Below are 144,179 nucleotides of genomic sequence, written 5' to 3' on the forward strand. Positions count from 1 at the left end.
CAAACCTCCGATGAAACCCCTCATCTACTCATTCATTCGGTCCGCCTTTTTCACTAGATGCTTTAAGGTACTTACTGTAATTAAGTTCCTGCAAAATAATTCCAACATCTCGGCCGTCTTTGGATCTAGTTCCGTTGACTGTGTGTCCTGAGAACGCCTAGTTTCTATTTTTCTCCTGTGGTGAGTTTTGACAGGATGCCAGCCACGTGTAGACACTGAGAGTGCCACACCTCTGGTGTCAGGCTGGTCGCGCAGGCACTCAGCTCTGCTGGTCTGTTGTTGCAGGAGTCTGGGCTTTGCTGCGGCTCTGGGCGCATTCAGTTCGCCACAGGCTTCCGCTTATTTGAGGGTCGGATGAAAATGTCTCCTTTGGCAGCTCTTGTTTATCTCAGTCGTCCCGCCTTACCCCCAAACTGAGTAGGACCTGTGTGCTGCCTCAGGAGAGCTAGAACTCTCCTCAGCTCTCGTGCCCTCCCTACGGTAGTGGACCAGTGCCCGATACTCATTTTGAGGTGCAGAGGCCGGCAGGGACCGCTCCTCCTCTCGGTCGTTCCCAGCGCTCTTCAGCAGGCTCTGCCTGTCTGAGCCTCGGATGGTCCCAGGGTCGGGGGTGTCGTCAGCTGTCCCTTGCCCTCCTTCAGTGGTGGGCGGCCATGACCTCCCGCTCCCCCTCAGACTCCAGCAGGCCCCACACACCCAAGCCTTAAGAGGGGTTCCGGGGCCCGGGGTTCTCCCACCCCCGTCATCGCCTTGGGTGTGTTCTTCCCGCGCTCTCTTTCCCACCTCCGTCCTCACTGCCTTCACGTACCCTTCCTCAGCACCCAAGCTTCTAAATCCAGCTCACGGAGTAGGTCTCAAGAGCCATCACCAGTTTCAGAAAACCTTCCTGCTCTCTCAGGCCTGCATCAGATGCCCTCCCATCACTTCTAACCTTTGGTAAGTTATCATCATCTCTGCGTCTAGGTTTCTCATCTCCAGAATGGGTATGGTGATAGCATCGATGGCTTAGTTATCTTGAGGATTCAGTGAATCCACACACGCAAAGCACTCGGAACACAGAGGCGAAGAGAGGGATCTCGGGAGCAAAACTGCCCAGACTCAGCGCCCTCTCGTGAAACCTGGAGCAGGTCACATCACTTTTCAGTGCCTCCGTTTCCTCCTACCTAACGTGGAGGTAACGATACTTACCCCCTGGATGTTACCGCCAATGTCAAGGGGATTAACTCTTACGAAGCACCTGGACCAGTGCCAAGCACATAGTATGAGCTCAGTAAACGTTAGTTAGCTGTGATGGTGGTGACGACAGCCCCCTCCTCTCGGAGGCCCTGTGCCTCACTCACTGCGCTGGAGCATGATCACTTACTTTCCTTGACAGCCCTTGCGCCCAGTCAGCGCAGGGGCCGTGACTCTTACTCGTCGGCGCAGGGGCCGTGACTCTTACTCGCGATGGCTCATGGAAGGGACTCCAACAGATATTTGCTCAGTGACTCACTGAGTGAAAAGGTTAGTGGCAAAGTATGCATGACACCCTCTGGGGTCGAATGCAGCGATGGGCCGTACTGTTCCACTCAGGGACCATTTCATCATTCTGAATATCCTTTGGAGGAAAAGCCTCTTTTTAAGGGTAAAAAGAAAAATTCGCGTTCTGTATTGAGTCATCAATAGCGTCCTTTCCTCCATCAAGCCACGGTGTTGGAACACTCTTTTCTTTGACCTTTAAAAAAGGGCAAGTGAAGATTTATGGTGTCGTCCACCCAGAATCTCGCCGTCATCCAGCAAAAGAGCCTCACCCCGGTTTTCCAGGTGAGCATTTTTTCCCTTCATTTTCTGCACCATGCTGATCATGGAACTTTCTGGGCTACATCTGCAATGTGTTCTCCTCCTAGACACTTAGAGGATCCACAGTTACTGCAAAGTCTCTGCCTTGCATGCCTTGAAAAATATGTAGCATTTATTGTTGTTTATAGAGATACGACCGTACATTTGCAAAGCACAGCTTCGAAGGTTTCAAATATTCTCTTTTCTGACAAATATTCTGTTTTGTTGCAATCTCTTAAAAGTTGCATGAGATGGTTGATGCAAACGTAAATAAAGTGAGGTACAGGAATGTCACGAGTTGTATTTTTAGAGCATAAGGTTAGTTTGTGGTGGAGCTGGGACCAGAATCTGGCGTGAAAACAAATGAGGAGAGAGTCCGCTTTGGTCAGGGACCTTAAAACTGCTCTTCCTGAGGGTCCAAAGGCTTCGGTTCCCATGTCATTTATTTAACGGGTGGCTGCCCCAGTTTCCACACCCGTGAGATAGGGATAAAAATTGCCCCATAAGGGTACGTGTAAGAGAATAAAATGAAATAATTATGCAAAAGTGCTTTCATAACAGAGAGGAATGTACGAATGCAAGCTTAATCTAGTATTGGAAAGCTGGTTGATTACCTGAGTTATGGTCATGAATTCTAGTTTCTATTCTGATTTATTTCCTGATCAGAGAGACCTCCACATTTTATAGGTTTTTCTTGAACTTTTTAAAGCGTTTTTCAAGCTGATGGTTTATAGTCAGTGAGTCAGTCCTACCATTTCTTTTAAAATAGCAGCATGGCATCGGCCCAGATCGGACTGGGAGGGCTTCCTGCCTGTGTTCTTGTTCACTCCCTGAATAACTGCAGAGACCCTCAAATGCTCTCCTACCTTTGGCCTGTCCTCCAGTGTCAGAATGTTCATTCTGAAACTCAAATCTGATGCCACTCCAGGACAGAGAAACCATCAATGGCTCCCTGTTGCCCCTTAGTTCCTGGTTCTTTTCAGCCAGGGCCCCCTCTCCTCTTCTTCTGTGCCCTAGTATAGGACGCTTTGCGCATTCCGTCTCCCATACTGTTGGGGTCTGCTTACGCTGCTTCCCTGTAAAGCCTTTCCTGGCCACACAATCCATTCTGCTTCTCTCTCTGCTCCCAGAAACTCGGCACAAAGTTGGTTCTTTACATTTCTGTTTTTCCTTTTAGCTCCCAAGGGTGGGGACTGCGGCTCATTTCTCTCCTTTTAGCCTTCCCAGTTCTTGACATTTAGAGAGGGCTCCACGAATACCGGCTGAATGAATGAAGATCTACACATCTCCTAGCAAGGTCATCCTAAGATGGTTTCTGTCCAGAGAGTTCTTTGGCCCTCTGGGAAGGCACACCTGAGAACCACCAGGGCTGGCGTTTTTATAGCCTCATTCCCAGCGGTGTCAGGCACAGAGGACTGAGACGTTGATCCTTTGATGAAGGGTTTTTGCTAACTCACCACATACTAGGTCTCTGAGTTTCTGTGCGTTACGTGCCTGTGATTCTCTTTGGGGGCCTCCAGCCCACGCAGTGTGACCACCCTGGTTGGTAGGCAGCCAGAGAGTAAATACTTTGAGCTCCACAGGCCGTCTGGTCTCGGTCGCAGTAACGCCACCCTGCCGTTGTGGTGTGAAAGCAGCCATAGATGATGCATAAACGTATCAGCCTGGATGTGCTCCAATCACACTTGATTTGTGCACACCGAAACTTGAATTTCCTATCATTCTTGCGCATCGTATGTATGTTCCTCTTTTGAGTTTCTTTCCCCCACCCCCTGACCATTTTAAAGTAAAAACCATTAGCTTGCCATACAAAATAGGCAGTGAGCTAGATTGGATCTGTAGGCCCCAGTTTGCTGACCCCTGGTAATATGGGTAGTTTACTTGCTGTATTTTTTTCATTAAAAAAACAACATTAGCTTTGGAAGGCACTATCATGTTTTAATTTTAGTCGCTGTGGATTTTACTGTGGAAGGCAATTCTACACACACGTCTGCTTTTCTGCCTACTGCCATTGAATTTTTTTCTTGCTACCTCTATTGAAATCTAGAAAGACCTTTTTTTCAAACCATTCTCTATTGTTGGGACAGCCGTTTGCTTTTTCATTAACGCATTCAGTGTGTATTTACGAAGCACCCACAATGGTGTGGCAGGCAGGTGGCAAGCTGGGTGCTCCGGGGAAGGGGGCAGTGATGGCCGAGATAGCCTTGGTCTCTGCCCCCGTGGATCTCTCTGGCTCACAGGGAAGAGGTCAGTCATGCACAGTGCTTGGCAGATCACAGCATGCATTGAAGGTGTGGACTTGAGCATTCATTGCCATGGTCCCGTAATACGTGCGTTATGCAGGTGGACGCGGCCCACGTGCGGTAGTCTGTATCCTGGGAAACAAGGTGGTGTTTCACATTAGTGGCGTTGGGCATTTGAGTCTACTGATGGCAGAAACTTCTCCAGAAATCAGTCCACAATTAGAGTTGGAAATTGTCACGCCAGTTGGAGATTTTCCTTTGACCCTGTGTCCTAGTGTAAGCGTCTGTGTCTTTCCGGGTAAGTTGAACTGCTTCAGGTTGGGGGCGTTTCCATTTTCTTCTGGCCCAGTAAGAGTGAGACTCCCGTTAGGCACGACTGAAAGGCTGGCCATTACCACAACCAGTCAAGGGAACAGGGGAAGACAGCAAAGCCTGCACAGCCCTGCCGCTTCTGGTTTTGGGGATTACAAGGGAAAAAGTTAATGATTTACCAAAAAGTCATAAATTTAAAAATTCTGCCATATGTAAGTAAGCCTTGTTGGAATGACTAGTGAGATTGCACAGTGGCTTGCATAGGAAAAAACAAACCCCAGAGTAAAATGGTGAGCCGGAAGTGCTTTCCTGCTTTGTATTGTTTTCCCAGTTACAGACAGGAAACATTCAAGTGTGTTTTCAAGCACAGAACATTGGACACAAAGAAGGCTCTGACGAAGCAGAAAAAAGACCCGTATACAAAAAGTTTAGGTCTGTGGAGTAAAATGTCTGATTGAAAACAATCTGATTTAGCAAGTATTATTTTTAATCGTTGGCTTGCGTTGTCTCTAGGTGCCTTGGTAAGCTTAACATATTGCTCTCCCTCTTTGCTTTATTAACGAATTTTTAAAATCTGATCAAAAATGACATCTCAGGGGCGCCGGGGTGGCTCAGTCGGTTGAGTGTCCAACTCTTGATTTCGGCTCAGGTCATGATCTCGCGGTTCAGATTGTGAGATTGAGCCCTGCATCAGATTCTGTGCACTGATCTCGAGGAGCCTGCTTGGGATTCTCCCTCTCTCTCTGCCCCTCCCCTATTCACACTCTCCCTGGCTCTCTCAAAATAAATAAGTAAACTTAAAAAAAAATCACATCTCCGTAAAAACCAAGTTTCTGTGGCTGATACACTCTTTGAATGGGCACCGTGGCCAGTATTCTGAGTAATTGCTAGACTTTCCCTGGGTAAAAATTCTACTGGCACATTCTCTGGTAAAGATGAACACTCCCAAACAGTTCAGCATAGAAAGGGCTGAGCCTTGGACCAGACACAATGATGAGAAAGATCGAGTCATTTGGAGCACATATTGGGGGAGGTAGGGACCATGGTGGTTCCCTAAAATTAAGGTGGGGATAGCATAGACCAATGGGGGTATCTGTGTGAAGGAGCCACCCCAATTTGTATGTTACATTCCAGACTCATGATTCGTCACGAAAAGTAATCTTCCCAGATAGCCTGTATTCATGGTTTAGACGACTTAATATTATTAAAACCTCCATACTACCCAAAGCTGTCTACAGTTTCAGTACAGTTCCCATCAAAATTCTAATGGCATTCTTCACAGAAAAAAGAGAAATAATTGTAAAATCCACATGGAACCACAAACGACTGAAACAGCAAAAGCAATCCTGAGCTAGAAGAACAAGGCTGGAGAAGAACAAGAACACTTCCCAATTTCAAACTCCTTGATCCTTGAACAACGTGGGTTTGAATTGCATGGGTCCTCTTACATGCAGATTTTTTACAGTACTATACTGTAGATGTATTTTCTCTTCCATACAATTTGCTTAGTAACATTTTCTTTCTTGGGGTGCCTGGCTGGCTCAGTCGGTTAAGCGTCCAACTTCAACTCAGGTCATGGTCTCGCACTTCGTGAGTTCGAGCCCTGCATTGGGCTCTGTGCTAACAGCTCAGAGTCTGAAGCCTGGTTTGGATTCTGTCTCCCTCTGTCTGTCCCTCACCTGCACACACACACACACACACACACTCTCTCTCTCTCTCTCTCTCTCAAAAGTAAATATTAAAAAATTTTAAAAAGTAATTACATTTTCTAACTTTCTTTATTGTAAGAATACATTAAATAATGCACATAACATATAATACATGTTAGCCAACTATTTATGTTCTCATGACGTTTCTGGTCAACAGTAGCTACTAGTAGTTAAATTTTCAGGGAGTTAAAAGTTACGTGCCAATTTTTCACTGCACAGGGTCAACACCCCTAACTCCTATGTTGGTCAAGGGTTGGCTGTATATTACAAAGCAGTAGTCATCAAAATAGGATGGTATTGGGGCGCCTGGGTGGCGCAGTCGGTTAAGCGTCCGACTTCAGCCAGGTCACGATCTCGCGGTCCGTGAGTTCGAGCCCCGTGTCAGGCTCTGGGCTGATGGCTCAGAGCCTGGAGCCTGTTTCCGATTCTGTGTCTCCCTCTCTCTCTGCCCCTCCCCCGTTCATGCTCTGTCTCTCTCTGTCCCAAAAATAAATTGAAAAAAAATTAAAAAAAAAAAATAGGATGGTATTGGCATAAAAAAGATACATGAATGGAACAGACTAGAAAGCCCAGAAATAAACCTGATTAAGAAGAGATATTGGATCTCTTTCTAAAATTAATTTTATCAATGTTATATGTGGCTGAGTGTCCATAAAGGCAGGAAACATAGTGTCAACTTATTTTCAAGCTGTATGTTAACATTTTCGCATAATATGTTCCATATAGATTTCAGTCTCCAGATACCTTTTTAGGTAAAGTACCTCTAAATTGAAAGCAAAGGGTCTGGTTGGTAAAATGAAAACAAGGATAAGAAATACATTGATTTGCTTTGTAATCAAATGACTTGATTACAGGGGTGTCAAATGACTCAACTTAAATCGCTGTTTGAACCAGAAGTCCCACTATGGCACCTCGATTGCCATCATTCTGGGTATTACGTACAGCAACAGTGCTGCCCCTTTGGACTGCAGAGGAGTCCTCGGAAAGTACCGTGATCCGGCAACTGAGGCTCGAGCAACTCAGGATGTTCCTCTGCCGGTTGATGGCCGCCAGGTCGGCTTTCTGGAAAGGTCTACATAGTTAATGATAATTGGAAAGCATGAGTGGGAGAAAGCTGTGAAAATACTTTGTTTCTTTTTAAAGTAAAGATGAGATGCCTGAAGGAAGGAGTACTCAGTTGTTAACTATTTGTGTGTGTAGTATTGAATCACGTTCCTGGATTTGTGACAGACTTGTTTCCATAAGGCTGTGAAGCTCAGAAATGATCATTTTAGGAACTGAAGGTTCAGCTTCTCTACAGCGGTCTTTTTTTATTTTTATTTTTTAATTTATTTTAAGTAGGCTCCATGCCCAATGCGGGGCTCAAACTCATGACCCCCAGATCTAGAGTTGCACATTCTACCAACTGAGCCAGCGAGGCGCCTCTAGAGCAGTCTTTTCTCCAAGGGTGGCCTGTGGGTCTCGGCCATGGAATTCTGGGAGGAAAGGGCCTCTTAAAGAAGCAGGATCTTGTTCCAGACCTGCTTTTGAACAGAGGTGAGGCCTGGAAACTGGCATTTTAAATGAGCACACTCCCCACCCTCAGTGATTCTATCCATGCCCAGGTCTGGGAGCCACTGGTCTTGAGGCTTTGTTCTTGTTTGGGGTTGCTATTCTTTGCAGACTTTTGTTTGCTGGTTTTTTTCTTTGGTTTTGCTCCAGGAGCCCTCTGATGTCAACATTGGTGGAATTTCTCCCCATGTTATCATTCATTTCTGCCTGTTTTATTTTTTATATTTTTATTTTAGAGAGAGCGTGCATACACAAGCTGGGAACGGGGGGAGACAGGAGCCGAGGGAGACGGAGAGAACCCCAAGCAGGCGCCACCCTCCACACGGAGCCCGACGTGGGGTTTGATCCCACGACCCTGGATCATGACCTGAGCTGAAGTCAAGAGTTGAACGCTCGACCGACCGAGCCACCCAGGCGTCCGTCCCTAGCTGTTTTGTTTTAAACTCTGGGATAGTCATTATTACATTTCACGAGTTCCTTTGCATTTCTGGATTTCTGACTCTGAGCTTTTCATTTTTTCCCACAGAGCTGAGAAAACAGAAGTCCTCGGTGAAGATCTGTTACAGGTAACAAAATAAAATCTTCTTAAAGTGCTTTGCTTAAAGAGGAAAACAAAACAAAGCCTCATCGGCGAGAACTGAAGCAGATCTGTGTACGTACGTCTGTATGTATGATCTGAGATATGATGAGACTGATCGGCATGGTCCCGAGCAGGAAAGAAAAGCAGTTGGGTTGCACGGTGATAACGAGGGGATCTGGAACTTCGGTGTCATGTTGTGAAGTTCAAATGGGGCTGTCCTGCTTTCAAGTGCCAGGTGTCGGGGTGGGGTGTGGGAGGCGCTGGCTGGCCTGGCCGGTCCACTGGCACTGCAGCCTGGTCACAGGTCCCGGGCAGGCTGCGGGCCTTCGCTCGCTGCTATGACAGTGTCCTTGATGGGACAGGCCCTGCCGGCAACAGCCTAGAGTTTCCACTTCTTGCCTCTCATGCTATCATCCTCCACTTCTGGGCTGAGTTGGCTCCTGAAGGACTTAGAGTCTCAGTGACGGTGACCAGACCTGTCAGAACCACCCTGAGGCCCTGAGGTGGCCTGTTACCAGCCTGGACATTTCTGCCCTGCAGAAGGGATATTTCCTGCAGGGACCTCGGCCGGGGCCACTGCACTTCGTCTCTCACAGGCTTCCCTAACTTTGGGGCTGGGGGTTTCTTCCAGAAGGCCTGGGACCCTTTGTACACATCCCTTCACTCGGCCTCAACCCCGTTCCGTCTCCGCCCACCCCAGAGCACGCCGGGAAAGACAGAACCCTTCTGCACTGAGGTTTCTCTTAAGCCTCCTTGCTTGTGTCCTTGCTTTTCACCTGAGCCCCTGAAGACCAGCAATCTGCTCCCGGGTGACTTTCTGTCTCTTCCCACAGAGAGGAGCCGGCATAGCTTAGAAAACTGGTGCCATGCCAGCCCATGTCAGAATATCCTTCTAAATTACGACAGCCACCTGCAGGTAGAAGATTCTAAGAGCCCGTTTTTGTTGTTGTTGTTGTTGTTGTTGTTGTCGTTTTTTAAGGACCAGAAGTTTTTATTACGAGTAGGAGGGTTTGTTTTTTTTAAGAATTATTAGATAATCATATTCTTTTTTTTTCATTTTTCTTTTTAATGTTTATTTTATTTTTGAGAGAGAGAGAGAGAGAGAGAGAATGTGAGCAGGGCAGGGGCAGAGAGAGAGGGAGACACAGAATCTGAAGCAGGCTCCAGGCTCTGAGCTGTCAGCACACAGCCCAATATGGGGCTTGAACTCCTGAACCGTGAATTCATGAGCTGAGCCAAAATTGGACACTTAACCGACTGAGCCACCCAGGAGCCCTGACAATCTTATTCTTAGTAATATTTCCTCATTGGCTTTTATCGTATATTTCAGCTTCACTTTCAGACTTTCAGAAATGTTGCTTGGGCTCGATAACCTTTAACTAGACTAGGTTTCACATCAGTGTTCTCTGTCCCACATCCCACGTTAGTAATAAATATGCACAACCTCCTTGAACCCTAGAAGCCCCAAGCCTTGCAGGCAGTTTGAGGACTGCAGAATTCCCACAGGTGGCAACTGTCTGCTCCTGTCCCTTTCTTAGAACATCCACGGGGGCCTCAAGAGTTTGCCAGTTTCAAGGAACTCCTTGTTTCAACATGAAGATGCTTACACCCCCCCCCCCCCCCCCCGTCAGCACAGAGCCTGAAGCAGGGCTCAAACTCATGGACCGCAAGATCGTGACCTGAGCCGAAGTCAGATGCTTAACTGACAGAGCCACCCAGGCGCCCTCCTTTTTTTTTTAAGTAGGCCCCACACCCAATGTGGGGCTTGAACTCACGACCCTGAGATCAAGAGTCAGCTGCATGCTCTACCGACTGAGCCAGCCAGGTGCCCCCCCCCACCCCGCATTTAAAATGTACACCCTTCCACTCAGCAGTTCTGCCTTTAAGAGTTTACCCTATATGTACAAAGATGTACGTTCCAGAATATTGACTGCAGCCTCACAGCTGCATCACAGCTGTAACCGAGGAGAGCTGGGTTCAAGAGGTTATGGCGCACTCACACAACTGGAGGATATGCAGCTATCTGAAAGAATGCGATGGGTCTGTGTGCACCGACCTGGCACAGTCTCTAAGGCTCACCGTGGAATTCGAAAAGCAAACTGTAGAGTAAATAACGTGCAGAGTACGCTACTATCTACGTCAAGAGCAAGTGGGGGACATACGTGCTTCCACACGCGTAGCTCACTTCTGGAAGAACGGGCAAGGGCACTTGCGTCTTGAGAGAAGGTGGTAGACTCGTGGTGAGGGGAGCAGGATGGAAGGGTTGGTCTTCGTACTCTACACTGTCTTCTTCTGTTTTGTTATCATGTGTTTGTATGATTTTTTTCAAAAGAGCATTTAAATATAAGCTTTAAAATATATACACAAAGAGGCGCCTGGGTGGCTCGGTCGGTTAAGCGTCCGGCTCTTGATTTTGGCTCAGGTCACGACCTCACGGTTCATGGGTTCAAGGCCCTCACCTCGGACTCTGCACCGGCATCATAGAGCCGGCTTGGGATTCTCTCTCTCCCTCTCTCGCTGCCCCTTCCCCACTCGCGCTCTCTCTCTTAAAATAATAAGTTCAAAGAAAAAATCTGCAAGCAGACTTTTCCCCCTCAGAAGCCCTTGGGCAATGTCATCTCCCTCCTCCAAAACACAGGGATTGTGCAGAATTGCCAGCGCACAGGGTGCTCTGGGAGTGCGACAGGTGTGACTGCTCGTTTTGACCAAAATAACCCGCTTTGGCACAAACCCTATCTCCGTTAGTGGCTAATGAGTTCCTCTCAAGGTGCTATGGTTTAGCCTGTATTAGCAGATTAACATGGTTCAAAATATATCTAGTGAGTGTTGGAGGTTTGAGGTTTCTTTTGTGTTTGTGTTTACATTAAAAACAGTTATGCCTTTAATCAATCAGAATTGTTCGCCGTGAAACTAACTCTCGCCAATCCGTACCTGCTCGCTTCATCTTGAGGCAGTCTGCTGTACGCTTCCAGCACGTCGACGGCTGATGCTGTTTCCCACCCATTCGACAGGAGCTGTTCTTTCTAGAATGTGCAGCGGAGAGAAAAGGCAAGGTACGAGGCACTGTTGTACAAATCCAAGGCACTCTTGGAGCACATGAGAACTTGTCTCAGATGACTCCTTTTTCAAAAGCCCGTCCCAGCCCCCATCTTTCTTCTTTTTCTTTTCCAATTTTCTACACCGAACATGCATTGTTATCATGGGAGAGAAGTCACTAATGTATATTTAAAGAGAAATAAAGGAAGGAACTTCTCCGTGAGCAAGAGTGTTTGAATGCGTTCGAGGGGTAATGTGACATATCTCACCTATTTAATAGGGGCAGGGGTGGGTGGTGTCTCTTCAGCAAAAGAAAAAGAAAAAACCAAACAAACTAAAAAACAATAAATAAAAGATATTTAAAGTCTCTATTACAGATTCTAAGAAATGGAAGGGACGTGTCAAGTACAAAGTTTGGACCACGTTTGGATCCTGTTTCAAACACACCACCTATAGAATTTTTTTCTGTTTTTTTTTTAAACAACTGGGGAAATCCAAACACGGACTGTGGAGTAGGTGCTATGGAGGAGTTTCGGCTGCTGTGTGAGGTACAATAATGATGTTACCATTATCCCAGGGTGGGGGAAGAAAATGCTTACTGGTAGGAGATTCACATGGAAGTATTTATGGGGGTAATGCTATACTCTCTGGATGTGCCTTAAAATATTCCAATGACAACACTGACAAAAAATGGGGATAAATAAAACAATATTGAAAAATGTGAATCACCAAAGTTGGCTGATGGGACATGGGTTTTCGTCCTACTGTTCCCTCTATGTTCATGTTGTTTGAAAATATGCATACTGAAAAACTGGAATAATAGGGTATGGGAAATGGGAATGTGTATTTTCCAAACCAAGATGGCGGCCCAGGTCTTGGACTTCTTTAGCGTGACGAACCAGCGGCCCACGTGGAACCCCAGCTGCCTGTTCAGGTGGGCACTCGACAGGGCTTCTCACATTCTCTGATCTGAGAAGGGAGTGTGCCCTTCCCTGGGGGGTTAAGGGTACCAAAGGATGTCCCCGCCCTGCTCTCCGACCTGTGACTCTAACGGCTTGCAGGTCTCCACTCCCGCCAGGTCACACTGTCGCCTCCGCAGGTTTTCGATCACGGTCTGTCCGAACCGGTCGGTCGTCCATGTTCACCTGGGAAGGGAAAGAGGAGGCTGGGCAATGCCAGAAGGGCTTCTCGAATACGCAAAATCAGACAACAGTATTCTGTTTCTGAGCCGTCAAGGCTGATGTTTGCTAATACCCAGTGCAGTCAACGGAGTCGGGGGCGGGCACGGCACGCAGGGCTGACGAGAGCGTCGTCTGCTGCCGCCCCCTGCGGGGCAACCGGGCGGTGTGCGCTCGGCCTGGGAGCCGGTCAGACCACTGACCGGCTGCTCCACAGGTAGACTCCCACGTGCACGCCAGCTGCAAGAGGGTTTACTCCGCAGCATGATGTGTAACGGGACCTGTGACGGAAGGACTCACATGCCCATCCGCTGGGGTTAAAGCAGTTGTGGCATGGTCGTTTAATGAAATATCACATTGCCATGAAAACAGCAAAAGGACATCCAAGTAGATGTAGGTACAGATGTAGACACACAGACACAGATACAGATGTGGAATAATGTCAGATAACAGACACTCGAAAAGTACAGTACAGAGGGATGTGCATAACATGCTCCTGTCTGCCCTAGGGGAAAAAAAAATCTCTAGCTACATTTATATATGCGCAGAATAATTCTGGAATCTGGCAGTGTTGCTTCCCAGGTTGGAGGACTCACTAAGGTCCGGGGTAGAAGAGAGACTCACCTTTCCCTGCATACCCTTTTGTACTATTGGATTTTTTTTGAAGTTTTGCATGTAGTGTTACTTATCTAATGAGAAACCATTTAAAACCCCCTTCTTACAATGTCTATTCATTTTTGAGAGAGACAGAGCATGAACGAGGGGAGGGGCAGAGAGAGAGGGAACCCCAGAATCCGAAGCAGGCTCCAGGCTCCGAGCTGTGAGCCCAGAGCTCGACGTGGGGCTCAAACTCATGAGCCGTGAGATCATGACCTGAGCCAAAACCAGATGCTTAGCTGACTGAGCCACCCATGTGCCCCCCATTTACCACTTCAAAAAAACCATTAACGTATCTATACGCACAAATGTCACAAAACATACATAATACACCGCGGACTGTTATTACTTTGTCCCAAAACGTCAACAGTTTACTATACGAAATGATTCCCAGAGCTCCTGTGACAACGGTGGCAGGCAAGAAGGAGCATCACTCTCTGTCGGTGGACGTGTGAGGCTTACGTGGCATGAATGGTCACACTGGGTGCCTGTGAGCACGTGCTCCGTCGTCTTCCTGCCTGGGTCTGAATCCTGGCCTGAAACTTACCAGCCGTGAGGCCGTGCGGCCGTGGGCAGCAAGCTGTCCAATCCCTCTGTGCTTGGGTCCCCTCACCGGCCACACCCGCCACACCCTGGTTACGTGACAAGTAGGTTAATACAGGTCACACTCACGGAAGGTGCCTGCTATATAGCAAGCAACTTCTACAAGTTCGCTACCCTTATTCTACCAGTACTGAAATTTGCATCACTCAGGGCACCTCGGTCGGTAAGCGACCGACTCTTGATTTTTGGCTCAGGTCACGATCTCACAGTTTGTGGGTTTGAGCCCCGCACTGGGCTCTGTGCTCACAGCATGGAACCTGCTTGGGATTCTGTCTGTCTCTCTACCCCTCCCCTGCTCGCTCGCTCTCTAAAAAATAAACAAATATTTAAAAAACAGGTTTTTTCATCATTCATGTGGTTTTTGTCATTTTAAAATACTGATTAGGAAATCATGGAAGGCATGTGAGCAGTTAGTACACCTGAGGAGGCTGATGGTTTGCATTTGTTAGGAAATTGCAGAATTCAGTGAAAACGGACACATCCCCAGGCTTGCTCCCAAGTGACTGGGTCCATGGTCAAGATTCACTTCATCCACCATTGCTATATGATGTTGAATAAGAGAACGCACGAATGAAACGAGGCGAACAGAGCAGGGTGAACACCCACAATGTGTGAAAACAAAGCAGAATTCAGGGGCACCTACGTGGCCCAGTCGGTTAAGCGGCCGACTTCGGCTCAGGTCACGATCTCACAGTTCGTGAGTTTGAGCCCCGCGTCGGGGTCTGTGCTGACGGTTCAGAGCCTGGAGCCTGTTTCAGATCCTGTGTCTCCCTCTCTCTCTATCCCTGCCCTGCTCGCGCGCTCTCTCTCTCTCTCTCTCAAAAATAAACAAACGCTAAAAAAATAAAATAAATTAAAAAAAGCAAGCAAGCAGAATTCATTTTCCCCAGTCCTGATATCCTGCAAGCAAAGACAGATTCCCAAGACTTACAGAAGCCAGATGAGGCCAGCTACCATTAGGTCCACTCACCAGGACTGAAGACTGAGTCTGAGGAATGCCCCCAGTTACACAGAGGGAAGGAACAAAACTCAACCGAGAACCACCTCTACGGGAATGTGGCCTGGAGCATGAAGGGGTGAGAAAGTCAACCAAGGTAAGGTCTAGCCGTAGATCTGTCCATAATTATGTGACACGGGGCAAAGCCTTTATTGCTCTCATCCGTAATGGAATTTAAAAATAAAATGAGATGAAAAAAATAAAATCAATAAAGTTAAAATGAAATAAGCAATAAAATTAGCGCCATGTATTCAGTCACGTGCCCCCCGCTACACATCATCTCATGAACTCCCATAATAGTCCAGAGAAGTTATCCCTTTATAAACAAAGCCCTGGCGGGGGCACCGGGATGGTTCAGTTACTTGAGCGTCCATCCAACCCTTATTTCGGCTCAAGTCACGATCTCACAGTTCATGGGATCAAGCCCCGTGTCAGGCTCCAGGCTGCCAGCACAGAGCCTGCTTGGGATTCTCTCCACCCACCCCCAACCGCCACTCCGCTCCTTCGCTGCTCATGCTCTCTCTCAAGTAGAGAACTTTAAAAACTTAATCAAAAACAAAAACAAGGACCTGGGGCTCAGAAAGATCCAAATCACAGCTAATACCTGCTCAGCAGCCGGGCAATCCTGAAAATGCTCTTGTACAAATTAACTCGCTTACTCCTCACTACACCCTATTAACGTCGGGACTGCTATTCTCATTTTCCTGATAAAGAGACAGCACGGAGAGGTTATGAAACTTGTCCAGGTCACACAGCTAGGTAATCTACCTCCAGAGCATGGACTCCCAACCACCCTACAATTCTGCCTAAGGGCACCCGGCCAATCATAAGAGCCAGGGCCAGGACTCGGACCCACGCTGAATAATTCCAAAGCTCTAAAACAGAACCCTTCCCACCACATCAGAAGAGAAAAACAGGCAACCAGCGGGCCAGACTCGGGGATCTTACAAATTAGGAATTTTACATTAAAATTCTACACTGTAGCTTCTCCTGAAAAATTGGGGGTTCTCAACTCCAGGCTCCCATGTCCACATGGGAACAACGAGGTGGCACTGAGCAGGGGTGAACTGTGGTTCACCAGAGTCCCCAGCACTCCTGTCTGCCTTACACCTGGCCAACTTCCTCCACTGCATCACCTGCCTGCCTCGGAAGGAATCAGGGTTCGCTACCCTGACACCCATATGTTAGCCAAAATTCCTTCCATCGCGGTCTATGACTCTATAATTAATACAACAGTAAAATGTGAACTTTACAAAGTTTTTGTAAAGGCCAAGAGAGAAGTTCCAAAACCCTGGCTGCGAGTTTGCAGGAAGTTAAGAAATCAGGAACGCTGGGAATTGCTAGAATCGATTAAAAAGGAGATGTGTGTGTGGCCAGAGGCGGAAGGAAAAGAGTGAGTGGAAATTTATACTGAGGTTGCTCAGAGAGGGTTAGCCACCACGCGAACGCATACAGCACGCAAAGGTCTTGAGCTTCCTTTTACCTGTTCGTAGTTTATGAACATAGCTGTCTCAAAACTGTTAGCTGCCCACTTGAGAAGGTTGGCCAACTGCTCCGGAGTCATGTAAACCAGCACGCGTTCCGTTATCAGCAGTGTTGGCAATCTTCAGAGAAGAGAAAAGGCACATAAGTATGTATTCATCAAATCGGGACTCTAACGGCAGCCACGGATAGTGCTGGCAGGGCAGGAAAACCCTGGGGTGCACACCGCAGGAAGAGGAGAAGCCCCGGATAGCACGTCAACTATCAGGGCGGTAAGAGGTGGAGAGCCCCGTCGTGACCCAAAGTTTCAGACCGTAACAACGTGAGCACTGAGCAAGGTTTTGTCTGGCTTGCTACGAATTCTCCCCCGGCATGCCCGCGCATGGTGACGAGGTGGCCCTGCAGACCCCTTGCTCCAAGGCAGTCTAGTTCCCTTCCCCTGGAATCTGGGTTAGGCCTGTAACTTGCTGTGGCCAATACAACAGTAGCAAACACGACGCAAGCGGAAGCTGAAAATCACTTGCACGTTGGCCCTTGCCCTCTTGCTTGGAAGCCTGAACCCGTGTGGCAATGAACCCAAGCTGGCTTGCTATCAGAGGGGAGGCCCTGTGCGTGAGAATGAGGCATCCACATAGGAGGGAACCCCAGGGGATCTCAGCTACAGGAGTGAACCCCAGGGGACCTCAGCTGCAGCTGGCTCCAGTGGAAGAACCACCCAGCTAAGCCCAGTCCAAGTGGTCCACTCACACAATCCTGAGCAACTTGTGAACTGCTCTGAATTGTGAGTTGTTCGAGACCGCTGAGGCTGCAGAGATTTTGGTACACATCAAAAGCTGACTGATAAAATACAGAAATACTGCTATCCCTTTAACAGAATCTAATTCTTCTTACACAAACTTTTATCATCAAGAATTAAAAGCAACACGAACAGTCTTCAGCAAATGACACATTAGTATGCGGTCTGAGTTACCAGACCCGAAGTAACGAACAAATTACGAAACAGGAAAAGCAATAAACTCCTACAGAAATCTCTAAACGCTTTACAGTTGGAAGGGAACACAGGCAGCCCTAAATCGTGTGAGCTCTGCTGATTTATTCCTGCTCCTTCTGACTCCTTTACTGGATCCTCCTCCTTCTCTGCCCCTTTACGCTGCTGTTCCTCATGGCTGGTTGCTATTTTTCTCACAAAGCAAGTAGGTTACTTTTGCCTATTTTTATTGGCAGGGAATTTCAAAAGAAGTAAATTGTCTGAACTGAAAATACCCAAGAAATGTGCTGAAAAGAACATCGTGTACGTTAGTGTCAGAATGTAACCCATGCAGTTAGACTCAGTACCTGGACTCATGATCGCTAGAGAGAAAGGCTACCCACAAATGCTGCTGGCTTTGACCCGACAGTCCCGACTATCCACTGTTACTGTTCATCAGGATTTCCTTTTTTTTCTTTTTTTGACAAGGAAATGTTGTATAACTCAAGTGACTTAAAAATATACATCCAGGGGTGCCTGGGTGGCTCAGTCGGTTAAGCATCCAACTTCAGCTCAAGTCATAATCTCACAGTCCATGGCTTCGAGCCCCACATCGGGCTCTGCTCACCGCTCAGAGCCTGGGGCCTGCTTCGGATTCGGTGTCTCCCTTTCTCTCTGCTCCTCCCCGGCTCGTGCTCACACTCTCTCTCAAAAATAAATAAACACTAAAAGAAATTAAAAATATATATCCAGGTGCGCCTGGGTACCTCGGTCAGTTGAGCATCTGACTCTTGATTTCGGCTCAGGTCATGATCCCAGGGTTATGGGATTGAGCCCTGTGTTGCGCTCCATGCTGAGCATGCAGCCTGCTTGGGATCTTATCTCTCTCTCTCGTTTCCTCTTCCCCTCTCCCTGACTTGCACATGCTCTCTTTCTCTCTCTCCAAAATAAAAATGTATGTATGTGTATACAAATACACACACACATATGTATGCATATATCTACAAATGCTCTCTGGACCCAACTGGGTCATGGTACAAAGAATGAGAGAACTAAATCCAGAGGATAGACAATGAAGTCCAAGTTGCAGATGAAGTTGAAAATCAGAAAGAAAAACATTAAAAGGAAGTTTAAAGTAAGCACTTTTTTTTTTAACCTAAGTCTAAACCCCCAGATTATATCAATAGGAACGATTAGAAAAAGTGAGTGGAAAAAAAAGTTTCAAAACCTCAATAGGTTGGTAATTAGAGAAAAACAGTTCCAAAAACGTTTTTATTTATTTAAAAAATTATTTAAATGTTTATTTATTTTTGAGAGACAGAGCACAAGCAGGGGAGGGGCAGAGAGAGGGAGATACAGCATCTGAAGCAGGCTCCAGGCCTCCAGGCTCCAAGCTGCCAGCACAGAGCCTGACGTAGGGCTCGAACCCACGAAGCATGAGATCATGAACTGAGCTGAAGTCGGATGCTTAACCAACTGAGCTACCCAGGTGCCCCTCCAAAAACCCTTTTAATGTAAAAGGTACCGATTATTACATACGGTATTACCACATGGGGAAGCCAGGTGAAGAAGGCTACGTGGGAATTTCCTGTACAATTTTTGCAACTTTTTTTACAAATTTGAATTATTTTAAAATGAAAAGTTAAACACGTTTACAATATATTTTTAAGAGGCAGGCATCGCCAATGTTAAAAACAGGATTAATACTTTTCAGAAGAGAAGTCTAAGCGAAGCAAAAACAGCCCACGGAGGAAAACACAGAGCACAAATGAACCCCAGAGAATTATGAATGTAATTCTAATACTTGTGATAGCTGCTGTTCCTTATCCATTTTGTAGATCTCCAGGAGTGAGGCAAACTTGCCTATCAAGAGCTCCCCTGATTAATTTTTTTTAAGTGTATTTACTTATTTTGAGAGAGACAGAGGGCAAGCAGGGGAGGAGCAGACAGAGAGGGAGGGAGAATCCCAAGCAGGCTGTGTCAGCACAGAGCCCAATGTGGGGCTCAATCTCATGAACCAGGAGATCACGACCTGAGCCGAAATCAGAAGTTGGATGCTTAACCAACTGAGCCACGCAGGCATCCCAAGAGCTCTCCTGATTTGTAAGTGATTATTTCCCTGGCTATGTAGCACATTTGCCCAAATGGTGTGTTTCTACGTTCGCGGCGGGTTGCTGCTGGTTACCACTGCAACTGTAATAATCTACAGATTATAGCTTCTGCGCCAATTTCCGTTCAACTGCTTTCACACGCGTACTTAATATAATCTCCAAGCTCTCCGCGCAAAGCCTGACATGGGGCTCGATCTCCCCAACCGTGAGATCATGACCTGAGCGGAAATCAAGAGTTGGACGCTTAACCAACTGAGCCACCCAGGTGCCCTGCAGTTATAGGTTTCTATACATATAATTACCTTCTCTCAAACTTTATGGTATCAGGCATCAGTATGTTATAAAAGCAACACACGTGATTCTGATGTGAAAACAGGAGAAACATTGCTTCTCAAAGACTTAGAAAACCTCCCTCATAGCAATGAAATGATAAACATCTCAGAATTAAAAACGGAACACGGGTATCATGCTGCACTTTCACCTGACCTTATTTCGTATTCACATGAAATCACAAACGCGTAAGAGGTTAAAACAAGATCTCACTGTGGATTCACGTCACATTTCTCTAGCTTCTCTTCGAGTTCAGGTGAGTCTCGGAGATCTGCTCCGATAATGGCATAGCTCTTTGAATCCAACAGGTGTCCACCTGGAAAGCCAAGAAGAGATTATCATTTCAACAGAAATTCATCCAGAGGAGATCATTTCAATGGATTTCTTTTCAAAATTCAATTATTATTTTTTCTCCATTACAGAAATACATGTCCCACTGCAAAAAGGAAAAAAAAAAAATCAGGAAGGAGGAGGGTGGAATGAACGAAAATCACATCTTCCAACTATTAATGTTTTGGTATAGAACATTCCAGTCTTTCTTCTATACATACAACATAAACCCATACATACAACATAAGCACATTTTCTGTCACACAAATACGTACACACACATCACACAGGAAAAAGAAAGGAGGGCCAATTCTTCTTTTGAAAACTGCTTCTCCTACTTAACAGTAATATCAATGACATCATCGTCTGTAATGATTTCCTAGCATTCCATCAGTGGATAAAACAACTTACTCAGCCAAGCCCTCACGATTAGGCCTGTGGTATCTCCAAATTTTCTCCATCTGAGGCACTGCGATGAGCATCTTTGTTTAGACCTCATGAAGCACCCGTCCAGTTAAGTAGGTCTCTAGGAGTAGAATTAGGAGGTCAAAGGGTAAAATATTTAAGTATTGGTACCGATCGGCTGGCCACTCTCTAAATGTCGTGCCAATTTGTGAGATACTATGTTTAAAAGAAAATAGCTTCTAAAGTATTTACAAATACAATGATAACATTTGCTTGAAAATACTCCCAGAGAGATCGGACAGCATGGTTTCTATAGTGGTTCTCGAGCTTTGGCAGTCATCAGAATCACCTGGCGGGCTTGTTAAAAGAGACTGATGGCTTCAACCCCCCGAGTTTCTGATGTAGCAGATCTTCCAGAAGTAGACATTTTGTCAAATTCTTTCAAAAGCTAGACATCTGTATTTCCAACCAATGCTCCACAGTGGTGATGTCACTAGTCCAGGACTACACTTTTAGAACCACTGGTACAGATGAAATTGGCCACAGTTAAAAGTTCAGTGATGGGTACATGGAGGTTCATTTACTTACTTATTTTGAGAGATGGCGGGGGGGGGGGGAGGGAGAGCGGGGGAAGGGTGGAGAAAGGGGGAGAGAAAGAATCCCAAGCAGGCTCTGTGCTAATAACACAGAGTCCAGTGCAGGGCTCAAACTCATGAACTGTGAGATCCTGACCTGAGCCCAAATCACGACTTGGCCATTTGACTGACTGAGCCACCCAGACGTCCCCCTTGATTCACTCATTCGGACTGACTTTTCATTGTGTGCCCATTTGTATACTTTTAAGTTTCACCTCGTGCATATTTCAGCTTTAAGAAATGATCAATTTCAAGATGCGTATTTTTTCTCAGTTTCACATTTCTGAAATGAGGATGCATCGGTCAATAACGTTTCGGTTTAACTTATCAGCACCTTTTCTTTCCTGGCGGTAAATAGATAGTGTGATTCTTGCAATCACAGCCTCAAAGGTTTAATGAAATAGGGCAATTTTTCAATGAAAATGTGTCAGTGTTATCATCGCCTATCACTTTTCTCAAATTTTCATTCACATTTGTATTTTCATTAATTTTTATTTCAACTGTCCCTCTCCCAGAATGATGGCAAGATCAAAAACTATCAAGGACAGGACTAGAAAATTTGCCCACACAAGACACAAACCCAGAGTTAAAAACCAAGTGAAAGGCTAAGAAAGAAATCTGCCAATCAACAGTTGACGAGGGATTTATATCAAAGAACATTGCTTTATGTTGTAAAGGATTCCTATAAATTGAAAAGGAAATGAAACAATGCAACTGGAAAATATATGAGCAGAGGAAAGTTACAAGAAATCCCACAGGCCAACAGAAGGAAGGAAGGGTACTCCGTTTCACTAGCACGTTCAAAGTTATAAAAAATTTAAAACAAAGTTACAGAAAAATCTTTAATTCATAGATTTGGCAGACTGGCAGGAATTTTTTAAAATGGTAGTAGCCAGTGTTAGCGAGGGTGTAGGGAAAGGGAACCCGCATCTACTCTGGTGAAAATACAAATTAGTCGAAAGGGTCTTGAAGCACGGCTTGGCAGTAGCTATTAGAATTCATAAGGTACAATTTTTTGAACTGGCAATTCCTGCGAATATGCACATATAACTAGGCTTTCTACAAAACTGTTTAATAGGAAACCATAAAGAAGGCGGCAATCTAAAGGACCATCAGTAGCGAATACGTTAAGTAAAATGGAATTTCCATGCAGAGGAGTACTACGAAGTCACCAGAAATAACGAGGTAGATCTAATCTGGCAACATGAAGACAGCCGTGATTCCCTAGGATGCACAAAGAACAAGTTTCAAAACAGTACGTGTAAATTATTCGCTTTACTAAAATTATACATATAACTATATTTATTTATTTATAGAAGTATAGATTCACTCTTTCAACAAATACATGTTGGTCTACATCATATATATTTATTTATTCAATATATGCATAGATTCCTTCACCAAAAATTTACTGAACCTTTTGCGGGCCGGGCACGGGATTCTATTTACATGTGTATTTTCTTACGCGTGATATTTACCTGCCTCTAGGTACACTGTCCATCCACAGGAGAAAACACCCTGCACAGTGGTTATCGTGGTGGGGGGAGAGATCACGCAGGGTCTTTACTTTCTACTTCACATGCTTCTACACTGATGGGTCGAAGGCAATGCAAAGTGCTAACTAACCCTTTCATTACAGCTAATCCTTCTGACGCAAATATTAACCAAATATACAGAAAAGTATGACGGCTACGATGTAGAGAAAGCAGATGTGCCAGCCAATGGCAAAGCCTGAGGAGGTTGTACTTAAAATTTGTACGAGGGAAACAAAGGATGGAGGAGATATTAGTTTCTGTGGGAGTCTGTTCACTAGGAGCGTGACGAGGGCACTGTGCTGGTGTAGAGGCCTGTCTAGTTGCCTGACGTTTCCTGTGTTATCTGTGCCCACCATCTAAGGCCATCCTCTCTGAGCATGTTTTCTGACCTGAATTATTAATAAGCCCCTTGAACTTCTCTGTCAGACACACACTGAACACAATGGAACATTCTGGAAGAGTGTTTGTGACCTTAGTTTTAAAGGCTTAGAAGGGAGGAAAGAGTTGTTGGAAACACTCATACTGAAAACTTACGGGGAAAAACTGAGCCCCGGGGCCAAGGACCTAACGTAACAGGTGAAGCGGGTCAGGTACGAGACAACAGTGGTGGGGACGTGCATTCCCTCTCAACGAAGCAGCCATGTAGGAGTCAGGGTCTGAGGCTGCCGGACTGGATTTTTCCAAGGAAAGATTTTCGGGAAAAAGCTCCTATATTTGAAATGTTTGCAACTCACTGAAATGTTTTTCAAAAGATTTCAGATTGGGACCTATGGACATCTAAGAGGGGCCATACAAACAATTGTTTCAAGTTCCTTCACAGTAGATGTGATGCAGAAGTATACACTCTATGACGTCATGTGCACACACGCACAGACTCAGACGCGCACGCTCACACACACACACACACACACACCATCTTTAAAAAGAAAGGGGAAGAAAAGCAGAGAGGTAGCCCATACTGTATTACTTAGTTGCCAATTTGCAGTGTGTCCTCTGAATGTCATTCTATAATGGGTTGTAATAAGAAAGGCTTGTATCTATGGGAAGATGGGAAAGAGAGAGAAATGAGTCAAGTAGCTTAGTTACTGAAAAAACGCAAACACCCACTACCGAAATGGCCAGTAGGTACCGCTACTGCTCAAAGCAAGGGCGACTCCAGAGGGCCTGCTGCTTAATCACGTCTGACCCTAGGCACACACATGAAAAATTCAGTGGATCAGCTCTCAGAGTAGGTCAGTGAGCGTTACTCTCCGAATCTGACGTCAAGTCACAAACTGATCATGAAACACTCAAGACGTAGAAACCGCCAAAGATAGGCTAGCGATATGTTTCCAAATGTTCCAGTGTTTTCCAAGCTGTCTCTCGTTTCCTGCTTCTGCTCACTCAATTAAAAATTTTAACCATTGTTAATCACAGACAACTAAACAAACCGATTCCTACTCAGACCTGACGTCCAGTAACATTTAGGTGATGACTCTGCTCTCCTCCAGAATGTGCAAAAAATTAGACATCCGAGAGCTGATTTCAGTATCGCAACCACCATACACACATCTTTCACCCCAGAAACCTCCTCTAGGCTTAAGTGAGAGCCCACCTGCTCTTATTTGACTCGGTGTCCTAACAAGCTAGGTCGTATTCTGTGGCTGCACAGCGTCAGATGCCATAGCGCATCTCAAATGCACGCTACGTGGGGCGCCTGGGTGGTCCGTCGGTTGAGCATCCAACTTCGTTCGGCTCAGGTCATGATCTCGCACACAGCTCGTGAGTTTGAGCCCTGCGTTGAGCTCTGTGCTGACGGCTCAGAGCCTGGAGCTTGCTTCGGATTCTGTGTCTCCCTGTCTCTGTGCCCCTCCCCAGCTTGCACTCTGTCTCCCTCTCTCAAAAATAAATAATTATTAAAAAAAATTATTTTTAGATAAAATGCACCTTCCGTGTAATATAATCTTGTATTTGGAAAAGGGCAAAACTTGTTTCCATAGGATAAGTTAGAAAAAAAAAAACTTAAACTATTTCTAGCTTGTGGGAATTACACATCTTTAAAGGACAAGGTGAAAGTTTTAATGGTTACTAAAAATTTTTTTAAATGTAAGACTTAAGATTTTGTTTAAATGACTAGTTTAAAAAGAAGGGGAAGAAGTATATGTTAAAAACCACTGAGAAAATCTGACCTTGGGCTTGAGGTCAGGGTTTAAATTTCAGCTCTACCCCTTTGTCAACAGGTAACCTTATGGAAATTAGCTTAACTTCTTTGAGCTTTGGTTTCCTCAACTGCTAATAAAAGCATGTCATTCCTGAGTCGGCTCTGAGGACTCAACGAGATCATCTGAGTGAAGCATTTCACATGGTGCTACAAAAGCTCTCAGCAAAGATTCACAAACTCGCCATCTGTAACTGCAGAATTCTTAAAACATGGACTCAGGGTGGCCCCCATACTATCTCATATATAGTAAATGGCCAATTTGGCCTCCCATTATTCATTCAAACGCTATTTACTACACATCTGCTCTGAGCCAGGCCCCTTTCTATGCTCTGGAGATACAGAAGTAGCCGGAGCACACATGAAAATTCAGATTATTGGAGCGCCTGGTTGGCTCAGTCGGTTAAGTGTCCAACTTTGGCTCAGGTCATGATCTCACGGTTCATGAGTTCAAGGCCCACATCAGACTCTGTGCTGACAGCTCGGAGCCTGGGCCCTGCTTTGGACTCTGTCTCTCTCTCTCTCTCTCTCTCTCTCTCTGTGCCTCTCCCCCACTCATACTCTGTCTCCCTCTCTCTCTCTCAAAAATAAATAAAACATTAAAACACTTTTTTAAATTTCAGATTAAAATTAAACCACTATAGGTCATTTCTATTACGTGTTCAGAGAAATTACGTTAACGGACAGAAGAGTTGCAAGGGAGGGGACATTTCATTTTGAAGACAGTTTGGAATGGGGATCTTGGGGCCAGAAGGAAGGCGGGAAGGGGGTAAAAGGGAAGAGTCCCCTAAAATGAGGTCTCTGGCGTTCAGACCGGCCGCCTCCTGAACGCTGCCCCTGAATCCTGCCGGGCTCTCTCCTGTGGTCAAAGCCATACTCACTTGATGCTGTGCAGCTTTCTCGTGACTCTCATGGGAAAGTCCACTTCAAAATATTTACTTGGGAGAAGATCTTCATCCTGAGGAAAAACACGCAGTAAGCTCTAGAATTATGTATTCACTCCTACATTTACTGACCACCTTCACGTACCGAGCGAGTACTAGGCCCCGAAGAGCATCAGGGCACTTAAGGGTTTGACATCCAGGAACGATATGGGCAGAGATGTATTTTCCAGATTACTGTGGTCTCCACGTGGGGAATGGATGGAGGACGGGCGTCAGGGGTTCACAGCTGTCCAGGGAAGAAGTCACGGGGAGCCTGAACTGGGGGAGCAGTGCCTGGGATGGAGGTGGGGGTATGTGGAGGCGCTGGGGGAGTAGGACCTGACAGGATTTTCCAAAAAGCAGATCGAGATGAATCAGAGAGGGTCAGGACACCAATGCTGACCAGCATTTGAGGGATAAAATGGAATAAAACAGCAAAAATCCCGAAGCATCGCACACAGTGGGGGTGAGTACTGTTTTGTGACACGTTTACTTTTTTCTGTGAGGGGAGGATACAGCGGGTGGTAAAGGGCAGGTGCTCTGGAGCAGGGGACGGGGGTTCGAATCCCAGCTCCACCGCCTGTCTGCCGCGAGGCCCCAAAGTCACTCCACTCCCTGGGCCAAGTTTCCCTCCTCTGCGAAGCAGAGACAGGGACAGCACCTCACGGGGTTGTGAGGAGTAATGAGGAAATGAGTACACACAAGGGACACTCAGAACGGGGCCTGCCTTAGTAAGTGCCACGTGTGTGCCTTTATCATTGACTGTCATGGGGACGGGGCGCCGAGGTGGCTCCGTCGGTTAAGTGTCTGACATTGGCTCAGGTCATGATCTCACGGCTCGTGAGTTTGAGCCCCACATGGGGGCCAGGGCCCGCTTTGGATCTTCTGTCCCCTTCTCTCTCTGCCCTTCCCCCACCGGTTCTCTCTCTCAAGTTAAATAAATAAACTTAAAAACCTTATTGACATGGGTACTTAGAATTAGGTCTTGGCCTGGGGTGTACATTTATCTTTACTGAGGGCTGCAGTAAAAGAGCGTGGCAGACGCGCGCGCGCGCGCACACACACACACACACACACACACACACACGACCCTGCTCCCCCTTCTGCATCCCCGGCCTGGTCTCCCCTTGGCCCCCTGGCCATCCTAGCACATTCTCTGTCACGTCCAATCAATCCCTCAGCCCCGGTGCGTATTCACGAACGCATTCTCTCCTCCTCAGCTCGCCAACTGCACACACTGTAAGGACACCGCTGTCTGGACTCTCAGCGACACCCTGCGCGTTGCCTGCAGCAGCTCCCGATGCCCCTGAGGCTTGGGGAAAGAAACAAGGCGCTCCACAACCTGGTGACCTGCCCGGCGCCCCCCCAAAGCGCTCTTCTAACGCCTCCGTATCCACCTGTACTTACATTCCACAAGTACAGAGCCGCTTCCTTAAAGTGGAAAAAAAGACCAAGAAAAAGACACTTGTTGGTGCCCAGAACCCGGTGGTGGGCCTCACAGGTGTGGGCCGGGATTAAGGAAGAGCTGGGGTGAGGATGACACCCCTCTTTCTGACTTGAGCAACTGCGCAGAACACCATTTACGTGCACAGTAACGAGCGATGGACAGCAGGGACCGAGAGGGAGCCGGCCCCCCACGACAGCATGACGGGCGGGGGGGCAGCAATCACAAGCAAGCATTTTCCAGTAGGAGGTGACCCTAAGGGCAAGTGTCAGAACTGGGAGAGCCAGCTACCCCTCAGCCCTTGGAAAATCTCAGGGGATCTGGTCTGGGGGACAAAGGGGGAGGGAGGAAGGGGGAGACAGGAAGACAGAGACAAAGACAGTCTCCTGACCCATCAGAAGAGACACGCTCACCGATCTCACCCGTTCTCTCTCGGTGCTGCCGCGCTCCCCTGCCCGTGTGTAGGGCAGGGCCGGGTAAAAAGCTGTCCGAAGATATTTGGAGGAAACGTTTAGAGCATACCAGAAGATGACTTTTGCTAGGAAATTCCAGAACACCCTCTAAGGATTTTGCTCACACGATATGAAGTTAAGGACACGCTAAAATTCCAGAAGGCCTGGGGAACAAAAGCAAATGCAGGACAGCATACGATCCTATGGCTCGTCTAGGACTTCTGACTTTCTAAAGAGCTTTCCCACTCATCAGCTACTTGCCCTCTTAAGAATGCCGATTAAGGGGTCACCATGGAGGGAAAGCTTCCAAAAGGCACACCTGGAGCTTTTAAGGAACAGACATCTTCTTTCTTGCCTTTGGGAAAGGGGCAACAAATGGCTGTGGGACATGACGCTTCAACTTTTATTCTGGGATTCCCTGAGCCCTTCCGACACTCCACTCCACTCGCCAGTAGCTCCACGTCACGGGAGGCACGGAAGGCAACCGGGACCGTGCATAGCTACCGCAGGGCAGCCGGGGACAACCGTGAGGAAGAGTATCCCGTAGGCTCAAAGGAGATCCAACGTGGCCGACCGCTGCACAGGCTGCCATATTGAGACTGACCCCCTGCGTCCTTGATCCTCTGGCCGTGTGGAAATAGGATTCAAGAGACACCAAGAAGCTGAGGTCCCTTAAAGGGTTTCACTCACCCTTTATTCTTTGTCTGGGGTTGTACTGGCTTTCCTGCACCCTACTCTCACCCGCTGCTTGAAGGTGGGAGCCTTCAACTGTCCCTTCGACTGGTCTTGGGGCCTGACGTCATACAGAACGAGCTCACACACCAGCGGCAGCAGAAAGCCTGTGACCCACAGCCAAGCCTCTGCTGGTGCAGCCAGGGGACCCTCCCAGGTGGAAGGTGCACCAGACAACAAGACTAGCCGACGAGATCTCCCCTCCTCTTTTACAGAAGCACATAGAGCTCAAAAACAGGGCTCAGCGAACTTGCTGTAAACAGCCAGTACTCTAGCCTTTGCAGGCCAGACGGTCTCTGCTGTGACTTCTCCACTCTGCTGCCGTAGGGCTAAAGCAGCCATAGGGAAGATGGAAGGAACTGGGAGTTGGCTGTGTTGCAGTAAAACTTTATTTACCGACATAGGTGGCAGCCTAAATTTGGCCCGTTCAGCTCCTGCTCCAGAGAGCAAACAAGCATCATTTTTCTAAAAAGAAACTTAGGTTTTTGAAAACCCTTTAGACCGATGTCATTATCAAAACGAAAAAACTCCACCAAATTTCTCAGACCCTGCACTATTCTCCTTCCTCACTGCTGACAGATAACCTTTTCCTCGGAAGGGGCACATGAGCTTCAGTGTACCTTGCTCAGAAATAAAAATCTCAGATTTAGTAATGATTAACCCACCTACACGGCGGGGGGAGAGACCAAACCACGGGACCACGTTGAAAAGGGTGTCAAGCCCAAAGGAGGAGTTTCTCCCGTGGCTTCTGTTCACACTGCACACATTCTGCCACTGCATTCTCTTCCAGTTCCTTCCACCACACCGTGGTCTCTGAGGCCCAGAGGCACCGCCGACCTATAGCAAAGAGCCCCCCACCCCCACCCCCCGAGCAGCCGCAGGGCTCTCTGGAGAGAACAAGGAGGGAATCTGGACGTGGACGAACTGCAGTCCGTTGTTTGTTCCATGCTCCAGCGCCACTGGCTGTCCGACCTGGGGACGCCACAAGCTCTCGGAGCCCGCCTTGCCCCGTCTGGGTAACCCACCCCCCACCTGCAGAGCTCTCATGTTCATTCCTGAGGTCATGGATGTGCACGCCCTTCAGAAACGTTAGCTATCTTATCCTGAATGAAGAATGCAGAGGCAACCGGTTAATACTAAGGCTGTGCTGAGGCCACTGATTTCTCGCCTCAGTGAGAGAGAGGCTGGGGGCACCGATGACCAAAGACCTCATCGGGTGAGCTGATGAGGGACAAAATACACACTCAGGTCGCATTAGGCCCACACGCTCTAGTTTATCTTGGTGTACTTCTGCAAGAATCTGGGGAAATGCACGTACCCATGACTGCCACATGACCGACCTGACAGAAGAACCAGAGAGATCTGTACAAACCTACAAAAAAGAAAATGCAATCAGTGAGATCGTTGTAGAGAAAAGGTTTGGTGCTACAAGTCCAGCCCGGAATCAAAGGCCAGGCCCGTGGTCCTGATTCTGCCACTAACTGGACCCATTTCCTCTTCTGTGAGTGAGTGTAATTATACCTGCTCTTGAACCCTAATGAAGGAGGTGAAGGACCAAATCAGAGAATGAAGGGGCACCTGGATGGCTCAGGCAGTTGGGCTCTGACTCTTGATTTCGGCTGGGGTCGCGGTCTCATGCTCCGTGGGATAGGCCCCGCATCTAAGCCCCACTTAGGATTCTGTCTCTCTCTCTTTCTCTCTCTCTCTCAAAATGAATAACTAAACTTAAAAGGGCTTTGTGTCATGTTACCATCACCCAGCCTTGCAAATCTCCAAACTATACTGAAGACACCATCATGACGACAGTGAAGTCTTTTGTTGTCGTCAAAACGGCAAATGCATGGGCCCCTGGTCTCAGCTACTCCACTGGCAGGGCTCTCGCACACACGCAGAGAATGTATACAAGCATTTGGATCAAAAGCCCTGTTTGTAACAGGAGGAGCTAAGAAGCAAGGCACATATCTAGGGCCCTGGTGATATCACGTACGTGGCTGACAGTGGTTGCACAGCAGGTGCAAGCAGATGGGGACAGGGAGGCGAGACAGGCAGTCACCACATTCCTTTTGAATATATTTCTAACATTTAAAAAAATGTTTACTGACTTATTTTGCGAGAGAGATGGGGGAAGGCCAGAGAGAGAGGGAGAGGGAGAGAGTGACAGGATCCCAAGCAGCCTCTGTGCCGTCAGCACAGAGCCCAATGCGGGGCCTGAACCCACAAACCGAGAGATCATGACCTGAACCGCAATCAAGGGTCAGGTGCTCAACCGACAGAGTCGCCAAGGTGCCCCTGACATTTTTGAACCCGCTGGGAACCTTCACAAAATTAAAGAATTGGGGAAACAAGGGGGCGGTATTTTTAAATTTACCTTTAGTCTCCAGAAGGTGGTATCCATCCCAGCCCCGAGATTTAGAATCTCACAGGGACATTCTGTCTTCCCTAGAAATGCCTTTATAAGCTGACTGACGCCATGGACGCGAGCAAAATATCCTGAGAGAGAGACAGAGACAAGCCATGACTCAGTGATGATGGAAATAAGCCTTGCAAAGTTCACACCAGGAGGACAAAACACAACCCTTCTGCCCTTCTTCAGGGGTAGCGGTTTAGGTTATCCATAGACCTTATGGGAGAAGTAACGACTTTAAAATTCTCTTCCTTTTTTTTTTTTTAAAGCCATTTGAACCAACATAAGCACAATCTATCTAATGGTTGGATCAACTACCTTAAGGAAAACGCAACGCCCCCCAATTCTACATATGAAAGAAAAATATTTTACATCAAAACATGGATCTAAATGTCCCTCTTAGAAATGTGTCTTTTCGTGGCTAAGTGAAAGCTACTCAGAATTCGGCTGAAACTCAAAATTGGGAGACCCGCTGGAAAGTATTCTGGGGTCAGGAAATGGGGCAGACAAATGTCAAAGCAAAGACAGCCATGTTTCTTAGCGTGCTCCCTTCATCTCCATCCTCTGCGGGTTAGAGCCTGGATGTTTGTAAAACATCACAGGCGGGGTTGGGCGGGGGGCGGTGCACAGGCAAATGGTGCCTAATAAACTGACTTGTTAAGCTCTGGCGTGGGAAGCTGGAACAGAGGAGACAAGAAATAAAAGAGGGTCAAAGGAAGATAAAATTGATCTGGGTTCTAAAGCCCTTCTGCTTACAGTATTACTATTTTAAGAACAAAATTTGAGTGGCATTTATAGACACTCACTGCAATTTGACATAGGGATTTCATGTCTATGGATTCTACTAGTAAATAATTTGAGCTTGTCTTTTTACATGTCTCTTTTGGGGCGCCTGGGTGGCTCAGTCGGTAAAGCGTCCGACTTCGACTCAGGTCATGATCTCACAGGCTGTGAGTTCGAGCCCCCCGTCGGGCTCTGTGCTGACAGCTCAGAGCCTGAAGCCTGTTTCAGATTCTGTGTCTCCCTCTCTCTCTGACCCTCCCCTGTTCATGCTCTGTCTCTCTCTCTGTCTCAAAAATAAGTAAATGTTACGTGTCTCTTCCATTTTACTTTTCTAGTAAATCCTTTTTACCGTGGGTTACAGAGTATCATCCACAATGGACTGGACATTGGAAAAATTTTTAAAATGCTCCCCACACACTGTTTGGGAAGCACTCTCCTACTGTGGGGCCCTAGTCTAGCGATGCCAACCCAGGGAGAGGAAGAAGGAAAGCCGGAGGGCTGACCTGCTGCCCAGGGCCCCCAGCACCCAGGGCACCATGGTGGGGCCCTGCCTCTGCAGCATCTGTTAGGAAAGCGTCCTCAAGAGTGCGGGAGGGAGGCTTAAGGCCTCTTAGCCAGGCCTCGTCCAATCTTACTGATGCCTGGTTTCACCCTCAGCTCAAAGTAAGTACCATGTCCTTATTCTCAGGAAGCACTACTTTAAAATTTCTTCGCATTTCTCATTGAAACTACCCATAGGATCCATCTTTAGGGCCAAGATGCCCTGCACCCACAAGAACTAGGGTCATTTGGCCAATTTCTCAATCTGGCTGAGACTAAGTCACCCTCCTGTCTCAAATCCTTTCACTGCCTTGATAGAAATGACTTGTACAGCCTAACAGTGTTACTATCACTTTAACAAGGCCAAAAAAAGTCATTCCTTCCATGAACAGACAGTTCACAGTAAAAGATATATAAATGGCTCTTAAACATATAAAATGATCTTGGGGCACCTGGGTGGCTCAGTTGGCTAAGCAAGTGTCTGACTCCTGATTTCAGCTCAGGTCATGATCTCACGGTTCAAGGGTTTGAGCCCCACATCGGGCTCTGTGCTGACAGCATGGAGCCTGCTTGGGATTCTCTCTCTCATTCTCTCATTCTCTCTCCCTCTCTCCCTCTGCCCCTCCCTGCTTGCAAGCAAGTGAACTCTCTCAAAATAAACATTTAAAAAATATATAAAAAAAATAATCCTAATGATCTTCAACTTCACCCCAAAATAAGAGGAATCTAAAATAAAATTACTGTAAGATACCGTTTTTCATGGATCAGATTAACACAGATGAAAAGTTTCATAATACACTGTGTTGGTGAGGATGTTGGGAAATAAGCACTTTCATATACTACCGGAGAGAAGGAACACTGCAACTCTCATGTTAAGAATGAATCCCTATGTTACACTGCTGGCTTTGAAATGGAGAAGGGGTCATCTTCCATGGAATGTAGGTGGTTTCAGAAGGTAGACAAGAAAAGGAAATAGACTCTCCCCTATGGTCTCCAAAAGAAACGGCCCTGATGACACTTTGATGTTAGCCTAGTAAGACCCATGTTTGACTTCTGACCTTCAGAACTGTAAGATAATAAATTTGTATTGTTTAAAAAAAAAAAAGGAATGAATCCCTAAAACCCCAGGCCTCTCAGCTGATGAGGGAATAGTGAGGAGGGAGGGGGTCACTTGCCTCTGTTAATTTCGGGGGCCTTCCTCTCCTTAGACAGTCTTACAAAATGCTGGATGTAAGGGTCATGCCAGTAGCCAATGCTTACTGCAAACCTGGAAGGGATAAAAAGGAGGCAGGTGAGTAGACGTCAGTAGATTCAGGTTCTCAGGAACCAGGTCAAGGAGGAAAACCATCTACTTCACAAGGCCAACACACTCCCATTTAGCACTCCGTTACAAATGTAAACAGACTCAGCCATCCGCCGAGGTGCTCACTTACACTGCCTCTCACCCTTCCCACGGCGGCCATGTGTCACCTCTCTTTATTCTGACTGCTAATTCCGTTTCCAGGACCCTGGAGAGCATATAACCTCGCCTCATAGCTCACCCAGAAGACGTGCAACCATCTATTCACTCGGCAAACTCACTGGCCAGAACTATTCAGACAACTCTACTCAACCAGAAGTTCTGGGTCCACAGGAAAGGAGATCTAGAATTGTTTTGTAAACATCGCTAATGACTCCCTAAGTATTTCCCCCGGCTCTGTCATTTCTGTCATTTCACGTCCCTTAAGGAGTAAAAGGAAAAACCAGGAACAAATAAACAGAACAGCTACAACCTAGAAAATGCCGTTGTAGCTTACCCTCTCTGGCATGCACTACAACCTGGAAAATGCTACAGTAACCTAACCTCTCCCCAGGCCACACGACAGGGAATCAAAGTTCTAGTGTTCTAAGCCAGGGATCTGAAACCCCAATGACCACTTAAGGTCTCCTGGCAACCATGAGTGGAACCAGCCTTAGGACAAGGACATGTAATGGAAGAAACCTGGATCCTTAAGGCCGAGCCACTGTGGGCCTGCACCCCGCTCTACCTCTCAACAGACATTTTTAGAGTTTCTAAATGTCTTTATTGCTTAAACCAAATGGAGTCAAGCCTCTGTTACCTGCTACACCCTGAAGCATCCTAAGTGATATCCTGAGTGTATGAGCTCATTTCCGTGTTTCTTGATGACCAAGCTGAGAGGGGAAGGGGTGCGTGACTGTTACGCAGCTAGAGTCTGAGCTCCCAGAGGCAGATATGAGATCTTCTCTTTACATCCACTGACAAGGCTTACCGCTGCCTTGACTTTGGCGGTGCTAATCCTGTACAAACCTATCCCCCCCAGTCTCTCTCATGTCCACGTTCACACATCCGCGCGTGCGCACGCACACACACACACACACACACACACACACACACACAAGGAAGCACATACTTTTGGCTTCTCGAGGCAGCAAGTCAGCACGGAAATGCACAAAGTACTCATTAAGGGACACGATTTGCTACGGGCCCAGACTGTCCAAGTTTTACAAGTGTGAACAGGCTCAGCTGTCTAAAACGGTGCTTTTCAAATGATGAATCATGACCCATCCGTATAATAAAATCAGTGTAGTAGTTTGCAAGTCTCCATCTGTGAAAATGCAGTCGAATAGAGTGAAGTAGAAAATATCAGTATGCATTCCACACTGTAAGAGTTAAGACGGTTTTGTGAAGCTTTTGTTGAAGTGGGTGTTTGGGGTAAAATGCAATGAAAAGTCTGTTCTCAGAACACACAAAATAGACTCTTAAACACAGAGAACAAGGTGGTGGTTGCCAGAGGGGGTGGGGGGACGGACAAAATAGGCAAAGAGGGCTTAAGAGGTACAAACTTCCAGTCATATGAGTAACGCACAAAGATGAAAAGTGGAATATAGGGAATACAGTCAATAATACTGTTGTAACAGTACGGTGACAGATGTGACGACACTTAACCGTGGTGAGGGCTGAGTAATATGTAGATTTGTCAAATCACTATGTTGCACGCCTGAAATTAATGTAACATTGTATCTCAACTATACTTCGATAAGTAAAAAAAGAGAGAAGGTGGTGTTCTCCCTGTTGGCGGATTTGAGGAGCACCGGCCTCAAAGGAATCACCTAGTGCCATCTAGTGGTAAAGGCCGTGTCTGCAGTCCAAGAACCACAGACTAGTGATGCGAACATCAAACATGGACGTAAGGGTTGGAGGGGGCCTTGGAACTGACCTGGTCAACCCTGACATCCGATGCCAGAATCCTTCCACAACACCAAGCCACTGCCTGACTACGCACCACAAAGAAGGCAGTCACTCCAATGCCCAGCAGCCCTACCTGCTGAAAAGCTGATCGAGTTGCCCCCCTCCACAAGCTCTGCGTTGGACTTACTACCGCCCTCCTCTGGATGACAAGGAGCAGTTTCCCCTCCTCTCAACCGTATCCTCCGTCAAGTTAATACTATTGATTCCATCAAGCCATCTTTGGTGAGTGTCTGCTAAGTGCCAACCATTGGGGATACAGTAGTGAACCAGCCACAAAGATAAGGAAGGGCTTGTGACAGATGAAGGACAACAGCATGGAGGACGGATGGACCTACGTTAGAGAATGTGAGAGGGAAAGCCTCTCTGAAAAGGGAATGGGCTGAGTTGGGTGCTTACAGAACTGGAGAAAGCTGTGCAAAAGGCGTTCTAGACAGGAGGAAGAGCAGACAGAAATGCTCTGGACAGGAACCGCCTTGGAATGTTCCAGGAACAGAAAGTCGGTAGGGAGGCTGGGGAACAGCGGAGAATCAAGGAGAAACTAGAGAGGCGGGTGGTGGGAGCCAGGGAGAGACCTCTGCAGCCACGTGCAGCGGCCCCAAACCACGGCGAGGTGCACAAACGTAACAGGTGGGGACAGAACACAAACGTATCCGGTCACGAGTCCTTACGACTCCCACTTTCTAATGTTTCCAACATGCGTCTCCCTCTGGTCTCCAGATCTAGAAGACTGCCAGTGGTTTCTGGGAGGAAAAGGATGTCACTGATCTGCCCTTCAGAGTGGCTAACATGAGAAGATTTACAGAGCACTGCTAAGAAGAGTCCGGGTCAAAGAACTAGCGAGCACTGCTGATGGGGAGTTCCAAAGGGAGATGGGCAACCTGTTTCAGAGCTTAGAATTCTGTCGCCCCTGGGAGCCCAGCTGAACATGGTGGATCCACACAAGGAAACACCGGTCATCTCAGATATGAACTAGAAGGATCAGCCATGCCAAGATGTTGAAGACACGCCGTGAAGGGAAAAATGTTGGGCCAAAAACCGATGTAGCCAATGTGCCCGTGAACACGTGTATGTGCGTATGTGCGTATCTAAGGACAAGTACTAGGGTACTGGCGATTTCTGGTGTGTGTGTGTGTTTTATCTCTATGTTTTAAACTTTTTCTCCATGAACTATATGCCATATTTCATCTAAGACATTATCAATTATAAGACTGAAAAAAGAAAGGAGAAACACTGCCAGTTAGTTAGCTTAATGTTTTTCTTATTGCTCACAATTTTAATTTTGTGCTTGTTGGAAAAAGCCCGTTTACTTGTTTGTTTAATTAGTTTTCAAGTAGGCTCTGTGTGCAACGTGGGGCCTGAGCTCACAACCACATCCAGAGTTGCATGCTCTGTTGACTGAGCCGCCAGACGCTCCTGCAAAAGCCCCTTTGTGCTTATTTAAACAGATTGAAAGGAAATGGATGAATGCAGTAAGAGGGTTAAGTCTTCCCTTCTGGGGTATCTGTGAGTTTCCACACAATATTGACCTTCGGGCCGCCAAGGGCATTGGCAAGGCTGCATCCCCAAGAGATCACCATCATCCTCTCCAAGACTTCCTTCCACGCTGCCGACCCTCCAGGTGCAGGTTTTGTTACTGAGCCTTTCTTGATCTCATCAGGAGGTATCCATGGATGGTTCTCCAACAGCATCAGGATTTGTGCTCCTTCTGCAAATGGCCCTTAAAAGGCACGTGGGCAGAAGCACCCAAGAGCTGACGGTGTAGTCATCCGGCCCTGCCGCAAGCAACAATGACCACATCCACTTGCACAGGTAATGACAACTCTAACACGACTTGGCAGTGACTGCAGGACACATTGAGAATAAATCACAGCTGATGGCAAAGACGTAAGAACGTGTGTCACAGCATGGATCAAATACAGTATTGCCTTCACCACATGAGCAACAGTAAGCTTAGATATCATAAGCAAACGTAAAAGCAAATATTAAGCGATGAAAAGTACCTGTGACATCACATAGAAACATCCTGAAAACATAAAGAACTTATGAATCAGTAAGGAAAAAAATCCTAATATCCCAGAAGAAAGGCCAAAAATGGGCAGTTCACCAAAGAGCCAAGTGATCACTGAATATACAAAATAAAGAAACCAAAAAATGCAAAATGAAAGCAGAAACAGCAAGCAGTAAATCTGCTATCAAATCAGCAACAAAACCGTTTAATAGAACCTGGCTTTGGTGAGGATGAGAAAGAGGGCACCTGAGCCGCCAGAACTGTAAACTGTCACTGCCATGCCACGAGGCACTTCGGCTGCTGGTACTCAAAGCTGAAGAGTAATATTTATGCGATGCCCAAACAATCCCACTTCTAGGATTTTACCCTAAGGAAATAGTCAAGAATGAACACAAAAAGGTTTCGGTAAGAACACTGAACCTGGGGTTACGGTATCAGGTGAACAAAGCAAGCTACAAAATTCTATGTACAGAATGTTCCCAATTCTGTTAGATGAATGCGTACATTCACGTACACGTCAATATACATACATGTACAGTACACATATCAAGACTTCCCAGAGTAGGCACCAAAAGGTGAACAGTGGTCACCTCTACACTGACGCTGTGCACCTAGTGCTGCTGTCTGTCTGTCCCCACCACAGTTCTCTGTTGCCCAAACCCAGAAAATATCCCCTCTTTTTGTGTATCCTGACTTTGTTTAAAACCCAAAGAATCAAAAATCTCCGATTTGGAAAGACCTATTTCGCAGTCTTCGGTCAATCCCTATTGCTTTTGAAATTTTCATGACATTCACGTACCACCTGTTCAGTGTAACATTTCTCTAAATCAACTCGCTTTTTTTTAGTACTCGGGTCTGACGTGCTACCTGGGATTTTCTTCTAACACACACTATAATAAATACCTAACTATTAAAATTTCAAACATCTGTGTGCCACCTAAAGTCATTTCACATTCCTTCCGTGGGAAACACTGATCTGGGCCAACCGCCTACTCACTCGAGAGCATTTACTGACTCTGCCCTATAGGCATGAGTACCACCTACAACAGGAAAGGTGTGACATGCTCTCCGCCAGGGATTTCTTCATCTGAAGGAAAGGGCAGGGGCCCTCCGCACTCTCCCAGCCAGTGAGGATCGAGGCCAGGTTCATTTACTTCTATCAACACTCCTGAGAGCTGACTACAATGCCAGGCATCATTCCAAATGCTTGACCGATAGGAACGGAACGCCTACAACTCTCATAATGACCCCCCGTGGAAGGCACTGCTTTACAGACTAAGGTGAAGGTCGGTCCCTCAAGCTGCAGACCCCTGTAGAAAATTTCATTCTAGGGGCGCCTGGGCAGCTCAGTCGGTTAAGTGGCCGACTTCGGCTCAGGTCATGATCTCACGGTCCGTGAGTTCGAGCCCCGCGTCGGGCTCTGTGCTGACAGCTCAGAGCCTGGAGCCTGTTTCAGATTCTGTGCCTCCTTCTCTCTCTGAGCCTCCCCTGTTCATGCTCTGTCTCTGTCTCAAAAATAAATAAACTTTAAAAAAATTAAAAAAAAAAAATTTCATTCTATTGCTTTTCGACCTATTTACCCACCTGGATTTGGATCCCTCCCCCGACACTTCAGTTGCTTAAATGATATCTGTGTGTGTGTGTATGTGTGTGTGTTTACGTGGTCGTGTGTGTGTATATATGTACACACACACACATATATATGTACATTAAACATATATATGTAACGTATGCACACATACACATACATACAATGTACTTAAATGCAATTGCAAAAATCAATCCGATACTCTTAGCATCAATTTTTAAGTTTGAAATTTGAACTACATACTGCATACTAGCCTAAGATACTGCTCTACCACTTATTGTTAATTTTATTGTTCTTTTTTTCAGTCTCATTTTTTTTTTTGTTTGTTTCTATTTCTTGGTAGTTTTATTCTTGGTTATACATGGAAGGCAGGAAGCAAAGTCTTAAGGGCAACAGACTTTGTACCTAAACAGACTTTCAGTTTGTTTCCTTTCTTGTGAGCTCTGTTGCTTTCTTAAGTAGATCCGCAAGGCCTTAAGTGTTGAATCACCTAAAAAAAACGAAAACAAAACTGAGCCTCAATGAACTCACACGCTATCGTTTCTTCCTGACAGAGGCTACTGGTATTGCCTTTTGGCTTCAGCTAACACCCAATTACTTTACAAGGGTTAATATGTCCTAAAATCTACTGCCTCCACTGTAAGTACTCATTGACTAGTGGGCAAGGCATTTATGAAAAAGGAACCAACATTCACAAGAGGGTGAGTTAAGTAGGAGAAGTCAATCAGAAAGTTCCCATGGTACAATGTCTCCTATCTGACTTAAGCAAACAAAAAACCCAGTTAATACAGAATATAGTAACAGGATGTCATGGGCCTGAATAATGCTAAAGTTCTTTTGGAAAAAATAAAACATTTAAGCACATGTAATCTGAATATTTTCTCCCAGTCTGTCTTGCCTGTTCATTTTCTCAGTGCATCCATTTTTCCTTTGTAACTAGTGCTTTTTTTGGTTCTGTATCCAAAACATTTACCTACCTCAAGGTTGTCAACATATGCTCTCATGGTTTCATCTAAAAGATTTATGGTTCTAGCTGTTATATTTCGGTTTATGATCCATCCCAAATTAATGTGTACAGAACGAGGTAGGGGCTAAGGTCCATTTGGTTTCCACTTGAATATCCACTTTACCCAGAATTATTCATTAAAAAGACGTCCCTCTCGCCCACTGAATTGGCTTGACAATCTAGGTGAAGATCAACCAACAGTACTTGTGTTTGGTCTATTTCTTGGACTCTTTATTCTGTTTCACTGATCTATCTTTATGCCAAAGACTTTGATTGCTGTGGCTTTACTGCAAGTCTTCAAATTAAGCAGTATGAAGCAGTTTAAGTGCTTCAACTCTGCTCTTCGTTTGAAGACTTTTTTGGCTATTCAAGACCCTTCACGTTTCCATATACATTTTCGAAACAATCTGTTAATTTCTTCTAAAAAAAACAAAGATGGCTAGGATTTTGACGGTGATTGCACTGATTCCACGGATCAAGTCAGGGAGAACAGGAATCTCAAAACATCAAATCTTCCAATGCATGAACAAAGCGTATCTCCCATTTATTTCAGTCTTCTTGAATTCCTGTCAACAGTGTTTTACGGTTTTCTGTGTAAAGTTGTTTTGCGTCTTTCATTATATTTATTCCTACCCACTTTAGGTTTTTGGATGCTATTGTCAATATTTTCAATTTTAATTTTCCTACCCACGTATGTATACGTACAATATATCTATCTGACAAAGAATTGCTATCCAGAATATATAATAAACTCCAATGAGTCAAAACCAAAAACCATTAACAACAAAAATGGGCAAAAGACTTGAACAGACAGTTCACGAAAGATGTAGGAATGTCCAATAAGCACACAAAAAGATGCCTAAGATCACTAGTCACCAGGGAAATGCAATTTAAAACCATACTGAGATGCTCTTTCACCCTCACTGACAATACAGGATGTTAACAAGGATGTTGAACAACTGGAGTTTCAATATATTGCTGGTGGGAAGTGGAAAGCGATAAAGGACTTTGGAAATTAGTCTAGCAGTTAAATATATACCCACCCTGTGACTAAGCAATTCTATTCCTAGACATTTATTTGAGAGAAATTGAAGACCTGTATAAGAATGTCCCTTGTAGCCTATTCACAATGACCAAAAACTTCGATACAACTCAAATGTCCTATCATTGGAGAACACACGAACAAATCATGGTGTATTCATACATGTATAGGAACAAACTACACTGACAAAGACTCTTTCCTTGACCAAACTCTAGCCAGGTTCCTCGAGCCCTCTTCTCGACTAGGCTTCAACCTTGACTTACTGTATAGAGACTCGAACGAACACTAATGTAGACTTTAACAGCTCAAGGCTCCACCCCTAGGATGATTCCGGTACCCCTTAGTGCCTGCCCGAGAAAACTCAAGGCTGCCAAAAGCATCCATTGTTTCTTCTAGCCAACACTGAAAGATCAGGTCCCTGTCTCCCAGTGAGCAAATCCAGGTGGTTTCACATGAACCAATACCTTTCCTGGCTTTTGTAATTTTTTACTTCTGACTTTATTCACCCCCACTTTACTCCCTCATTCTGTCTTTAAAATCTCCTCTGTATTGGGGCGCCTGGGTGGTGCAGTCGGTTAAGCGTCCGACCTCAGCCAGGTCACGATCTCGCGGTCCGTGAGTTCGAGCCCCGCGTCAGGCTCTGGGCTGATGGCTCGGAGCCTGGAGCCTGTTTCCGATTCTGTGTCTCCCTCTCTCTCTGCCCCTCCCCCGTTCATGCTCTGTCTCTCTCTGTCCCAAAATAAATAAAAAACGTTGAAAAAAAAAATTAAAAAATAAAAAAATAAAAAAAAATAAAATAAAATAAAATCTCCTCTGTACAAACTGAAGTTGAGTTTCATTCACTCTAGACTCTTTTCCTTATTGGAATAGTTAATTACTGATTGAACTCTGTCCTCATCACGTGAACTAGTATCTAGCTTTATCTTTAAAAAAATTTTTTTAATGTTTATTTATTTTCAGAGACTGTGTGTGTGTGTGTGTGTGGATGCACACGCAGAGGAGGAGCAGGGGGTGGGGGAGGGAGACATAGAGAGAGAGAGAGAGAGAGAGAGAGAGAGAGAGAGAGAGAGAATCCTAAGTAGACTCTGCACTGTCAATGCAGAGCCAGACATGGGGCTCAATCCCACAAACCATGAGATCATGTCCTGATACGGAATCAAGAGTCAGATACTCAAGTGACCAAGCCACCCAGGTGCCCCTGGCTTTATCTTTGATAACGCAAACAACATGGATGAATCTCAAGGAACACAGTTGAGTGAAAGAAGACAAAATAATACATATGTATGACCCCATTTCTATGACATTCGAAAACAGGCAGATCTAATCTACCACAGATTTCGAAAGCAGAAAATGACTGGTGAGGGTAAGGAGACTAATTAGAAACATATAACAAGGGAAGTTTCTAGAGTTTCAGATATATTTTATATCTTGTTTTGGGCGGTGGTACACAGATATACCGTGTACGTTGACTCTTGAACAACACAGGGGTTGGGGTGTCAACCTCCTGTGCAATCAAAACTTTGAGTATAACTTTTGATTCCCCAAAAACTTAACTACAAATTGACTACTATTGACCAGAAGTCTTAACAGTTGATTAACATGTATTTTGTACGTTAGATTTATTATATATTGTATTCTTTCAATAAAGTAGGCTAAAGAAAATATTAAGAGGGGCATCTGGGTGGCTCAGTTGGTTAAGTGTCTGACTTTAGCTCAAGTCACGATCTCATAGTTCATGGATACGAGCCCTGCATTGGGCATTCTGCGGTCAGTGCGGAACCCACTTTGGATCCTCTTTCTCCCTCATCTGCCTCTCCCTTCCTCATGCACATGCTCACTCTCTCTCTCTCTCTCAAAAATCAATAAGCACTAAAAAAAAGAAAATATTAAGAAAATCATAAAGAAAATACGTTTAGAGTACTGTACTGCATTTATCGAAAAAGTCACATATAAGTGCAGTTCAAACCCATGCTGTTCAAGAGTCAACCATATACACTTGTTAAGACTCATCAAACTGAACACTAAAGACCTGAGCATTTTATTCTATAAATCATTACCCTGCTCTCCCACCTCCATTTTCTTCTTTCCCCTCTCCCTCTGTCTCTTAAGAATACCTGGGGAAATTCTGAAGAACAAGAAAGATGAGCGATATAGCTGACCCTCCCAGTTCCCCATTCAATATCCACTTACCCCTTCCTCCTTACCCCCATTTTGTTTGAGGTATCAATCTGCCCCGTGAGAAATTCTCCCCTCCCACACTTTCTTGCAGCTAGGGGTGAGGTCACCTGCCCAATTCTGGCCAATGAGAAGTATGTAGAAGTCTACAGGGTGGGACTCCCTGAAAAACTATTGCTTTCACAGACTCAAACACATGCTTTGGTTAGTATCGTTTTCTTTTCTTTCTTCCTGGAGTACAGCTGCTCAAATGAACTAAGGAGATTGTGCTAGTCCCTGATACAACCATGTTTTACCCCAAGCTAGAGGAGCTCTTGGCAAGTCACGACTAACACTTCGCAAGTCAAAATGTTTACGCATCGAAATGAAAAAAGCAATTCCGACTGGAAGTCAAGAATGATCTACGCATTGCTGTGCTAAAGTATACATAAGAATTTAGTATGTAAGTGATATTTCAAATCAATGGAGGATACAGACCATCAACGGACAGTGTAGGAACAAAAACTGCTAACTTATAACATACAAAATTATAAAGATAGATGAATGCTCTAAGCAATAGAAGCCAAAACCATAAAAGTGCTAAAAGAAAAGGCAGTGATTGAAAATGGTCTCATAAAACGTTACCCAAAAGCCCCAAGCCATAAAGTTAGACTGTCAGATTTGGCACCATAAAGATTCAGAATTTCTGCATCATGAAATGTATGGTACAAGCTCATCTTAAAGACAAGCAACAGTTTGAGAGAAAATAATGGAACACATACGTAGGCAAAGGACTACTACCATACATATGACAAGATCTTACAGACCAATAAAAACATAAATGAAACAAAAAACCAAAAACCCAGTTAGGAAAATGATAAGGAGAAAGGCTCATGTAAAAAATTATCAGAGAGAGTGAAGAACTAAAAATGCTCAGTCTTAGGACGCCAGGGTGGCTCGGGCGGTTGAACGTCTGGCTCCGGCTCAGGTCATGATCTCAGTTTGTAAGTTCGAGCCCCGTGCCAGGCTCTGTGCTAATAGCACAGGGCCTGCTTCGGATCCTCTCTCTCCCTCTCTCTGCCCCTTCCCCGCTTGCTCTCTCTCTCTCTCAAAAATAAACATAAAAAATTTTTTTAATAAAAATAGTCTTACTAGTGAGTATAATAAAAGTTTTTTAAATAAAATAAAAAAATTTTTAAGAGGTATTATCCACCTGCCAGCTGACAAACAATTTAAGAGGCTGAGAATATTCTGTGTTTAGCATCTCTTTTACCATGAGAACAGAAACGGACACAACCTCTTTCGAGGACCACTTTGCAAACGCTTCTCCCCTGAAATCCATCTCACTAGAAAACTGAAACGCACATGCAAAGATGTTTATCGCAGCCCTGCTTTAATAGCAAAATCATAGCTACCCAAATGAACAGAAGAACAGTCACATAAACTAAAACCATATTGTGGAATACTGTTCAGCCATTACAACAACAAAAAAAATGGAGACAAAAACTTATATGTACAGTATATTCAAATTAGACTAATGAGTTAGGGAAAAGTACTCACTTTTGCCCTTTAACAAATTAACCATTAAGGGGCACCTGGCTGGCTCAAAGAGTATGTAATTCTTGATCTCAGGGTTGTGAGTTCGAGCTCCACGTTGAGTGTAGAGACTACTTAAAAACAAAATCTTGGGGGTGGGGGGGGAATCTGGGTGGCTCAGTCAGTTAAGCATCCGACTCTTGGTATCAGCTCAGCTCATGATCTCACATTTTGTGAGATCAAGCCCCGCATCAGGCTCTGCACTGACAGAGTGGAGCCTGCTTGGGATTCTTTCCTTCCCCCTCTCTCTCTGCCACCCTCCTCAACCCCGCATGCACACGCTCACTCGCACACGCTCTCTCTCAAAATAAATAAGCATTAAAAAAATAACAAAACAAATTAAGAAAAAATCTTAGGGGCACATGAGTGGCTCTGTTGGTTAAGCGCTTGGCTCTTGATTTTGGCTCAGGTCACGATCTCATGGTTTGTGGGACCGAGCCCCACACTGGGCTCCACGTAGATGGCATGGAGCCTTTCTCGCCCTCTCTCTCTCTGTTCCTCCACCTCCCCCCTCAAAAATAAATAAACAAAACATCAATCATAATAATGTTTAAAAAATTAAAAAAATCTTAAAAACATAATCATTAAAAAAATTAGTATTCTAGATTTGAAATCATTGTTTTTCATAGATATTTTCCAAAATTTAATTTGTTGCTTTTTTGAAAACATGAGGAGAGGGTTGCAGAAAATCCACGATTTACAGGACCTTCCTGATGGGCAAGTTGGGCAGCTAATTTATCCTCACCAGAATATTCTAATTCTAAAGTGACACATCTTCTCTGAGGATGGAAAGCTGCAGCCCCCACCTTCAAATATTCAGATCACGATCTCAAGCCCTGCTCTCTGGGCATGGCTGCAAAGATGCAATCCGTGTGCTGGAAAGGCCTAAGCCCTTGGGAAAATGCCGCCTCTCCAGAGAGGTGATCCTGTGACCCACCTGCACCTCAAGGGGGACATTTTTGGATTCGGTTGAAATCCGATTAACTTCTGTAATTTTTACAACAGGATTTCAGTCTTAAAGCCCCTGGCCTGGTTTCTAAAACAGACAGACCACTCAAATCCAGTGAAACAGAACAGCAGAACGTGGAGACCTCATCAGGAAGTGCAACCCTGAGCATCGGCATTCAGTTCCTCGTCACTTTGCCGCCTGAGAAATGGGTCTAGCAGGCACGTGGCTAAGGCAGACACGGTCATTCCCCACACCTTTCTTCTCGCGGGGGCAGACAAACATTCAACACTACGCCTACGCTGCAGTTGGACTGACCACCACCAAGGACACGCACAGAGAACACGGAAGGGGCTGGGCCTGGTCTGCAGGTGTCAGGGGCCTCCTGGTGGGAGCCGTATCTGAGATGAGCCAGAGGGCTTGGCTTCTTCTTTCAGTCACTGGCCTCACCCACATCCAATCTGTCAACACATCCCATCACCTCCTCCTTCAAGACGTACCCAGAATCTGGTCGATTCTCAGCCCTTCCAGTGCAACCATCCTGACCCAAGACATCAGCGCCTCTGTCTTGGAATATTCCATCAGCCTATTAACTGATCTCCCTGCTTCCGTCCTTGCTCCCTACAGGCTGCTCTCAACAGAGAAGCCAGAGTGATCCCATTAAAACCCAAGTCAGGTCACCTCGTTCCTCGGTTCAAAATTCTCCATTGGACACCACCACAAGTCCCTAAGACCCCTTCAGCCCTCCTCCTTCTCCCTCAGGCTGGCCTGGTCCTTCCTGGAACAAGTCAGGCCTGCTCCCTCCATGGGGCTTCCTACCCGCCCTGCTCTCTGCCTGGGACACCATTTCCAGAGACATCCACAGGGCTCCCTCCCTCACCTCCTACAAGCCTGTCCCCACCATTGTCCTTCTCAGGGGGCCATCTCAGGGGAAACTCTAAGCTCTACTCAGAGATACCAGGCTAGAGTGGCATCTAAAGGACAGAAAAAAAAACCCCTCAGGTCCTAAGGAAAAACACCCTGAGTACATAGCAGAAATAATTGACCAAGCAAGGTGGAAAGCAGAGATCGGGGTCGAGAGGGGCCGCGCTGCTCACGCATCAGGTGGTGCGGCACCAGGGCGGAAACACAGGGTGCCACCGCGGCAATGGTGACAGACATGGATGAGAAGAGGTGATCGCTACAGATGAGGCGTTCCAGAAAATGAGTGTCCTGTACATAGCCTGGGTCCTCCACACGCACAGTGAAGCTGACTGGGCTGATGGCAAGAAGGTCGAGACAGACAGGAGGACTGTGGGCCAGGCACCCAAGATGTCCACGAATCAGGTGAATAAGCAGGAGAAAACAGTAATGAGGAGGAAGAGAGGATGCTCCAACTGGGGACCATGGATCTCAAGGAAACGGGGGTTGGGCGGGGGTCAAAGAACAAGGACACAAATCTTGCACCCCCGATCCTGAAATCTCATACCCCGGGGTATGAGAAAACAGAGGCACCAACTGAGAGGACTTCAAAAAAGGATATCCCCGGGGAAGGACCAGGGTCAAAGCAAAGAGAGGGAAGAGATGGCTAAGGAGAGGCTGAGGAAGGAGACGAGGCTGGCGATTAAGGAGTGGGAATTTCCCAGGACACAGGGAGGGTCTGGGGAGAGGGGGTCAGGGGTAAACAACAGAGGAAACTGCCTTGGGCAGGCAGCACAGGACGGGGAAGACAAGGAGAGGGGAGATGGGTAGTGGCAAGAGTTAGCGATCACAGCAAGTGCTGGAAAAATACTTGCGGAATCCCATGGAATTTTTAAGCATAAGCCCAGAATGTCCGCTCAGAAGAGTTCTCGCTGTAGGACCGCAGGACTGAGAGCACAGGCCCATGCTGATGGTCACGGCACTGACGATGACGACTGGGACAGTGCTGATAATAACCACCAGTCTTCGACACCTGCCGTGTGCCAGGCACTGTGGGGAGCGCGCCACATTTAATCCTGCCGACAGCCGTCTGACACCGTTCACGTCACTACTATCCCCGGGAGGGCTCTGAAAGGAAGGAGGGAACAACCTGCAAGAGAAGTAACAGAACCGCACGAGTCCTGGGAAGCTAACTGGCTCCTGTGTTAAATTAGGGCTTTTATGGCCGTAACCTAAGGCGGGGGGAACCAGCCTGATCCACAGGTATGACCTATTCAGTAACTTCAACCAAACAGTGTTCGGAATGGAGGGAAATCAAAACCAGTAGCAACAATTTATTGAAGGCTTCACGCTGTGCCAGATCCTGTGCTAACTGCCTCGTGTCTGTGATCTCATTGAATCCTTACATCCCGAAGGTGGGTTACCATTGTTATCCCCCCACTTCAAAACTCAGACGACAGACAGCCCACGGTTCATGCAAGGAATCCCTATTTAATAACGTGGTCTTTTGACAAGATTGAAGGGTTTAACACATTACGGTGAAGATATCACAGAACTTGAAGGAGAGAGACCTACAACATGTCTTAAAACACTAACTTACGGATTCTCACAATCTTTTTGCATGTTTTTTTCAGATGAGGGAAAGGTCAGTGCAAAAGAAGCTTCAATGAAATGCACCCAGATGGCAAACACGCCCAGTCTTTACAGCCCAGGACCTATCCCAGCAGATTCTGATTCCGTGAGTCTAGAGTAGGACGTGAGCATCTGTGGTTTCTTTCTTTCTTTCTTAATTTTTCTTTTAACATTTATTTTTTGAGAGAAAGAGACACAGCATGAGCAGGAGAGGGGCAGAAAGAGAGAGAGACGCAGCATCAGAAGCAGAGCCCGATCAAGAAACTTGATGCAGAATGGTTTAGTGGCAGAGCTAGGATCAGCTTGACAGAGCCCGGCCCCAAGGTCCATGTTTTAAATCACTATGCTTAGTCTCCAAGAACCTACAAAAAGTGTGAGCCTTAACCCAAAACCTTGGCATTCCCCACCTCCATTCCCTAGTGGCCCCAGCTTCAAGGGCATTCTATCCATTCCTTTAACAGTTCGCACTCCCCTGCTCTGCCCCAACACCCTCCTTATATCCCCGTTTTGCATTCAGCCTTGTGATCTCAGCTTCAACATTATTGCCTCAATGACAAACTCGAATGGCATGCCGTATTTCTCAGCACTCAACACAAAACCGTCATTATGTATTTCACAGGGAATTATTTGCTTCCTGTCTTTTCCGAGGAGATGGTGCTGCCCTCAGACGCCACGTCAGTCCTTTCATCATGTGTTCCCAAAAACTGAATACCCACCAACCATTCAAAAAAGAAGGCTTTGGCACAACGGATACGCTCAATAATTTCTGTGGAACGAATGAATAAAGTACACTCGAGCCTCGTGCTTCCAGGTGTGTGATACATGTCTGTGCTCACGATACTGCCCTCACTACACCCCCAAGTATGTAGACCCCTGTGGCATACATACATAGAGGCAAGAGCTCTGGAAAATGCTGGCTCTGCACAGCAACATTATGGGGCCCCGGCAGGCCATTCCCCCTCCCCGCTCCCCCATCTCGATTGGCCTGAGTTTCAGGGGCACGATGGGGATCGTAACAACCCCCAATGAAACGTAACCTATTAAAGAGGAAGAACTTGCACTTCTCCTAACTCCTCAAGACTAGAATTATTTGCTTCACTGTCTGTGAAGTGCAGTCTGTCTCCCAGCAAGACTTGAGCCTCACGAAGGCCACAAGACCCCGTGTGGCTGCTTTAGGGCCGGATTCCCAGTCACGCTCTCCCCAGGCCTGACACACGGCAGAGTGAGACAATTACCAGTTAAATAAATGAAACGCTGCTCTGTGCACTTCACAGGTGTGAAACCAGGGTCGCCCGAAATTGACGGGTACCTTCCGGCGCACCAGGATGTTCCTAATACGCTGGCATCACAGGCCCGCCTCCCACCTAGGCCCCAGCCCCCCAGGGACGCCGGCCCCTAAGCCCGCGCCCGGCAGGCACCTCTTGCATATAGAAGCATCTTCGCAAGTGCCGCGCACCCCCTCGTCGTCTGGGTCGGCTGAGGAGGAAGAAGAGGCGGAGAAAGAGGGCCTCCTCAGGCTAGCGGCCATGGGCGTGGAGGTTCCGGGGTGCCGTGCCCACCGGGGACATGGAAGCGAGCTCCACAAACGCCCTGGAAAAGAGCGAGCCTCCGAGAAGGCTGGAGAGAGGGGCTGGGCTCCAGCGGCCTCAGCAGGAGCGGCTCAGTGACGCCGCTCACGTCAGCTGCCCCAGCAACCTTCCCGCTCATTGGCGCCTCTGCCCAGACGCTCATTGGACAATTTCTCCGCCCCCTTGGCCCCAGGAATGGCTCATTGGATAGCTCTATTGGTCCCGCCCACACCACCCGGAAGTACGCTGAGGAGGGGAAGGAAACAAGTGGACGCAAAACGAGAGCACCGCAATGCTTTCTGGGAATTGTGGTCGTGGGTGCGCTGGGAGTGCATTGGGTATTCATTTATTTGTTTATTTATTTACTTATTTATTCATTTACTCATTTGTGTGTGTGTGTGTGTGTGTGTGTGTGTGTGTGTGTGTGTGTGTGTGTGTGTGTTTATTTATGAGCGAGAGAGAGAAAGAGAGAGAAGACAAGTGGGAAGGTCACGGGAAGGAGAGAGAAAATCTGCAACAAGCTGTATGCGCAGCGCAGAGCCTGACGCTAGGCTCCATCTCGCCACCGTGAGATCACGACCCCAACTGAAATCAGGAGGTGGTCGCTTAACCCACTAAGCCACCCAGGTACCCCAGGCTTTGGGTTTCTTATTGCTGGTCAGAAAATTTTATAACTGTGATTCACGCAGGGCGGGAGAGCTAGCAGGATGCTCAGCTTTGGGTCGAAGGGCAGAGAGTCCAGCTGGAGGAAACAAGTGTTCGTGTTGCAGTTAGTCGGGGCTCAGTCTCATTCGACAATTGAACAAATGTTCACCGAGTGCTGACTCTGCGCCAGGAGCTGTGCTAAGTAAGGGCTTTGCGCACATAATCGCCTTTCAAATGTGGAGGCAGGAACGTGTGGGAAACTGGTACAATGGAAAACTATGTTGCAGTGTAAATGCACCAGAGCTGCCAGTTACAAGCATCACTGGCTGAATTTAAGGACATAATATTCAGTGAAACAAGGGATGTAACACTTTTATAAAGTCCAAACCAAGCAAAACGGATGGTAAGAGATACACACATATATATGATAAAACACTCTACAGAAAAATAAAGGAATGGCGGGGGGAGGGAGGGAGACAGGAATCACCACACTTGTGACCTTAAGAGAGTGGAGAGGATACAACACTGGAAGGGAAGGGTTACTTAGGCCCTTCAATAATTTCTCAAGTTGGGGTGGTTCACATGTGTTTCATTATTACACATACCGAAGACATTCGTTACATATATTTTATACGGGCCTTCTAAAACATTTTCTAGGTAAGTAGTGTGTTTGTATGTTCCATTTCTGTATCTGTCAGGAGCAAACTGTAAGAACCATGGATCACGCAAACACACACACGCGCGCGCAAAATAACAACAAAACCTCAGTGCACATATCTTGGGGCAAAATCATATATCAAAAGCTTGCTTAGTAGTCACTGGAGGGATAAGAGCTCATTGGTACCCAAGGTAGAAATGACAGTGGGGAAGACCGAGGTTAGGAAGGCTTGCCAGGGGGAGTTGTGATGAGATGGAATACACCACTTTCTCTGAGTCGTGCTCTGCCAAGAGGGTAAATGCAAAACACTGAATAAGCATAGTCTCCCAGCTTGGCCGTGTACACATTCCACGGGTGTCATAAGTAGAAAGTGTCATTGGCGAGTAGTACAAGGTGTCAATCCCGTAGGTGCGGACGGTAAGGCTCAGGGTAAGGGGAAGAAGGTGGAGACAGATATCCTGGTACACCTGTGTCGTTTGACAAGCAAAGAGTGTTCTTTGCTGAGCCTTTGATTCAGAAAAAGCTCGCGATTCAGAGGACTTTGTCATTTTTCACCGAGGACCTCCGCTGGGGTTCCTGCAGGCAGGGCCAGTTCATTTCATTGAAGTTCCTGGTTGAAGAGCTAGACCTTTATGACTGAGGAGTGGAGGCTAGAAGCGGCAAGCTTAGCCATCTCAGGCTGTGTGGTGCCTCCAAATATGAGGCTACACCGCGGTTGTCATGAACAACGTCATGGGACAATATCAGAGAAAGTTCACCACCTAATCTGCATCTACTGACAAAGACGAACCTACATTTAAAACCCCTGTGGACATTAATATTGGGAGCAAAAAGCAGGCATTAATCATGAAACTTCTCTGAGAGAGGCTGAAGTAGATATTTGTGTTTGTGTCTATCCAGTATTTTTTTCTTCTATAACAGCCTGAGTTTATTATGGGGAGTTTTCAGTCCACGGGGATCAGGTGAGGGGTGCCTGGGTGGCTCAGTCGGTTGAGCGTCTGACTCTTGATTTGGGCTCCGGTCATGATTCCAGAGTCCTGGGATTGAGCCCTGTGCTGAGGGTGGAGCCTGCTTCAGATTCAGTCTCCCTCCCTCTGCCCCCTTCCCCCGCTTGCACTCTCTCTTAGAAAAAAAAATCAATATAAACCCTGGTACCCTTAAAACACCTGGGATCCCAACACATTTAAAGACGGTAAATATTTTGCTCTTTCTTATAGATTTGGCTGATAGGTTCTGTTCAGCGCCGATTTCAGTGTCCTCTCAGCCACCTTTCCCTTGACCTTGAAGGGGACGTGTTTTTCCTTGATATGAACAGTGCACCCAAACCCTTTTGCTATCACATGTCATCTTTGCAGGCAGGATCTTAACTTACCCATCTTTTTCCGGGAGCACAGGTATGACATCGCATGTCTGACATCCTACCGTGAGGACATTTGTTGGACACGTTTGTTGAGGACATACAAGTCTCAAATCTTGTCGTATTTTTTGGGTCCTGGAGGCAACATATTCCTTGTTGATAAATTTTACGTCAGCCCATTTATGCTGTTACTTGTAAATCAGACCACATGGAGTGGGCCTCCACCCAAACAAAGCGGTTGGAGAATACTCTCCTCCCATGTAGACAAATGTATGTATGTGTCTTCCTTTGGCCACAGCCTCCAAACCCACCAGTGTCTACCCTGGTCAGAAGTAACCACTGTTTTGGGGTGCCTTGGTGGCTCGGTCAGTGTAAGCGTCTGACTTTGGCTCAGGTTGTGGTCTCGTGCCTTGCGATCTTGTGGCTCGTGACCTCTCAGCTCTTGAGTTCAAGCCCCCCCTCTGTCAGCGCAGAACCTGCTTCAGGTCCTCTTTCTCTCTCTCTCTCTCTATCTCTCTCTCTCTCTCTCTCTCTGCCCCTCCCCCATTTTCACTCTCAAACAAGAAAAATAAACATCAAAAAATTGTTGCAAACAAAAGAAGTAGCCACTGTTTTTTTTAATTAAAAAAAAATTTTTTTTTAACGTGTATTCATTTTTGAGAGACAGAGACAGAGCATGGGCGGGGAAGGGGCAGAGAGAGAGAGAGGGAGACACAGGATCTGAAGCAGGCTCCAGGCTTCCAGCTGTCTGCACGGAACCGGACGCGGGGCTCAAACTCACAAACTGCCAGATCATGACCTGAGCCGAAGTTGGACGCTCAACCGACGGAGCCACCCAGGCGCCCCTAAATGTTTTTTTATGTTTATTCATTTTTGAAAGACAGAGAGCACAAGCAGGGGTGGGGCGGAGAGAGAGGGGGACACAGAATCCGAAGCAGGCTCCAAGCTCCGAGCCGGCAGCACAGAGCCCAGCGCGCAGCTACAAGTCAGGAACCGCGAGATCACGAACCGCCGCCCCCTCCCACCGGTGCGCGGCCTAGCCGGGGCCGGGAGTCGGGAGCCGCGGTGGCGCCGGGGCGCGGGGCTCCGCGAGCTCGGCGGAGCGGGCGGGGAGGGGGGCGGAGGGGTCTCGGGCGGCGGGGAGCCAGGCCGCGCGCCGCGCCCGAGCCAGGCGCTCCTCTACCAGCCCGGCGCTCCTCTACCAGCCCGGCCCCGCGCGCCCCCCCCCCCCCCCCCCCCCCCCGGCGGGCTGAGCCGCTGGAAGTGACGCGCGGTGAGGGCGGGGCTCCGGCCCGGGAGCAGCCCCCGCCGCCGCCGCAGACACCGGCGCCGCAGACACCGCTCAGCCGCCGAAGCAGCCGCCGCCGCACCCGCCGCTCAGCCGCCGCAGCCGCCGCAGTACCACCCTCAGCCGGCGCGGCCGCCGCCGCCGCTCAGCCGCCGCAGCCGCCGCAGTAGCAGCCGCAGCCGGCGCAGCAGCCGCAGCCGCCGCAGTAGCAGCCGCAGCCGGCGCGGCCGCCGCCGCCGCCGCCGCCGCCGCCGCTCAGCCGCCGCAGCCGCCGCAGTAGCAGCCGCAGCCGGCGCAGCAGCCGCAGCGGCCGCAGCCGCTGCAGTAGCAGCCGCAGCCGCCGCAGTAGCAGCCGCAGCCGGCGCAGCCGCAGCCGCCGCTCAGCCGCCGCAGCCGCCGCCGCAGACACCGCCGCCTCAGACGCCGAAGCAGCCGGCGCAGCCGCCGCCGCAGCCGCCGCTCAGCCGCCGCAGTAGCAGCCGCAGCCGGCACAGCCGCCGCCGCCGCCCAGCCGCCGCAGCCGCCGCAGTAGCAGCCGCAGCCGGCGCGGCCGCCGCCGCCGCTCAGCCGCCGCAGCCGCCGCAGTAGCAGCCGCAGACGGCGCAGCAGCCGCAGCCGCCGCAGCCGCCGCAGTAGCAGCCGCAGCCGGCGTGGCCGCCGCCGCTGCCGCTCAGCCGCCGCAGCCGCCGCAGTAGCAGCCGCAGCCGGCGCAGCAGCCGCAGCCGCCGCAGTAGCAGCCGCAGCCGGCGTGGCCGCCGCCGCCGCCGCTGCCGCTCAGCCACCGCAGCCGCCGCAGTAGCAGCCGCAGCCGTCACAGCAGCCGCAGCCGCCGCAGTAGCAGCCGCAGCCGGCACAGCCGCCGCCGCAGCAGCAGCCGCAGGCGCAGCAGCAAGCCGCCGCCGCCGCCGCCGCTGCCGCCGCTGCCGCCTCGGCCCGGAAGCGAAGTAGCCGCGCAAGGCCCGAGCCCCGCGGGCCGCCGCTGCCGCTGCCCTTGAACCGCGTGAAGCAGCTCGCCAAGCAGACCGTGGGCAGGTGAGTGAGCCGTGCCGGGCCGGCCGGGAGCACGCGGGCCGGGGACCTGGGGTCGGGGTCGTGACTGGGGCCGAGGCGGGCCCGCTGCCCCGCGGGGCCCCGCGCTCAGGCCCGGCCGCCCGCCGGGTCCGCTGCGGGCCAGGGACGAGGGCTGCGCCACGCAGCGGCCTGTCGCCCAGCTCATGGCCGCCGCCCGAGCCCCCGGGAACAGCGGGGCGGGCCGGCCTCCCGGGACGCCCCCCCGCGCGGGTCCCCGCCGCCCATTGTCCCGGCCCCGCTGAGCATCGTCCTCTGGGGTCTGGACCCAAGCTTTCCCCGGGCCTCCCCCCGTCTCCCGGGGCTTTGCCTTGGGCGAAAACTCGGCTAACCGGTGTGCCCGAGGCCGGGCGGGCGCGGTGCTCTGGGGGGCGGCATTCTCAGCCTTTCCGGGTCGCCCGGCCGCTGCCCACCGACCGTCCACCTCCAAGTGCCTGAGGGCAGTCAATAAGTAAGGGGCGATCAGAGCCCATCGGAGCCGCTTAGTGAGACTCAGGACTCCCTTGGAGGCACTTTGGAGGGTGTGCGGTCTCCCAACCGTGGCCCCTGTGGACCGGACTGCTCAAGTTCTTGACCTGTAGACATTTGGAACCGGGAGGAAAGAATTGTGGAAAGGCCTTGGGCAAATGGAAAAACAAAAAGAGGGGGGGCTCTCAAAACAGCTTTTCTCACTTTGGATTGGGGAGCAAATCCTTCTCCAGGTTTCTCTGGTATCGCTTTAATGCTTGACAGGAAACGATCGATTATGAAATGACAGAAGAGACCGGACTTTGTAGTGGTTTTGAGAGCCTCTGGAGGTTGATCATCGTGTGCTGTGTTCTCTGGGGTAAATCTTTCAAGGTCTTTCAGGGCAGTGAGCTGTCCTGTCCCCGCTGACTGTTTATTCTGAGAAGGGGTATGAAAGTGTGACTTTTACATCGCTTTTTCTTCGTCTTTGTTTTCAACAGTTGAGTAAAAGGGGGCGTTTGGTTTGGCCACAGCACGTGGGGACGCTTCTTTTCTGTGTGTGTCTGAAAATACTTTTACTTCCCCTGGAGCTTTCTGTATTTGCCTTTTACACTTTCGTTCCCCCACCCCCCCCCCGCCAAGTTTTTGCTTAGTTTTGTTCAATTTCGTTGCTACCCCCACCCTATTATCTCCGTGTGCACTTATCCTGTTTCCAGAGTGGATCCCTGTCCCTAGAGCCTAGCAGTGCCTACTTTTCTGTCATTTGTAGGAAAATGATAGAAATAATGAGTGCCAAGAGGAAGGCAGACGGAATAGTCGTGTGGCCCAAAGCTTCAACCAGGCATCTGTGAATGAGTTACAAGATAACTCCTTAGGAGTTTTCTCCGTCCCCCCCCACCCCCACCCCCTTAGCATTCTCAGTGACATGCATTGTGAAATCAGTATTTAGTGACTCTGAAGAGACATGTGTCACATTGTCGTTCTGGTCAGTTTGTACATCTCATGAGGAAAGGGGTGTTTGCTCTGTTTGCACAAAGTTCTGAGACTTTTCAAGCTATCGAGCCACTCAGGGTCTCTTTGGCTCCGGCTTCCTCTGTGGCAGCTTCTCTCTTCATGCTGCCGAATTACAGCCATGTGTGCCTCCTTTCGGTTGCCAGAGGCCGCCGAACCTTCTTCCCTGTTAGCCTCTACCTGGAAGTCTCCAAAGCTCCTTTCACCTCACCTGCCCTAGACCTGCCTCCTACTCATTCTTTAGGTGTCCAGGCAAAGGTCACTGCCTCTAAAAGACCTTCTGTGATGCTCCAACGTGGATTGGGAGTCCCTCTCCTGGACACTTACGTACGTCCGCATAACACCTGTTTTTCTATAATGCAAGGCCTGTTTACTTGTTGGTATTCTCCATTAGACTGAACGCCTTGAGAGTCCTTGCCGTCTTTCTGTTTCATTGGCCAGCTCTGCTGTGGCTCCTGTCATAGGGTCGATTCTCCAGAAACATTTGTCAGTCTAGCACACATCTAGATCGTACCAGATCGCTCCGGTGGTGTGAGCCCAAGAATGGGAAAATGAAAGCTGGATAGAGTAAATGGTGATTCGTGCTAGCAGTGTAATTCTGGCCCTGACCTTTGACTCTGTTTGAAAATCTTTCTTGCCAGAAGCCAGTGGAAGCAGCAGCTGTTACAGAGCTGTTAGGGGTGTGGCCATTTCTGCTCCCTAAGCCAAAACTGTTTCCTGGGGAAGCTTTGGCTTTACTCCTGTTGATTCCCTGGATAAGTTTGTATTTTTTCTATGTCAAGAATTACGAAGGAGTCGGGAGGAAAAATGGAGGCAAGAGAGAGCCTAGAATTGTAATTGTGTGTTATTGGCGTAGGCATCAGGATTGGGATTTGGGGGATATTTGGGTCAAGAGGAAAGCTAGAAAGCAGAGAAGTTACCTCCCCCCCATCCCCCCGCCCCCCGCCGCAGCCAGGAGTGATATTCTGTGTGTGAGTAGCTCGTCCGTTGTGTCTATTACGGATGCATAGAGTTCTGAGTGGTGTCCTGCGAGGAAGTATTCTCTTCCCGACAATGAGGACCTCGTGAGTCACCCCACAGTGAGGTTCTGTGGGATGGACATGTGGGAGAATTCGTAATGGCTAGAAGAAGTGAGTTCTCATGATGCAGTTTGTGGACAATGGGTGCATGAGTCTGTTTCGGGGGATGGTTTGTGTATCACAGGCGCAAGGATGATGCAGTGGTCTCTTGAGTGGGGCACCCAAAGAAGAGAATTAGGATGCTTGATTCATCCGTTCAAGAGACCCTTCTTGAGCCCAAATTATGTGCCATTGTGGAAAGTAGAAAAGAATCCCAAGTGAATACAAACGCGGCTTCTGCCCTGAAGGGGCTCCACAGACTTGTGGAAGAGATAGGCAAGCAAAAATGCTTATACACCATGAGGTAAGTCCTTATAGAAGGATGGCTGACACACTAAGGGAAACTCTACTCTTACTGGAAGGAGAGAGGTAACACAACACAACAAAACAAACAAACAAAAAAAAAAAAACAGGAGAAAATATGACCAGACCCTTTCCCCTCTATCTTTCAACACTTCTTTCAAACTTCTGTTGTATTGAGTGGGTCCCTTTTTTTTTTTTTTATTAAAAAAATTTTTTTTTCTACATATTTATTTTTGAGAGAAAGGGTAGACAGAACATGAACGGGGTAGAGGCAGAGAGAGAGGGAAACACAGAATCCGAAGCAGGCTCCTGGCTCCGAGCTGTCAGCACAGAGCCTGACGCGGGCCTCAAACCCACGAACCGAGAGATCGTGACCGGAGCCGAAGTCTGACACTTGACCCAGTGAGCCACCCAGGTGCCCTGTAGGTAGGTCTCTTTTGATTGTCAGTGAACCCAACTCGAGGGGCGCCTGGGTGGCTCACTTGGCTGAGTATCCGGCTCTTGATTTCAGCTCAGGTCATGATCTCACAGTTCCTGGGATCAAGCTCTGTGCCAGTGGTGCGGAGCCTGCTTGGGATCTTCTCTGTCTCTGCCCCTTCCCCGCTCTCTGTCTCGATGACGAAAAAAGAAAAAAACACACGAAACCAAACCGACTGGAATTGTTATGAGCCAAGCTGCGAATTTGATTGGCTCCTATGTGAGGAAAAGAGTCCAAAAGCAATATAGTTGCAGCCAGGGCTGGATGCAGGGGTTCCACTCTTTAGGGAAGCTGTGTCACAAGGAGGAATCGCCCCCCACCCCACCCCTCCACCCCCCGGCTTCCAACATCTTCAGTTCAAGTCCCAGAGGGACAAAGAATACCTTTCACTGTGGCCAGAGCCCCAGGATTGACTGTGAAGGTATCTGATGGGGTCAGTGGCCTTTCCCTGGGCATGGAAATGGAGTCAGCCCCACCCCAGCCACAGGGGCCTAGAATGGGAGAGTGCCGAGCCCCCTCCCCCCCGCAAGGTAACCCAGCAGGAGGCAGGAAGTGTGGTCTTTTCTAGTCCTGCTAAAAGGAAAGAAAGAGCTTCTTGGAAATCCGGGACGCAGAGAATCCAGTAGCTGCGGATGGCCGTTGGCGTGGAGGGTGTGGAGGAAGGGGTGCACCGAGGTGAGGAACCTGAGCGTTTGGTCGTGAGGTCGATGAGTCCGGGAGGACAGGAATCTGGGGGCCTCAAAGCAGACTTGACTACGTGGGTGTGGCTCTGGGAGGGAGTGTCTCTTTGGGTGTGGGTTTCTGCCAAGATGGAAGCTCTCCCTGGAGGCCTGAATGTTCTCCTGGATAGTAGCCTTTAGGTAGGTCAGGGTTGCAAACTCCAAGCCTCAGGGGGCCAGGCTGTAGACCAGCTTAGGTCATGATCTCATGGTTCTTGAGTTCGAGCCCTGCGTTGGGCTCTGCACAGACAATGCTAAGCCTGCTTGGGATTCTCTCTCTCTGCATTCCCCCCACTCACGCACTCTCCCTCTCAAAATAAATTAATAAACCTAACCCCCCACCAAAAAAAAATTGCATTTACAACGGCATCAAAAAATAAAATGCTAATTACATTTAACTAAAATAGAGATTCAAAACTTGTACGCTAAAAGTATAAAACATTATTGAAAGAAATTAAACAAGATTTAAATAAACAGACTCGTGGATTGGAAGACAATGTTGTTAAGATGGCAGCACTTCTCCAGCTGATCTACAGATTCAGTGAAATCTTTATCAAAACCACAGCTGGCTTCTTTGCAAAACTGACAAGCTGATGCTAAAATTCATATGGGAATTTATGGAACCCAAAATAGCCAAAGCAGATCTTTAAAGAGAAGGACAAAGTTGGAGAACTCACCCTTCCTGACTTAAAAACTTATTAGAAAGCTACAGTAATCGAGATAGTGTGGTATTAGTGTAAGGAAAGCCATATTGATTAATGGATAGAATTGAAAATCTAGAAATGTACCATCATATTTATAGGCAATTGATTTTCAACAAAGGCATCGAGACAACCCAATGGGAGAAAGAACAGTCTTCTCAACAGTGTGGGGACAGCTGGATATTGCATGCAAAAGAATGAAGTTGAACTTCTACCTCACACCCTATGTAAAAATTAACTCAAAATGGATCAAAGACCTAAATGTTAAGTGCTAAAACTATTAAATTCTTAGAAGAAAACATAGATGTCCATCTTTGTGGCCTTGACACCAAAAACACAGCAGAAGGAAAAAAGCAGGTAATTGACATTATCACAATTTAAAAATGTTGTGCTTTGGGGTGCCTGGCTGGCTCAGTCAGTTAAGCATTTCTTGATTTCGGTTCAGGTCATGATCCCACAGTTCGTGAGATCAAGCCCCACGTCAGGCTGTATGCTGACGGCATGGAGCCTGCTTGGGATTCTCTCCCTCTGTCTCTGCTCCTGCCCCCACTCATGCACTCTCTCTCTCTCTCTCTCTCTCTCTCTCTCTCTCTCAAAATAAGTAAACATTAAACAATGTTTGTGCTTTAAAGGACATAGTTGAAAAGTGAAAAGACAACCCATAGAACGGGAGATAATTTTTGGAAATCATATTTCTGACAAGAAACTTGTCCTAATATAGATACAGAACTCTTACAACTCAAAAACGCAAAAACAAATAACTCAATTTAAGAATGGGCAAAAGGGATGCCTGGGTGGCTCAGTCAGTTAAACGTCCAACTTTGGCTCAGGTCGTGATTTCAGTTTGTGGGCTCAAACCCCACATCTGTCTCTGTGCTAACAGCTCAAAGCCTGGACCCTCCTTTAGCTTCTGTGTCTCTCTCTATCTCTGCCCCTCCCTCCCTCTCTCTCTCTCTCCTCTCTCTCTCTCTCTCTCTGACTCTCTCAAAAATAAATAAACGATTTTTTAAAAAATTTAAAAAGTGGGCAAACAACTCAGTCTAAGAAGATACACCCATGGCCAATAAACATGTGAAAAGATGTCAACATTGTTAGTCATCAGGGAAATGCAAATCCAACCCTCAACAGGATACCACTTTACGCTTACTAGAATGGCTAAAATAAAAAAGACAGATGATAACAAGCATTGGAGAGGATAGGAGAAATAGGAATGTGATACGCTGTTGGTAGAAATGTAAAAGGGTGCAGCCACTTTGGAAAACAGCCTGGAAGTTCCTCAAAAAGTTAAACATCCAGTAATTTCACTCACAAGTATGTACCCCCAAAGAATCAAAAACACGTGCTCAAACAAAAACTTGTACGTGAATATTTGTAGCAGCATTATTCATCATATAAAAAAGGGAAAAAATGCAATGTCCGGTGAATGGATGAAGAGATGTGGTATACTCACATAATGGAATAACTGGGAGTAAAAGAAATGGAGTACCGATGTGTGCTACAACATGGAGGAACTGTGAGAACACGCTGAGTGGAAGAAGCTCATCTTGAAAGACCACCTAATGTATGTATCATTCCATTTATATGAAATGTCCAGAATAGGTAAATCCCTGGAAACAGAAAATAGATTAGTGGTTGCCTAGGGCTGTGGGCAGAAGTGGGATGGAGGAGGGCCAGGAGGGGTTGGGGGAGGTTGGGATGAAATAAGGAGTACTCCTAAGAGGATATAGAGTTTCTTGTTGGAGTGATGAAAATATCCTAAAATAGATTGTGGTGATAGTTGCTCAACTCTGCAAATATACTAAAAACTATGTACATTTTAAGTTGGTACATTACATGGTATGTGAGTTATAGTTGCAATAAAGCTGTTGTAAAAATAACAGTGGTGAATCACTGATACCAGTGAAAATTAGAGTTGGCTAAGTAATTGTTAGTGTGGTTGTTGCACCTGTAATCATTGAGAAAAATACGTTTTGGGAAAAAACAGATTCTTTGTGCAACGATTATCAACATTTTGACAACCTTACTTTGTCTCCTAGCATATATTTGAACACCTTTGATAATCTGGGACCATATAAATTCTTTTACATATTTAGAATACCTATTTAGCATTCTTTTCAGCTGTCCACAGATGAGTAGGAAAAACGCACTCTTCTTGTGACTTTCTCCTTTACTCTCACACAACTACCACACTCACAACACTTCTAACACCAGATGTGTTGTGTTCCCCTCCCGCCCCCTGGTACCAAGCAATTCTCCATGATACTAGCTGGGTATCTTACAATTCAATTCAATTCTGACCCTAACAGGAGTAGCACAGAACCCATAGGTTAAGGGCCCAGTCCCACGAGACTGCCCCCCACTTCAGATGCCATTTACAAGTGGTAGGTCCTCAGATTACCCACAATTTCTGTTGACCTGGTTGCTAGTCAGAGGTTCCCATGACCACCACCACCCCCATTTTGAATTCAGTTACTTGCTAGAACAGCTCATAGGACTAAGAGCAACACTTATTTACATTTACAGAGATCATGTGTGATAGAGCATACAGATGACTATCCAGATGAAGAGATACAAAGGGCAAGTTCTGGGAGGGTTCACCAACCCTGTTCACCAACATGGAAGTTCTCCAAACCCTGTGCTATTGGATTTTTATGGAGACCTCATCACGTTGGCATGAACAACTATTGACTCGTTTTCATCCCTCTTTCCTCTGTGGAGAACGGTCGGAGGGGCGAGGCACAGAGAGAGGTGGTAGGGCTGAAAATCCCAAGCTTCTAATCACAGTCTTTCTAGTAACCAGCCCCCATCCAGGGGCCACCCATTAGCCCATCCAGAGTTCTCATTAGAACAAAAGGCACTGCTATCACCCAGGAAGTTCTGGGGAATTTAGGAACTGTGTCAGGGACTGGGATCAAATATCAAATACTGGAACAAAAGAAGCTCTTAGTGCTCCGATCAGTTAGGAAATCACAAGGCTTTTGGAAGTTTTGTGCAGGAACTGGGGGCAGAGACCAATGAACATATTTTCTATAATTTCATAACAATACTTCTAATGGATTATTACTCACTGAAGGTGGGAATTGTCTTGTTTACATGCTGAATTCTTTTATGACTCAGAAATGTTTTCAGATGCAAGTAACAAGAAACCCAACCACAGTGGTGTATACAAACACGAGGCTACTTTTTTCTTCATATGAGAAATCTGTGAGTAGGCAGCTGCTGACATTGGTTCAGATGCTCAACAATGTCAAGGCAAATGTTTCTGGCATTCTCTTGGCCTTTCTCAACATTAGCACTCAAGACAGGAAGAAGGAGGAAGACGACCAGGCAGCACCAACATCAGAAAAACAGAAGCTTAAAAAAGAAAAAAGAAAAAAAAAAAAAAGCTTTCCTAGGAACCTCACCAACTTCCACTTACATCTGGGTCACATGGCCTCCTCTGGCTGGAAAGTGGATGATAAAAGGAGGGTCAGGGATGAGAAGGGGAGGCAGGACATCAACTGACAACATCTGCTAGGATTCCAAAGTCTATGACAAATGTTGGTATATAGTAGGAGGTGTCTCCACAGTCCTTCATAAGTATCTGTTGAATGCATATGATGGAATGTTTATTCACAGATACTCAGTCCTCCTCCCTTGGGAGGTTGAGACATCCATGCTGTGTGGAACCTTGGCATCTAAACTTCCTTCAGCCAATGAAATGAACACAGAAGTGGCTTTAAGAGCCAGGTTCTCTTTTCTTTGCCCCTGTGATCATGGAAGCAGGTGTCAAAGTGGAGCCTGTATCCGCTCCAGTCCTTAAATGGACATGATGAGAAGAACACCCAGCTTACCCATGTTAGTGAAGGCACTGAGAATATTTAGTTGTTATTGCAGCCTAACCTAACCCATCCTGACTGATAACAATGTACGTACCCAGGCAAAGAAATCCACAACCAATCCCCAAATTCAGATTTTACAAACTATATTTCCTGATCACATTAATAGCAAGACTGTGCCTAAATGAAGATAAATGATAGCCACCTGGAAGTGAAACAAAATAAAAAATAGCTCCTCTGTCAAAGTGGAAATCAATACTGAAAAGACACACTAGACATTTAAGATGATGAGACCACTGTATAAAAATACATACGGGGATGGGACTAAAGTCATTCTTAGTAAAAATTCATGATCTAAAGCTGATACTGCTAACATAAATCTGCTTAAACGTTGGAAGATTGAGAATAATTGGATGAAGAATTCAAAATAAGCTAGAAAATGAACAGCAAAATAAAAAGTGGAAGACATTAATAAAGATAAGAGCCTACATTAATCACAAAGCAAAAAGTCTGTGGAATTGATTAATCGAATCAAGGACCAGAACTCTGGAAGGATAAATCAAGTAGACAAGTCTCTGGGAAATAGGATTCCCCTCAAAGCAGGTAGAAAGAGATAGATACTCAATGTAAGGCATGAGAAACAGACAATATAAATTGGTACCATATTTCTGGTGGTCAGATTGACACAACTGTCAAAATGTAAAATGTGCGTACCTTGAAAATTTGATGGATAAATAAGTGTTAGGTTGAACTGACTGAGGTTCTCAAATGTTGAAGTCTCATGGAAAAATACTACTTTTTTGTAAGAAGGTTGAAACCCCAGACTTGGCGAACAGGGGATAAATGGAACTCCCCTCTCCAAAAGCCTTTGGAGAGGGATGTGTCTCAGTCATTGACCTTGGCCCCATGATTCTATGAATCAGTCCTATACAAAGGACATGGTCCTAGGTAGCCAACTTCCCCTCTTCTCCTTCTGGAAAATTTTCCTGGGTTCTTCTGGGCTCTAACAGCCCAAACCATCCCCAGGCTCCCAGAGCATCCCCAGACTCAAGGGGTGTTCACAATGATGCCTTCTCTACTCACTGAACTGTCTTTATCTGATGCCTCCAGGGAAGCTCCTTGAGTCAACTTGTCCCTTCTCATGCTGTGAAGCGGGGCCTTTTTGAACTCAGGTTCACATCCCCTCCTCCTCCTCCTCCTCCTCCTCCGTCATGTTGCCCTAGGCTTAAATCGGCACTTTTAGCTGGAAGGCTGGGGCTCATTCTGAGCTCTGGATCTCACTCTGCCTTTAGCATCGCCATCTCCCGTTGGAACATTCCTTTATGCCCAGAATCCTAGAATGCAAAGTGCAGATACATCCAGGCTTCTGGCCTAGAGTAGACTCTGGCCATTGGGATTCATGGCCAGAAATGAATGCCTATTCATTCATTTATGCATGTTTACATTTATTTATGTACTCTAGTCACTCAAAAAAATATGTATTTGCACACCTAATTAGTGCTGGACATTTTTCTAGGCACTGACGATTCAGCAGTGAAAACAACAGAGGAAAATCCTTGCCCTCCTAGAGCTAATATCCCAGTAAGGTGGATCAGCAGTAACCAAATAAGTAGGTGAACTAAAGTGTATGTCAGTAGTAAAGTCTATGGAGAAAAATAAGACAGAGAGGGAGGCTAGGGAGTATGTAAGGGGTAGAGGCCCCATTGAATGATGACATTTGGATAAAGGCCTGAGGGAGTGAACCCCGCAGGTTTCCAGGACAGTTCTGTTCCAGTAGAGGGGATGGCAAGTGAAAAGCCCTAAAGAGGAAGCATATGAAGAATATCTGAGTGCTGGAGCTGAATAAGCAAAGGGTGAACGCTAAGAGGCGAGGTTAGAGGGAACAGTGGGGTGGAGGCTGTGGTCAGAACCCTGGCTTTCTTCTAAGTGAGCTGGGAGCCACTGGAGGGTCCTCAGATGGAGAGGGACATGAAAGACCTCTTGCTGCTGTGCTGGAAGCAGACTGTAGTGAAGCTGGGATAGACAGACACAGGTCAGTCAAGAGGCTTCTGTAATGATCTGGTGACAGGGGAGGGTGGTGTGCACCCGGGTGATGGCACGGAGGTGACACCATAGGCAGGGAGAAGGGGGTGTGTGAAGAAAGGGAACTGGAGCGGCTCCAACACCAGCCTTTAGCACCCAGAGCCCGCACCCCCTCCAGGAATCCCCACAGGGTGTCATGGTCTCTGGTAACTCCTCTTCACTCGCCTTCTTCCTCTCTGAGGACCTGCGTGTGATCGTGTCCAAAAGCTTGTTGCCCAGAACTCTGTGATTCTCCCTCCCGAGGGCTCTGTTCCTCGCTGTTGGATGAAAAATGAATAGGACGAGAACACCAAGTGAGCATGGGCTCATCTGAATTCTGCCTCAGCCCCCTTGCTCTCTTCAGTGACAGGAAAAACAACACCATGCAGGCTGCTCAGTGAAAAAACAATATTGAATTAGGGCTGAGAGAGTTAGACAAGTAAACAATGAAATGTTCTATTATGATCGGTCTTTAGCCATTTAAGCTTCAGTTCAAGAAGGAATCATGATAAAGGTCTAATAGAAATGAAAATATAAGGAGGGTAGTTTTGGGTTACGTTTCAACCATTGCCTCAGCCTTGCAGACCCAAAGTCGGTTTGACCGTGGCCGAGAAAGGCTCCCAGCCACAAGGGGACTTACACAGACAGGAAGGAGGTGGAAGGCAGGCATGTCTACCAACTGGCTGGGGTGGAAGCAGGAACCTTTCAGCTAAGAAGGTTTCATCCTGCACAACAGGAGCTTTTTCATTTTATTTTTAATGTCTGAGAAGCAACATGAGAATTCTGCCTGGGAGGCAGGAGCGGCAGCTTACAAGAAGCTTCTGGATGTCTTGTGAGATGCTGGATTGTAGAATAAATACGTCTAATAAAATCCCCCTGGTTACCCAGCTTTGAGGATTTGGAAATACCAGTGGACTGTTTCTTGAAGGAATTGCTTCACTGAAACTGGAAAAATACCTGCTCAGGACACCACAATCACAGCAGAGGACTTTGGAGTAAAGACACTATTCATCACTGAGGTCTGAGTCTTTGCAGCCGAGACACCGGCACATCCTTCCGGGGATAGAGAGAGGCAAGCCGAGGTCACCTCTTCCTTGGATCCTCTCAATGTCTCGTTCCTCTCAAGGAGTTCCCGTCTCTTCTCCAGAATGTCCAGAATCCCAGGGGAGTTCCAGAGTATAGGGTGCTCCAGAGCCCAGGTTGCCCATTCGAGGAGTCCTGCACTGGGCAGAAATGACCAGCCCCTAGGACTGCCATACTTCTCAGTCTTGGCCAAGGACCAACCCACAAAAAGGGTTACCTTGGTTCAAATCTAAGTACCTGGAAGGAGCTGCCGGATGGACGCTGTCAGTTATTCCTATTCTTGCCACGGCAGTTTGCTTCTTTGGAAGGGGAACTCGAGTGCTGTGTCTCTGGGTCTTCCACAAGCCCCCAGATCAAGCAGTCAATGTGAGAGAAGAGGCCAGGGAGGAAGAATTGCTTACCCTGGAGTAGGACCTTGGCCTGCCTCTAAAATGGGCCACACGGTTTAGATTTGGGACACAAGCCTTTCAGTACAAAGTGTGATTTTGCCTACAGTATTCTTTCTCTTGAGCACCCATGGTGACATTTAGCAGATGAATGAGAAGCCAGAGGCCCTGGCTTCTGGCCAAACTCAACGTGGCTACTACACTTGAGGTGAATCAAATTCATCCCCCCCCCCCCCATCGGCAAACTTCTGGTTATAGTTTGGCTTCCCGTGTGGCTTTCTCTACCGTAAAGACGGTGCTGGCCGTTGGGCTTGAATGAACGATTGTATTTCTCATTGTAAATGAATGCTTTGAAATTACACCTTCCATACCGGCCTTTACTTCAGTAAGTCCACCTCAGAAATGGGTCCGATGTCAGGGTCTGGACAATATTTCAGCCCAATAAACTGAGAACTGTATTGTGAACAGAAAAAGCAAATGCCACCCTAGAAGGCTTTTTGGAACTTAATAAGGCCACCTTCCTTAGACATTCCCCTAACTTGTCAAGCTCTTCTTTGGACCTCCTGTATTACAAATGTTTGAGAAGGTTCTTTGGGTGGATGACAGTCAACAAATCCTGTAAAGTGTAAAAGGCCCCATCATTCATCAACATCTGTGTTACCATGAGGTCAGTGCAGTGAGTCCAGGGTACAGGTGGGTACACTGGGGGTAGAGAACAAGAAAACCCTGGAAGGAGCACAGGTTAGCATGAAAATTATTTCTGTGCTGAGGTCCAAGACAGTTGTCATGTGTGGAAAGCCCCATCAGAAACATTGTGACCATGAATTTTTTGCACACGTGCAATAACCAGAAGAGCTGTTGATGATGAAGATTAACCAAAAGAGCATCCTCAAGTGCAGCAAAAGCTATGATTCACCAGATATTTGGGACAACAGACCAAGTTGCAGATAGATTTGTTTTATCTTGGAAAAGGGGAGATGTGAAGAATTTGATAGCATTTCTAAAATTTATTTTTTTTTCATTTCAACATTTTATTTGTTTGTTTGTTTGTTTGTTTATTTATTTGAGAGACAGATCGTGAGTAGAGGATAGGCAGAGAGAGAGGGAGACACAGAATCCAAAGCAGGCTTCAGGCTCTGGGCTGTCAGCACAGAGCCTGATGTGGGGCTCAAACCCATCAACATTGAGATCATGACCTGAGCCGAAGTCAGACGCTCAGCTGACAGCCACCCATGTGTCCTGATAGCATTTTGTTTTAATGAGGAGCGTTCTTTTGAAAATCCTATTTCTAGCTTCTCTTAGAATCTAGGGCTTGAGCAGCATCTGTCTTCTTTAAATGGGGCCTAGGGCTTCATTCACAGGGGGCCACCCGGCCAGCTGCCCTTGTTGATATCCCCAGTCTGGCTGGTTCCTTCTGCATTTATAACTCTCTGTTTTACGGAGAACAGAGCAGCAGGACTTCCCAGAGGACAGAAGTGGGTGTCTTCCTGTGTCTTCCCCGGGTCCTCACAGCCTAGGATAGATCACAGGTACTGACTTGTGGATGGCCAACCGGGAGCCTCAGGTCAGCGGGGTCCTTACACCCTTAGGGGGAGCAGAGCAGTGCTGGCAGTGCCATGACCCAAGCCAGGGGCCACACAAGGCCACACAGGAGGTGGCACCTTCCTGAGGAGTGGAGTGACCCCACCAGCTTTGCAGAATGTTCCATCATCTTGCTAGGCATGAAGAGGCTGGCCGCTGGTATGTGTGGCTCTGAGGCGGGGGAATGGATGAAGGTGCATGTGGGGTCGGCGTGTGGAGGCCCTTTCCCTCGGTGGTGTCGGGCGAGTGGTGTGCGTGCCGAGGGAGAGGGGCTTTGTATCTGCTGGCATCAGAGCAAGTACCTACATGGCGTCTGTGTGGCTGTGACAGATGAGGAGCCTGTGTCTTGAACAGAGGGCATGAAATGTGTGGGCAGCATCTGAATAAATGTGCCTCATTGTTCTCATCACACAGCTCTTTGATCAGCATGTTATTTGTTTAATGGATAGCAGTCCTCCCTCCTCCAGGATAATTCATTCGGGTTGAACATTGAGAACAGAACTCCACCATCCGTCCTCACCTCACAGGGTGTTTGAGACTGATCTCCTGGTCCCGGTTTGCCTGTCTGGTTAGTTGGTTAGCTAGCTAGCTGAGCGGTCATACTTTTAAGTATCCTGAGTGGGTTTCCTGTCTTTTCTGAGCCCCATCTTTGGCTTGTTGTGCGAAGTCACCAAATCCCTGTTCTCTGTGTCAGCTCATTGCTGCAGAATTCTTTCTTCCCTTCTTTCTTCTTTTCGATTTTAATGAGTCTAAGTTATTTCAGAATATATTAGATCATTCTCTCCCTTGTGTTGGATACTGGAGGGGATGCAAGTAAACCGAACATTTATCAGTCCTCTCTTCTCTTAATTGAACGGGGGCTGACTGCTGCGAGGCTTGGTGTTCTGCCCAAAGATGTCCCTGGACATCCACAGCTGGGCTTCTGTCAGCTCTGTAAGCAACAAGGACAGGCCAGGGCGAAGGTGCTTCAGCATTTAGAGCTGGAGCCTCGGCGCGGGAACAAAGCCTGTTTGAGGCACCCCGTTTGAAGCCCTACTGAATCCATGATGGCCGAGTCCTACCTTCACTGGCAACCATCGGCCTCGTCCAGCGATTCACAGGGAGCTCATGCCAGCATTTAGGCAGCTTCCTATTTTGCAAATGATTCGTGATTCATAATGGACAGAAGATTGCTCTTCAGATGACCTGTCAGGGTGAGCCTGATTCGGGGATGGGATCCATAGGAACCTGTCCTCCATGTTCTGAGGGGTAGTAGAGATCTGAGGGGCCACAGTGGTGCAGGGGTGGTCCAGCTCAGGCTTGCTGCCAGCTTATATAATGCCTTTGAGTGGATTTGCAAGATGTGCCCCCTCTGGGTACATGGACACAACCCCATGGCCACACAGCTTGGCAATGGGAGGGCTCCTTCTCGGAGGAAAATGTGTCCCTTTCCCCTGGCACGTTCAGCCCTGAACCAGGGAATGTGCTTTGGTAAGGAAAGCGTAGACTGTATTTAAGGCCCCACTTGACCCCTGGTGCTTTGGGGGTGCTTTAGTGCGGAGCCCTGAAGCAGATGCCCCTCCTTCTCTGGTGGCGACTGGGCGAGCCTTTCCAGTGCTGGTTCTTTCCACCTCGAGAGTGTTAAAGACAAGACAGCATACCCAGAATGGAGTCGCTTATGCTAAGTCCCACTGCGCCAAACTAAGGCTTACCGTGATTACAGTTTTGGCTCTCCCAGGAAGGGAACCTTAAACCCTTGAATAGCCTGATCATCATGAGTCAGGTAATCTGCGTGATAAGCCCCTTCCATCCCCTAAAGGAAAGTAACCTTGCAATAAGCAACCCACCTTTTTTTGACTTCCTTCTTCCCGCTCCCTCCTGCCTAGAGACCTGAGCTCTTTTTCGGACGCTCAACCGACTGAGCCACCCAGGTGCCCCATAAGGAGCCACTGTTTTCAGTTTGGTGAATACCTCTGCAGTCATTAAAAGACAGTCTTTTCGAACATTAAAACTATTTTTATTGAACTTAAACCAAAACTATAAATGTATTGCATTTCGCAAAAGGCCATTTTGTGATAAGGTACACACACATAGTGACTTGGTTTCTTTCAAGTAGTGTCTCCTCTCTGGCTTAAGAATCCTGTATTGCTTTGAAAGGTCTTTTGCCAGGTCAGTCCTCTTCCCAGGTGACAGTATTAATGGTGTCGTACGTGGGTAAAGTGTCAGTCACAGCATTTAGAAGGTGATGCCCACACCCATCCGTTTCCGGTCCAGGTGGACCGATTCTAGTGAATATCGAATTCTAGTGAATCGAATTCTAGTGAATTCGATTCTAGTGAATCTTTTCATCTTACAGCTACATGAGATATGCTTCTTTGGCAACAATTCTATCTGGCATTTTGTGATACTCTCTGTTCAGATTGCCGTTTTCCCTAGTTCTCCTGGAAGGCAGCTAATACTTGTTCTCTTTCCAAAGCATACCTTGCAACTGCTGCTGAAGGTTTGCCACATTCTGGTTGTAGGAAGCCACAGATGTCCTGCTGGGGCGGTCCTCTGTCTCCAAATCTTTTTGCCGGATAATCTGAGTGAGTTTACCGGTCTCATCTTTGGATGGGTGATCGATCAATCTGTTCAGTTAATCAGATGTTCTTTTCAGTGAGGAGTTTATTCTCCAATTCTTTTTTTTTTTTTATGGTTTTTTTTTTTTAATTTTTAATCTCCAATTCTTGTCCTTTTGTTCCTTTTACTTAATCTTTCAGTTTCAGCTTTAGATGAATCATGCTTTTCACTTCCGTGTTTCTACAGGAAGATGCTGAATCGTTGTTACTTGAAAAACGTCAGAATGTGTTGTAGGAATGTGCTGGGTTCTTGAAGGATCTGGGTTTTCATTTCCTCTATCGTGTCCTGCAAAATCTTAATCTCCTCATCTTTCGCTGAAAGGAGCTGAGCGTGTTTAACGTTCATTTGCTCATGCTGGCGCGTGAGATCATCTGTCTTCCGTTTCTGGTCTTGTAAAGCACGAAGCCATTGCAGCTTACCCTGGCGTTGATCCTCAATGATGTTTTGTTGTTGTTTGATTTCGTCTTCCAGACGAACTCTTTCTGCATTCAGCTCATACACCTCGCATTCCAGTTCCATGATACGGTCTTGCGTTTGCGGGTCGACCACAGGTACAGTTTGGCCGTCTTCTCGCAGACACTCCAGTTCGTCTTGCAGAAATTCATTCTCTTCTCTCGTGGATGCAAGACGAACGTCTTGCTCCTCCACGGTTTGCTGTAAAATTTCGTTTTCTCTTAAGACTTGGACGTACTTCTCTAATAGCTCCTGGAGCTCTGGCCTTCTTTCAAGTTTTTCGATACAGATTTCTTTGTCTTGAATAAGTCGTGTCAATCGCTTATGCTCCTCCAGAGCAGAGGAGAGCATTTCCTTAGTTTCTCTATGGTCGGCATCCATCTGCTCAACACTCTTTTTGAGTTGTAGTATTTCATCGTCTTTCTCTTGACTGCGTTGAATTAAACACTCCTGCTCTAACTGGGAGGACGACTTAGACAAGTTATACGTGTCGGTCAGTTCTTGAATAGCTTGCTCATACCTGGCTGTTTTCTCCAACAGCTTCTTTTCAGCCCGGCACAATTTTACTATTAACTGTCCTTTTTCTATTTTCAAGGCCCGCGTAATAGACTTTTTTTCCAGAGAATTCTTACGGTTACAGACAGTAGTTTCTTCCAGCCGACGTCTTACGTCTTCAAGCTCCAAAACCAACTTTCCATTTTCCACCGTGAGGTTGCAAGCAGCTTTCTTTAAATTGCCATTCAGCTCTTCCATTTCTGAAAGGCTTTGCTGCAACTTTCTAACCGTCGTTTCCCTCCCCTTAAGTGAGTCATCTCCAACAGTATTGTCAGAGTCTTGATTAAGAGACGGTGCTGGCTCCTTCTCAGCGCTAGCAGATTCCTCCTGCTCTTGTTTCATGTGTTCCTTGAGTTCAGCGTTCTCCTTCGGGATGTTTAAATTACGTATTCGCGACGGATCTGACCGATGCAAATCATTAACGGCCGATTGACTCTGAGGTGATTCTTCGTTTTGTGCATCTAACTCTTTAGCTGTGTCCGTCTGCTCCTCTTCAAATGGACAAGCTCTCTTTTCGTCACTGAGATCGTGTTCCACTTTGCCGTTGATGCCGTCGCCTTCATTTTGTTGTTCTGATAGCTGACCTTTCATCAAAACCCTGGGCCGTGTAGTTTGTTTCTGTCCATCAAACTGCCCCAGCTCTGCTGTTGGGAGTTCCTTCTCGGTCCTACCCTGAGTGGATTTTTGTCCGTCGGCCCCCAAGTCACATCTGAAATGCTCTACTTCTGAATCCAAATTCACACCTCCTGGAGCCGTACCTTCAATCACTTCCTGCTCATGGCTCCCTTTCCAAAGTGCCAGTTGAAGCGCTTCCCGTCCTTGACCTGATGAGTTTTCTTGTTCTAAAACGTAGACTCGCCCTTCAAGTTTCAGATCGTCTCCAATGAGATTGTCACCCTGGGTTAAGCTACACCGTGGCGTCATCTCCTTTTCCGCATCGGACAGCACTTGCCGCGGTCCAGACGCTTCTTCCACTGCTGTACTCTCGGAAAGAACTCTTTCCTTTTCCGTCACTGTATCACTTGGCCTCAACGCGGAAGGCTGCGATTCACGTTCTTCAGTCCTCTCTTTCTTTTCCTCATTGACCCGGTCCCATTCTCTCCTTAAAGCGTCTCTCTCACTTTCTACCGAAGATAATTGGTTATTGATGTATCTTACGGTGTCCTCAAGTTCTTCAATTTTCCTGGTAGACTCCACTTTTTCAGTCTGTAGCACTTGAATGGTGTTTTGCATATCCTCAATGACAGACTCCTCAGCTGCTCTGAGTCCAGAGTCGTCCTTCTCTAACAGATTTTCCAGTTCTTTGATTCTTTTTTCATAGCCTTTTGCCTTTTGATGGTACCTGCGACGTATTTCTGCCAGTGTCTGTTGATAGACGTTCTGCAGTACTGCCTTTTCAAGTTGATGGTCATCCATTGCCTCATTTCGATTCTGTTCAAGTTCCCTGATGGTAACCTGCAGTTTGTAGATTTCATTTTGCTCGTGGCTATTCGCTCCCGGTGCTGAAGTCTGGGAAAAATGCTTCCAGTGGCTAACTTCAGCCTCCAGTCTTAAAACTTCATTTGACAGTCTGCTTATTTCTTGTTGTGACCAAATGAGGTCAGCAAAGTCCAGGTCATCCCCCGGGGAAGCTGAAGCAAAGTAGTTGATACCGTAACCCAAGGAAGGGGACGCTGTGGTTGATCGAAGGGCTGATTGGAGCTTCAGCAACTGGTTCTTGAGCCCTATCTGTCTCACTTTAAGAAGTTTCATTTCTACCTCTTTCTGTTGTAGCTCGTATCGGTAGCTAAGAGTCTGCCGCTTTATTTGAAGCTCCGAGGCTTCATACTTCTCTTCCAGGTGACTACAAAGACGTTTAAGTCTCTGATTCTCCCATCTTAAGGTTTCCCGACTCCCTTCACTCTCTTTTCGGTCAGAGTCAGGCCCTTCTCCCACCTTTTCGGTTCCCTCCATCCGCACATCTTTGATGACCTCAGAGATGCGGTCAGTGAAGGAAGCCACACCGCCACCCACTTGCTCTAGGGAATGGCCCAGGCCACCAAACGAAAAGGACATCGCCGCGGGTCACAGAACTGACCTGGTCCGCTCGGCAAAAAGCGTCCAGCGCAGTCAGACAGTCCCGCTAAGTGTCTCCAAACGGAGGCCTGCGGGAGGCTACTGATCAAATCACAATCAGGCGTTTCTAGGCAACGCCACACCTCACGCGGGGCTGCTAGGGTCCGCGCGACCCCTGCCCATGACCTCCCACCCCTTACCCTCCCCCCACTGCCCCGCGGCCATCCCTGGCGGTCCCCAGGTGCCTGTGAGCACCTGCGGCGGAAAATGCGACCGGCCCTGGACTTTCCGGGAAGTCCAATCAAAGCGCACAGGGCTCTGCAGCTTGTGGTTTCCAGGTAACAATTTCTTGTAATTGACATGAAATGTACACAGTGACAGCACCCATCCACCTGGGAGCGTAGAAACAGGTCTACACCCGCGCGTGGCCACAGTCCTAACGGGGGCATCCGGAAGCTCCCGGGTACCCCAAACCCTCCCGTCTTCCTCTCCCACCATCGCCCCCCCCCCCCACTACCGCCCCCCCCCCCCGCGGGTCCCCGCCCCGTGCCCGGGTGTGGCTGTTCCCGGCCTCCAGGACCGCGGGGTCACGCCACTGGCGCCTGCTGCCCCCTCCCACCAAGGCGGCGCCTGAACGCGGGGCTCCGCTCGCTGGGCGGGGCAGCCCGGGTTGGGGGGGCGGCGGGGGCCAGGCCGCGCGCCGCGCCCGAGCCTGGCGATCATCTGCCATCCCGGCCCCGCGCGGCCCCAGGCGGGAGGCGCCCCTGGAAGTGACGCGGCGAGGGCGGGGCCCCGGCCCGGGAGCAGCAGCCGCGGCAGCCACCGCTCAGCCGCCGCAGTAGCAGCCGCAGGAAGCGCCGCCGCCGCCGCCGCAGTAACCGCAGCAGCAGCCAGGCGGCGAGGGCGGAGCTCCGGCCGGGGAGCAGCAGCCGCGGCAGCCACCGCTCAGCCGCCGCAGTAGCAGCCGCAGGAAGCGCCGCCGCCGCTGCCGCAGTAACCGCAGCAGCAGCCAGGCGGCGAGGGCGGAGCTCTGGCCGGGGAGCAGCAGCCGCGGCAGCCACCGCTCAGCCGCCGCAGTAGCAGCCGCAGGAAGCGCCGCCGCCGCCGCCGCAGTAACCGCAGCAGCAGCCAGGCGGCGAGGGCGGGGCCCCGGCCCGGGAGCAGCAGCCGCGGCAGCCACCGCTCAGCCGCCGCAGTAGCAGCCGCAGGAAGCGCCGCCGCCGCCGCCTCAGTAGCCGCAGCAGCAGCCAGGCGGCGAGGGCGGAGCTCCGGCCGGGGAGCAGCCGCCGCCGCGGCCGCCGCTCAGCCGCCGCAGTAGCAGCCGCAGGAAGCGCCGCCGCCGCCGCCTCAGTAGCCGCAGCAGCAGCCAGGCGGCGAGGGCGGGGCCCCGGCTCGGGAGCAGCAGCCGCCGCAGTAGCAGCCGCAGGAAGCGCCGCCGCCGCCGCCGCAGTAACCGCAGCAGCAGCCAGGCGGCGAGGGCGGGGCCCCGGCCCGGGAGCAGCAGCCGCGGCAGCCACCGCTCAGCCGCCGCAGTAGCAGCCGCAGGAAGCGCCGCCGCCGCCGCCTCAGTAGCCGCAGCAGCAGCCAGGCGGCGAGGGCGGAGCTCCGGCCGGGGAGCAGCAGCCGCGGCAGCCACCGCTCAGCCGCCGCAGTAGCAGCCGCAGGAAGCGCCGCCGCCGCCGCCGCAGTAACCGCAGCAGCAGCCAGGCGGCGAGGGCGGAGCTCCGGCCGGGGAGCAGCCGCCGCCGCGGCCGCCGCTCAGCCGCCGCAGTAGCAGCCGCAGGAAGCGCCGCCGCCGCCGCCTCAGTAGCCGCAGCAGCAGCCAGGCGGCGAGGGCGGAGCTCCGGCCCGGGAGCAGCCGCCGCCGCCGCCGCGGCCGCCGCTCAGCCGCCGCAGTAGCAGCCGCAGGAAGCGCCGCCGCCGCCGCCTCAGTAGCCGCAGCAGCAGCCAGGCGGCGAGGGCGGGGCCCCGGCCCGGGAGCAGCAGCCGCGGCAGCCACCGCTCAGCCGCCGCAGTAGCAGCCGCAGGAAGCGCCGCCGCCGCCGCCGCAGTAACCGCAGCAGCAGCCAGGCGGCGAGGGCGGGGCCCCGGCCCGGGAGCAGCAGCCGCGGCAGCCACCGCTCAGCCGCCGCAGTAGCAGCCGCAGGAAGCGCCGCCGCCGCCGCCTCAGTAGCCGCAGCAGCAGCCAGGCGGCGAGGGCGGAGCTCCGGCCGGGGAGCAGCAGCCGCGGCAGCCACCGCTCAGCCGCCGCAGTAGCAGCCGCAGGAAGCGCCGCCGCCGCCGCCGCAGTAACCGCAGCAGCAGCCAGGCGGCGAGGGCGGGGCCCCGGCCCGGGAGCAGCAGCCGCAGTAGCAGCCGCAGGAAGCGCCGCCGCCGCCGCCTCAGTAGCCGCAGCAGCAGCCAGGCGGCGAGGGCGGAGCTCCGGCCGGGGAGCAGCCGCCGCCGCGGCCGCCGCTCAGCCGCCGCAGTAGCAGCCGCAGGAAGCGCCGCCGCCGCCGCCTCAGTAGCCGCAGCAGCAGCCAGGCGGCGAGGGCGGAGCTCCGGCCCGGGAGCAGCCGCCGCCGCCGCGGCCGCCGCTCAGCCGCCGCAGTAGCAGCCGCAGGAAGCGCCGCCGCCACCGCCTCAGTAGCCGCAGCAGCAGCCAGGCGGCGAGGGCGGGGCCCCGGCCCGGGAGCAGCAGCCGCGGCAGCCACCGCTCAGCCGCCGCAGTAGCAGCCGCAGGAAGCGCCGCCGCCGCCGCCGCAGTAACCGCAGCAGCAGCCAGGCGGCGAGGGCGGGGCCCTGGCCCGGGAGCAGCAGCCGCGGCAGCCACCGCTCAGCCGCCGCAGTAGCAGCCGCAGGAAGCGCCGCCGCCGCCGCCTCAGTAGCCGCAGCAGCAGCCAGGCGGCGAGGGCGGAGCTCCGGCCGGGGAGCAGCCGCCGCCGCGGCCGCCGCTCAGCCGCCGCAGTAGCAGCCGCAGGAAGCGCCGCCGCCGCCGCCTCAGTAGCCGCAGCAGCAGCCAGGCGGCGAGGGCGGGGCCCCGGCCCGGGAGCAGCAGCCGCGGCAGCCACCGCTCAGCCGCCGCAGTAGCAGCCGCAGGAAGCGCCGCCGCCGCCGCCGCAGTAACCGCAGCAGCAGCCAGGCGGCGAGGGCGGAGCTCCGGCCGGGGAGCAGCAGCCGCGGCAGCCACCGCTCAGCCGCCGCAGTAGCAGCCGCAGGAAGCGCCGCCGCCGCCGCCGCAGTAACCGCAGCAGCAGCCAGGCGGCGAGGGCGGGGCCCCGGCCCGGGAGCAGCAGCCGCGGCAGCCACCGCTCAGCCGCCGCAGTAGCAGCCGCAGGAAGCGCCGCCGCCGCCGCCTCAGTAGCCGCAGCAGCAGCCAGGCGGCGAGGGCGGAGCTCCGGCCGGGGAGCAGCCGCCGCCGCGGCCGCCGCTCAGCCGCCGCAGTAGCAGCCGCAGGAAGCGCCGCCGCCGCCGCCTCAGTAGCCGCAGCAGCAGCCAGGCGGCGAGGGCGGAGCTCCGGCCCGGGAGCAGCCGCCGCCGCCGCGGCCGCCGCTCAGCCGCCGCAGTAGCAGCCGCAGGAAGCGCCGCCGCCACCGCCTCAGTAGCCGCAGCAGCAGCCAGGCGGCGAGGGCGGGGCCCCGGCCCGGGAGCAGCAGCCGCGGCAGCCACCGCTCAGCCGCCGCAGTAGCAGCCGCAGGAAGCGCCGCCGCCGCCGCCGCAGTAACCGCAGCAGCAGCCAGGCGGCGAGGGCGGGGCCCTGGCCCGGGAGCAGCAGCCGCGGCAGCCACCGCTCAGCCGCCGCAGTAGCAGCCGCAGGAAGCGCCGCCGCCGCCGCCTCAGTAGCCGCAGCAGCAGCCAGGCGGCGAGGGCGGAGCTCCGGCCGGGGAGCAGCCGCCGCCGCGGCCGCCGCTCAGCCGCCGCAGTAGCAGCCGCAGGAAGCGCCGCCGCCGCCGCCTCAGTAGCCGCAGCAGCAGCCAGGCGGCGAGGGCGGGGCCCCGGCCCGGGAGCAGCAGCCGCGGCAGCCACCGCTCAGCCGCCGCAGTAGCAGCCGCAGGAAGCGCCGCCGCCGCCGCCGCAGTAACCGCAGCAGCAGCCAGGCGGCGAGGGCGGAGCTCCGGCCGGGGAGCAGCAGCCGCGGCAGCCACCGCTCAGCCGCCGCAGTAGCAGCCGCAGGAAGCGCCGCCGCCGCCGCCGCAGTAACCGCAGCAGCAGCCAGGCGGCGAGGGCGGGGCCCCGGCCCGGGAGCAGCAGCCGCGGCAGCCACCGCTCAGCCGCCGCAGTAGCAGCCGCAGGAAGCGCCGCCGCCGCCGCCTCAGTAGCCGCAGCAGCAGCCAGGCGGCGAGGGCGGAGCTCCGGCCGGGGAGCAGCCGCCGCCGCGGCCGCCGCTCAGCCGCCGCAGTAGCAGCCGCAGGAAGCGCCGCCGCCGCCGCCTCAGTAGCCGCAGCAGCAGCCAGGCGGCGAGGGCGGAGCTCCGGCCCGGGAGCAGCCGCCGCCGCCGCCGCGGCCGCCGCTCAGCCGCCGCAGTAGCAGCCGCAGGAGGCTCAGCCGCCGGAGGCGCAGCCGCCGCTGCCACAGTAGCCGCACCAACAGCAGCCGCAGCGGCAGCAGCAGGTGCAGCGGGCGCAGCCCCCGCCGCCGCAGCAGCCGCAGGGGCAGCCGCAGCAGCAGGCGAAGCCGCCGCTGCCAGAGGATCAGGCGCAGCAGCGGCAGCAGCCGCTGCCGGCGCCGCCGCCGCCGCCGCCTCCTCCTCCGCCTCCGCCTCCGCCTCGGCCTCGGCCTGGAAGCGATGTAGCCGCACCAGGCCCGAGCCCCGCGGGCCGCCGCTGCCGCTGCCCTTGAACCACATGAAGCAGCTCGCCAAGCAGACCGTGGGCAGGTGAGTGAGCCGTGCCGGGCGGCCGAGAGCGCGCGGGCCGGGGACCGGGGGTCGGTGTAGGGGCCCCGCGCTCCGGCCCGGCCACCCTGCCGCCCGCTCTGCGCCGGGTCCGCTGCGGGCCAGGGAGGAGGGCTGGGCCACGCACCCAGCTCGGAGCCACCGTCCGAGCGCCCGGGAACAGCGGGGCGGGCCAGCCTCCCGGGACGCCCCCCGCGCGGGTCCCCGCCGCCCATTGCCCCGCCCCGCTGAGCATCGTCCTCTGGGGTCTGGACCCAAGCTTTCCCCAGGCCTCCCCCCCACCCCGCCCCCTGCCCAGGCTCTGAGCTGTCAGCAAAGGGCCTGTCGCGGGGCTCGAACTCACGGACCGCGAGACCATGACCCGAGCCAAAGTCGGACGCTTAACCAACGGAGCCACCCAGGCGCCCCCTTTTCAGATTTTAGAAAAGTAAAAATATACATATGCTGTTACTGTATAATCCATGGTGTGCGTCAGCAGCCCTTCGTTGAATATGTTAATATTTCTAGAGTGAAAATATAAAGGTACTTCATGCTAAATGGAACACTTAAAGATTGTAAATGGTTTCATATTAGTTCAGGTCAAGTTTTGTTAGCAAATAAGTTGCCAAAACACCTTGTTTTTTAGATTTCAAAATGATGGATAAGGGCTTATGGAGCTGGTTTACTGAGTAGTAATGCTCCTATTGAGAGAGTCTGAGATGGTTTTTTGTTTTTTGTTTTGTTGTTTTGCCTTTTACTCTACGTAATGCCCCCTTACTCCAAAAAGTTAGAAACCACAATGATGTTCTGTAACTAGGGGTCACAGACTCAAGTGCCAGGCAGGTAAAATTAATAAGCGAAGGGAAGGTAGATGTAAGGCAGTAGAGAGAGGCGAGGAATAGCAAAACTAGCTCATTGCACGGGCTTGCTTGCTCTTGGCAAGTCTAGCTACCTGTGGACATGGGGAATGTGGGTGCAGGAACACCCATCTTCCCACTTTTAAGGATACTCCAGAACGCTGATCTTTTTGTGAAGTTTATCGATACTTAAGTATCAGCAGTGAAAAAGGAAAAGAAAAGAAACCGCTGGACGTAGGCCAGAGAAAATATATCTGCAAGCTTTATCTGGCCTTGGGCTGCCTGCTCTGACCTCCGGGTGCGAGACTGATTCTTACCGAATGAAAAGTTGGACCGTGGTGTTTTGGTAGTGAACGCTTTCTTGAGATGGGGATGGGACGTTTGCTTTATCATCGTTCGTTGTGCTTTACGTATATGTCACATAATTTTGCAGTCAGATGCTCTATCCCTGAGCTATACCCCCTAGTATATAATTTTGGAGCGTAAAATATTTCAAAAGAAAAAAACACTGGAGCACTCCCTTATTTTCTAGCCAGTGGGAAGTTTTCGTTCTCTTCTGTGAATTTGAAAGTTTAATGTTTATTTATTTTGGAAAAGGGAATGAGAACCCCAAGTGAAAATAGGGCCCTCTTTTTTAAAAAGTTTGAGTTAAGGGGGGTTAGATTATAATGTCCCTGCCTTTCCAGGGCCACAGTGATCTGAAGTGCCGTTGCATGTGCGCCCCCGTATTTGGACTGGGAGGTGTGCCTCATCTTCTGTCCTCTCAGACCGTATCCCTGGTCCTATCCCCATACCTACCGCCACACGGCTGATGACTTTCAACTTGATGTCTTTTTTTTTTAAGTTTATTTATTTATTTTGAGAGAGAGAGCGAGAGCGAGAGAGAGAGAGACAGAGGGAGCACACACAAGCAGGGAAGGGGCAGAGAGAGAGGAAAAGAGAATCCCAAGCAGGCTCCACGCTGTGAGGGTGGAGCCTGACGCGAGGCTCAAACTCACAAACCGGGAGATCGTGACCTGAGCCGAGATCAAGAGTCTCGGCTTAAGATCAAGATGCTTGATCAAGACTGACCCCCCCCTCTGGGTGCTCCTTAATTTTATGTCTCTAGTCCTGGCATCTCTTCATCTCCAGATTGATCTTTGCCTTGAACTTCTCTATTGAAATGTCCTGCTGGAATTCAGCTCATGAACTGCATCCTCAAATTGGCCTTCTTTCCCTGTATTCCTTAGGCCGTGGGTCAGCAACCTCTGGCCTGTAGGCCAAATCCTGCCCACTGCCTGTTTTGTGAAAAAGGGTTATTGGATCACAGCCACGCACTGCAGCAGCACAGTCAAGCAGATCTCACGGTGACCGTATGGCCCACGGAGCCCATGCTATTTACCGCCTGGCCCTTTGCAGGAAGAGTTTGTGGACACCCGCCCTGGCGCACTGAATGCCGGAAACCACATCTCCTCTGTCACCTGCGATCCCCCTCTTTCTCCTCCATCTTCTTTATATCCAGGCTCTCCCTGCCATCTGGCAGCTCTGCCTCTGGACCATCTCTGACTTGGTCTCTGCCTCTCGGTGGCCTTAGTTAGTTCAAGCTTGCGGGGTTTTTTCTTTCTTCTTTTTTTTTTTTTTTTTTAATGAAATGTACTGTCAAATTGGTTTCCATACAACACCCAGTGTTCATCCCAACAGGTGCTCTCCTCAAGGCCCATCACCCGCTTTCCTCTCCCCCCCCCCACCCCCCATCAACTCTCAGTTTGTTCTCCGTATTTAAGAGTCTCTTACGGTTTGAACTGTTTTTTGTTTTTTTTTTTTAACCTGGACTCACAATTGTCTTCCAACCGGCTTAGCTAGCTTGAGCTGGATTTTATCCATACGTGGGACGTCTGGGCCTCCACTTTGGTCCGACATGGCCAATCGAAATTTTAATGGTCATAGCTATTCCTCTCTAAATTATTTTCTTCTGATGACATCATGACGTTCGGAGGACATTTTATGTCGTCCTAGTATTGCTAAATTGTCTGTGAAACGATAGTGCTGTCATTGAGTTACGGTGCGGCAGATAATTTACACTGGATCGTATGTCACCGTGCGTGATATGATGAATGTCGTGTTTCACCGTTAGGCTGGTAACATTAGATGCTGTCTTGTAAAAAATCTACCTATTTTAATTTTTTCTGTTAAGGTTGAAATGAATGTGTCCCATATTTGTATTTCTTGATGAGTTTTCTGTATGTGTTATTTGGTCATTTAATTGCCAGTTGTCAATTTTGTTTTTTAATCGCCAGTTTCGGTTCAACACCTGTCTGCTGAGAACCTGTCAAATGCTGGGGTGAAAAAGATAACGGATTCCTAGGAATTTGAGTGGGGAGAGAGACCTACAAGCAGATAATTTGAATACAGCCGGTTGTACTTATTCTAGCAGGCCTTAGGAAGTATGAGTGCCACATCTTGATTTATTTATACATGACAAGGTAAACAAGTTCACGTTCTTATCCTCAGGTACATTACGTAATGAGTGCAGGGACAGAATCTTGAGGGAACGCATTCACGACTAGGTACAGGTTTGATACAAGATTCAGAAAATAAAGCGGATTCTGTTGAAAATCCGACCGACCCTGTGGTTTATAGAAGAAACTGCTTTTGAATAGGAGGAGCCTCTTTGTAGCCAGTGACACGAAAGCAATATTAAGTTCATCTCAGCTCTCCAGGTTTCAAGACTCGTTTCTGAAGTCTTGCTATTCCCTGTGAATTACAGCTTATTCATTACTTGCCTAGACTCCTTCCTTTTGATTGGTCCCAGCATGGTTCTCTCTGTCCTTTCTCACAGTTCTTTTTTTTAAGTGTCTTCCTTATCAGAGATACTTCGGCCTGGTTGTCCACTTGATCTCTCCATTCATGTTTCATTAGCAGTTTTTCTATCATTTCTGAATGGGTTCGTTAAATTTCTGCCTCCTAAAGCGTTTATAGTAGAAATGGTAGACTGAGTGACCAGGTACTCAAATGAAAATAAATGTTCAGAACTGCACAGAAATTCTTCCAAGCAGTGACCAGCTCCCTGTCAGTGTGAACATTTAGAAGTCTACCAGCTTGGTACCTGCCACATGGTCGCTGGATACTTTGATGCATAGACAGGACTGGCCACTTGAACCCATGCCCGTCTGTACCTTGGGGAAATACACGAAAGTACTTCTACTTCACTAGGTACGGTGGGTGCAGGATAGATGTAGCGTGGGCGCTGGCATGGGGTCGCTGAGACGTGCCCAGGGGTCCGTGAAGCCTTCTCGGACATGGGACACCTGAATAATCTTGAGAACAGGAAGGTAGGGGTGATGGGTGGTAGAGAATTCCCAGGGAGAAGAAAAATTCTCGGGGGAAACCTAACCTAATCTTGTCCTTTAACTTCATGTTTTGTTTGTTTGCTTTAAATTGGAAAAAGGCAACGCTATCTGATTGCTAGCAGTGGAAAAAGTCTGTCCAGCTCTTATTTTCCAATGAGGTAGTGAACTAACGGCTGTTTGTAGATCCATATGTTCTTAAGTCCAGAGCAATTGTGGTGTTTAAATTCACAAGCCTCTGGATGCATTTCCATCCAATAGATAGAGTAAGTTGGTTCTTAAAAGCTTTGAAGCTCTAAAATCAGGGGACTTAGGTGGCTCATAGTTAAGTAACCAGCTCTTGATTTCGGCTCAGGTCATGATCCCACGGTTCATGGGTTCGAGCCCCATCCCGTGTCAGGCTCTGCGCTGATAGCTTGAAGCCTGCTTAGGATTCATTCTCTCTCTCTCTCTCTCTCTCTCTCTCTCTCTCTCTCTCTCTCTCTCTCTTCTCTCTCTCTCTTCTCTCTTCTCTCAAAATAAATCAACATTAATAAACAAGGTTTAAAACCAGTGTACCCTTATTTTCTTTGCTTAATAATAACTGACAGCCATCTTTCCCCAAAATAGACAATTTTTAATTTTTTCTGCTAAGGTTGAAATGAATGTGCCCCATATGTGTCTGTGAACATCTGTGGAGGCATCATTTCTCACAGTGAAGCTTCTCATGTCCTTAATTTGCATCATGCTTGTTCATCTCCCCTTAGAACCTTTTCACTACTCTCATGGCTTTTACCTTCTTGGACACGCTAGGATGTGTAACGTTCCTCAGACAACCCCAAGATGGCAGGACTAAAACACACGAACACCTGTGGCCGTGGACGTCGACTCTTAGAGACGGGCAGTATCGATCGGCCTTTGTGCTCATCGGTGGAGGACCATTGTTCGAAAAGCTTCCGGGCCAGTTTTGGGGGATCGTGGTTTGAGGACCACTGCAGTAGAATTGGGGGAGCCCATCTGTGCAGAAGGTTGAGGAAGCCAAGCTGGTGATTGAGGAGGTGTCCTGTGGTGGCAGGTGAGCCAGGACTGTGGAGGAAGGGGAAGGGACACGAGTGAAAGTCGAGTCAGGAAGCAGGAAGCGATGGCAGCAGCCTAAGGGAGAGGTGATGGCCCCCAGAGCAGGACAATGGCATGGGACTGACGTGAGAAACTAGTTAGCACCATGGCTTTAGGGGCGAAGAAGGGAGGGGTTGGCGTGATTCGGGTTATGTCTGGATGTTACTTACTGAAGTCGGTGACGCAGTGATTATTCGCTTTTCCATTCGTTTCAGATGCTTCTCTTTTTTGAACCATAGAATTCTCACACCTGCCTCGACTTTCTGTTGACTTTGTTTTCATCGACACGTGGCTTCGGGTGGGTGTGTTTGTGCGCACCGACACCACACTGTGCTAATAATAACTGTGGGTGTGTAATGTGTTCTCAATCTGGCAGAGCTGGGCTCCTTTGGCTTTCCTTTTTCAGTTGCTGTCTCCCATTTCTGTGTAGAAGTGAATTTTGGTATCGTTTCTAGTTCCTAGAAAAATGCTATGATTGTGATTGGTCGAGAGCACATTAATCCATATATTTAGTGGGTCCCTGCTATGGGGTGGGTCCTGAGAACCCAAAAATAAGTAAATCCCAGGCATTGATGGCCTGGCATATCTGTGAACTAAACTTTGGGGAGGATTGATGTCCTTTCCCATGAGCCTGGCACATCTCTTTCTTTTTTTTTTTTTTTTTTTTTTTTTTTTTTTTAAATTTTTTTTTCCAACGTTTTTTTTTTTATTTATTTTTGGGACAGAGAGAGACAGAGCATGAACGGGGGAGGGGCAGAGAGAGAGGGAGACACAGAATCGGAAACAGGCTCCAGGCTCCGAGCCATCAGCCCAGAGCCTGACGCGGGGCTCGAACTCACGGACCGTGAGATCGTGACCTGGCTGAAGTCGGACGCTTAACCGACTGCGCCACCCAGGCGCCCCTGGCACATCTCTTTCTACACACAAAGGTTTTCTGTGCTTCCTGAGGGCTTTGTTGTCATTGGAAGAGTGCCTGATTAGTTCAGTTGGCAAACGTGAGTGATGTTAATGTCTGTCTATATCTTTATGTACTAAATAAAGATGTGCTAAATTAGTCACAGCTGATCATTTTTGTTACTTCTTTGGATTTCTACGTATGTATTATCTATGTTTTTATTTCTCCTTTTCCTTTTCCTTTTCTTTCAGCAATTTCTTTTTCATCCCTCATGTAATTGGTTAGACTCGAAAATAATGTGTAGCTGTATAATTGTTTCTAGCAATATTGTCTAAAGGGCGTGTGATTTCACCCTAATTAGGCGTTCCAGAAATGTGGTAAGGTGAAGTCGTGTTTAAGTGCGAATGTCCTAATCTGAGTGGTTCTCAGTGGAAATCTACAAGCATTTTCCCTCTGCTTTTGGAGCCACACACCTTGTAGTGTGTCTGATGTTTGAGCCTTTGTTCCAAGGCTCAGTCATAAGATTGGCAGGCGTGTGGCTTAAAGGCAGAATACTGAATCGAGGTAGCCTAACCGTATGGAGAAAACAATCACAGTGCACTTGGACTGAGGAAGGAACTGGAAGAGAAATTTGAAATGGAGCCTATGTGGCAATAGGTTTTTATTTGTTCGTTAGTTTTAATTTTTAAAAGGTTTTTATTTTTGAGAGAGAGAGAGAAAATGTGAGCAGGGGAGGGGCAGAGAGAGAGGGAGACACAGAATCCGAAGCAGGCTCCGGGCTCTGAGCTGTCAGCACAGAGCCCAACACGGGGCTCAAACCTACACATCGCGGGATCGTGACAGGAGCTGACGTCGGATGCTTAATTGACTGAGCCACCCCGGCGCCCCGGCAATATATGTTAACATAACTTCTAAAGAAGTGATCAGCAGGTCACAGGGCAGTGGACTTAACTGCAGCCTTTGACTCTTAGAACAGTCTTTAGGAATAGAAACCTTGCTCCCTGTAGATGTTACAGGGAGGTTCTGACGGCCTCTTCCCCCCCCCCCCCCAAAAATCATCCACACACACAAATTGGCAGAGAATTTCGCGGACTCCACAGACCTCTTCAAGCCCGTGGCCAAGAACCCCGGGCTAGCTCCTGGAGAGATGTGTAGTCACGGCTCCCACGCTAGAAACACATCTGTGGAGAAGCGCCGTTTACAGGTGTCTACCTCCCGTGTAGGTGGGTGGTGTTCCGCTGTTCTCCAGAACACACACTTGACGTCTGTGAGAGCCTTGCCCAGAAAAGCTGAGATGGGCAGCTGTCTCACCTCTCCGTGATGAGATCTGGCGATCCCATGAAATTCCTTTCCCTGAATAATCTGCTTCTTCTGATAGTCAGTCCGTTCCATAATGTTTTCAAAGCTTTTAGGTGAGGGCTTAAGAAAACGAAGACTCCTGTGGGGCAGCTGGAGTCTAGTAAAGAGTAACTGGACTTGAGTCCGTGTGGTCCCCCAGCTCTCTGTCTGACCTTGGCCGCCCGAGCCTCCCGGCTGCGCTCCCACGCTGGTGAGACGGGGCTCCTGCTACCACCTGGGAACCGGCCCTGGGAGATTTAAGAAGGCGCCATGAGGTAAGGAGGCGTCAGAAGACAGGGAGGAAACAGTACGAAACAACAGGTTAGCACTGGAAAAAGCAGGCGGGTTAGATTTTACCTCACCATTAGGGGCCAAAGTCGATTCCAAACGGATGAAGAGTTTCAAGTGAAAACCCAGAACCACAGAATGGAGGAAAAGATGGAAAGTTCTTCATGCTCTGGCATAAAAGTACAGAGAATGAACAATAAAAGATAACCACGCAAATAAAACCACCATTGTGAACTTAAGCACACAAGAATTAAACTTCTGTCTGCCTATCTCATAATTAAAATTATGGCCAATGACTAGTTGGAAACAGGAGCAGCCACCACGGAGCATTAATATCTTTAATGTGTAAAGCTGTGTTATCGATCAGTTGAAAGATCTCGCAGTTCAGATTGTGAGATTGAGCCCTGCATCAGATTCTGTGCACTGATCTCGAGGAGCCTGCTTGGGATTCTCCCTCTCTCTCTGCCCCTCCCCTATTCACACTCTCCCTGGCTCTCTCAAAATAAATAAGTCAACTTAAAAAAAAATCACATCTCCGTAAAAACCAAGTTTCTGTGGCTGATACACTCTTTGAATGGGCACCGTGGCCAGTATTCTGAGTAATTGCTAGACTTTCCCTGGGTAAAAATTCTACTGGCACATTCTCTGGTAAAGATGAACACTCCCAAACAGTTCAGCATAGAAAGGGCTGAGCCTCGGACCAGACACAGTGATGAGAAAGACCGAGTCATTTGGAGCACATATTGGGGGAGGTAGGGACCATGGTGGTTCCCTAAAATTAAGGTGGGGATAGCATAGACCAATGGGGGTATCTTTGTGTGAAGGAGCCACCCCAATTTGTATGTTACATTCCAGACTCATGATTCATCACGAAAAGTAATCTTCCCAGATAGCCTGTATTTAATATTATTAAAACCTCCATACTACCCAAAGCTGTCTACAGATTCAGTACAGTTCCTATCAAAATTCTAATGGCATTCTTCACAAAAAAAAGAAAAACAATTGTAAAATCCACATGGAACCACAAACGACTGAAACAGCAAAAGCAATCCTGAGCTAGAAGAACAAGGCTGGAGGCGTCACACTTCCCGATTTCAAACTCCTTGATCCTTGAACAACGTGGGTTTGAATTGCATGGGTCCACTTATATGCAGATTTTGTACAGTACTATACTGTAGATGTACTTTCTCTTCCATACAATTTGCTTAGTAACATTTTCTTTCTAGGGGTGCCTGGCTGGCTCAGTCGGTTAAGCGTCCAACTTCGACTCAGGTCATGGTCTCGCAGTTCGTGAGTTCGAACCCTGCATTGGGCTCTGTGCTAACAGCTCAGAGTCTGAAGCCTGGTTTGGATTCTGTCTCCCTCTGTCTGTCCCTCACCTGCACACACACACACACACACACACACACACACACACACTCTCTCTCTCTCTCTCTCTCTCTCTCTCTCTCTCTCTCTCAAAAGTAAATATTAAAAAATTTTAAAAAGTAATTACATTTTCTAACTTTCTTTATTGTAAGAAGACATTAAATAATGCACGTAACATATAATACATGTTAGCCAACTATTTATGTTCTCAGTGATGTTTCTGGTCACCAGTAGCTACTAGTAGTTAAATTTTCAGGGAGTTAAAAGTTACGTGCCAATTTTTCACTGCACAGGGTCAACACCCCTAACTCCTATGTTGGTCAAGGGTCGGCTGTATATTACAAAGCAGTAGTCATCAAAATAGGATGGTATTGGCATAAAAAAGATACATGAATGGAACAGACTAGAAAGCCCAGAAATAAACCTGATTAAGAAGAGATTTTGGATCTCTTTCTAAAATTAATTTCATCAATGTAATATGTGGCTGAGTGTCCATAAAGGCAGGAAACACAGTGTCAACTTATCTTCAAGCTGTATGTTAACATTTTCGCATAATATGTTCCACATAGATTTCAGTCTCCAGATACCTTTTTAGGTAAAGTACCTCTCTCTAAATTGAAAGCAAAGGGTCTGGTCGGTAAAATGAAAACAAGGATAAGAAATACATTGATTTGCTTTGTAATCAAATGACTTGATTACAGGGTGTCAAATGACTCGACTGAGATCGCCGTTTGAACCAGAAGTCCCACTATGGCACCTCGATTGCCATCATTCTGGGTATTACGTACAGCAACAGTGCTGCCCCTTTGGACTGCAGAGGACTCCTCGGAAAGTACCGTGATCTGGCAACTGAGGCTCGAGCAACTCAGGATGTTCCTCTGCCGGTTGACGGCCGCCAGGTCGGCTTTCTGGAAAGGTCTACATAGTTAATGATAATTGGAAAGCATGAGTGGGAAAAAGCTGTGAAAATACTTTGTTTCTTTTTAAAGTAAAGATGAGATGCCTGAAGGAAGGAGTACTCAGTTGTTACTATTTGTGTGTGTAGTATTGAATCACGTTCCTGGACTTGTGACAAACTTGTTTCAGTAAGGCTGTGCAGCTCAGAAATGATCATTTTAGGAACTGAAGGTTCGGCTTCTCTACAGCGGTCTTTTTTTATTTTATTTTTTAAATTTATTTTAAGTAGGCTCCATGCCCAATGCGGGGCTCAAACTCATGACCCCCAGATCTAGAGTTGCACATTCTACCGACTGAGCCAGCGAGGCGCCTCTAGAGCAGTCTTTTCTGCAAGGGTGGCCTGTGGGTCTCGGCCATGGAATTCTGGGAGGAAAGGGCCTCTTAAAGAAGCAGGATCTTGTTCCAGACCTGCTTTTGAACAGAGGTGAGGCCTGGAAACTGGCATTTTAAATGAGCACACTCCCCACCCTCAGTGATTCTGTACACGCCCAGGTCTGGGAGCCACTGGTCTTGAGGCTTTGTTCTTGTTTGGGGTTGCTATTCTTTGCAGACTTTTGTTTGCTGGTTTTTTTTCTTTGGTTTTGCTCAAGGAGCCCTCTGATGTCAACATCGGTGGAATTTCTCCCCATGTTATCATTCATTTCTGCCTGTTTTGTTTATTTTTTATTTTTTTATTTTAGAGAGCGAGAGCGTGCATACACAAGCGGGGAACGGGGGGAGACAGGGGCCGAGGGAGACGGAGAGAACCCCAAGCAGGCGCCACCCTCCACACGGAGCCCGACGTGGGGTTTGATCCCACGACCCTGGATCATGACCTGAGCTGAAGTCACGAGTTGAACGCTCGACCGACCGAGCCACCCAGCCGTCCGTCCCTAGCTGTTTTGTTTTAAACTCTGGGATAGTCATTATTACATTTCACGAGTTCCTTTGCATTTCTGGATTTCTGACTCTGAGCTTTTCATTTTTTCCCACAGAGCTGAGAAAACAGAAGTCCTCAGTGAAGATCTGTTACAGGTAACAAAATAAAATCTTCTTAAAGTGCTTTGCTTAAAGAGGAAAACAAAACAAAGCCTCATCGGCGAGAACTGAAGCAGATCTGTGTACGTACGTCTGTATGTATGATCTGAGACACGATGAGACTGATCGGCATGGTCCCGAGCAGGAAAGAAAAGCAGTTGGGTTGCACGGTGATAACAAGGGGATCTGGAACTTCGGTGTCATGTTGTGAAGTTCAAATGGGGCTGTCCTGCTTTCAAGTGCCAGGTGTCGGGGTGGGGTGGGGGAGGCGCTGGCTGGCCTGGCCGGTCCACCGGCACTGCAGCCTGGTCACGGCTCCCGGGCAGGCTGCGGGCCTGTCGCTCGCTATGACGGTGTCCTTGATGGGACAGGCCCTGCCGGCAACAGCCTAGAGTTTCCACTTCTTGCCTCTCATGCTATCATCCTCCACTTCTGGGCTGAGTTGGCTCCTGAAGGACTTAGAGTCTCAGTGACGGTGACCAGACCTGTCAGAACCACCCTGAGGCCCTGAGGTGGCCTGTGATCAGCCTGGACTTTTCTGCCCTGCAGGAGGAATATTTTCTGCAGGGGCTTGGCCGGGCCCACTGCACTTCGTCTCTCACAGGCTTCCCTAACTTTGGGGCTGGGGGTTTCTTCCAGAAGGCCTGGGACCCTTTGTACACATCCCTTCACTCGGCCTCAACCCCTTTCCGTCTCCGCCCACCCCAGAGCATGCCGGGAAAGACAGAACCCTTCTGCACTGAGGTTTCTCTTAAGCCTCCTTGCTTGTGTCCTTGCTTCTCATTCCATGACCTTTGGCAGGTCTTTTCACCTGAGCCCCTGAAGACCAGCAATCTGCTCCCGGGTGACTTTCTGTCTCTTCCCACAGAGAGGAGCCAGCATAGCTTAGAAAACTGGTGCCATGCCAGCCCATGTCAGAATATCCTTCTAAATTATGACAGCCACCTGCAGGTAGAAGATTCTAAGAGCCCGTTTTTTTTGTTGTTGTTGTTGTTTTTTAAGGACCAGAAGTTTTTTATTAAGAGTAGGAGGGGGGCGCCTGGGTGGCGCAGTCGGTTAAGCGTCCGACTTCAGCCAGGTCACGATCTCGCGGTCCGTGAGTTCGAGCCCCGCGTCAGGCTCTGGGCTGATGGCTCGGAGCCTGGAGCCTGTTTCCGATTCTGTGTCTCCCTCTCTCTCTGCCCCTCCCCCGTTCATGCTCTGTCTCTCTCTGTCCCAAATATAAATAAAAAACGTTGAAAAAAAATTAAAAAAAAAAAAAAAAAAAGAGTAGGAGGGTTTGTTTTTTTTAAGAATTATTAGATAATCATATTCTTTTTTTTTCATTTTTCTTTTTAATGTTTATTTTATTTTTGAGAGAGAGAGAGAGAGAGAGAGAGAGAGAATGTGAGCAGGGCAGGGGCAGAGAGAGAGGGAGACACAGAATCTGAAGCAGGCTCCAGGCTCTGAGCTGTCAGCACACAGCCCAATATGGGGCTTGAACTCCTGAACCGTGAATTCATGAGCTGAGCCAAAATTGGACACTTAACCGACTGAGCTACCCAGGAGCCCTGACAATCTTATTCTTAGTAATATTTCCTCATTGGCTTTTATCGTATATTTCAGCTTCCCTTTCAGACTTTCAGAAATGTTGCTTGGGCTCGATAACCTTTAACTAGACTAGGTTTCACATCAGTGTTCTCTCTCCCACATCCCACGTTAGTAATAAATATGCACAATCTCCTTGAACCCTTGAAGCCCCAAACCTTGCAGGCAGTTTGAGGACTACAGAATTCCCACAGGAGGCAGGTGGCAACTGTCTGCTCCTGTCCCTTTCGTAGAACATCCACGGGGGCCTCAAGAGTTTGCCAGTTTCAAGGAACTCCTTGTTTCATCATGAAGATGCTTACCCGCCTCCCGCCCCCCCACAATCCCCTCTCTGTCAGCACAGAGCCTGACGCAGGGCTCAAACTCACGGACCGCAAGATGGTGACCTGAGCGGAAGTCAGATGCTTAACTGACAGAGCCACCCAGGCGCCCTCGTGTTTTTTTTTTTTTTCTTAAGTAGGCCCCACACCCAATGTGGGGCTTGAACTCACGACCCCTGAGATCAAGAGTCAGTTGCATGCTCTACCGACTGAGCCAGCCAGGTGCCCCCCCCACCCCGCATTTAAAATGTACACCCTTCCACTCAGCAGTTCTGCCTTTAAGAGTTTACCCTATATGTACAAAGATGTACGTTCCAGAATATTGACTGCAGCCTCACAGCTGCATCACAGCTGTAACCGAGGAGAGCTGGGTTCAAGAGGTTATGGCGCACTCACACAACTGGAGGATATGCAGCTATATGAAAGAATGCGATGGGTCTGTGTGCACCGACCTGGCACAGTCTCTAAGGCTCACCGTGGAATTCGAAAAGCAAACTGTAGAGTAAATAACGTGCAGAGTACGCTACTATCTACGTCAAGAGCAAGTGGGGGACATACGTGCTTCCACACGCGTAGCTCACTTCTGGAAGAACGGGCAAGGGCACTTGCGTCTTGAGAGAAGGTGGTAGACTCGTGGTGAGGGGAGCAGGATGGAAGGGTTGGTCTTCGTACTCTACACTGCCTTCTGTTTTGTTTTATCATGTGCTTGTATGATTTTTTTCAAAAGAGCATTTAAATATAAGCTTTACAACATATACACAAAGAGGTGCCTGGGTGGCTCGGTCGGTTAAGCGTCCGGCTCTTGATTTTGGCTCAGGTCACGACCTCACGGTTCATGGGTTCAAGGCCCTCACCTCGGACTCTGCACTGACATCATAGACCCGGCTCGGGATTCTCTCTCTCCCTCTCTCGCTGCCCCTTCCCCACTCGCGCTCTGCTCTCTCTCTTAAAATAAAAATAAGTTCAAAGAAAAAAATCTGCAAAACACAGGGACTGTGCAGAATTGCCACCGCACAGGGTGCTCTGGGAGTGCGACAGGTGTGACCGCTCGTTTTGACCAAAATAACCTGCTTTGGCACAAACCCTATCTCCGTTAGTGGCTAATGAGTTCCTCTCAAGGTGCTGTGGCTTAGCCTGTATTAGCAGATTAACATGGTTCAAAGTATATCTAGTGAGGGTTGGAGGTTTGAGGTTTGTTTTGTGTTTGTGTTTACATTAAAGACAGTTATGCCTTTAATCAATCAGAATTGTTCGCCGTGAAACTAACTCTCGCCAATCCGCACCTGCTCGCTTCAGCTTGAGGCAGTCTGCTGTACGCTTCCATCACGTCGACGGCTGACGCAGTTTCCCACCCATTCGACAGGAGCCGTTCTTTCTAGAATGTGCAGCGGAGAGAAAAGGCAAGGTACGAGGCACTGTTGCACAACTCCAAGGCACTCTTGGAGCACATGAGAACTTGTCTCAGATGACTCCTTTTTCAAAAGCCCGTCCCAGCCCCCATCTTTCTTCTTTTTCTTTTCCAATTTCCTACACCGAACATGCATTGTTATCATGGGAGAGAAGTCACTAATGTATATTTAAAGAGAAATAAAGCCAGGAACTTCTCCGTGAGCAAGAGTGTTTGAATGCGTTCGAGGCGTAATGTGACATATCCCACCTATTTAATAGGGGCAGGGGTGGGTGGTGTCTCCTCAGCAAAAAAAAAGAGAAAACCAAACAACCTAAAAAACAATAAATAAAAGATATTTAAAGTCTCTATTACAGATTCTAAGAAATGTAAGCGACGTGTCAAGTGCAAAGTTTGGACCATGTTTGGATCCTGTTTCAAACACACCACCTATAGAATTTTTTTCTGTTTTTTTTTTTTAAACAACTGGGGAAATCCAAACACGGACTGTGGAGTAGGTGCTATGGAGGAGTTTCGGCTGCTGTGTGAGGTACAATGATGATGTTACCATTATCCCGGGGTGGGGGAAGAAAATGCTTACTGGTAGGAGATTCACATGGAAGTATTTATGGGGGTAATGCTATACTCTCTGGATGTGCCTTAAAATATTCCAGTGACAACACCGACAAAAAATGGGGATAAATAAAACAATATTGAAAGATGTGAGTCACCAAAGTTGGCTGATGGGACATGGGTTTTCGTCCTACTGTTCCCTCTACGGTCATGTTGTTTGCAAATATGCATACTGAAAACTTGGGCTAATAGGGTATGGGAAATGTGAATGTGTTTTTTCCAAACCAAGATGGCGGCCCAGGTCTTGGACTTCTTTAGCGTGACGAACCAGCGGCCCACGTGGAACCCCAGCTGCCTGTTCAGGTGGGCACGCGACAGGGCTTCTCACATTCTCTGATCGGAGAAGGGAGTGTGCCCTTCCCTGGGGGGTTAAGGGTACCAAAGGATGTCCCCGCCCTGCTCTCCGACCTGTGACTCTCACGGCTTGCAGGTCTCCACTCCCGCCAGGTCACACTGTCTCCTCCGCAGGTTTTCGATCACGGTCTGTCCGAACCGGTCGGTCGTCCATGTTCACCTGGGAAGGGAAAGAGGAGGCTGGGCAATGCCAGAAGGGCTTCTCGAATACGCAAAATCAGACAACAGTATTCTGTTTCTGAGCCGTCAAGGCTGATGTTTGCTAATACCCAGTGCAGTCAACGGAGTCGGGGGCGGGCACGGCACGCGGGGCTGACGAGAGCGTCGTCTGCTGCCGCCCCCTGCGGGGCAACCGGGCGGTGTGCGCTCGGCCTGGGAGCCGGTCAGACCACTGAGCGGCTGCTCCACAGGTAGACTCCCACGTGCACGCCAGGTGCAAGAGGGTTTACTCCACAGCATGATGTGTAACGGGACCTATGACGGAAAGGACTCACATGCCCATCCGCTGGGGTTAAAGCAGTTGTGGCATGGTCGTTTAATGAAATATTACATTGCCATGAAAACAGCAAGAGGACATCCAAGTAGATGTAGGTACAGACGTAGACACACATACAGACACAGATACAGATGTGGAATGATTCTCAGATAACAGACTCTCGAAAAGTACAGTACAGAGGGCTGTGCATAACATGCTCCTGTCTGCCCTTAAGAAAAAAAAAAATCTCTAGCTACATTTATATATGCGCAGAATAATTCTGGAATCTGGCAGTGTTGCTTCCCAGGTTGGAGGACTCACTAAGGTCCGGGGTAGAAGAGAGACTTACCTTTCCCTGCATACCCTTTTGTACTATTTGATTTTTTTTTGAAGTTTTGCATGTGCTGTTACTTATCTAATGAGAAACCATTTAAAACCCCCTTCTTACGATGTTTATTCATTTTTGAGAGAGACAGAGCATGAACGAGGGGAGGGGCAGAGAGAGAGGGAACCCCAGAATCCGAAGCAGGCTCCAGGCCTCCAGGCTCCAGGCTGTCAGCACAGAGCCTGATGCAGGGCTCGAACCCATGAACCATGAGATCATGAACTGAGCTGAAGTCGGATGCTTAACCGACTGAGCTACCCAGGTGCCCCTCCAAAAACCTTTTTAATGCAAAAGGCACTGACTATTACATACAGTGTTACCACATGGGGGGAAGCCAGGTGGAGAAGGCTACGTGGGAATTTCCTGTAAAGGTTTGCAACTTTTTTTTACAAATTTGAATTATTTGGAAGTGAAAAGTTAAACACGTTTACAGTGTATTTTTAAGAGGCAGTCTTCGCCAATGTTAAAAACAGGATTAATACTTTTCAGAAGAGAAGTCTAAGCGAAGCAAAAACAGCCCACGGAGGAAAACACAGAGCACAAATGAACCCCAGAGAATTATGAATGTAATTCTAATACTTGTGATAGCTGCTGTTCCTTATCCATTTTGTAGATCTCCAGGAGTGAGGCAAACTTGCCTATCAAGAGCTCCCCTGATTAATTTTTTTTAAGTGTATTTACTTATTTTGAGAGAGACAGAGGGCAAGCAGGGGAGGAGCAGACAGAGAGGGAGGGAGAATCCCAAGCAGGCTGTGTCAGCACAGAGCCCAATGTGGGGCTCAATCTCATGAACCAGGAGATCACGACCTGAGCCGAAATCAGAAGTTGGATGCTTAACCAACTGAGCCACGCAGGCATCCCAAGAGCTCTCCTGATTTGTAAGTGATTATTTCCCTGGCTATGTAGCACATTTGCCCAAATGGTGTGTTTCTACGTTCGCGGCGGGTTGCTGCTGGTTACCACTGCAACTGTAATAATCTACAGATTATAGCTTCTGCGCCAATTTCCGTTCAACTGCTTTCACACGCGTACTTAATATAATCTCCAAGCTCTCCGCGCAAAGCCTGACATGGGGCTCGATCTCCCCAACCGTGAGATCATGACCTGAGCGGAAATCAAGAGTTGGACGCTTAACCAACTGAGCCACCCAGGTGCCCTGCAGTTATAGGTTTCTATACATATAATTACCTTCTCTCAAACTTTATGGTATCAGGCATCAGTATGTTATAAAAGCAACACACGTGATTCTGATGTGAAAACAGGAGAAACATTGCTTCTCAAAGACTTAGAAAACCTCCCTCATAGCAATGAAATGATAAACATCTCAGAATTAAAAACGGAACACGGGTATCATGCTGCACTTTCACCTGACCTTATTTCGTATTCACATGAAATCACAAACGCGTAAGAGGTTAAAACAAGATCTCACTGTGGATTCACGTTACATTTCTCTAGCTTCTCTTCGAGTTCAGGTGAGTCTCGGAGATCTGCTCCGATAATGGCATAGCTCTTTGAATCCAACAGGTGTCCACCTGGAAAGCCAAGAAGAGATTATCATTTCAACAGAAATTCATCCAGAGGAGATCATTTCAATGGATTTCTTTTCAAAATTCAATTATTATTTTTTCTCCATTACAGAAATACATGTCCCACTGCAAAAAGGAAAAAAAAAAATCAGGAAGGAGGAGGGTGGAATGAACGAAAATCACATCTTCCAACTATTAATGTTTTGGTATAGAACATTCCAGTCTTTCTTCTATACATACAACATAAACCCATACGCACAACATAAGCACATTTTCTGTCACACAAATACGTACACACACATCACACAGGAAAAAGAAAGGAGGGCCAATTCTTCTTTTGAAAACTGCTTCTCCTACTTAACAGTAATATCAATGACATCATCGTCTGTAATGATTTCCTAGCATTCCATCAGTGGATAAAACAACTTACTCAGCCAAGCCCTCACGATTAGGCCTGTGGTATCTCCAGATTTTCTCCATCTGAGGCACTGCGATGAGCATCTTTGTTTAGACCTCATGAAGCACCCGTCCAGTTAAGTAGGTCTCTAGGAGTAGAATTAGGAGGTCAAAGGGTAAAATATTTAAGTATTGGTACCGATCGGCTGGCCACTCTCTAAATGTCGTGCCAATTTGTGAGATACTATGTTTAAAAGAAAATAGCTTCTAAAGTATTTACAAATACAATGATAACATTTGCTTGAAAATACTCCCAGAGAGATCGGACAGCATGGTTTCTATAGTGGTTCTCGAGCTTTGGCAGTCATCAGAATCACCTGGCGGGCTTGTTAAAAGAGACTGATGGCTTCAACCCCCCGAGTTTCTGATGTAGCAGATCTTCCAGAAGTAGACATTTTGCCAAATTCTTTCAAAAGCTAGACATCTGTATTTCCAACCAATGCTCCACAGTGGTGATGTCACTAGTCCAGGACTACACTTCTAGAACCACTGGTACAGATGAAATTGGCCACAGTTAAAAGTTCAGTGATGGGTACATGGAGGTTCATTTACTTACTTATTTTGAGAGATGGCGGGGGGGGGGGGGGGGGGGGAAGGGAGCGGGGGAAGGGTGGAGAAAGGGGGAGAGAAAGAATCCCAAGCAGGCTCTGTGCTAATAACACAGAGTCCAGTGCAGGGCTCAAACTCATGAACTGTGAGATCCTGACCTGAGCCCAAATCACGACTTGGCCATTTGACTGACTGAGCCACCCAGACGTCCCCCTTGATTCACTCATCCGGACTGACTTTTCATTGTGTGCCCATTTGTATACTTTTAAGTTTCACCTCGTGCATATTTCAGCTTTAAGAAATGATCAATTTCAAGATGCGTACTTTTTCTCAGTTTCACATTTCTGAAATGAGGATGCATCGGTCAATAACGTTTCGGTTTAACTTATCAGCACCTTTTCTTTCCTGGCGGTAAATAGATAGTGTGATTCTTGCAATCACAGCCTCAAAGGTTTAATGAAATAGGGCAATTTTTCAATGAAAATGTGTCAGTGTTATCATCGCCTATCACTTTTCTCAAATTTTCACTCACATTTGTATTTTCATTAATTTTTATTTCAACTGTCCCTCTCCCAGAATGATGGCAAGATCAAAAACTATCAAGGACAGGACTAGAAAATTTGCCCACACAAGACACAAACCCAGAGTTAAAAACCAAGTGAAAGGCTAAGAAAGAAATCTGCCAATCAACAGTTGACGAGGGATTTATATCAAAGAACATTGCTTTATGTTGTAAAGGATTCCTATAAATTGAAAAGGAAATGAAACAATGCAACTGGAAAATATATGAGCAGAGGAAAGTTACAAGAAATCCCACAGGCCAACAGAAGGAAGGAAGGGTACTCCGTTTCACTAGCACGTTCAAAGTTATAAAAAATTTAAAACAAAGTTACAGAAACATCTTTAATTCACAGATTTGGCAGACTGGCAGGAATTTTTTAAAATGGTAGTAGCCAGTGTTAGCGAGGGTGTAGGGAAAGGGAACCCGCATCTACTCTGGTGAAAATACAAATTAGTCGAAAGGGTCTTGAAGCACGGCTTGGCAGTAGCTATTAGAATTCATAAGGTACAATTTTTTGAACTGGCAATTCCTGCGAATATGCACATATAACTAGGCTTTCTACAAAACTGTTTAATACGAAACCATAAAGAAGGCGGCAATCTAAAGGACCATCAGTAGCGAATACGTTAAGTAAAATGGGATTTCCATGCAGAGGAGTACTACGAAGTCACCAGAAATAACGAGGTAGATCTAATCTGGCAACATGAAGACAGCCGTGATTCCCTAGGATGCACAAAGAACAAGTTTCAAAACAGTACGTGTAAATTATTCGCTTTACTAAAATTATACATATAACTGTATTTATTTATTTATACAAGTATAGATTCACTCTTTCAACAAATACATGTTGGTCTACATCATATATATTTATTTATTCAATATATGCATAGATTCCTTCACCAAAAATTTACTGAACCTTTTGCGGGCCGGGCACGGGATTCTATTTACATGTGTATTTTCTTACGCGTGATATTTACCTGCCTCTAGGTACACTGTCCATCCACAGGAGAAAACACCCTGCACAGTGGTTATCGTGGTGGGGGGAGAGATCACGCAGGGTCTTTACTTTCTACTTCACATGCTTCTACACTGATGGGTCGAAGGCAATGCAAAGTGCTAACTAACCCTTTCATTACAGCTAATCCTTCTGACGCAAATATTAACCAAATATACAGAAAAGTATGACGGCTACGATGTAGAGAAAGCAGATGTGCCAGCCAATGGCAAAGCCTGAGGAGGTTGTACTTAAAATTTGTACGAGGGAAACAAAGGATGGAGGAGATATTAGTTTCTGTGGGAGTCTGTTCACTAGGAGCGTGACGAGGGCACTGTGCTGGTGTAGAGGCCTGTCTAGTTGCCTGACGTTTCCTGTGTTATCTGTGCCCACCATCTAAGGCCATCCTCTCTGAGCATGTTTTCTGACCTGAATTATTAATAAGCCCCTTGAACTTCTCTGTCAGACACACACTGAACACAATGGAACATTCTGGAAGAGTGTTTGTGACCTTAGTTTTAAAGGCTTAGAAGGGAGGAAAGAGTTGTTGGAAACACTCATACTGAAAACTTACGGGGAAAAACTGAGCCCCGGGGCCAAGGACCTAACGTAACAGGTGAAGCGGGTCAGGTACGAGACAACAGTGGTGGGGACGTGCATTCCCTCTCAACGAAGCAGCCATGTAGGAGTCAGGGTCTGAGGCTGCCGGACTGGATTTTTCCAAGGAAAGATTTTCGGGAAAAAGCTCCTATATTTGAAATGTTTGCCACTCACTGAAATGTTTTTCAAAAGATTTCAGATTGGGACCTATGGACATCTAAGAGGGGCCATACAAACAATTGTTTCAAGTTCCTTCACAGTAGATGTGATGCAGAAGTATACACTCTATGACGTCATGTGCACACACGCACAGACTCAGACGCGCACGCTCACACACACACACACACACACACACACACCCCATCTTTAAAAAGAAAGGGGAAGAAAAGCAGAGAGGTAGCCCATACTGTATTACTTAGTTGCCAATTTGCAGTGTGTCCTCTGAATGTCATTCTATAATGGGTTGTAATAAGAAAGGCTTGTATCTATGGGAAGATGGGAAAGAGAGAGAAATGAGTCAAGTAGCTTAGTTACTGAAAAAACGCAAACACCCACTACCGAAATGGCCAGTAGGTACCGCTACTGCTCAAAGCAAGGGCGACTCCAGAGGGCCTGCTGCTTAATCACGTCTGACCCTAGGCACACACATGAAAAATTCAGTGGATCAGCTCTCAGAGTAGGTCAGTGAGCGTTACTCTCCGAATCTGACGTCAAGTCACAAACTGATCATGAAACACTCAAGACGTAGAAACCGCCAAAGATAGGCTAGCGATATGTTTCCAAATGTTCCAGTGTTTTCCAAGCTGTCTCTCGTTTCCTGCTTCTGCTCACTCAATTAAAAATTTTAACCATTGTTAATCACAGACAACTAAACAAACCGATTCCTACTCAGACCTGACGTCCAGTAACATTTAGGTGATGACTCTGCTCTCCTCCAGAATGTGCAAAAAATTAGACATCCGAGAGCCGATTTCAGTATCGCAACCACCATACACACATCTTTCACCCCAGAAACCTCCTCTAGGCTTAAGTGAGAGCCCACCTGCTCTTATTTGACTCGGTGTCCTAGCAAGCTAGGTCGTATTCTGTGGCTGCACAGCGTCAGATGCCATAGCGCATCTCAAATGCACGCTACGTGGGGCGCCTGGGTGGTCCGTCGGTTGAGCATCCAACTTCGGCTCAGGTCATGATCTCGCACACAGCTCGTGAGTTTGAGCCCTGCGTTGAGCTCTGTGCTGACGGCTCAGAGCCTGGAGCTTGCTTCGGATTCTGTGTCTCCCTGTCTCTGTGCCCCTCCCCAGCTTGCACTCTGTCTCCCTCTCTCAAAAATAAATAATTATTAAAAAAAATTATTTTTAGATAAAATGCACCTTCCGTGTAATATAATCTTGTATTTGGAAAAGGGCAAAACTTGTTTCCATAGGATAAGTTAGAAAAAAAAAAAACTTAAACTATTTCTAGCTTGTGGGAATTACACATCTTTAAAGGACAAGGTGAAAGTTTTAATGGTTACTAAAAATTTTTTTAAATGTAAGACTTAAGATTTTGTTTAAATGACTAGTTTAAAAAGAAGGGGAAGAAGTATATGTTAAAAACCACTGAGAAAATCTGACCTTGGGCTTGAGGTCAGGGTTTAAATTTCAGCTCTACCCCTTTGTCAACAGGTAACCTTATGGAAATTAGCTTAACTTCTTTGAGCTTTGGTTTCCTCAACTGCTAATAAAAGCATGTCATTCCTGAGTCGGCTCTGAGGACTCAACGAGATCATCTGAGTGAAGCATTTCACATGGTGCTACAAAAGCTCTCAGCAAAGATTCACAAACTCGCCATCTGTAACTGCAGAATTCTTAAAACATGGACTCAGGGTGGCCCCCATACTATCTCATATATAGTAAATGGCCAATTTGGCCTCCCATTATTCATTCAAACGCTATTTACTACACATCTGCTCTGAGCCAGGCCCCTTTCTATGCTCTGGAGATACAGAAGTAGCCGGAGCACACATGAAAATTCAGATTATTGGAGCGCCTGGTTGGCTCAGTCGGTTAAGTGTCCAACTTTGGCTCAGGTCATGATCTCACGGTTCATGAGTTCAAGGCCCACATCAGACTCTGTGCTGACAGCTCGGAGCCTGGGCCCTGCTTTGGACTCTGTCTCTCTCTCTCTCTCTCTCTCTCTCTCTCTCTGTGCCTCTCCCCCACTCATACTCTGTCTCCCTCTCTCTCTCTCTCAAAAATAAATAAAACATTAAAACACTTTTTTAAATTTCAGATTAAAATTAAACCACTATAGGTCATTTCTATTACGTGTTCAGAGAAATTACGTTAACGGACAGAAGAGTTGCAAGGGAGGGGACATTTCATTTTGAAGACAGTTTGGAATGGGGATCTTGGGGCCAGAAGGAAGGCGGGAAGGGGGTAAAAGGGAAGAGTCCCCTAAAATGAGGTCTCTGGCGTTCAGACCGGCCGCCTCCTGAACGCTGCCCCTGAATCCTGCCGGGCTCTCTCCTGTGGTCAAAGCCATACTCACTTGATGCTGTGCAGCTTTCTCGTGACTCTCATGGGAAAGTCCACTTCAAAATATTTACTTGGGAGAAGATCTTCATCCTGAGGAAAAACACGCAGTAAGCTCTAGAATTATGTATTCACTCCTACATTTACTGACCACCTTCACGTACCGAGCGAGTACTAGGCCCCGAAGAGCATCAGGGCACTTAAGGGTTTGACATCCAGGAACGATATGGGCAGAGATGTATTTTCCAGATTACTGTGGTCTCCACGTGGGGAATGGATGGAGGACGGGCGTCAGGGGTTCACAGCTGTCCAGGGAAGAAGTCACGGGGAGCCTGAACTGGGGGAGCAGTGCCTGGGATGGAGGTGGGGGTATGTGGAGGCGCTGGGGGAGTAGGACCTGATAGGATTTTCCAAAAAGCAGATCGAGATGAATCAGAGAGGGTCAGGACACCAATGCTGACCAGCATTTGAGGGATAAAATGGAATAAAACAGCAAAAATCCCGAAGCATCGCACACAGTGGGGGTGAGTACTGTTTTGTGACACGTTTACTTTTTTCTGTGAGGGGAGGATACAGCGGGTGGTAAAGGGCAGGTGCTCTGGAGCAGGGGACGGGGGTTCGAATCCCAGCTCCACCGCCTGTCTGCCGCGAGGTCCCAAAGTCACTCCACTCCCTGGGCCAAGTTTCCCTCCTCTGCGAAGCAGAGACAGGGACAGCACCTCACGGGGTTGTGAGGAGTAATGAGGAAATGAGTACACACAAGGGACACTCAGAACGGGGCCTGCCTTAGTAAGTGCCACGTGTGTGCCTTTATCATTGACTGTCATGGGGACGGGGCGCCGAGGTGGCTCCGTCGGTTAAGTGTCTGACGTTGGCTCAGGTCATGATCTCACGGCTCGTGAGTTTGAGCCCCACGTGGGGGCCAGGGCCCGCTTTGGATCTTCTGTCCCCTTCTCTCTCTGCCCTTCCCCCACCGGTTCTCTCTCTCAAGTTAAATAAATAAACTTAAAAACCTTATTGACATGGGTACTTAGAATTAGGTCTTGGCCTGGGGTGTACATTTATCTTTACTGAGGGCTGCAGTAAAAGAGCGTGGCAGACGCGCGCGCGCGCGCGCACACACACACACACACACACACACACGACCCTGCTCCCCCTTCTGCATCCCCGGCCTGGTCTCCCCTTGGCCCCCTGGCCATCCTAGCACATTCTCTGTCACGTCCAATCAATCCCTCAGCCCCGGTGCGTATTCACGAACGCATTCTCTCCTCCTCAGCTCGCCAACTGCACACACTGTAAGGACACCGCTGTCTGGACTCTCAGCGACACCCTGCGCGTTGCCTGCAGCAGCTCCCGATGCCCCTGAGGCTTGGGGAAAGAAACAAGGCGCTCCACAACCTGGTGACCTGCCCGGCGCCCCCCCAAAGCGCTCTTCTAACGCCTCCGTATCCACCTGTACTTACATTCCACAAGTACAGAGCCGCTTCCTTAAAGTGGAAAAAAAGACCAAGAAAAAGACACTTGTTGGTGCCCAGAACCCGGTGGTGGGCCTCACAGGTGTGGGCCGGGATTAAGGAAGAGCTGGGGTGAGGATGACACCCCTCTTTCTGACTTGAGCAACTGCGCAGAACACCATTTACGTGCACAGTAACGAGCGATGGACAGCAGGGACCGAGAGGGAGCCGGCCCCCCACGACAGCATGACGGGCGGGGGGGCAGCAATCACAAGCAAGCATTTTCCAGTAGGAGGTGACCCTAAGGGCAAGTGTCAGAACTGGGAGAGCCAGCTACCCCTCAGCCCTTGGAAAATCTCAGGGGATCTGGTCTGGGGGACAAAGGGGGAGGGAGGAAGGGGGAGACAGGAAGACAGAGACAAAGACAGTCTCCTGACCCATCAGAAGAGACACGCTCACCGATCTCACCCGTTCTCTCTCGGTGCTGCCACGCTCCCCTGCCCGTGTGTAGGGCAGGGCCGGGTAAAAAGCTGTCCGAAGATATTTGGAGGAAACGTTTAGAGCATACCAGAAGATGACTTTTGCTAGGAAATTCCAGAACACCCTCTAAGGATTTTGCTCACACGATATGAAGTTAAGGACACGCTAAAATTCCAGAAGGCCTGGGGAACAAAAGCAAATGCAGGACAGCATACGATCCTATGGCTCGTCTAGGACTTCTGACTTTCTAAAGAGCTTTCCCACTCATCAGCTACTTGCCCTCTTAAGAATGCCGATTAAGGGGTCACCATGGAGGGAAAGCTTCCAAAAGGCACACCTGGAGCTTTTAAGGAACAGACATCTTCTTTCTTGCCTTTGGGAAAGGGGCAACAAATGGCTGTGGGACATGACGCTTCAACTTTTATTCTGGGATTCCCTGAGCCCTTCCGACACTCCACTCCACTCGCCAGTAGCTCCACGTCACGGGAGGCACGGAAGGCAACCGGGACCGTGCATAGCTACCGCAGGGCAGCCGGGGACAACCGTGAGGAAGAGTATCCCGTAGGCTCAAAGGAGATCCAACGTGGCCGACCGCTGCACAGGCTGCCATATTGAGACTGACCCCCTGCGTCCTTGATCCTCTGGCCGTGTGGAAATAGGATTCAAGAGACACCAAGAAGCTGAGGTCCCTTAAAGGGTTTCACTCACCCTTTATTCTTTGTCTGGGGTTGTACTGGCTTTCCTGCACCCTACTCTCACCCGCTGCTTGAAGGTGGGAGCCTTCAACTGTCCCTTCGACTGGTCTTGGGGCCTGACGTCATACAGAACGAGCTCACACACCAGCGGCAGCAGAAAGCCTGTGACCCACAGCCAAGCCTCTGCTGGTGCAGCCAGGGGACCCTCCCAGGTGGAAGGTGCACCAGACAACAAGACTAGCCGACGAGACCTCCCCTCCTCTTTTACAGAAGCACATAGAGCTCAAAAACAGGGCTCAGCGAACTTGCTGTAAACAGCCAGTACTCTAGCCTTTGCAGGCCAGACGGTCTCTGCTGTGACTTCTCCACTCTGCTGCCGTAGGGCTAAAGCAGCCATAGGGAAGATGGAAGGAACTGGGAGTTGGCTGTGTTGCAGTAAAACTTTATTTACCGACATAGGTGGCAGCCTAAATTTGGCCCGTTCAGCTCCTGCTCCAGAGAGCAAACAAGCATCATTTTTCTAAAAAGAAACTTAGGTTTTTGAAAACCCTTTAGACCGATGTCATTATCAAAACGAAAAAACTCCACCAAATTTCTCAGACCCTGCACTATTCTCCTTCCTCACTGCTGACAGATAACCTTTTCCTCGGAAGGGGCACATGAGCTTCAGTGTACCTTGCTCAGAAATAAAAATCTCAGATTTAGTAATGATTAACCCACCTACACGGCGGGGGGAGAGACCAAACCACGGGACCACGTTGAAAAGGGTGTCAAGCCCAAAGGAGGAGTTTCTCCCGTGGCTTCTGTTCACACTGCACACATTCTGCCACTGCATTCTCTTCCAGTTCCTTCCACCACACCGTGGTCTCTGAGGCCCAGAGGCACCGCCGACCTATAGCAAAGAGCCCCCCACCCCCACCCCCCGAGCAGCCGCAGGGCTCTCTGGAGAGAACAAGGAGGGAATCTGGACGTGGACGAACTGCAGTCCGTTGTTTGTTCCATGCTCCAGCGCCACTGGCTGTCCGACCTGGGGACGCCACAAGCTCTCGGAGCCCGCCTTGCCCCGTCTGGGTAACCCACCCCCCACCTGCAGAGCTCTCATGTTCATTCCTGAGGTCATGGATGTGCACGCCCTTCAGAAACGTTAGCTATCTTATCCTGAATGAAGAATGCAGAGGCAACCGGTTAATACTAAGGCTGTGCTGAGGCCACTGATTTCTCGCCTCAGTGAGAGAGAGGCTGGGGGCACCGATGACCAAAGACCTCATCGGGTGAGCTGATGAGGGACAAAATACACACTCAGGTCGCATTAGGCCCACACGCTCTAGTTTATCTTGGTGTACTTCTGCAAGAATCTGGGGAAATGCACGTACCCATGACTGCCACATGACCGACCTGACAGAAGAACCAGAGAGATCTGTACAAACCTACAAAAAAGAAAATGCAATCAGTGAGATCGTTGTAGAGAAAAGGTTTGGTGCTACAAGTCCAGCCCGGAATCAAAGGCCAGGCCCGTGGTCCTGATTCTGCCACTAACTGGACCCATTTCCTCTTCTGTGAGTGAGTGTAATTATACCTGCTCTTGAACCCTAACGAAGGAGGTGAGGGACCAACTCAGAGAATGGAGGGGCACCTGGATGGCTCAGGCAGCTGGGCTCGCACTCTTGATTTCGGCTTGGGTCACGGTCTCATGCTCCGTGGGATAGGCCCCGCATCTAAGCCCCACTTAGGATTCTGTCTCTCTCTCTCTCTCTCTCTCTCAAAATGAATAACTAAACTTAAAAGGGCTTTGTGTCATGTTACCATCACCCAGCCTTGCAAATCTCCAAGCTATACTGAAGACACCGTCACGACGACAGTAAAGTCTTTTGTTGTCGTCAAAACGGCAAATGCATGGGCCCCTGGTCTCAGCTACTCCACTGGCAGGGCTCTCGCACACACGCAGAGAATGTATACAAGCATTTGGATCAAAAGCCCTGTTTGTGACAGCAGGAGCTAAGAAGCAAGGCACATATCTAGGGCCCTGGTGACATCACGTACGTGGCTGACAGTGGTTGCACAGCAGGTGCAAACGGATGGGGACAGGGACGCGAGACAGGCAGTCACCGCATTCCTTTTGAATATATTTCTAACATTTAAAAAAATGTTTATTTACTTATTTTGCGAGAGAGATGGGGGAAGGGCAGAGAGAGAGGGAGAGTGAGAGAGTGACAGAATCCCAAGCAGCCTCTGTGCCGTCAGCACAGAGCCCAATGCGGGTCTGAACCCACAAACAGAGATCATGACCCGAACCGCAATCAAGGGTCGGGTGCTCAACCGACAGAGTCGCCAAGGCGCCCCTGACATTTCTGAACCCGCTGGGAACCTTCACAAAATTAAACAATTGGGGAAACAAGGGGGCGGTATTTTTTAATTTACCTTTAGTCTCCAGAAGGTGGTATCCATCCCAGCCCCAAGATTTAGAATCTCACAGGGACATTCTGTCTTCCCTAGAAATGCCTTTATAAGCTGACGGACGCCATGGACGCGAGCAAAATATCCTGAGAGAGAGACAGAGACAAGCCATGACTCAGTGATGATGGAAATAAGCCTTGCAAAGTTCACACCAGGAGGACAAAACACAACCCTTCTGCCCTTCTTCAGGGGTAGCGGTTTAGGTTATCCATAGACCTTATGGGAGAAGTAAGGACTTTAAAATTCTCTTCCTTTTTTTTTTTTTTTAAAGCCATTTGAACCAACAAAAGCACAATCTATCTAATGGTTGGATCAACTACCTTAAGGAAAACGCAACGCCCCCTAATTCTACATATGAAAGAAAAATATTTTACATCAAAACATGGGATCTAAATGTCCCTCTTAGAAATGTGTCTTTTCGTGGCTAAGTGAGAGCTACTCAGAATTCGGCTGAAACTCAAAATTGGGAGACCCGCTGGAAAGTATTCTGGGGTCAGGAAATGGGGCAGACAAATGTCAAAGCAAAGACAGCCATGTTTCTTAGCGTGCTCCCTTCATCTCCATCCTGTGCGGGGTAGAGCCTGGATGTTTGTAAAACACCACAGGCGGGGTTGGGCGGGGGGCGGTGCACAGGCAAACGGTGCCTAATAAACTGACTTGTTAAGCTCTGGCGTGGGAAGCTGGAACAGAGGAGACAAGAAATAAAAGAGGGTCAAAGGAAGATAAAATTGATCTGGGTTCTAAAGCCCTTCTGCTTACAGTATTACTATTTTAAGAACAAAATTTGAGTGGCATTTATAGACACTCACTGCAATTTGACATAGGGATTTCATGTCTATGGATTCTACTAGTAAATAATTTGAGCTTGTCTTTTTACATGTCTCTTTTGGGTCGCCTGGGTGGCCCAGTCGGTTGGGCGTCTGACTTCGGATCAGGTCATGATCTCAGAGTCTGTGAGTTCGAGCCCCCCGTCGGGCTCTGTGCTGACAGCTCAGAGCCTGAAGCCTGTTTCAGATTCTGTCTCCCTCTCTCTCTGACCCTCCCCTGTTCATGCTGTGTCTCTCTCTCTGTCTCAAATATAAATAAACGTTACATGTCTCTTCCATTTTACTTTTCTAGTAAATCCTTTTTACCGTGGGTTACAGAGTATCATCCACAATGGACTGGACATTGGAAAAATTTTAAAAATGCTTCCCACACGCTGTTTGGGAAGCACTCTCCTACTGTGGGGCCCTAGTCTAGCGATGCCAACCCAGGGAGAGGAAGAAGGAAGGCCGGAGGGCTGACCTGCTGCCCAGGGCCCCCAGCACCCAGGGCACCATGGTGGGGCCCTGCCTCTGCAGCGTCTGTTAGGAAAGTGTCCTCAAGAGCGCGGGAGGGAGGCTTAAGGCCTCTTAGCCAGGCCTCGTCCAATCTTACTGATGCTTGGTTTCACCCTCAGCTCAAAGTAAGTACCATGTCCTTATTCTCAGGAAGCACCACTTTAAAATTTCTTTGCATTTCTTATTGAAACTACCCATAGGATCCATCTTTAGGGCCAAGACGCCCTGCACCCACAGCAACTATCGTCATTTGGCCAATTTCTCAATCTGGCTGAGACTAAGTCACCCTCCTGTCTCAAATCCTTTCACTGCCTTGATAGAAATGACTTGTACAGCCTGACTTTAACAAGGCCAAAAAAAGTCATTCCTTCCATGAACAGACAGTTCACAGTAAAAGATATATAAATGGCTCTTAAACATATAAAATGATCTTGGGGCACCTGGGTGGCTCAGTTGGCTAAGCAAGTGTCCGACTCCTGATTTCAGCTCAGGTCATGATCTCACGGTTCAAGGGTTTGAGCCCCACATCGGGCTCTGTGCTGACAGCATGGAGCCTGCTTGGGATTCTCTCTCTCATTCTCTCATTCTCTCTCCCTCTCTCCCTCTGCCCCTCCCTGCTTGCAAGCAAGTGAACTCTCTCAAAATAAACATTTAAAAAATATATAAAAAAAATAATCCTAATGATCTTCAACTTCACCCAAAAATAAGAGGAATCTAAAATAAAATTACTGTAAGATACCGTTTTTCATGGATCAGATTCACACAGATGAAAAGTTTCATAATACACTGTGTTGGTGAGGATGTTGGGAAATAAGCACTTTCATATACTACCAGAGAGAAGGAACACTGCAACTCTCATGTTAAGAATGAATCCCTATGTTACACTGCTGGCTTTGAAATGGAGAAGGGGTCATCTTCCATGGAATGTAGGTGGTTTCCAGAAGGTAGACAAGAAAAGGAAATAGACTCTCCCCTATGGTCTCCAAAAGAAACGGCCCTGATGACACTTTGATGTTAGCCTAGTAAGACCCATGTTTGACTTCTGACCTTCAGAACTGTAAGATAATAAATTTGTATTGTTTAAAAAAAAAAACGAATGAATCCCTAAAACCCCAGGCCTCTCAGCTGATGAGGGAATAGTGAGGAGGGAGGGGGTCACTTGCCTCTGTTAATTTCGGGGGCCTTCCTCTCCTTAGACAGTCTTACAAAATGCTGGGTATAAGGGTCATGCGAGTAGCCAATGTTTACTGCAAACCTGGAAGGGATAAAAAGGAGGCAGGTGAGTAGACGTCAGTAGATTCAGGCTCTCAGGAACCAGGTCAAGGAGGAAAACCATCTACTTCACAAGGCCAACACACTCCCATTTAGCACTCCGTTACAAATGTAAACAGACTCAGCCATCCGCCGAGTGCTCACTTACACTCCTCTCACCCTTCCCACGGCGGCCATGTGTCACCTCTCTTTATTCTGACTGCTAATTCCTTTCCCAGGACCTGGAGAGCATATAACCTCACCTCATACCTCACCCAGAAGACGTGCAACCGTTTATTCACTCGGCAAACTCACTGGCCAGAACTATTCAGACAACCCTACTCAACCAGAAGTTCTGGGTCCACAGGAAAGATCTAGAATTGTTTTGTAAAACTCGATATGACTTCCTAAGTATTTCCCCCAGCTCTGTCATTTCACGTCCCTTAGGGAGTAAAAGGAAAAACCAGGAACAAATAAACAGAACAGCTACAACCTAGAAAATGCCGTTGTAGCTTACCCTCTCTGGCATGCACTACAACCTGGAAAATGCTACAGTAACCTAACCTCTCCCCAGGCCACACGACAGGGAATCAAAGTTCTAGTGTTCTAAGCCAGGGATCTGAAACCCCAATGACCACTTAAGGTCTGCTGGCAACCATGAGTGGAACCAGCCTTCGGACAAGGACATGTAATGGAAGAAACCTGGATCCTTAAGGCCGAGCCACTGTGGGCCTGCACCCCGCTCTACCTCTCAACAGACATTTTGAGAGTTTCTAAATGTCTTTATCGCTTAAACCAAACGGAGTCAGGCTTCTGTTACCTGCTACACCCTGAAGCATCCTAAGTGATATCCTGAGTGTATGAGCTCATTTCCGTGTGATGAACAAGCTGAGGGGGAAGGGATGAGTGACTGTTACCCAGCTAGAGTCTGAGCTCCCAGAGGCAGATATGAGATCTTCTCCTTACGTCCACTGACAAGGCTTACCGCTGCCTTGACTGTGGTCGCTGCTAATCCTGTACAAACCTATCCCCCCCAGTCTCTCTCATGTCCACGTTCACACATCCGCACGAGCGCGCACACACACACACACACACACACACACACAAGGAAGCACATACTTTTGGCTTCTCGAGGCAGCAAGTCAGCACGGAAATGCACAAAGTACTCATTAAGGGACACGATTTGCTACGGGCCCAGACTGTCCAAGTTTTACAAGGGTGAACAGGCTCAGCTGTCTAAAACGGTGCTTTTCAAACGATGAATCATGACCCATCCGTATAATAAAATCAGTGTAGTAGTTTGCAAGTCTCCATCTGTGAAAATGCAGTCGAATAGAGTGAAGTAGACAATATCAGTATGCATTCCACACTGTAAGAGTTAAGATGGTTTTGTGAAGCTTTAGTTGAAGTGGGTGTTTGGGGTAAAATGCAATGAAAGGTCTGTTCTCCGAACACACAAAATAGACTCTTAAACACAGAGAACAAGGTGGTGGTTGCCAGAGGGGGCGGGGGGATGGACAAAATAGGCAAAGAGGGCTTAAGAGGTACAAACTTCCAGTCATATGAGTAACGCACAAAGATGAAAAGTGGAATATAGGGAATCCAGTCAATAATACTGTTAAAACAGTACGGTGACAGATGTGACGACACCTAACGGTGGTGAGTCCTGAGTAATATGTAGATTTGTCAAATCACTATGTTGCACGCCTGAAATTAATGTAACATTGTATGTCAACTATACTTCCATAAGTAAAAGAAGAGAGAAGAGGGTGTTCTCCCTGTTGGCAGATTTGAGGAGCACCGGCCTCAAAGCAATCACCTGGTGCCATCTAGTGGTAAAGGCCGTGTCTGCAGTCCAAGAACCACAGACTAATGATGCGAACATCAAACATGGACGTAAGGGTTGGAGGGGGCCTTGGAACTGACCTGGTCAACCCTGACATCCGATGCCAGAATCCTTCAACAACACCAAGCCACTGCCTGACTACGCACCACAAAGAAGGCAGTCACTCCAATGCCCAGCAGCCCTACCTGCTGAAAAGCTGATCGAGTTGCCCCCCTCCACAAGCTCTGCGTTGGACTTACTACCGCCCTCCTCTGGATGACAAGGAGCAGTTTCCCCTCCTCTCAACCGTATCCTCCGTCAAGTTAATACTATTGATTCCATCAAGCCATCTTTGGTGAGTGTCTGCTAAGTGCCAACCATTGGGGATACAGTAGTGAACCAGCCACAAAGATAAGGAAGGGCTTGTGACAGATGAAGGACAACAGCATGGAGGACGGATGGACCTACGTTAGAGAATGTGAGAGGGAAAGCCTCTCTGAAAAGGGAATGGGCTGAGTTGGGTGCTTACAGAACTGGAGAAAGCTGTGCAAAAGGCGTTCTAGACAGGAGGAAGAGCAGACAGAAATGCTCTGGACAGGAACCGCCTTGGAATGTTCCAGGAACAGAAAGTCGGTAGGGAGGCTGGGGAACAGCGGAGAATCAAGGAGAAACTAGAGAGGCGGGTGGTGGGAGCCAGGGAGAGACCTCTGCAGCCACGTGCAGCGGCCCCAAACCACGGCGAGGTGCACAAACGTAACAGGTGGGGACAGAACACAAACGTATCCGGTCACGAGTCCTTACGACTCCCACTTTCTAATGTTTCCAACATGCGTCTCCTTCTGGTCTCCAGATCTAGAAGACTGCCAGTGGTTTCTGGGAGGAAAAGGATGTCACTGATCTGCCCTTCAGAGTGGCTAACATGAGAAGATTTACAGAGCACTGCTAAGAAGAGTACGGGTCAAAGAACTAGCGAGCACTGCTGATGGGGAGTTCCAAAGGGAGATGGGCAACCTGTTTCAGAGCTTAGAATTCTGTCACCCCTGGGAGCCCAGCTGAACATGGTGGATCCACACAAGGAAACACTAACCGGTCATCTCAGATATGAACTAGAAGGATCAGACATGCCAAGACGTTCGAGACACCGTGAAGGGAAAAATGTTAGGCCAAAAACCGATGTAGCCAATGTGCCCGTGAACACGTGTATGTGCGTATGTGCGTATCTACAGACAAGTACTAGGGAACTGGCGATTTCTGGGGTGTGTGTGTGTGTGTGTGTGTGTGTGTGTTTTAATTTATCTCTATGTTTTAAACTTTTTCTCCATGAACTATATGCCATATTTCATCTAAGACATTATCAATTATAAGACTGAAAAAAGAAAGAAGAAACACTGGCAGTTAGTTAATGTTTTTCTTATTGCTTACAATTTTAATTTTGTGCTTGTTGGAAAAAGCCCGTTTGTTTGTTTAATTAGTTTTCAAGTAGGCTCTGTGTGCAACGTGGGCCTGAACTCACAACCACATCCAGAGTTGCATGCTCTGTTGACTGAGCCGCCAGATGCTCCTGCAAAAGCCCTTTTGTGCTTATTTAAACGGATTAAAAGGAAATGGATGAATGCAGTAAGAGGGTTAAGTCTTCCCTTCTGGGGTATCTGTGAGTTTCCACACAATATTGACCTTCGGGCCGCCAAGGGCATTGGCAAGGCTGCATCCCCAAGAGATCACCATCATCCTCTCCAAGATTTCCTTCCACGCTGCCGACCCTCCAGGTGCAGGTTTTGTTACTGAGCCTTTCTTGATCTCATCAGGAGGTATCCATGGATGGTTCTCCAACAGCATCAGGATTTGTGCTCCTTCTGCAAATGGCCCTTAAAAGGCACGTGGGCAGAAGCACCCAAGAGCTGACAGTGTAGTCATCCGGCCCTGCCGCAAGCAACAATGACCACATCCACTTGCACAGGTAATGACAACTCTAACACGACTTGGCAGTGACTGCAGGACACATCGAGAATAAATCACAGCTGATGGCAAAGACGTAAGAACGTGTGTCACAGCATGGATCAAATACAGTATTGCCTTCACCACATGAGCAACAGTGAGCTTAGATATCATAAGCAAAGTAAAAGGCAAATATTAAGCGATGAAAAGTACCTGTGACATCACATAGTAACATCCTGAAAACATAAAGAACTTACGAATCAGTAAGGAAAAAAATCCTAATATCCCAGAAGAAAGGCCAAAAATGGGCAGATCACCAAAGAGCCAAGTGATCACTGAATATACAAAATAAAGAAACCAAAAAATGCAAAATGAAAGCAGAAACAGCAAGCAGTAAATCTGCTATCAAATCAGCAACAAAACCGTTTAATAGAACCTGGCTTTGGTGAGGATGAGAAAGAGGGCACCTGAGCCGCCAGAACTGTAAACTGTCACTGCCATGCCACGAGGCACTTCGGCTGCTGGTACTCAAAGCTGAAGAGTAATATTTACGCGATGCCCAAACAATCCCACTTCTAGGATTTTACCCTAAGGAAATAGTCAAGAATGAACACAAAAAGGTTTCGGTAAGAACACTGAACCTGGGGTTACGGTGTCAGGTGAACAAAGCAAGCTACAAAATTCTATGTACAGAATGTTCCCAATTCTGTTAGATGAATGCGTACATTCACGTACACGTCAATATACATACATGTACAGTACACATATCAAGACTTCCCAGAGTAGGCACCAAAAGGTGAACAGTGGTCGCCTCTACACTGACGCTGTGCACCTAGCGCTGCTGTCTGTCTGTCCCCACCACAGTCCTCTGTTGCCCAAACCCAGAAAATATCCCCTCTCTTTGTGTATCCTGACTTTGTTTAAAACCCAAAGAATCAAAAATCTCTGATTTGGGAAGACCTATTTCGCAGTCTTCGGTCAATCCCTATTGCTTTTGAAATTTTCATGACATTCACATACCACCTGTTCAGTGTAACATTTCTCTAAATCAACTCGCTTTTTTTTAGTACTCGGGTCTGACGTGCTACCTGGGATTTTCTTCTAACACACGCTAGAATAAATACCTAACTATTAAAATTTCAAACAAACATCTGTGTGCCACCTAAAGTCATTTCACATTCCTTCCGTGGGAAACCCTGATCTGGGCCGACCGCCTACTCACTCGAGAGCATTTACTGACTCTGCCCTATAGGCATGAGTACCACCTGCAACAGGAAAGGGGTGACATGCTCACCGCCAGGGACTTCTTCACCTGAAGGAAAGGGCAGGGGCCCTCCGCGCTCTCCCAGCCAGTGAGGATCGAGGCCAGGTTCATTTTACTTCTATCAACACTCCTGAGAGCTGACTACAATGCCAGGCATCATTCCAAATGCTTGACCGATAGGAACGGAACGACTACAACCCTCATAATGACCCCCCGTGGAAGGCACTGCTTTACACACTGAGGTGAAGGTCGGTCCCTCAAGCTGCAGAACCCTGTAGAAAATTTCATTCTAGGGGTGCCTGGGTGGCTCAGTCGGTTAAGTGGCCGACTTCGGCTCAGGTCATGATCTCACGGTCTGTGAGTTCGAGCCCCACGTCGGGCTCTGTGCTGACAGCTCAGAGCCTGGAGCCTGTTTCAGATTCTGTGCCTCCTTCTCTCTCTGACCCTCCCCTGTTCATGCTCCGTCTCTGTCTCAAAAATAAATAAACATTAAAACAATTAAAAAAAAAAAAAGAAAATTTCATTCTATTGCTTTTCGACCTATTTACCCACCTGGATTTGGATCCCTCCCCCGACACTTCAGTTGCTTAAATGATATCTGTGTCTGTGTGTATACGTGTGTGTTTACGTGGTCGTGTGTGTGTATATATGTACACACACACATATATATGTACATTAAACATATATATGTAACGTATGCACGCATACACATACATACAACGTACTTAAATGCAATTGCAAAAATCAATCCGATACTCTTAGCATCAATTTTTAAGTTTGAAATTTGAACTACATACTGCATACTAGCCTAAGATACTGCTCTACCTCTTATTGTTAATTTTATTGTTCTTTTTTTTAGTCTCATTTTTTTTTGTTTCTATTTCTTGGTAGTTTTATTCTTGGTTATACATGGAAGGCAGGAAGCAAAGTCTTAAGGGCAACAGACTTTGTACCTAAACAGACTTTCAGTTTGTTTCCTTTCTCGTGAGCTCTGTTGCTTTCTTAAGTAGATCCGCAAGGCCTTAAGTGTTGAATCACCTAAAACAAAACAAAACAAAACAAAACTGAGCCTCAATGAACTCACATGCTATCGTTTCTTCCCAACAGAGGCTACTGGTATTGCCTTTTGGCTTCAGCTAACACCCAATTACTTTACAAGGGTTAATATGTCCTAAAATCTACTGCCTCCACTGTAAGTACTCATTGACTAGTGGGCAAGGCATTTATGAAAAAGGAACCAACATTCACAAGAGGGTGAGTTAAGCAGGAGAAGTCAATCAGAAAGTTCCCATGGTACAATGTCTCCTATCTGACTTAAGCAAACAAAAAACCCAGTTAATACAGAATATAGTAACAGGATGTCATGGGCCTGAATAATGCTAAAGTTCTTTTGGAAAAAATAAAACACTTAAGCACATGTAGTCTGAATATTTTCTCCCAGTCTGTCTTGCCTGTTCATTTTCTCAGTGCATCCATTTTTCCTTTGTAATTAGTGCTTTTTTTTTTTTTGTTCTGTATCCAAAACATTTGCCTACCTCAAGGTTGTCCACATATGCTCTCATGGTTTCATCTAAAAGATTTATGGTTCTAGCTGTTATATTTCGGTTTATGATCCATCCCAAATTCATGTGTACAGAACGAGGTAGGGGCTAAGGTCCATTTTGTTTCCACTTGAATTTCCACTTTACCCAGAACTATTCGTTAAAAAGACGTCCCTTTCGCCCACTGAATTGGCTTGACAATCTAGGTGACGATCAACCAACAGTCCTTGTGTTTGGTCTATTTCTTGGACTCTTTATTCTGTGTCACTGATCTATCTCTATGCCAAAGACTTTGATTGCTGTGGCTTTACTGCAAGTCTTCAAATGAAGCAGTATTAAGCAGTTTAAGTGCTTCAACTCTGCTCTTCGTTTGAAGACTTTTTTGCTATTCAAGACCCTTCACGTTTCCGTATACATTTTCGAAACGATCTGTTAATTTCTTCTAAAAAAAAAAAAAGATGGCTAGGATTTTGACGGTGATTGCACTGATTCCACGGATCAAGTCAGGGAGAACAGGAATCTCGACACATCAAATCTTCCAATGCATGAACAAAGCGTATCTCCCATTTATTTCAGTCTTCTTGAATTCCTCTCAACAGTGTTTTACGGTTTTCTGTGTAAAGGTGTTTTGCGTCTTTCATTATATTTATTCCTCCCCACTTTAGGTTTTTGGATGCTATTGTCAATGTTTTCAATTTGAATGTTCCTACCCATGTATGTATACGTACAATGTATCTATCTGACAAAGAATTGCTATCCAGAATATATAATAAACTCCAATGAGTCAAAACCAAAAACCATTAACAACAAAAATGGGCAAAAGACTTGAACAGACAGTTCACGAAAGATGTAGGAATGTCCAATAAGCACACCAAAAGATGCCTAAGATCGCTAGTCACCAGGGAAATGCAATTTAAAACCATACTGAGATGCTCTTTCACCCTCACTGACAATACAGGATGTTAACAAGGATGTTGAACAACTGGAGTTTCAATATATTGCTGGTGGGAAGTGGAAAGCGATAAACGACTTTGGAAATTAGTCTAGCAGTTAAATATATACCCACCCTGTGACTAAGCAATTCTATTCCTAGACATTTATTTGAGAGAAATTGAAGACCTGTATGAGAATGTCCCTTGTAGCCTATTCACAATGACCAACAACTTCGATACAACTCAAATGTCCTATCATTGGAGAACACACGAACAAATCATGGTGTATTCATACATGTATAGGAACAGACTACACTGACAAAGACTCTTTCCTTGACCAAACTCTAGCCAGGTTCCTCGAGCCCTCTTCTCGACTAGGCTTCAACCTTGACTTACTGTATAGAGACTCGAACGAACACTAATGTAGACTTTAACAGCTCAAGGCTCCACCCCTAGGATGATTCCGGTACCCCTTAGTGCCTGCCCGAGAAAACTCAAGGCTGCCAAAAGCATCCATTGTTTCTTCTAGCCAACACTGAAAGATCAGGTCCCTGTCTCCCAGTGAGCAAACCCAGGTGGTTTCACATGAACCAATACCTTTCCTGGCTTTTGTAATTTTTTACTTCTGATTTCATTCACCACCAACTTTCCTCCCTCATTCTCTCTTTAAAATCTCCTCTGTACAAACTGAAGTTGAGTTTCATTCACTCTGGACTCTTTTCCTTATTGGAATAGTTAATTGCTGATTAAACTCTGTCCTCACCACATGAACTAGTATCTAGCTTTATCTTTAAAAAAATTTTTTTTTAATGTTTATTTATTTTGAGAGACTGTGTGTGTGCGTGGATGCACACTCAGAGGAGGAGCAGGGGGTGGGGAAGACAGAGAGAGAGAGAGAGAGAGAGAGAGAGAGAGAGAGAGAGAGAGAGAATCCTAAGCAGGCTCTACACTGTCAATGCAGAGCCAGACATGGGGCTCAATCCCACAAACCGCGAGATCATGCCCTGAGCCGGAATCAAGAGACAGATGGTCAAGTGACCAAGCCACCCAGGCGCCCCTGGCATTATCTTTGATAACGCAAACAACATGGGTGAATCTCAAGGAACACAGTTGAGTGAAAGAAAACAAAAGAACACATACTGTATGACTCCATTTCCATGACATTCGAAAACAGGCAGATCTAATCTACCACAGATTTCGAAACCAGAAAATGACTGGTGAGGGTAAGGAGACTAATTAGAAACATATAACAAGGGAAGTTTCTAGAGTTTCAGATATATTTTATATCTTGTTTGGACGGTGGTACACAGATGTACCGTTGACTCTTGAACAACACAGGGGTTGGGGTGTCAACCTCCTGGGCAATCAAAACTTTGAATATAACTTTCGATTCCTCAAAAACTTAACTACAAATTGACTACTGTTGACCAGAAGTCTTAACAGTTGATTAACATGTATTCCGTACGTTAGATTTATTATATATTGTATTCTTTCAATAAAGTAGGCTAAAGAAAATATGAAGAGGGGCACCTGAGTGGCTCAGTTGGTTAAGGGTCTGACTTTAGCTCAGGGCACGATCTCATAGTTCATGGATTCGAGCCCTGCACCGGGCATTCTGTGGTCAGTGCGGAACCCACTTTGGACCTCTTTCTCCCTGTCTCTGCCTCTCCCTTGCTCGTGCATGCTCTCTCTCTCTCTCTCTCAAAAATCAATAAGCACTAAAAAAAAGAGAAAATATTAAGAAAATCATAAAGAAAATACGTTTAGAGTACTGTACTGCATTTATCGAAGAAGCCACATATAAGTGCAGTTCAAACCCATGTTGTTCAAGAGTCAACCATATACACTTGTTAAGGCTCATCAAACTGAACACTAAAGACCTGAGCATTCTATTTTATAAATCATCACCCTCTCACCCCTGCTCTCCCACCTCCATTTTCTTCCTTCCCCTCTCCCTCTGTCTCTTAAGAACACCTGGGGAAATTCTGAAGAACAAGAAAGATGAGCGATATAGCTGACCCTCCCAGTTGCCCATTCAATATCCACTTACCCCTTCCTCCTTACCCCCATTTTGTTTGAGGTATCAATCTGCCCCGTGAGAAATTCTCCCCTCCCACACTTTCTTGCAGCTAGGGGTGAGGTCACCTGCCCAATTCTGGCCAATGAGAAGTATGTAGAAGTCTACAGGGTGGGACTCCCTGAAAAACTATTGCTTTCACAGACTCAAACACATGCTTTGGTTAGTATCGCTTTCTTTTCTTTCTTCCTGGAGTGCAGCTGCTCAAATGAACTAAGGAGATTGTGCTAGTCCCTGATACGACCCTGTTTTACCCCAAGCTAGAGGAGCTCTTGGCAAGTCACGACTAACACTTCGCAAGTCAAAATGTTTACGCATCGAAATGAAAAAACCAATTCCGACTGGAAGTCAAGAATGATCTACGCATTGCTGCGCTAAAGTATACATAAGAATTTAGTATGTAAGTGATATTTCAAATCAATGGAGGATACAGACCATCAACGGACAGTGTAGGAACAAAAACTGCTAACTTATAACATACAAAATTATAAAGATAGATGAATGCTCTAAGCAATAGAAGCCAAAACCGTAAAAGTGCTAAAAGAAAAGGCAGTGATTGAAAACGGTCTCATAAAACGTTACCCAAAAGCCCCAAGCCATAAAGTTAGACTGTCAGAGTTGGCACCATAAAGATTCAGAATTTCTGCATCATGAAATGTATGGTACAAGCTAAACTTAAAGACAAGCAACAGTTTGAGAGAAAATAATGGAACACATACGTAGGCAAAGGACTACTACCATACATATGACAAGTTCTTACGGACCAATAAAAACATAAATGAAACAAAAAACCAAAAACCCAGTTAGGAAAATGATAAGGAGAAAGGCGTCATGTAAAAAAATATCAGAGATAGTGAAGAACTAAAAATGCTCAGTCTTAGGACGCCAGGGTGGCTCGGGCGGTTGAACGTCTGGCTTCGGCTCAGGTCATGATCTCACAGTTTGTGAGTTCGAGCCCCGCGTCAGGCTCTGTGCTAATAGCACAGGGCCTGCTTCGGATCCTCTCTCTCCCTCTCTCTGCCCCTTTCCCATTTGCGCTCTCTCTCTCTCTCTCTCTCTCTCTCTCTCTCAAAAATAAACATAATTTTGTTAAATAAAAATAGTCTTACTAGTGAGTAAAATAAAAAAGTTTTTTATTTTTTTTTTTTTAATTTTTTTTTTTCAACGTTTTTTATTTATTTTTGGGACAGAGAGAGACAGAGCATGAACGGGGGAGGGGCAGAGAGAGAGAGAGGGAGACACAGAATCGGAAACAGGCTCCAGGCTCCGAGCCGTCAGCCCAGAGCCTGACGCGGGGCTCGAACTCACAGACCGCGAGATCGTGACCTGGCTGAAGTCGGACGCTTAACCGACTGCGCCACCCAGGCGCCCCTAAAAAAGTTTTTTAAATAAAATAAAAATTTTTAAGAGGTATTATCCACCTGCCAGCTGACAAACAATTTAAGAGACTGAGAATATTCTGTGTTCAGCATCTCTTTTACCATGAGAACAGAAACGGACACAACCTCTTTCGAGGACCACTTTGCAAAGGCTTCTCCCCTGAAATCCATCTCACTGGAAAACTGAAACGCACATGCAAAGATGTTTATCGCAACCCCATTTTAATAGCAAAATCATAGCTACCCAAATAATGAACAGAAGAACAGTCACATAAACTAAAACCACATTGTGGAATACTGTTCAGCCATTACGACAACAACAAAAAAAGGAGACAAAAAATTGTATGTACGGTATATTCAAATTAGACTAATGAGTTGGGGAAGAGTATTCACTTTGGCCCTTTAACAAATTAACCATTAAGGGGCACCTGGCTGGCTCAAAGAGTATGTGATTCTTGATCTCAGGGTTGTGAGTTTGAGCTCCACGTTGGGTGTAGAGACTACCTAAAAAAAAATCTTGGGGGTGGAGGGGGGAATCTGGGTGGCTCAGTCAGTTAGGCATCTGACTCTTGATATCAGCTCAGGTCATGATCTCACATTTTGTGAGATCAAGCTCCACATCAGGCTCTGCACTGACAGAGTGGAGCCTGCTTGGGATTCTTTCTTTCCCTCTCTCTCTCTCTCTCTCCCTCTCTGCCACCCTCCTCAACCCCGCGTGCACACACTCGCTCGCTCGCTCGCGTGCGCTCTCTCTCAAAATAAATAAGCATTAAAAAATAACAAAAAATAAATAAATAAAATCTTAGGGGCACATGAGTGGCTCCGTTGGTTAAGCGCTTGGCTCTTGATTTTGGCTCAGGTCACGATCTCATGGTTTGTGGGACCGAGCCCCACACTGGGCTCCACGTAGATGGCATGGAGCCTCTCTCATCCTCTCTCTGCTCCTCCACCTTCCCCCTCAAAAATAAATAAACAAAACATCAATAATAAGAATGTTTAAAAAATTGAAAAAATCTTAAAAACTTAATCATTAAAAACAATTAGTATTCTAGATTTGAAACCATTGTTTTTCATAGATGTTTTCCAAAATTTAATTTGTTGCTTTTTTGAAAAAATGAGGAGGGTTGCAGAAAATCCACGATTTACGGGACCTTCGTGATGGGCAAGTTGGGCAGCTAATTTATCCTCGCCAGAATATTCTAATTCTAAAGTGACACATCTTCTCTGAGGATGGAAAGCAGCAGCCCCCACCTTCAAATATTCAGATCAATCTCTCAAGCACTGCTCTCTGGGCACGGCTGCAAAGATGCAATCCGTGTGCTGGAAAGGCCTAAGCCCTTGGGAAAATGCCGCCTCTCCAGGGAGGTGATCCTGTGACCCACCTGCACCTCAAGGGGGACATTTTTGGATTCGGTGGAAATCAGATTGACTTCTGTAATTTTTACAACAGGATTTCAGTCTTACAGCCCCTGGCCTGGCTTCTAAAACAGACAGACCACTCAAATCCAGTGAAACAGAACAGCAGAATGTGGAGACCTCATCAGGAAGCGCAACCCTGAGCATCGGCATTCAGTTCCCCGTCACTTGGCCGCCTGAGAAATGGGTCTAGCAGGCACGTGGCTAAGGCAGACACGGTCATTCCCCACACCTTTCTTCTCGCGGGGGGAGACAAACGTTCAACACTACGCCTGTCTACGCCGCAGCTGCACTGACCACCGCCAAGGACACGCACAGAGAACACGGAAGGGGCTGGGCCTGGTCTGCAGGTGTCAGGGGCCTCCTGGCGGGAGCCACATCTGACATGAGCCAGAGGGCTTGGCTTCTTCTTTCACTCACTGGCCTCACCCACATCCAATCTGTCAACACATCCCATCACCTCCTCCTTCAAAACGTACCCAGAATCTGGTCGATTCTCAGCCCTTCCAGTGCAACCATCCTGACCCAAGACATCAGCGCCTCTGTCTTGGAATATTCCATCAGCCTGTTAACTGATCTCCCCGCTTCCGTCCTTGCTCCCTACAGGCTGCTCTCAACAGAGAAGCCAGAGTGATCCCATTAAAACCCAAGTCAGGTCACCTCGTTCTTCGGTTCAAAATTCTCCATTGGACACCACCACAAGTCCCTAAGACCCCTTCAGCCCACCTCCTTCTCCCTCAGGCTGGCCTGGTCCTTCCTGGAACAAGTCAGGCCTGCTCCCTCCATGGGGCTTCCTACCCTCTGTGCTCTCTGCCTGGGACACCGTTTCCAGAGACATCCACAGGGCTCCCTCCCTCACCTCCTACAAGCCTGTCCCCACCATTGTCCTTCTCAGGGGGCCATCTCAGGGGAAACTCTAAGCTCTACTCAGAGATACCAGCCTAGAGGGGCATCTAAAGGACAGAAGAAAAAAAAAAAACCCTCAGGTCCTAAGGAAAAACACCCTGAGAACATAGCAGAAATAACTGACCAAGCAAGGTGGAAAGCAGAGATCAGGGTCGAGAGGGGCCGCGCTGCTCACGCATAAGGTGGTGCGGCACCAGGGCGGAAACGCAGGGTGCCGCCGCGGCGATGGTGACAGACATGGATGAGAAGAGGTGATCGCTACAGACGAGGCATTCCAGAAAATGAGTGCCCTGTGCATAGACTGGGTCCTCCACACGCTCAGTGAAGCCGACTGGGCTGATGGCAAAAAGGTCGAGACAGACAGGAGGACTGTGGGCCAGGCACCCAAGACGTCCACGAATCAGGTGAATAACCAGGAGAAAACAGTAATGAGGAGGATGAGAGGATGCTCTGCCTGGGGACCATGGATCTCAAGGAAACGGGGGGTTGGGGGGGGTCAGAGAACAAGGACACAAATCTTGCACCCCCGATCCTGAAATCTCATACCCCGGGGTATGAGAAAACAGAGGCACCATCTGAGAGGACTTCAAAAAAGGATATCCCTGGGGAAGGACCAGGGTCAAAGCAAAGAGAGGGAAGAGATGGCTAAGGAGAGGCTGAGGAAGGAGACGAGGCTGGCGATTAAGGAGTGGGAATTTCCCAGGACACAGGCAGGGTCTGGGGAGAGGGGGTCAGGGGTAAACAACAGAGGGAACTGCCTTGGGAGGGCAGCACAGGACGGAGAAGACAAGGAGAGGGGAGATGGGTAGTGGCGAGAGTTAGCGATCACAGTAAGTGCTGGAAAAATACCTGCGGAATCCCACGGAATTTTTAAGCATAAGCCCAGAATGTCCGCTCAGAAGAGTTCTCGCTGTAGGACCGCAGGACTGAGAGCACAGGCCCATGCTGATGGTCACGGCACTGACGATGACGACTGGGACAGTGCTGATAATAACCACCAGTCTTCGACACCTGCCGTGTGCCAGGCACTGTGGGGAGCGCGCCACATTTAATCCTGCCGACAGCCGTCTGACACCGTTCACGTCACTACTATCCCCGGGAGGGCTCTGAAAGGAAGGAGGGAACAACCTGCAAGAGAAGTAACAGAACCGCACGAGTCCTGGGAAGCTAACTGGCTCCTGTGTTAAATTAGGGCTTTTATGGCCGTAACCTAAGGCGGGGGGAACCAGCCTGATCCACAGGTATGACCTATTCAGTAACTTCAACCAAACAGTGTTCGGAATGGAGGGAAATCAAAACCAGTAGTAACAATTTATTGAAGGCTTCACGCTCTGCCAGATCCTGTGCTAACTGCCTCGTGTCTGTGATCTCATTGAATCCTTACATCCCGAAGGTGGGTTACCATTGTTATCCCCCCACTTCAAAACTCAGATGACAGACAGCCCATAGTTCATGCAAGGAATCCCTATTTAATAACGTGATCTTTTGACAAGATTGAAGGGTTTAACACATTACGGTGAAGATATCACAGAACTTGAAGGAGAGAGACCTACAACGTGTGTTAAAACACTAACTTACGGATTCTCACAATCTTTTTGCATGCTTTTTTCAGATGAGGGAAAGGCCAGTGCAAAAGAAGCTTCAATGAAATGCGCCCAGATGGCAAACACGCCCAGTCTTTACAGCCCAGGACCTATCCCAGCAGATTCTGATTCCGTGAGTCTAGAGTAGGACGTGAGCATCTGTGGTTTCTTCCTTCCTTCCTTTCTTTTTTTTTTTTTTAACATTTATTTATTTTTTGAGAGAAAGAGACACAGCATGAGCAGGAGAGGGGCAGAAAGAGAGAGAGACGCAGCATCAGCAGCAGAGCCCGATCAAAAAACTTGATGCAGAATGGTTTAGTGGCAGAGCTAGGATCAGCTTGACAGAGCCCGGCCCCAAGGTCCATGTTTTAAATCACTATGCTTAGTGTGCAAGAACCTACAAAAAGTGCGAGCCTTAACCCAAAACCTTGGCATTCCCCACCTCCATTCCCTAGTGGCCCCAGCTTCAAGGGCATTCTATCCATTCCTTTAACAGTTCGCACTCCCCTGCTCTGCCCCAACACCCTCCTATATCCCCGTTTTGCATTCAGCCTTGTGATCTCAGCTTCAACATTATTGCCTCAATGACAAACTCGAATGGCATGCCGTATTTCTCAGCACTCAACACAAAACCGTCATTATGTATTTCACAGGGAATTATTTGCTTCCTGTCTTTTCCGAGGAGATGGTGCTGCCCTCAGACGCCACGTCAGTCCTTTCATCATGTGTTCCCCAAAACTGAATACCCACCAACCATTCAAAAAAGAAGGCTTTGGCACAACGGATACGCTCAATAATTTCTGTGGAACGAATGAATAAAGTACACTCGAGCCTGGTGCTTCCAGGTGTGTGATACATGTCTGTGCTCACGATACTGCCCTCACTACACTCCCAAGTATGTAGACCCCTGTGGCATACTTGCTCAGGCCTGGGAGGAGGAGGAGGAGGAGAAGGAGGAGGAGGAGGAGGCGGAGGAGGAGGCGGAGGAGGAGGCGGAGGAGGAGGCGGAGGAGGAGGCAGAGGAGGCGGCGGAGGAAGAAGAGGAGGAGCCGCCACCCCCTCAGCCGGAAGCGACGTACCTCCGCCAGGCCGTCCCCGCGTCGGCGAGGGCGATGTTGTGGCCCGGGAGGGGGAGGAGGAGGAGCCACCGCTGCCGCCGCCGCCGCCGCCGCCAACGCTGTCTCCGCCGGCAAGCGATGTGTCGGCGCCAGGCCGTCCCCCGACCTCCCCGGCCGGAGCCCCGCGGGCCGCCGCTGCCGCCGCCATGAAGAAGCAGTTGGACCGCGGTCCCCCCGGCGGGTGGCGCCACTGGAAGTGACCCGGCGGAGAGGGCGGGGCACCGGCCCCGGAGCAGCCGCCATCGCCGCCGCTGCTGCCGCCTCGGCCCGGAAGCGATGTAGTCCCGTCAGGCCGTCCCCCGAGCTGCACAGCCCGAGACCCGCGGGCCGCAGCTGGCGCCGCCGCCGTGAAGAGGCAGTTAAACCGCAGGAAACAGCCGGTCAACCACATCGTAGGCAGGTGAGTGAGCCGTGCCGGGCCGGCCGGGAGCGCGCGGGCCGGGGACCGGGGGTCGGGGTCGTGGCCCGGGCCGGGGCGGGCCCGCTGCCCCGCGGGGCCCCGCGCTCCGGCCCGGCCGCCCGCCCGCTCCGCGCAGGGTCCCCTGCGGGCCAGGGACGAGGGCTGCGTCACGCAGCGGCCAGGCGGCCAACTCGGGGCCGCCGCCCGAGCGCCCGGGAACAGCGGGGCGGGCCGGCCTCCCGGGACGCCCCACGCGCGGGTCCCCGCCGCCCATTGTCCCGGCCCCGCTGAGCATCGTCCTCTGGGGTCTGGACCCAAGCTTTCCCGGGGCCTCCCCCCCTCTCCCGGGGCTTTGCCTTGGGCGAAAACTCGGCTAACTGGTGTGCCCGAGGCCGGGCGGGCGCGGTGCTCTGGAGGGCGGCATTCTCAGCCTTTCCGGGTCGCCCGGCCGCTGCCGACCGACCGTCCACCTCCAAGTGGCTGATGGCAGTCAATAAGCAAGGGGCGATCAGAGCCCATCGGAGTCGCTTAAGGAGAATCAGGACTCCCTTGGAGGGACTTTGGAGGGTGTGTCGACTCCCAACCGTGGCCCCTGTGGACCGGACTGCTCAAGTTCTTGACCTGTAGACATTTGGAACCGGGAGGAAAGAATTGTGGAAACGCCTTGGGCAAATAGAAAAACAAAAAGAGGGGGGGCTTTCAAAACAGCTTTTCTCACTTTGGATTGGGGAGCAAATCCTTCTCCAGGTTTGTCTGGTATCGCTTTAATGCTTGACAGGAAACGATCGATTATGAAATGACAGAAGAGACCGGACTTTGTAGTGGTTTTGAGAGCCTCTGGAGGTTGATCATCGTGTGCTGTGTTCTCTGGGGTAAATCTTTCAAGGTCTTTCAGGGCAGTGAGCTGTCCTGTCCCCGCTGACTGTTTATTCCGAGAAGGGGTATGAAAGCGTGACATTTTCATCGATTTTTCTTCGTCTTTGTTTTCAAGAGTTGAGTAAAAGGGGGTGTTTGGTTTGGCCACAGCACGTGGGGACGCTTCTTTTCTGTGTGTGTCTGAAAATACTTTTACTTCCCCTTGAGCTTTCTATATTTGCTTTTTACAGTTTCGTTCCCCGCCCCCCCCCCCCCCCCCCCCCGCCACCTAACTTTTTGCTTAGTTCAATTTCGTTGCTACCCCCACCCTATTATCTTCGTGTGCACTTACCCTGTTTCCAGAGTGGATCCCTGTCCCTACAGCCTAGCAGTGCCTACTTTTCTGTCATTTGTAGGAAAATGATAGAAATAACGAGTGCCAAGGGGAAGGCAGACGGAATAGTCGTGGGGCCCAAAGCTTCAAGCAGGCAAATGTGAATGAGTTACAAGATAACTTCTTAGGAGTTTTCTCCCCCCCCCCCCCCCAGCATTCTCAGTAACATGCATTGTGAAATCAGTATTTAGTGACTCTGAAGAGACATGTGTCACATTGTCGTTCTGGTCAGTTTGTACATCTCATGAGGAAAGGGGTGTTTGCTCTGTTTGCACAAAGTTCTGAGACTTTTCAAGCTATCGAGCCACTCAGGGTCTCTTTGGCTCCGGCTTCCTCTGTGGCAGCTTCTCTCTTCACGCTGCCGAATTACAGCCATGTGTGCCTCCTTTCGGTTGCCAGAGGCCGCCGAACCTTCTTCCCTGTTAGCCTCTACCTGGAAGTCTCCAAAGCTCCTTTCACCTCACCTGCCCTAGACCTGCCTCCTACTCATTCTTTAGGTGTCCAGGCAAAGGTCACTGCCTCTAAAAGACCTTCTGTGATGCTCCAACGTGGATTGGGAGTCCCTGTCCTGGCCACTTACGTACGTCCGCATAGCACCTGTTTTTCTATAATGCAAGGCCTGTTTACTTGTTGGTATTCTCCATTAGACTGAACGCCTTGAGAGTCCTTGCCGTCTTTCTGTTTCATTGGCCAGCTCTGCTGTGGCTCCTGTCATAGGGTCGATTCTCCAGAAACATTTGTCAGTCTAGCACACATCTAGATCGTACCAGATCGCTCCGGTGGTGTGAGCCCAAGAATGGGAAAATGAAAGCTGGATAGAGTAAATGGTGATTCGTGCTAGCAGTGTAATTCTGGCCCTGACCTTTGACTCTGTTTGAAAATCTTTCTTGCCAGAAGCCAGTGGAAGCAGCAGCTGTTACAGAGCTGTTAGGGGTGTGGCCATTTCTGCTCCCTAAGCCAAAACTGTTTCCTGGGGAAGCTTTGGCTTTACTCCTGTTGATTCCCTGGATAAGTTTGTATTTTTTCTATGTCAAGAATTACGAAGGAGTCGGGAGGAAAAATGGAGGCAAGAGAGAGCCTAGAATTGTAATTGTGTGTTATTGGCGTAGGCATCAGGATTGGGATTTGGGGGATATTTGGGTCAAGAGGAAAGCTAGAAAGCAGAGAAGTTACCTCCCCCCCATCCCCCCGCCCCCCGCCGCAGCCAGGAGTGATATTCTGTGTGTGAGTAGCTCGTCCGTTGTGTCTATTACGGATGCATAGAGTTCTGAGTGGTGTCCTGCGAGGAAGTATTCTCTTCCCGACAATGAGGACCTCGTGAGTCACCCCACAGTGAGGTTCTGTGGGATGGACATGTGGGAGAATTCGTAATGGCTAGAAGAAGTGAGTTCTCATGATGCAGTTTGTGGACAATGGGTGCATGAGTCTGTTTCGGGGGATGGTTTGTGTATCACAGGCGCAAGGATGATGCAGTGGTCTCTTGAGTGGGGCACCCAAAGAAGAGAATTAGGATGCTTGATTCATCCGTTCAAGAGACCCTTCTTGAGCCCAAATTATGTGCCATTGTGGAAAGTAGAAAAGAATCCCAAGTGAATACAAACGCGGCTTCTGCCCTGAAGGGGCTCCACAGACTTGTGGAAGAGATAGGCAAGCAAAAATGCTTATACACCATGAGGTAAGTCCTTATAGAAGGATGGCTGACACACTAAGGGAAACTCTACTCTTACTGGAAGGAGAGAGGTAACACAACACAACAAAACAAACAAACAAAAAAAAAAAACAGGAGAAAATATGACCAGACCCTTTCCCCTCTATCTTTCAACACTTCTTTCAAACTTCTGTTGTATTGAGTGGGTCCCTTTTTTTTTTTTTATTAAAAAAATTTTTTTTTCTACATATTTATTTTTGAGAGAAAGGGTAGACAGAACATGAACGGGGTAGAGGCAGAGAGAGAGGGAAACACAGAATCCGAAGCAGGCTCCTGGCTCCGAGCTGTCAGCACAGAGCCTGACGCGGGCCTCAAACCCACGAACCGAGAGATCGTGACCGGAGCCGAAGTCTGACACTTGACCCAGTGAGCCACCCAGGTGCCCTGTAGGTAGGTCTCTTTTGATTGTCAGTGAACCCAACTCGAGGGGCGCCTGGGTGGCTCACTTGGCTGAGTATCCGGCTCTTGATTTCAGCTCAGGTCATGATCTCACAGTTCCTGGGATCAAGCTCTGTGCCAGTGGTGCGGAGCCTGCTTGGGATCTTCTCTGTCTCTGCCCCTTCCCCGCTCTCTGTCTCGATGACGAAAAAAGAAAAAAACACACAAAACCAAACCGACTGGAATTGTTATGAGCCAAGCTGCGAATTTGATTGGCTCCTATGTGAGGAAAAGAGTCCAAAAGCAATATAGTTGCAGCCAGGGCTGGATGCAGGGGTTCCACTCTTTAGGTAAGCTGTGTCACAAGGAGGAATCGCCCCCCACCCCACCCCTCCACCCCCCGGCTTCCAACATCTTCAGTTCAAGTCCCAGAGGGACAAAGAATACCTTTCACTGTGGCCAGAGCCCCAGGATTGACTGTGAAGGTATCTGATGGGGTCAGTGGCCTTTCCCTGGGCATGGAAATGGAGTCAGCCCCACCCCAGCCACAGGGGCCTAGAATGGGAGAGTGCCGAGCCCCCTCCCCCCCGCAAGGTAACCCAGCAGGAGGCAGGAAGTGTGGTCTTTTCTAGTCCTGCTAAAAGGAAAGAAAGAGCTTCTTGGAAATCCGGGACGCAGAGAATCCAGTAGCTGCGGATGGCCGTTGGCGTGGAGGGTGTGGAGGAAGGGGTGCACCGAGGTGAGGAACCTGAGCGTTTGGTCGTGAGGTCGATGAGTCCGGGAGGACAGGAATCTGGGGGCCTCATAGCAGAGTCGAGTTCGCGGGTGAGGCTCTGGAAGGGAGTGTCTCTTTGGATGTGGGATTCTGCCGAGATCGAAGCTCTCCCTGGAGGCCTGAATGTTCTCCTAGATAGTAGCCTTTAGGTAAGTCAGGGTTGCACACTCCAAGCCTCAGGGGGCCGGGCTAATAAGAATGAATAAAGAAAATAAGAGCGACCTAGACCAGGTGAGGGCCGTGGGGGACCCGACGGTGCCTGTCTTACCAAAGGGCCGCGTGAGAATCTGGGCCCGCCGTCGGGCCCGACCTTTGGAGTTGTTGAGAAAGGCCCAACTCCTTCTGGATTTTCATGAAGATTAGGTGGCATTTAATGCCAATTGAAAACAACCACCAGGACCCTGAGCGGGACTAAACAAAATACATCTGTGGCCACAGTTGGTCTGTGGGTCACCAGCGGGCAGTTGCTTGTGTAAAAGGTTGGGGAGGTGGAGATTCCTGTGGTGACTTTTTTCTCCTTTTCCTCCTGCACCCCACCCTCCGATGACTACCTTCCGAGTTCTTGGGTTTGTCGACGAGCTCGTCCTTTCCTTTACAGAAACGTTTCAGAGATCCGAGAGTAGCAATCATCACTACTTGTCTCCTGGTTTGGTTTACCAAGCGCTGTACCGAACCACCTGGCCTGGTCTCACCTGCTGGCGCTTGTTATCATTTCTGGTTTAGAGAGAAGAAAAATGACCTGCCGTTGTCTGCCCGGCCAGCGAGTGGCCGAGGCAGGACTTGGGGCCAGGGTGTGACTCCGGACCCCGTGTGTTTCCGACTGTAGACATTGGGCCGGCTGCCCGCCAGGGAAGGGTTCGTGTGGATGAAATGTCTTTGGTGCTTGCTGACTTGCTGGGCTAGATGCTTTTGAGTCAAGTCTCTCACTGCCTTCTCCACAGCAACTCCCAGAGGTGATGTGCTTTATTCCTGGTTTCATGATGAGGAAGCGAGGCCTCAGAGAGGTCATCGGGCTAGTTAAGAAGAGCGCTGCCGTTCATCAGAAACCGGGGTTCTGCTTCCAAAGCAGATAGGAGTCCTTCCTTCACGCAGGCAACTCTTTGTTTCAGAGACCCCGTGTTAGAATTCTGTGTGACGACGCTTCCACAGAATCCTGGAAGCTAGGGGTTGGATGTTGCTCTCGTCCGGGGGCTCCTGCCAGGGATGGCCCCCGGGGGGACATTTGGCAATGGCCGGAGACAAACGTTTTTGTGTTTTGTCGTGACTTGGCTCGGGCGTGGGGGTGCTCCTGGCATCTGGCGACACAGGCCGGGGATGCTGCTGACCAGCCTACACCGCCCAGGACAGCCTCGCCGCACAGAATTCTCTGGTCCCAAATGTCAAGAGTGGTGAGGTTGGTTGGGAAAGCCTGGTGGAGTCCTTTGAGATTCTGGACACGTGAATCGTGACAACCAAAGGTCCGTGACGTTTGCCTGCAGGGTGAAGGTGCGTTCCGTTTGGTCTGTTTCTTACGTGTGGAAGCATTTCTGACCATCATTGGCCCGTACTGAACACTCGGGAGTTTTCACGTGGAAACCTGGGCTTCCTGCTGCTTCTCCAATGTTGCAAGACCTAGCGAAGCCTGGCATCGCGCCCTCGCGCAAGGACACGTCGTCGTAGCTGTAGCTGCAGCCGCGTAGGTGCTGTCCCGTCCGGGTGGGGCATCGACCGTCCAGTGTGCCCGGGTCCCTACCTGGCTTGTCCTGCTGTGGTACGTTCCTTGCGGACCCCTCCCTGCTCACGGATCTCTCAAGGACCTTCTCCAGGAGCAGCGGAGTCTCTGCCTCGCGAGGTAGCCCGTTGCGTTAGGGGCAACGCGAGTCAAAGGCATCTCTGCCCGTGAGTCCCAGGGGAGTCCTCCGGTGCCACGACGCCTGCGTCTCTCTTCCGCGAGACGGCCCTTTCTGTATTCGGCGTCGCAAACCGCACACCGTGTCCTCGCTCTCTCAGCGGTAACATTCTCCACCCCTCACCTATTCTACACCCTGACTTCCTCCGCCTTTTCCAGGGGAGGTGGCTGTGCTTGGTTCGCTTCGGTCTGGGTGGATCCCGTCCAGCCTCTGCATAGAGCAGAGGAGGAAAGGAATGTGTTCTCCCCGCGACTTCTGAATCCGAGCTTCCGTGGCCTGGTCATCCACTTTACCTCCTGTGAAATCAAACAGGGTTGTTTATAGGTGCGTGAAGAAAGCCCACGGTTCACTGAACCAGAATGAACCCTAAACAGATGTGGTCACGTGTGGCCTTATGGCGTTGGTTTTACACGTGAAGGCAGCATGGTATTCTAAGAGGAAATGATGTCTGTGGTCGTGGTTCCCAGTGTGTCCACGGCAGCCCCCTGCCCCTGAGATTGGACACGGGTGTATGGGATAGGGTCCCAGAGTCAGTACGCACACCACGCAGTCTTGTCGGACTGGCGATGTCTGGCCTTTATCATTCTGTTTCTGTGTCTCAAATGTAGGCAGATGCCCTCGTAATCAATCCAAGTATAGATCCACGTACGAATATCATTACGCTCCTACCTGCCGTGTGTGTCTATTTGCTTAAACGTGGATGTGAAAAGTACAGCAGGCCCACGGTCCTTTTTCCAAAACCCTAGGGGCCAGATGCGTTTTGGAATTCAGACGTTTTCAGGTTTTATTTCATTTTTTTTTAATTTCTTTTTTTTTTTTCTTTTTCTTTTGTTTTACGTTTATTGGTTTTGGAGACAGAGAGAGACTGAGCATGAACGGGGGAGGGTCAGAGAGAGGGAGACACACAACCCGAAACAGGCTCCAGGCTCTGAGCCGTCAGCACAGGGCCCGTCGCCGGGCTCGAACTCAAGGACCGCGAGCGAGATCGTGACCCGAGCCGAAGTGGGACGCTCAACCGACCGAGCCAGCCAGGTGCCCCATAAGTAGCCACTGTTTTCAGTTATATTTCTATCCGTATAAACCCTGCTACCCTTAAAACACCTGGGATCCCAACAAATTTAAAGACGGTAAATATTTTGCTCTTTCTTCTAGATTTGGCTGATAGGTTCTGTTCAGCGCCGATTTCAATGTCCTCTCAGCCACCTTTCCCTTGACCTTGAAGGGGACATGTTTTACCTTGTTATGCACAGGGCACCCAAACCCTTCTGCTATCACATGTCATCTTTGCAGGCAGGCAGGATCTTCACTTACCGGGAGCACAGGTATGACCTCGCATGTCTGACATCCTACCGTGAGGACATTTGTCGGACACGTTTGTTGAGGACATACGAGTCTCAAATCTTTGCGTATGTTGGGGGTTCTGGAGGCAACATATTCCTTGTTGATAAATTTTACGTCAGCCCATTTATGCTGTGACTTGTAAATCAGACCACATGGAGTGGGCCTCCACCCAAACAAAGCGGTTGGAGAATACTCTCCTCCCATGTAGACAAATATATGTATATGTCTTCCTTTGGCCACAGCCTCCAAACCCACCCGTGTCTACCCTGGTCAGAAGTAACCACTGTTTTGGGGTGCCTTGGTGGCTCGGTCAGTGTAAGCGTCTGACTTTGGCTCAGGTTGTGGTCTCGTGCCTTGCGATCTTGTGGCTCGTGACCTCTCAGCTCTTGAGTTCAAGCCCCCCCTCTGTCAGCGCAGAACCTGCTTCAGGTCCTCTTTCTCCCTCTCTCTCATTCACTCTCTCTCTCTCTCTGCCCCTCCCCCATTTTCGCTCTCAAACAAGAACAATAAACATCAAAAAATTGTTGCAAACAAGAGAAGTAGCCAGTTTTTTTTTAATTAAAAAAAATTTTTTTTTTAACGTGTATTCATTTTTGAGAGACAGAGACAGAGCATGGGCGGGGAAGGGGCAGAGAGAGAGAGGGAGACACAGGATCTGAAGCAGGCTCCAGGCTTCCAGCTGTCTGCACGGAACCGGACGCGGGGCTCAAACTCACAAACTGCCAGATCATGACCTGAGCCGAAGTTGGACGCTCAACCGACGGAGCCACCCAGGCGCCCCTAAATGTTTTTTCATGTTTATTCATTTTTGAAAGACAGAGAGCACAAGCAGGGGTGGGGCGGAGAGAGAGGGGGACACAGAATCCGAAGCAGGCTCCAAGCTCCGAGCCGGCAGCACAGAGCCCAGCGCGCAGCTACAAGTCAGGAACCGCGAGATCACGAACCGCCGCCCCCTCCCACCGGTGCGCGGCCTAGCCGGGGCCGGGAGTCGGGAGCCGCGGTGGCGCCGGGGCGCGGGGCTCCGCGAGCTCGGCGGAGCGGGCGGGGAGGGGGGCGGAGGGGTCTCGGGCGGCGGGGAGCCAGGCCGCGCGCCGCGCCCGAGCCAGGCGCTCCTCTACCAGCCCGGCCCCGCGCGGCCCCCCCCCCCCCCCACCCCCGGCGGGCTGAGCCGCTGGAAGTGACGCGCGGTGAGGGCGGGGCTCCGGCCCGGGAGCAGCCGCCGCCGCCGCCGCAGACACCGCCGCCTCAGACACCGCTCAGCCGCCGAAGCAACCGCCGCCGCACCCGCCGCTCAGCCGCCGCAGCCGCCGCAGTACCACCCGCAGCCGGCGCGGCCGCCGCCGCCGCTCAGCCGCCGCAGTAGCAGCCGCAGCCGGCGCAGCAGCCGGCGCAGTAGCAGCCGCAGCCGGCGCGGCCGCCGCCGCAGTAGCAGCCGCAGCCGGCGCAGCAGCCGCAGCCGCCGCAGTAGCAACCGCAGCCGGCGCGGCCGCCGCCGCCGCTCAGCCGCCGCAGCCGCCGCAGTAGCAGCCGCAGCCGGCGCAGCAGCCGCAGCCGCCGCAGTAGCAGCCGCAGCCGGCGCGGCCGCCGCCGCCGCTCAGCCGCCGCAGCCGCCGCAGTAGCAGCCGCAGCCGCCGCAGTAGCAGCCGCAGCCGCCGCAGTAGCAGCCGCAGCCGGCGTGGCCGCCGCCGCCGCTGCCGCTCAGCCGCCGCAGCCGCCGCAGTAGCAGCCGCAGCCGGCGCGGCAGCCGCAGCCGCCGCAGCCGCCGCAGTAGCAGCCGCAGCCGGCGTGGCCGCCGCCGCCGCCGCTGCCGCTCAGCCGCCGCAGCCGCCGCAGCAGCAGCCGCAGCCGGCACAGCAGCCGCAGCCGCCGCAGTAGCAGCCGCAGCTGGCACAGCCGCCGCAGCAGCAGCAGCCGCAGGCGCAGCAGCAAGCCGCCGCCGCCGCCGCCGCCGCCGCCGCTGCCGCCTCGGCCCGGAAGCGAAGTAGCCGCGCAAGGCCCGAGCCCCGCGGGCCGCCGCTGCCGCTGCCCTTGAACCGCGTGAAGCAGCTCGCCAAGCAGACCGTGGGCAGGTGAGTGAGCCGTGCCGGGCCGGCCGGGAGCGCGCGGGCCGGGGACCGGGGGTCGGGGTCGTGGCTGGGACCGAGGCGGGCCCGCTGCCCCGCGGGGCCCCGCGCTCAGGCCCGGCCGCCCGCCGGGTCCGCTGCGGGCCAGGGACGAGGGCTGCGCCACGCAGCGGCCTGTCGCCCAGCTCATGGCCGCCGCCCGAGCCCCCGGGAACAGCGGGACGGGCCGGCCTCCCGGGACGCCCCCCCGCGCGGGTCCCCGCCGCCCATTGTCCCGGCCCCGCTGAGCATCGTCCTCTGGGGTCTGGACCCAAGCTTTCCCCGGGCCTCCCCCCGTCTCCCGGGGCTTTGCCTTGGGCGAAAACTCGGCTAACCGGTGTGCCCGAGGCCGGGCGGGCGCGGTGCTCTGGGGGGCGGCATTCTCAGCCTTTCCGGGTCGCCCGGCCGCTGCCCACCGACCGTCCACCTCCAAGTGCCTGAGGGCAGTCAATAAGTAAGGGGCGATCAGAGCCCATCGGAGCCGCTTAGTGAGACTCAGGACTCCCTTGGAGGCACTTTGGAGGGTGTGCCGTCTCCCAACCGTGGCCCCTGTGGACCGGACTGCTCAAGTTCTTGACCTGTAGACATTTGGAACCGGGAGGAAAGAATTGTGGAAAGGCCTTGGGCAAATGGAAAAACAAAAAGAGGGGGGGCTCTCAAAACAGCTTTTCTCACTTTGGATTGGGGAGCAAATCCTTCTCCAGGTTTCTCTGGTATCGCTTTAATGCTTGACAGGAAACGATCGATTATGAAATGACAGAAGAGACCGGACTTTGTAGTGGTTTTGAGAGCCTCTGGAGGTTGATCATCGTGTGCTGTGTTCTCTGGGGTAAATCTTTCAAGGTCTTTCAGGGCAGTGAGCTGTCCTGTCCCCGCTGACTGTTTATTCTGAGAAGGGGTATGAAAGTGTGACTTTTACATCGCTTTTTCTTCATCTTTGTTTTCAAGAGTTGAGTAAAAGGGGGCGTTTGGTTTGGCCACAGCACGTGGGGACGCTTCTTTTCTGTGTGTGTCTGAAAATACTTTTACTTCCCCTGGAGCTTTCTGTATTTGCCTTTTACACTTTCGTTCCCACCCCCCCCCAAGGTTTTGCTTAGTTTTGTTCAATTTCGTTGCTACCCCCACCCTATTATCTCCGTGTGCACTTATCCTGTTTCCAGAGTGGATCCCTGTCCCTAGAGCCTAGCAGTGCCTACTTTTCTGTCATTTGTAGGAAAATGATAGAAATAATGAGTGCCAAGGGGAAGGCAGACGGAATAGTCGTGTGGCCCAAAGCTTCAACCAGGCATCTGTGAATGAGTTACAAGATAACTCCTTAGGAGTTTTCTCCGCCCCCCCCCACCCCCACCCCCTTAGCATTCTCAGTAACATGCATTGTGAAATCAGTATTTAGTGACTCTGAAGAGACATGTGTCACATTGTCGTTCTGGTCAGTTTGTACATCTCATGAGGAAAGGGGTGTTTGCTCTGTTTGCACAAAGTTCTGAGACTTTTCAAGCTATCGAGCCACTCAGGGTCTCTTTGGCTCCGGCTTCCTCTGTGGCAGCTTCTCTCTTCACGCTGCCGAATTACAGCCATGTGTGCCTCCTTTCGGTTGCCAGAGGCCGCCGAACCTTCTTCCCTGTTAGCCTCTACCTGGAAGTCTCCAAAGCTCCTTTCACCTCACCTGCCCTAGACCTGCCTCCTACTCATTCTTTAGGTGTCCAGGCAAAGGTCACTGCCTCTAAAAGACCTTCTGTGATGCTCCAACGTGGATTGGGAGTCCCTCTCCTGGCCACTTACGTACGTCCGCATAACACCTGTTTTTCTATAATGCAAGGCCTGTTTACTTGTTGGTATTCTCCATTAGACTGAACGCCTTGAGAGTCCTTGCCGTCTTTCTGTTTCATTGGCCAGCTCTGCTGTGGCTCCTGTCATAGGGTCGATTCTCCAGAAACATTTGTCAGTCTAGCACACATCTAGATCGTACCAGATCGCTCCGGTGGTGTGAGCCCAAGAATGGGAAAATGAAAGCTGGATAGAGTAAATGGTGATTCGTGCTAGCAGTGTAATTCTGGCCCTGACCTTTGACTCTGTTTGAAAATCTTTCTTGCCAGAAGCCAGTGGAAGCAGCAGCTGTTACAGAGCTGTTAGGGGTGTGGCCATTTCTGCTCCCTAAGCCAAAACTGTTTCCTGGGGAAGCTTTGGCTTTACTCCTGTTGATTCCCTGGATAAGTTTGTATTTTTTCTATGTCAAGAATTACGAAGGAGTCGGGAGGAAAAATGGAGGCAAGAGAGAGCCTAGAATTGTAATTGTGTGTTATTGGCGTAGGCATCAGGATTGGGATTTGGGGGATATTTGGGTCAAGAGGAAAGCTAGAAAGCAGAGAAGTTACCTCCCCCCCATCCCCCCGCCCCCCGCCGCAGCCAGGAGTGATATTCTGTGTGTGAGTAGCTCGTCCGTTGTGTCTATTACGGATGCATAGAGTTCTGAGTGGTGTCCTGCGAGGAAGTATTCTCTTCCCGACAATGAGGACCTCGTGAGTCACCCCACAGTGAGGTTCTGTGGGATGGACATGTGGGAGAATTCGTAATGGCTAGAAGAAGTGAGTTCTCATGATGCAGTTTGTGGACAATGGGTGCATGAGTCTGTTTCGGGGGATGGTTTGTGTATCACAGGCGCAAGGATGATGCAGTGGTCTCTTGAGTGGGGCACCCAAAGAAGAGAATTAGGATGCTTGATTCATCCGTTCAAGAGACCCTTCTTGAGCCCAAATTACGTGCCATTGTGGAAAGTAGAAAAGAATCCCAAGTGAATACAAACGCGGCTTCTGCCCTGAAGGGGCTCCACAGACTTGTGGAAGAGATAGGCAAGCAAAAATGCTTATACACCATGAGGTAAGTCCTTATAGAAGGATGGCTGACACACTAAGGGAAACTCTACTCTCACTGGAAGGAGAGAGGTAACACAACACAACAAAACAAACAAACAAAAAAAAAAAAACAGGAGAAAATATGACCAGACCCTTTCCCCTCTATCTTTCAACACTTCTTTCAAACTTCTGTTGTATTGAGTGGGTCCCTTTTTTTTTTTTTATTAAAAAAATTTTTTTTTCTACATATTTATTTTTGAGAGAAAGGGTAGACAGAACATGAACGGGGTAGAGGCAGAGAGAGAGGGAAACACAGAATCCGAAGCAGGCTCCTGGCTCCGAGCTGTCAGCACAGAGCCTGACGCGGGCCTCAAACCCACGAACCGAGAGATCGTGACCGGAGCCGAAGTCTGACACTTGACCCAGTGAGCCACCCAGGTGCCCTGTAGGTAGGTCTCTTTTGATTGTCAGTGAACCCAACTCGAGGGGCGCCTGGGTGGCTCACTTGGCTGAGTATCCGGCTCTTGATTTCAGCTCAGGTCATGATCTCACAGTTCCTGGGATCAAGCTCTGTGCCAGTGGTGCGGAGCCTGCTTGGGATCTTCTCTGTCTCTGCCCCTTCCCCGCTCTCTGTCTCGATGACGAAAAAAGAAAAAAACACACAAAACCAAACCGACTGGAATTGTTATGAGCCAAGCTGCGAATTTGATTGGCTCCTATGTGAGGAAAAGAGTCCAAAAGCAATATAGTTGCAGCCAGGGCTGGATGCAGGGGTTCCACTCTTTAGGTAAGCTGTGTCACAAGGAGGAATCGCCCCCCACCCCACCCCTCCACCCCCCGGCTTCCAACATCTTCAGTTCAAGTCCCAGAGGGACAAAGAATACCTTTCACTGTGGCCAGAGCCCCAGGATTGACTGTGAAGGTATCTGATGGGGTCAGTGGCCTTTCCCTGGGCATGGAAATGGAGTCAGCCCCACCCCAGCCACAGGGGCCTAGAATGGGAGAGTGCCGAGCCCCCTCCCCCCCGCAAGGTAACCCAGCAGGAGGCAGGAAGTGTGGTCTTTTCTAGTCCTGCTAAAAGGAAAGAAAGAGCTTCTTGGAAATCCGGGACGCAGAGAATCCAGTAGCTGCGGATGGCCGTTGGCGTGGAGGGTGTGGAGGAAGGGGTGCACCGAGGTGAGGAACCTGAGCGTTTGGTCGTGAGGTCGATGAGTCCGGGAGGACAGGAATCTGGGGGCCTCATAGCAGAGTCGAGTTCGCGGGTGAGGCTCTGGAAGGGAGTGTCTCTTTGGATGTGGGATTCTGCCGAGATCGAAGCTCTCCCTGGAGGCCTGAATGTTCTCCTAGATAGTAGCCTTTAGGTAAGTCAGGGTTGCACACTCCAAGCCTCAGGGGGCCGGGCTAATAAGAATGAATAAAGAAAATAAGAGCGACCTAGACCAGGTGAGGGCCGTGGGGGACCCGACGGTGCCTGTCTTACCAAAGGGCCGCGTGAGAATCTGGGCCCGCCGTCGGGCCCGACCTTTGGAGTTGTTGAGAAAGGCCCAACTCCTTCTGGATTTTCATGAAGATTAGGTGGCATTTAATGCCAATTGAAAACAACCACCAGGACCCTGAGCGGGACTAAACAAAATACATCTGTGGCCACAGTTGGTCTGTGGGTCACCAGCGGGCAGTTGCTTGTGTAAAAGGTTGGGGAGGTGGAGATTCCTGTGGTGACTTTTTTCTCCTTTTCCTCCTGCACCCCACCCTCCGATGACTACCTTCCGAGTTCTTGGGTTTGTCGACGAGCTCGTCCTTTCCTTTACAGAAACGTTTCAGAGATCCGAGAGTAGCAATCATCACTACTTGTCTCCTGGTTTGGTTTACCAAGCGCTGTACCGAACCACCTGGCCTGGTCTCACCTGCTGGCGCTTGTTATCATTTCTGGTTTAGAGAGAAGAAAAATGACCTGCCGTTGTCTGCCCGGCCAGCGAGTGGCCGAGGCAGGACTTGGGGCCAGGGTGTGACTCCGGACCCCGTGTGTTTCCGACTGTAGACACTGGGCCGGCTGCCCGCCAGGGAAGGGTTCGTGTGGATGAAATGTCTTTGGTGCTTGCTGACTTGCTGGGCTAGATGCTTTTGAGTCAAGTCTCTCACTGCCTTCTCCACAGCAACTCCCAGAGGTGATGTGCTTTATTCCTGGTTTCATGATGAGGAAGCGAGGCCTCAGAGAGGTCATCGGGCTAGTTAAGAAGAGCGCTGCCGTTCATCAGAAACCGGGGTTCTGCTTCCAAAGCAGATAGGAGTCCTTCCTTCACGCAGGCAACTCTTTGTTTCAGAGACCCCGTGTTAGAATTCTGTGTGACGACGCTTCCACAGAATCCTGGAAGCTAGGGGTTGGATGTTGCTCTCGTCCGGGGGCTCCTGCCAGGGATGGCCCCCGGGGGGACATTTGGCAATGGCCGGAGACAAACGTTTTTGTGTTTTGTCGTGACTTGGCTCGGGCGTGGGGGTGCTCCTGGCATCTGGCGACACAGGCCGGGGATGCTGCTGACCAGCCTACACCGCCCAGGACAGCCTCGCCGCACAGAATTCTCTGGTCCCAAATGTCAAGAGTGGTGAGGTTGGTTGGGAAAGCCTGGTGGAGTCCTTTGAGATTCTGGACACGTGAATCGTGACAACCAAAGGTCCGTGACGTTTGCCTGCAGGGTGAAGGTGCGTTCCGTTTGGTCTGTTTCTTACGTGTGGAAGCATTTCTGACCATCATTGGCCCGTACTGAACACTCGGGAGTTTTCACGTGGAAACCTGGGCTTCCTGCTGCTTCTCCAATGTTGCAAGACCTAGCGAAGCCTGGCATCGCGCCCTCGCGCAAGGACACGTCGTCGTAGCTGTAGCTGCAGCCGCGTAGGTGCTGTCCCGTCCGGGTGGGGCATCGACCGTCCAGTGTGCCCGGGTCCCTACCTGGCTTGTCCTGCTGTGGTACGTTCCTTGCGGACCCCTCCCTGCTCACGGATCTCTCAAGGACCTTCTCCAGGAGCAGCGGAGTCTCTGCCTCGCGAGGTAGCCCGTTGCGTTAGGGGCAACGCGAGTCAAAGGCATCTCTGCCCGTGAGTCCCAGGGGAGTCCTCCGGTGCCACGACGCCTGCGTCTCTCTTCCGCGAGACGGCCCTTTCTGTATTCGGCGTCGCAAACCGCACACCGTGTCCTCGCTCTCTCAGCGGTAACATTCTCCACCCCTCACCTATTCTACACCCTGACTTCCTCCGCCTTTTCCAGGGGAGGTGGCTGTGCTTGGTTCGCTTCGGTCTGGGTGGATCCCGTCCAGCCTCTGCATAGAGCAGAGGAGGAAAGGAATGTGTTCTCCCCGCGACTTCTGAATCCGAGCTTCCGTGGCCTGGTCATCCACTTTACCTCCTGTGAAATCAAACAGGGTTGTTTATAGGTGCGTGAAGAAAGCCCACGGTTCACTGAACCAGAATGAACCCTAAACAGATGTGGTCACGTGTGGCCTTATGGCGTTGGTTTTACACGTGAAGGCAGCATGGTATTCTAAGAGGAAATGATGTCTGTGGTCGTGGTTCCCAGTGTGTCCACGGCAGCCCCCTGCCCCTGAGATTGGACACGGGTGTATGGGATAGGGTCCCAGAGTCAGTACGCACACCACGCAGTCTTGTCGGACTGGCGATGTCTGGCCTTTATCATTCTGTTTCTGTGTCTCAAATGTAGGCAGATGCCCTCGTAATCAATCCAAGTATAGATCCACGTACGAATATCATTACGCTCCTACCTGCCGTGTGTGTCTATTTGCTTAAACGTGGATGTGAAAAGTACAGCAGGCCCACGGTCCTTTTTCCAAAACCCTAGGGGCCAGATGCGTTTTGGAATTCAGACGTTTTCAGGTTTTATTTCATTTTTTTTTAATTTCTTTTTTTTTTTCTTTTTCTTTTGTTTTACGTTTATTGGTTTTGGAGACAGAGAGAGACTGAGCATGAACGGGGGAGGGTCAGAGAGAGGGAGACACACAACCCGAAACAGGCTCCAGGCTCTGAGCCGTCAGCACAGGGCCCGTCGCCGGGCTCGAACTCAAGGACCGCGAGCGAGATCGTGACCCGAGCCGAAGTGGGACGCTCAACCGACCGAGCCAGCCAGGTGCCCCATAAGTAGCCACTGTTTTCAGTTATATTTCTATCCGTATAAACCCTGCTACCCTTAAAACACCTGGGATCCCAACAAATTTAAAGACGGTAAATATTTTGCTCTTTCTTCTAGATTTGGCTGATAGGTTCTGTTCAGCGCCGATTTCAATGTCCTCTCAGCCACCTTTCCCTTGACCTTGAAGGGGACATGTTTTACCTTGTTATGCACAGGGCACCCAAACCCTTCTGCTATCACATGTCATCTTTGCAGGCAGGCAGGATCTTCACTTACCGGGAGCACAGGTATGACCTCGCATGTCTGACATCCTACCGTGAGGACATTTGTCGGACACGTTTGTTGAGGACATACGAGTCTCAAATCTTTGCGTATGTTGGGGGTTCTGGAGGCAACATATTCCTTGTTGATAAATTTTACGTCAGCCCATTTATGCTGTGACTTGTAAATCAGACCACATGGAGTGGGCCTCCACCCAAACAAAGCGGTTGGAGAATACTCTCCTCCCATGTAGACAAATATATGTATATGTCTTCCTTTGGCCACAGCCTCCAAACCCACCCGTGTCTACCCTGGTCAGAAGTAACCACTGTTTTGGGGTGCCTTGGTGGCTCGGTCAGTGTAAGCGTCTGACTTTGGCTCAGGTTGTGGTCTCGTGCCTTGCGATCTTGTGGCTCGTGACCTCTCAGATCTTGAGTTCAAGCCCCCCCTCTGTCAGCGCAGAACCTGCTTCAGGTCCTCTTTCTCCCTCTCTCTCATTCACTCTCTCTCTCTCTCTCTGCCCCTCCCCCATTTTCGCTCTCAAACAAGAAAAATAAACATCAAAAAATTGTTGCAAACAAGAGAAGTAGCCAGTTTTTTTTTAATTAAAAAAAAAATTTTTTTTAACGTGTATTCATTTTTGAGAGACAGAGACAGAGCATGGGCGGGGAAGGGGCAGAGAGAGAGAGGGAGACACAGGATCTGAAGCAGGCTTCAGGCTTCCAGCTGTCTGCACGGAACCGGACGCGGGGCTCAAACTCACAAACTGCCAGATCATGACCTGAGCCGAAGTTGGACGCTCAACCGACGGAGCCACCCAGGCGCCCCTAAATGTTTTTTCATGTTTATTCATTTTTGAAAGACAGAGAGCACAAGCAGGGGTGGGGCGGAGAGAGAGGGGGACACAGAATCCGAAGCAGGCTCCAAGCTCCGAGCCGGCAGCACAGAGCCCAGCGCGCAGCTACAAGTCAGGAACCGCGAGATCACGAACCGCCGCCCCCTCCCACCGGTGCGCGGCCTAGCCGGGGCCGGGAGTCGGGAGCCGCGGTGGCGCCGGGGCGCGGGGCTCCGCGAGCTCGGCGGAGCGGGCGGGGAG

At 49.0% G+C, this 144,179-nt stretch overlaps 2 long non-coding RNA genes and 1 pseudogene across 2 annotated transcripts; 2 read left to right on the top strand and 1 right to left on the bottom strand.

The window, feature by feature from the left end:
* Positions 1-11,098: 11,098 nt before the first annotated feature.
* Positions 11,099-49,750, bottom strand: LOC131501618 (leucine carboxyl methyltransferase 1-like; annotated as a pseudogene).
* A 29,019-nt stretch (positions 49,751-78,769) lies between these two features.
* LOC131501265 (uncharacterized) lies at positions 78,770-93,416 on the top strand. The gene is made up of 3 exons (XR_009256728.1): positions 78,770-78,882; positions 89,978-90,017; positions 93,173-93,416. It is a non-coding gene; the product is annotated as an uncharacterized LOC131501265 (long non-coding RNA).
* Positions 93,417-135,649: 42,233 nt separating this feature from the next.
* LOC131500929 (uncharacterized) lies at positions 135,650-142,456 on the top strand. The gene is made up of 2 exons (XR_009256534.1): positions 135,650-135,802; positions 141,378-142,456. It is a non-coding gene; the product is annotated as an uncharacterized LOC131500929 (long non-coding RNA).
* Positions 142,457-144,179: the final 1,723 nt, after the last annotated feature.

This window comes from Neofelis nebulosa, chromosome 18 (assembly GCF_028018385.1).
Source record: "Neofelis nebulosa isolate mNeoNeb1 chromosome 18, mNeoNeb1.pri, whole genome shotgun sequence".
In the NCBI taxonomy this organism is placed as follows: Eukaryota; Metazoa; Chordata; class Mammalia; order Carnivora; family Felidae; genus Neofelis; species Neofelis nebulosa.